This window comes from Ascaphus truei, chromosome 4 (genome assembly GCF_040206685.1).
Source record: "Ascaphus truei isolate aAscTru1 chromosome 4, aAscTru1.hap1, whole genome shotgun sequence".
Classification (NCBI taxonomy): Eukaryota; Metazoa; Chordata; class Amphibia; order Anura; family Ascaphidae; genus Ascaphus; species Ascaphus truei.
The window spans coordinates 14,505,647-14,649,825 of record NC_134486.1 but is presented as its reverse complement, the minus strand read 5'-3'; the positions used below and the strand labels follow the sequence as shown (position 1 = coordinate 14,649,825).

The window sequence follows — 144,179 nt, the reverse complement described above, 5'->3', positions numbered from 1 at the left end:
TGCAGTGAAACTCATACACGGTACAGTGCCTAAATATATATGTATAAATATCTATTAAGTAAAATGGTCTTTTAGTTTGACATTTTTGGCCAAAATTGTTGTAAGCCCCTGAGCCAACTTCATGGCAGACCACAATTCAGGGGTCCCTAACGCTAATATAAATTCTTAATAACCTGTGTAATAACAGGAAGAATGATTTATATTAAATCTGTCAATATTAGTTGCAAAGTTCTAAGTCTGATTGAAGCCTTTATTAACCTGTACATTACCAGGAAAAGCACTCTGTATTAGAGTTGTCACAACCATCCTGCAAGCAAACAAGTTCCCCTGTGTGGAAGATGCTATGGAGTGAGCCCTTAACCATTTAAATGTGGGAGGGGGTGAGCTTAAATTAAGTAGGAGGTTGCCAACCTCCAATCAGCCAAGACTAGCTGAAACACAATTGTGAAATATACTGGACACCTAACAAGCTCCTATTGAACCCCCAAAATAACCACAACATATATATAAGCATATGAGTGTCACAGAGGAGTGCTACTGAGCATGGCAATATATATTTAAAACCAGAGACAGAACATAAAACACAGACAAAGCTCAGTTATAGCACATCCAGTGAAACTCATACACGGTACAGTGCCTAACTATATATGTATAAATATCTATTAAATAAAATGGTCTTTTAGTTTGACATTTTTGGCCAAAATTGTTGTAAGCCCCTGAGCCAACTTCATGGCAGACCACAATTCAGGGGTCCCTAACGCTAATATAAATTCTTAATAACCTGTGTAATAACAGGAAGAATGATTTATAGTAAATCTGTCAATATTAGTTGCAAAGTTCTAAGTATGATTGAAGCCTTTATTAACCTGTACATTACCAGGAAAAGCACTCTGTATTAGAATTGTCACAACCATCCTGCAAGCAAACAAGTTCCCTTGTGTGGAAGATGCTATGGAGTGAGCCCTTAACCATTTAAATGTGGGAGGGGGTGAGCCTAAATTAAGTAGGAGGTTGCCAACCTCCAATCAGCCAAGACTAGCTGAAACACAATTGTGAAATATAATGGACACCTAACAAGCTCCTATTGAACCCCCAAAATAACCACAACATATATATAAGCATATGAGTGTCACAGAGGAGTGCTACTGAGCATGGCAATATATATTTAAAACCAGAGACAGAACATAAAACACAGACAAAGCTCAGTTTTAGCACATCCAGTGAAACTCATTAACGGTACAGTGCCTAACTATATATGTATAAATATCTATTAAGTAAATGGTCTTTTAGTTTGACATTTTTGGCCAAAATTGTTGTAAGCCCCTGAGCCAACTTCATGGCAGACCACAATTCAGGGGTCCCTAACGCTAATATAAATTCTTAATAACCTGTGTAATAACAGGAAGAATGATTTATAGTAAATCTGTCAATATTAGTTGCAAAGTTCTAAGTATGATTGAAGCCTTTATTAACCTGTACATTACCAGGAAAAGCACTCTGTATTAGAATTGTCACAATCATCCTGCAAGCAAACAAGTTCCCTTGTGTGGAAGATGCTATGGAGTGAGCCCTTAACCATTTAAATGTGGGAGGGGGTGAGCTTAAATTAAGTAGGAGGTTGCCAACCTCCAATCAGCCAAGACTAGCTGAAACACAATTGTGAAATATACTGGACACCTAACAAGCTACTATTGAACCCCCAAAATAACCACAACATATATATAAGCATATGAGTGTCACAGAGGAGTGCTACTGAGCATGGCAATATATATTTAAAACCAGAGACAGAACATAAAACACAGACAAAGCTCAGTTTTAGCACATGCAGTGAAACTCATACACGGTACAGTGCCTAAATATATATGTATAAATATCTATTAAGTAAAATGGTCTTTTAGTTTGACATTTTTGGCCAAAATTGTTGTAAGCCCCTGAGCCAACTTCATGGCAGACCACAATTCAGGGGTCCCTAACGCTAATATAAATTCTTAATAACCTGTGTAATAACAGGAAGAATGATTTATATTAAATCTGTCAATATTAGTTGCAAAGTTCTAAGTCTGATTGAAGCCTTTATTAACCTGTACATTACCAGGAAAAGCACTCTGTATTAGAGTTGTCACAACCATCCTGCAAGCAAACAAGTTCCCCTGTGTGGAAGATGCTATGGAGTGAGCCCTTAACCATTTAAATGTGGGAGGGGGTGAGCTTAAATTAAGTAGGAGGTTGCCAACCTCCAATCAGCCAAGACTAGCTGAAACACAATTGTGAAATATACTGGACACCTAACAAGCTCCTATTGAACCCCCAAAATAACCACAACATATATATAAGCATATGAGTGTCACAGAGGAGTGCTACTGAGCATGGCAATATATATTTAAAACCAGAGACAGAACATAAAACACAGACAAAGCTCAGTTATAGCACATCCAGTGAAACTCATACACGGTACAGTGCCTAACTATATATGTATAAATATCTATTAAATAAAATGGTCTTTTAGTTTGACATTTTTGGCCAAAATTGTTGTAAGCCTCAGAGCCAACTTCACGGCAGACCACAATTCAGGGGTCCCTAACGCTAATATAAATTCTTAATAACCTGTGTAATAACAGGAAGAATGATTTATAGTAAATCTGTCAATATTAGTTGCAAAGTTCTAAGTCTGATTGAAGCCTTTTTTAACCTGTACATTACCAGGAAAAGCACTCTGTATTAGAGTTGTCACAACCATCCTGCAAGCAAACAAGTTCCCCTATGTGGAAGATGCTATGGAGTGAGCCCTTAACCATTTAAATGTGGGAGGGTGTGAGCTTAAATTAAGTAGGAGGTTGCCAACCTCCAATCAGCCAAGACTAGCTGAAACACAATTGTGAAATATACTGGACACCTAACAAGCTCCTATTGAACCCCCAAAATAACCACAACATATATATAAGCATATGAGTGTCACAGAGGAGTGCTACAGAGCATGGCAATATATATTTAAAACCAGAGACAGAACATAAAACACAGACAAAGCTCAGTTATAGCACATCCAGTGAAACTCATACACGGTACAGTGCCTAAATATATATGTATAAATATCTATTAAGTAAAATGGTCTTTTAGTTTGACATTTTTGGCCAAAATTGTTGTAAGCCCCTGAGCCAACTTCACGGCAGACCACAATTCAGGGGTCCCTAACGCTAATATAAATTCTTAATAACCTGTGTAATAACAGGAAGAATGATTTATAGTAAATCTGTCAATATTAGTTGCAAAGTTCTAAGTGTGATTGAAGCCTTTATTAACCTGTACATTACCAGGAAAAGCACTCTGTATTAGAATTGTCACAACCATCCTGCAAGCAAACAAGTTCCCTTGTGTGGAAGATGCTATGGAGTGAGCCCTTAACCATTTAAATGTGGGAGGGGGTGAGCTTAAATTAAGTAGGAGGTTGCCAACCTCCAATCAGCCTAGACTAGCTGAAACACAATTGTGAAATATACTGGACACCTAACAAGCTCCTATTGAACCCCCAAAATAACCACAACATATATATAAGCATATGAGTGTCACAGAGGAGTGCTACTGAGCATGGCAATATATATTTAAAACCAGAGACAGAACATAAAACACAGACAAAGCTCAGTTTTAGCACATCCAGTGAAACTCATACACGGTACAGTGCCTAACTATATATGTATAAATATCTATTAAGTAAAATGGTCTTTTAGTTTGACATTTTTGGCCAAAATTGTTGTAAGCCCCTGAGCCAACTTCACGGCAGACCACAATTCAGGGGTCCCTAACGCTAATATAAATTCTTAATAACCTGTGTAATAACAGGAAGAATGATTTATAGTAAATCTGTCAATATTAGTTGCAAAGTTCTAAGTCTGATTGAAGCCTTTTTTAACCTGTACATTACCAGGAAAAGCACTCTGTATTAGAGTTGTCACAACCATCCTGCAAGAAAACAAGTTCCCCTATGTGGAAGATGCTATGGAGTGAGCCCTTAACCATTTAAATGTGGGAGGGGGTGAGCTTAAATTAAGTAATAGGTTGCCAACCTCCAATCAGCCAAGACTAGCTGAAACACAATTGTGAAATATACTGGACACCTAACAAGCTCCTATTGAACCCCCAAAATAACCACAACATATATATAAGCATATGAGTGTCACAGAGGAGTGCTACAGAGCATGGCAATATATATTTAAAACCAGAGACAGAACATAAAACACAGACAAAGCTCAGTTATAGCACATCCAGTGAAACTCATACACGGTACAGTGCCTAAATATATATGTATAAATATCTATTAAGTAAAATGGTCTTTTAGTTTGACATTTTTGGCCAAAATTGTTGTAAGCCCCTGAGCCAACTTCACGGCAGACCACAATTCAGGGGTCCCTAACGCTAATATAAATTCGTAATAACCTGTGTAATAACAGGAAGAATGATTTATAGTAAATCTGTCAATATTAGTTGCAAAGTTCTAAGTGTGATTGATGCCTTTATTAACCTGTACATTACCAGGAAAAGCACTCTGTATTAGAGTTGTCACAACCATCCTGCAAGCAAACAAGTTCCCCTGTGTGGAAGATGCTATGGAGTGAGCCCTTAACCATTTAAATGTGGGAGGGTGTGAGCTTAAATTAAGTAGGAGGTTGCCAACCTCCAATCAGCCAAGACTAGCTGAAACACAATTGTGAAATATACTGGACACCTAACAAGCTCCTATTGAACCCCCAAAATAACCACAACATATATATAAGCATATGAGTGTCACAGAGGAGTGCTACTGAGCATGGCAATATATATTTAAAACCAGAGACAGAACATAAAACACAGACAAAGCTCAGTTATAGCACATCCAGTGAAACTCATACACGGTACAGTGCCTAAATATATATGTATAAATATCTATTAAGTAAAATGGTCTTTTAGTTTGACATTTTTGGCCAAAATTGTTGTAAGCCCCTGAGCCAACTTCACGGCAGACCACAATTCAGGGGTCCCTAACGCTAATATAAATTCTTAATAACCTGTGTAATAACAGGAAGAATGATTTATATTAAATCTGTCAATATTAGTTGCAAAGTTCTAAGTCTGATTGAAGCCTTTATTAACCTGTACATTACAAGGAAAAGCACTCTGTATTAGAATTGTCACAACCATCCTGCAAGCAAACAAGTTCCCCTGTGTGGAAGATGCTATGGAGTGAGCCCTTAACCATTTAAATGTGGGAGGGGGTGAGCTTAAATTAAGTAGGAGGTTGCCAACTTCCAATCAGCCAAGACTAGCTGAAACACAATTGTGAAATATACTGGACACCTAACAAGCTCCTATTGAACCCCCAAAATAACCACAACATATATATAAGCATATGAGTGTCACAGAGGAGTGCTACTGAGCATGGCAATATATATTTAAAACCAGAGACAGAACATAAAACACAGACAAAGCTCAGTTATAGCACATCCAGTGAAACTCATACACGGTACAGTGCCTAAATATATATGTATAAATATCTATTAAGTAAAATGGTCTTTTAGTTTGACATTTTTGGCCAAAATTGTTGTAAGCCCCTGAGCCAACTTCACGGCAGACCACAATTCAGGGGTCCCTAACGCTAATATAAATTCTTAATAACCTGTGTAATAACAGGAAGAATGATTTATAGTAAATCTGTCAATATTAGTTGCAAAGTTTTAAGTCTGATTGAAGCCTTTATTAACCTGTACATTACCAGGAAAAGAACTCTGTATTAGAGTTGTCACAGCCATCCTGCAAGCAAACAAGTTCCCCTGTGTGGAAGATGCTATGGAGTGAGCCCTTAACCATTTAAATGTGGGAGGGGGTGAGCTTAAATTAAGTAGGAGGTTGCCAACCTCCAATCAGCCAAGACTAGCTGAAACACAATTGTGAAATATACTGGACACCTAACAAGCTCCTATTGAACCCCCAAAATAACCACAACATATATATAAGCATATGAGTGTCACAGAGGAGTGCTACTGAGCATGGCAATATATATTTAAAACCAGAGACAGAACATAAAACACAGACAAAGCTCAGTAATAGCACATCCAGTGAAACTCATACACGGTACAGTGCCTAACTATATATGTATAAATATCTATTAAGTAAATGGTCTTTTAGTTTGACATTTTTGGCCAAAATTGTTGTAAGCCCCTGAGCCAACTTCATGGCAGACCACAATTCAGGGGTCCCTAACGCTAATATAAATTCTTAATAACCTGTGTAATAACAGGAAGAATGATTTATAGTAAATCTGTCAATATTAGTTGCAAAGTTCTAAGTATGATTGAAGCCTTTATTAACCTGTACATTACCAGGAAAAGCACTCTGTATTAGAATTGTCACAACCATCCTGCAAGCAAACAAGTTCCCTTGTGTGGAAGATGCTATGGAGTGAGCCCTTAACCATTTAAATGTGGGAGGGGGTGAGCCTAAATTAAGTAGGAGGTTGCCAACCTCCAATCAGCCAAGACTAGCTGAAACACAATTGTGAAATATAATGGACACCTAACAAGCTCCTATTGAACCCCCAAAATAACCACAACATATATATAAGCATATGAGTGTCACAGAGGAGTGCTACTGAGCATGGCAATATATATTTAAAACCAGAGACAGAACATAAAACACAGACAAAGCTCAGTTTTAGCACATCCAGTGAAACTCATTAACGGTACAGTGCCTAACTATATATGTATAAATATCTATTAAGTAAATGGTCTTTTAGTTTGACATTTTTGGCCAAAATTGTTGTAAGCCCCTGAGCCAACTTCATGGCAGACCACAATTCAGGGGTCCCTAACGCTAATATAAATTCTTAATAACCTGTGTAATAACAGGAAGAATGATTTATAGTAAATCTGTCAATATTAGTTGCAAAGTTCTAAGTATGATTGAAGCCTTTATTAACCTGTACATTACCAGGAAAAGCACTCTGTATTAGAATTGTCACAATCATCCTGCAAGCAAACAAGTTCCCTTGTGTGGAAGATGCTATGGAGTGAGCCCTTAACCATTTAAATGTGGGAGGGGGTGAGCTTAAATTAAGTAGGAGGTTGCCAACCTCCAATCAGCCAAGACTAGCTGAAACACAATTGTGAAATATACTGGACACCTAACAAGCTACTATTGAACCCCCAAAATAACCACAACATATATATAAGCATATGAGTGTCACAGAGGAGTGCTACTGAGCATGGCAATATATATTTAAAACCAGAGACAGAACATAAAACACAGACAAAGCTCAGTTTTAGCACATGCAGTGAAACTCATACACGGTACAGTGCCTAAATATATATGTATAAATATCTATTAAGTAAAATGGTCTTTTAGTTTGACATTTTTGGCCAAAATTGTTGTAAGCCCCTGAGCCAACTTCATGGCAGACCACAATTCAGGGGTCCCTAACGCTAATATAAATTCTTAATAACCTGTGTAATAACAGGAAGAATGATTTATATTAAATCTGTCAATATTAGTTGCAAAGTTCTAAGTCTGATTGAAGCCTTTATTAACCTGTACATTACCAGGAAAAGCACTCTGTATTAGAGTTGTCACAACCATCCTGCAAGCAAACAAGTTCCCCTGTGTGGAAGATGCTATGGAGTGAGCCCTTAACCATTTAAATGTGGGAGGGGGTGAGCTTAAATTAAGTAGGAGGTTGCCAACCTCCAATCAGCCAAGACTAGCTGAAACACAATTGTGAAATATACTGGACACCTAACAAGCTCCTATTGAACCCCCAAAATAACCACAACATATATATAAGCATATGAGTGTCACAGAGGAGTGCTACTGAGCATGGCAATATATATTTAAAACCAGAGACAGAACATAAAACACAGACAAAGCTCAGTTATAGCACATCCAGTGAAACTCATACACGGTACAGTGCCTAACTATATATGTATAAATATCTATTAAATAAAATGGTCTTTTAGTTTGACATTTTTGGCCAAAATTGTTGTAAGCCTCTGAGCCAACTTCACGGCAGACCACAATTCAGGGGTCCCTAACGCTAATATAAATTCTTAATAACCTGTGTAATAACAGGAAGAATGATTTATAGTAAATCTGTCAATATTAGTTGCAAAGTTCTAAGTCTGATTGAAGCCTTTTTTAACCTGTACATTACCAGGAAAAGCACTCTGTATTAGAGTTGTCACAACCATCCTGCAAGCAAACAAGTTCCCCTATGTGGAAGATGCTATGGAGTGAGCCCTTAACCATTTAAATGTGGGAGGGTGTGAGCTTAAATTAAGTAGGAGGTTGCCAACCTCCAATCAGCCAAGACTAGCTGAAACACAATTGTGAAATATACTGGACACCTAACAAGCTCCTATTGAACCCCCAAAATAACCACAACATATATATAAGCATATGAGTGTCACAGAGGAGTGCTACAGAGCATGGCAATATATATTTAAAACCAGAGACAGAACATAAAACACAGACAAAGCTCAGTTATAGCACATCCAGTGAAACTCATACACGGTACAGTGCCTAAATATATATGTATAAATATCTATTAAGTAAAATGGTCTTTTAGTTTGACATTTTTGGCCAAAATTGTTGTAAGCCCCTGAGCCAACTTCACGGCAGACCACAATTCAGGGGTCCCTAACGCTAATATAAATTCTTAATAACCTGTGTAATAACAGGAAGAATGATTTATAGTAAATCTGTCAATATTAGTTGCAAAGTTCTAAGTGTGATTGAAGCCTTTATTAACCTGTACATTACCAGGAAAAGCACTCTGTATTAGAATTGTCACAACCATCCTGCAAGCAAACAAGTTCCCTTGTGTGGAAGATGCTATGGAGTGAGCCCTTAACCATTTAAATGTGGGAGGGGGTGAGCTTAAATTAAGTAGGAGGTTGCCAACCTCCAATCAGCCTAGACTAGCTGAAACACAATTGTGAAATATACTGGACACCTAACAAGCTCCTATTGAACCCCCAAAATAACCACAACATATATATAAGCATATGAGTGTCACAGAGGAGTGCTACTGAGCATGGCAATATATATTTAAAACCAGAGACAGAACATAAAACACAGACAAAGCTCAGTTTTAGCACATCCAGTGAAACTCATACACGGTACAGTGCCTAACTATATATGTATAAATATCTATTAAGTAAAATGGTCTTTTAGTTTGACATTTTTGGCCAAAATTGTTGTAAGCCCCTGAGCCAACTTCACGGCAGACCACAATTCAGGGGTCCCTAACGCTAATATAAATTCTTAATAACCTGTGTAATAACAGGAAGAATGATTTATAGTAAATCTGTCAATATTAGTTGCAAAGTTCTAAGTCTGATTGAAGCCTTTTTTAACCTGTACATTACCAGGAAAAGCACTCTGTATTAGAGTTGTCACAACCATCCTGCAAGAAAACAAGTTCCCCTATGTGGAAGATGCTATGGAGTGAGCCCTTAACCATTTAAATGTGGGAGGGGGTGAGCTTAAATTAAGTAATAGGTTGCCAACCTCCAATCAGCCAAGACTAGCTGAAACACAATTGTGAAATATACTGGACACCTAACAAGCTCCTATTGAACCCCCAAAATAACCACAACATATATATAAGCATATGAGTGTCACAGAGGAGTGCTACAGAGCATGGCAATATATATTTAAAACCAGAGACAGAACATAAAACACAGACAAAGCTCAGTTATAGCACATCCAGTGAAACTCATACACGGTACAGTGCCTAAATATATATGTATAAATATCTATTAAGTAAAATGGTCTTTTAGTTTGACATTTTTGGCCAAAATTGTTGTAAGCCCCTGAGCCAACTTCACGGCAGACCACAATTCAGGGGTCCCTAACGCTAATATAAATTCGTAATAACCTGTGTAATAACAGGAAGAATGATTTATAGTAAATCTGTCAATATTAGTTGCAAAGTTCTAAGTGTGATTGATGCCTTTATTAACCTGTACATTACCAGGAAAAGCACTCTGTATTAGAGTTGTCACAACCATCCTGCAAGCAAACAAGTTCCCCTGTGTGGAAGATGCTATGGAGTGAGCCCTTAACCATTTAAATGTGGGAGGGTGTGAGCTTAAATTAAGTAGGAGGTTGCCAACCTCCAATCAGCCAAGACTAGCTGAAACACAATTGTGAAATATACTGGACACCTAACAAGCTCCTATTGAACCCCCAAAATAACCACAACATATATATAAGCATATGAGTGTCACAGAGGAGTGCTACTGAGCATGGCAATATATATTTAAAACCAGAGACAGAACATAAAACACAGACAAAGCTCAGTTATAGCACATCCAGTGAAACTCATACACGGTACAGTGCCTAAATATATATGTATAAATATCTATTAAGTAAAATGGTCTTTTAGTTTGACATTTTTGGCCAAAATTGTTGTAAGCCCCTGAGCCAACTTCACGGCAGACCACAATTCAGGGGTCCCTAACGCTAATATAAATTCTTAATAACCTGTGTAATAACAGGAAGAATGATTTATATTAAATCTGTCAATATTAGTTGCAAAGTTCTAAGTCTGATTGAAGCCTTTATTAACCTGTACATTACAAGGAAAAGCACTCTGTATTAGAATTGTCACAACCATCCTGCAAGCAAACAAGTTCCCCTGTGTGGAAGATTCTATGGAGTGAGCCCTTAACCATTTAAATGTGGGAGGGGGTGAGCTTAAATTAAGTAGGAGGTTGCCAACTTCCAATCAGCCAAGACTAGCTGAAACACAATTGTGAAATATACTGGACACCTAACAAGCTCCTATTGAACCCCCAAAATAACCACAACATATATATAAGCATATGAGTGTCACAGAGGAGTGCTACTGAGCATGGCAATATATATTTAAAACCAGAGACAGAACATAAAACACAGACAAAGCTCAGTTATAGCACATCCAGTGAAACTCATACACGGTACAGTGCCTAAATATATATGTATAAATATCTATTAAGTAAAATGGTCTTTTAGTTTGACATTTTTGGCCAAAATTGTTGTAAGCCCCTGAGCCAACTTCACGGCAGACCACAATTCAGGGGTCCCTAACGCTAATATAAATTCTTAATAACCTGTGTAATAACAGGAAGAATGATTTATAGTAAATCTGTCAATATTAGTTGCAAAGTTTTAAGTCTGATTGAAGCCTTTATTAACCTGTACATTACCAGGAAAAGAACTCTGTATTAGAGTTGTCACAGCCATCCTGCAAGCAAACAAGTTCCCCTGTGTGGAAGATGCTATGGAGTGAGCCCTTAACCATTTAAATGTGGGAGGGGGTGAGCTTAAATTAAGTAGGAGGTTGCCAACCTCCAATCAGCCAAGACTAACTGAAACACAATTGTGAAATATACTGGACACCTAACAAGCTCCTATTGAACCCCCAAAATAACCACAACATATATATAAGCATATGAGTGTCACAGAGGAGTGCTACTGAGCATGGCAATATATATTTAAAACTAGAGACAGAACATAAAACACAGACAAAGTTCAGTTATAGCACATCCAGTGAAACTCATACACGGTACAGTGCCTAACTTTATATGTATAAATATCTATTAAGTAAAATGGTCTTTTAGTTTGACATTTTTGGCCAAAATTGTTGTAAGCCCCTGAGCCAACTTCACGGCAGACCACAATTCAGGGGTCCCTAACGCTAATATAAATTCTTAGTAACCTGTGTAATAACAGGAAGAATGATTTATAGTAAATCTGTCAATATTAGTTGCAAAGTTCTAAGTCTGATTGAAGCCTTTATTAACCTGTACATTACCAGGAAAAGCACTCTGTATTAGAGTTGTCACAACCATCCTGCAAGCAAACAAGTTCCCCTGTGTGGAAGATGCTATGGAGTGAGCCCTTAACCATTTAAATGTGGGAGGGGGTGAGCTTAAATTAAGTAGGAGGTTGCCAACCTCCAATCAGCCAAGACTAGCTGAAACACAATTGTGAAATATACTGGACACCTAACAAGCTCCTATTGAACCCCCAAAATAACCACAACATATATATAAGCATATGAGTGTCACAGAGGAGTGCTACTGAGCATGGCAATATATATTTAAAACCAGAGACAGAACATAAAACACAGACAAAGCTCAGTTATAGCACATCCAGTGAAACTCATACACGGTACAGTGCCTAACTATATATGTATAAATATCTATTAAATAAAATGGTCTTTTAGTTTGACATTTTTGGCCAAAATTGTTGTAAGCCTCTGAGCCAACTTCACGGCAGACCACAATTCAGGGGTCCCTAACGCTAATATAAATTCTTAATAACCTGTGTAATAACAGGAAGAATGATTTATAGTAAATCTGTCAATATTAGTTGCAAAGTTCTAAGTCTGATTGAAGCCTTTTTTAACCTGTACATTACCAGGAAAAGCACTCTGTATTAGAGTTGTCACAACCATCCTGCAAGCAAACAAGTTCCCCTATGTGGAAGATGCTATGGAGTGAGCCCTTAACCATTTAAATGTGGGAGGGTGTGAGCTTAAATTAAGTAGGAGGTTGCCAACCTCCAATCAGCCAAGACTAGCTGAAACACAATTGTGAAATATACTGGACACCTAACAAGCTCCTATTGAACCCCCAAAATAACCACAACATATATATAAGCATATGAGTGTCACAGAGGAGTGCTACAGAGCATGGCAATATATATTTAAAACCAGAGACAGAACATAAAACACAGACAAAGCTCAGTTATAGCACATCCAGTGAAACTCATACACGGTACAGTGCCTAAATATATATGTATAAATATCTATTAAGTAAAATGGTCTTTTAGTTTGACATTTTTGGCCAAAATTGTTGTAAGCCCCTGAGCCAACTTCACGGCAGACCACAATTCAGGGGTCCCTAACGCTAATATAAATTCTTAATAACCTGTGTAATAACAGGAAGAATGATTTATAGTAAATCTGTCAATATTAGTTGCAAAGTTCTAAGTGTGATTGAAGCCTTTATTAACCTGTACATTACCAGGAAAAGCACTCTGTATTAGAATTGTCACAACCATCCTGCAAGCAAACAAGTTCCCTTGTGTGGAAGATGCTATGGAGTGAGCCCTTAACCATTTAAATGTGGGAGGGGGTGAGCTTAAATTAAGTAGGAGGTTGCCAACCTCCAATCAGCCTAGACTAGCTGAAACACAATTGTGAAATATACTGGACACCTAACAAGCTCCTATTGAACCCCCAAAATAACCACAACATATATATAAGCATATGAGTGTCACAGAGGAGTGCTACTGAGCATGGCAATATATATTTAAAACCAGAGACAGAACATAAAACACAGACAAAGCTCAGTTTTAGCACATCCAGTGAAACTCATACACGGTACAGTGCCTAACTATATATGTATAAATATCTATTAAGTAAAATGGTCTTTTAGTTTGACATTTTTGGCCAAAATTGTTGTAAGCCCCTGAGCCAACTTCACGGCAGACCACAATTCAGGGGTCCCTAACGCTAATATAAATTCTTAATAACCTGTGTAATAACAGGAAGAATGATTTATAGTAAATCTGTCAATATTAGTTGCAAAGTTCTAAGTCTGATTGAAGCCTTTTTTAACCTGTACATTACCAGGAAAAGCACTCTGTATTAGAGTTGTCACAACCATCCTGCAAGAAAACAAGTTCCCCTATGTGGAAGATGCTATGGAGTGAGCCCTTAACCATTTAAATGTGGGAGGGGGTGAGCTTAAATTAAGTAATAGGTTGCCAACCTCCAATCAGCCAAGACTAGCTGAAACACAATTGTGAAATATACTGGACACCTAACAAGCTCCTATTGAACCCCCAAAATAACCACAACATATATATAAGCATATGAGTGTCACAGAGGAGTGCTACAGAGCATGGCAATATATATTTAAAACCAGAGACAGAACATAAAACACAGACAAAGCTCAGTTATAGCACATCCAGTGAAACTCATACACGGTACAGTGCCTAAATATATATGTATAAATATCTATTAAGTAAAATGGTCTTTTAGTTTGACATTTTTGGCCAAAATTGTTGTAAGCCCCTGAGCCAACTTCACGGCAGACCACAATTCAGGGGTCCCTAACGCTAATATAAATTCGTAATAACCTGTGTAATAACAGGAAGAATGATTTATAGTAAATCTGTCAATATTAGTTGCAAAGTTCTAAGTGTGATTGATGCCTTTATTAACCTGTACATTACCAGGAAAAGCACTCTGTATTAGAGTTGTCACAACCATCCTGCAAGCAAACAAGTTCCCCTGTGTGGAAGATGCTATGGAGTGAGCCCTTAACCATTTAAATGTGGGAGGGTGTGAGCTTAAATTAAGTAGGAGGTTGCCAACCTCCAATCAGCCAAGACTAGCTGAAACACAATTGTGAAATATACTGGACACCTAACAAGCTCCTATTGAACCCCCAAAATAACCACAACATATATATAAGCATATGAGTGTCACAGAGGAGTGCTACTGAGCATGGCAATATATATTTAAAACCAGAGACAGAACATAAAACACAGACAAAGCTCAGTTATAGCACATCCAGTGAAACTCATACACGGTACAGTGCCTAAATATATATGTATAAATATCTATTAAGTAAAATGGTCTTTTAGTTTGACATTTTTGGCCAAAATTGTTGTAAGCCCCTGAGCCAACTTCACGGCAGACCACAATTCAGGGGTCCCTAACGCTAATATAAATTCTTAATAACCTGTGTAATAACAGGAAGAATGATTTATATTAAATCTGTCAATATTAGTTGCAAAGTTCTAAGTCTGATTGAAGCCTTTATTAACCTGTACATTACAAGGAAAAGCACTCTGTATTAGAATTGTCACAACCATCCTGCAAGCAAACAAGTTCCCCTGTGTGGAAGATTCTATGGAGTGAGCCCTTAACCATTTAAATGTGGGAGGGGGTGAGCTTAAATTAAGTAGGAGGTTGCCAACTTCCAATCAGCCAAGACTAGCTGAAACACAATTGTGAAATATACTGGACACCTAACAAGCTCCTATTGAACCCCCAAAATAACCACAACATATATATAAGCATATGAGTGTCACAGAGGAGTGCTACTGAGCATGGCAATATATATTTAAAACCAGAGACAGAACATAAAACACAGACAAAGCTCAGTTATAGCACATCCAGTGAAACTCATACATGGTACAGTGTCTAAATATATATGTATAAATATCTATTAAGTAAAATGGTCTTTTAGTTTGACATTTTTGGCCAAAATTGTTGTAAGCCCCTGAGCCAACTTCACGGCAGACCACAATTCAGGGGTCCCTAACGCTAATATAAATTCTTAATAACCTGTGTAATAACAGGAAGAATGATTTATTGTAAATCTGTCAATATTAGTTGCAAAGTTCTAAGTCTGATTGAAGCCTTTATTAACCTGTACATTACCAGGAAAAGCACTCTGTATTAGATTTGTCACAACCATCCTGCAAGCAAACAAGTTCCCCTGTGTGGAAGATGCTATGGAGTGAGCCCTTAACCATTTAAATGTGGGAGGGGGTGAGCTTAAATTAAGTAGGAGGTTGCCAACCTCCAATCAGCCAAGACTAACTGAAACACAATTGTGAAATATACTGGACACCTAACAAGCTCCTATTGAACCCCCAAAATAACCACAACATATATATAAGCATATGAGTGTCACAGAGGAGTGCTACTGAGCATGGCAATATATATTTAAAACTAGAGACAGAACATAAAACACAGACAAAGCTCAGTTACAGCAAATCCAGTGAAACTTATACACGGTACAGTGCCTAACTATATATGTATAAATATCTATTAAGTAAATGGTCTTTTAGTTTGACATTTTTGGCCAAAATTGTTGTAAGCCCCTGAGCCAACTTCATGGCAGACCACAATTCAGGGGTCCCTAACGCTAATATAAATTCTTAATAACCTGTGTAATAACAGGAAGAATGATTTATAGTAAATCTGTCAATATTAGTTGCAAAGTTCTAAGTATGATTGAAGCCTTTATTAACCTGTACATTACCAGGAAAAGCACTCTGTATTAGAATTGTCACAACCATCCAGCAAGCAAACAAGTTCCCTTGTGTGGAAGATGCTATGGAGTGAGCCCTTAATCATTTAAATGTGGGAGGGGGTGAGCTTAAATTAAGTAGGAGGTTGCCAACCTCCAATCAGCCAAGACTAGCTGAAACACAATTGTGAAATATACTGGACACCTAACAAGCTTCTATTGAACCCCCAAAATAACCACAACATATATATAAGCATATGAGTGTCACAGAGGAGTGCTACTGAGCATGGCAATATATATTTAAAACCAGAGACAGAACATAAAACACAGACAAAGCTCAGTTATAGCACATCCAGTGAAACTCATACACGGTACAGTGCCTAATTATATATGTATAAATATCTATTAAGTAAATGGTCTTTTAGTTTGACATTTTTGGCCAAAATTGTTGTAAGCCCCTGAGCCAACTTCACGGCAGACCACAATTCAGGGGTCCCTAACGCTAATATAAATTCTTAATAACCTGTGTAATAACAGGAAGAATGATTTATAGTAAATCTGTCAATATAAGTTGCAAAGTTCTAAGTCTGATTGAAGCCTTTATTAACCTGTACATTACCAGGAAAAGCACCCTGTATTAGAGTTGACACAACCATCCTGCAAGCAAACAAGTTCCCCTGTGTGGAAGATGCTATGGAGTGAGCCCTTAACCATTTAAATGTGGGAGGGGGTGAGCTTAAATTAAGTAGGAGGTTGCCAACCTCCAATCAGCCAAGACTAGCTGAAACACAATTGTGAAATATACTGGACACCTAACAAGCTCCTATTGAACCCCCAAAATAACCACAACATATATATAAGCATATGAGTGTCTCAGAGGAGTGCTACAGAGCATGGCAATATATATTTAAAACCAGAGACAGAACATAAAACACAGACAAAGCTCAGTTATAGCACATCCAGTGAAACTCATACACGGTACAGTGCCTAAATATATATGTATAAATATCTATTAAGTAAAATGGTCTTTTAGTTTGACATTTTTGGCCAAAATTGTTGTAAGCCCCTGAGCCAACTTCACGGCAGACCACAATTCAGGGGTCCCTAACGCTAATATAAATTCTTAATAACCTGTGTAATAACAGGAAGAATGATTTATAGTAAATCTGTCAATATTAGTTGCAAAGTTCTAAGTCTGATTGAAGCCTTTATTAACCTGTACATTACCAGGAAAAGCACTCTGTATTAGAGTTGTCACAACCATCCTGCAAGCAAACAAGTTCCCCTGTGTGGAAGATGCTATGGAGTGAGCCCTTAACCATTTAAATGTGGGAGGGGGTGAGCTTAAATTAAGTAGGAGGTTGCCAACCTCCAATCAGCCAAGACTAGCTGAAACACAATTGTGAAATATACTGGACACCTAACAAGCTCCTATTGAACCCACAAAATAACCACAAAATATATATAAGCATATGAGTGTCACAGAGGAGTGCTACTGAGCATGGCAATATATATTTAAAACCAGAGACAGAACATAAAACACAGACAAAGCTCAGTTATAGCACATCCAGTGAAACTCATACACGGTACAGTGCCTAACTATATATGTATAAATATCTATTAAGTAAATGGTCTTTTAGTTTGACATTTTTGGCCAAAATTGTTGTAAGCCCCTGAGCCAACTTCATGGCAGACCACAATTCAGGGGTCCCTAACGCTAATATAAATTCCTAATAACCTGTGTAATAACAGGAAGAATGATTTATAGTAAATCTGTCAATATTAGTTGCAAAGTTCTAAGTATGATTGAAGCCTTTATTAACCTGTACATTACCAGGAAAAGCACTCTGTATTAGAGTTGTCACAACCATCCTGCAAGCAAACAAGTTCCCCTGTGTGGAAGATGCTATGGAGTGAGCCCTTAACCATTTAAATGTGGGAGGGGGTGAGCTTAAATTAAGTAGGAGGTTGCCAACCTCCAATCAGCCAAGACTAGCTGAAACACAATTGTGAAATATACTGGACACCTAACAAGCTCCTATTGAACCCCCAAAATAACCACAACATATATATAAGCATATGAGTGTCACAGAGGAGTGCTACTGAGCATGGCAATATATATTTAAAACCAGAGACAGAACATAAAACACAGACAAAGCTCAGTTTTAGCACATCCAGTGAAACTCATACACGGTACAGTGCCTAAATATATATGTATAAATATCTATTAAGTAAAATGGTCTTTTAGTTTGACATTTTTGGCCAAAATTGTTGTAAGCCCCTGAGCCAACTTCACGGCAGACCACAATTCAGGGGTCCCTAACGCTAATATAAATTCTTAATAACCTGTGTAATAACAGGAAGAATGATTTATAGTAAATCTGTCAATATTAGTTGCAAAGCTCTAAGTCTGATTGAAGCCTTTATTAACCTGTATATTACCAGGAAAAGCACTCTGTATTAGAGTTGTCACAACCATCCTGCAAGCAAACAAGTTCCCCTGTGTGGAAGATGCTATGGAGTGAGCCCTTAACCATTTAAATGTGGGAGGGTGTGATCTTAAATTAAGTAGGAGGTTGCCAACCTCCAATCAGCCAAGACTAGCTGAAACACAATTGTGAAATATACTGGACACCTAACAAGCTCCTATTGAACCCCCAAAATAACCACAACATATATATAAGCATATGAGTGTCACAGAGGAGTGCTACTGAGCATGGCAATATATATTTAAAACCAGAGACAGAACATAAAACACAGACAAAGCTCAGTTTTAGCACATCCAGTGAAACTCATACACGGTACAGTGCCTAAATATATATGTATAAATATCTATTAAGTAAAATGGTCTTTTAGTTTGACATTTTTGGCCAAAATTGTTGTAAGCCCCTGAGCCAACTTCACGGCAGACCACAATTCAGGGGTCCCTAACGCTAATATAAATTCTTAATAACCTGTGTAATAACAGGAAGAATGATTTATAGTAAATCTGTCAATATTAGTTGCAAAGCTCTAAGTCTGATTGAAGCCTTTATTAACCTGTACATTACCAGGAAAAGCACTCTGTATTAGAGTTGTCACAACCATCCTGCAAGCAAACAAGTTCCCCTGTGTGGAAGATGCTACTGTATGGAGTGAGCCCTTAACCATTTAAATGTGGGAGGGTGTGAGCTTAAATTAAGTAGGAGGTTGCCAACCTCCAATCAGCCAAGACTAGCTGAAACACAATTGTGAAATATACTGGACACCTAACAAGCTCCTATTGAACCCCCAAAATAACCACAACATATATATAAGCATATGAGTTTCACAGAGGAGTGCTACTGAGCATGGCAATATATATTTAAAACCAGAGACAGAACATAAAACACAGACAAAGCTCAGTTATAGCACATCCAGTGAAACTCATACACGGTACAGTGCCTAACTATATATGTATAAATATCTATTAAGTAAAATGGTCTTTTAGTTTGACATTTTTGGCCAAAATTGTTGTAAGCCCCTGAGCCAACTTCACGGCAGACCACAATTCAGGGGTCCCTAACGCTAATATAAATTCTTAATAACCTGTGTAATAACAGGAAGAATGATTTATAGTAAATCTGTCAATATTAGTTGCAAAGTTCTAAGTCTGATTGAAGCCTTTTTTTTTTATTAAATATTTTTCCTTTATTGGTGTCAAACAGCAGATTGGTACATATTATTTACATTGATTGGGCGGATCAACACAGGAATACAGTTTGATACATGTACAAAGTTTGGGTGAGGTTGATGTCACACAATAGTCCATTTTCCAGTTTTCAGCAGTGAAAAAAAAGAGGGGGGATGACGAAGGAGAGGTGGATAGTTGGGCACGACTTGGACAAAGAGAGGGGAAGGGGGGGGTGGAGATGGGGGGGGACTTGGGGGATAGGGGGGTCTTTCCTATGATACTGTGACTGTGATGGACAGAGAGTCTGATCCTGGCCAAGGTTCCCATGTCGAGTAGAATTGCGGCATTTTTTGCTTCAGCATTGCCGTTAATCTTTCCATACCCATAATTTGATTTACCCTAGTGATTACCGTTCTTCTGGATGGGGCTTTGATTTTCTTCCAGGCTGCTGCTATGCAGCATCTGGCGGCCGTCAGGATCGCTGCCATGAGCCTAGTTATAGGGGGCGGGAGGTCGTCGACTGGTTTTCCCAGCACGTATGTCAGGGGGTCCAGGGGTATCTCTATATCCAGGGTCTCGGTCAGCAGGCCCTGGATCCGGGTCCAGAATTTTTGGATCTCCGGGCATGTCCACCAAATGTGGGACATGTCCCCCCTTTGACCACATCCCCTCCAGCAGTCGTCAGGAGTAGCTGGATAGATCTGGTTCAGTCTGCTCGGGGTCAGGTACCAGTGGAATAATATTTTGTAAATATTTTCTTTTGTAATTGAACAAATTGAAGTTTTGGAGGCTGCCTCCCAGATATCCTCCCAGTCCTCTATATCTATGTCGGTGTTTAGGTCTTGGCTCCATCTTTGCATATATGCGTGATTAGGGGTGGGTTGGGCCGCCTCTAATGTTTTATATATCCCAGAGATGAGGCCTCTTTGGTACTCGCCTCTGAGGCAGAGGGTCTCAAATCTGGAGCACGGTGGGAATTTTAAGCTAGGGGATAGGGTTCTCAAGAAGTGACGAATCTGTAGGTATTGGAATATGGGAAGATCAGGGGACGTTAATTTGATTCGTAGTTCTCGGAGGGGCAAGACCTCATCGCTTTCCAGCAAGTCCGCAACCACTCTGATGTTTAGGCCTTGAAATTGGCTGAATTGGGGTCGGGAGCAACCGGGCGGGAAATCCGGGTTCCCGAATAGAGGGGTCAATTGAGAGGGGGTTGAAGCTAGGCCAAATTTCCCTTTGGTTTTCAACCATGTCGACCACGTGCATCTCATTGCTCCAAGGCTGAGTCTCGTGGGTCTCCTACCCTTGCGGGCGTGAGTCCAAAGCAGGGCTGAGAGGGGAGTCGGGGACGCGTGGAAAGTCTCTATTTGCAGCCAGCAATTGGAGGCTGGGGGGTTGTTCCATACCACCGCCTGTCTCAACTGCGCTGCCCGATAGTATCGGACCACGTCCGGCGCCCCCAGACCCCCTCTTGTCCTCGACGCCAAGAGTACCGACCGTGGGACCCTGGCTCTCCGTTGTTGCCAGATGAAGCGCAGTATATGGGACTGAATATTCCTTAGATCTGCTAATGGGACGGGGACAGGGAGGGTCTGAAAATAGTAAAGCAGGCGGGGGAGGATATTCATTTTGGTGGATATTATTCTTCCAAACCATGATATTTTGTGGGACTGCCAAGTCTCGAGGTCTCTTATGATTTGACGAAAGAGGGGGGGGGTAATTGGATTGGTATAGCAAGCCATATGAGCTCGCTATTTTAACCCCTAAATACTTAATATGGGAGCTATTCCATCTATACTTAAATTTCTTTTGCAGGGATGTCCATATGGGGTTCGGCAGTGATATATTGAGAGCCTCTGACTTGTCTGTATTGACTTTGTAGTCTGAGAGTTGGCCAAATTGGGCTAACAGTTTTTCTAGGTTGGGGAGGGAAGTGAGGGGGTCTGATAGGGTAAGGATGATGTCGTCGGCAAACAGGGAGATTTTATACTCCCTGTCTCCGACTAGGATTCCCTTTACGGATGGGTCAGTTCTGATTCTGGCGGCTAGGGGCTCTATGGACAGGGCGAAGAGTAAAGGGGAAAGGGGGCAACCTTGTCTAGTACCGTTTTGGATTTTTATTGGGTTGGAGCGGCCACCCGGGAGTTTTAATAAGGCCGTGGGGTTGGTGTAAAGGGCTCGGACTCCTTCAAGGAATGGGCCTGAGAAGCCGAACTGGCGCATCGTCTGGTCAAGGTAGGACCATTTGATCCGGTCAAAGGCCTTCTCTGCGTCGAGGCTGAGTATCAAGGCCTGGGACTGTTTGAGGTGCACGTGGTCTATAATATCAATAATTTTGCGGGTGTTGTCAGAGGCCTGTCTTCCTGACACAAATCCCACCTGGTCTATATGAATTAGTCTTGGGAGAATAGGGTTCAGTCTGTTTGCTAGGATTTTGCTGAAAAGTTTGAGGTCGGTGTTCAGTATGGAAATGGGGCGGTAGCTGCCACATTGAAGTGGGTCCCTGCCCTCTTTATGTATGATAGCCAAGTTGGCCGCTGACATAGTGCCAGGAATTTGTTCTCCTTGGAGAAATGAGTTAAACATTTCTAGGAGGTAGGGTGATAGGGATTTTGCTAATTTTTTATAGTAACCGTTGGTAAAGCCATCCGGTCCTGGAGTCTTTGCTATTTTGAGTGAGGATATTGCATTATCTAGCTCTTCTTGGGTTATGCTCTGGTTTAGGAATTCAAGTTCTTCTTGTGAGAGGGAGGGGAGGTTGCATTGGGTTAGATAGTCGGAGGTGCTCTTATCATTGGTGTCTGACTGGTTGATGGGGTGGAGGTTGTAGAGGTCGGTATAGAACTCTGCAAATTCACGGGCGATATCTTTCTCATTATGTGAGATTTGACCACTTTTGGTTCTGATCTTTGTTATCTGGGCCTTTGTCCTAATGCCTCTTAATTTTGAGGCCAGGAGTTTGTCCGCCTTGTTACCCCTATCATAGAACCGCTGTTTGGTCCATTTCAGGGCTCTCTCTACCTCGTCAAGTTGGAGTATTTTTAGATCGGATCTCGCTTTCTCGAGGGTTCTAAATACCTTTTTCGATTGGGATTGTTTATGCATTTGCTCTAGCGTTATGATTTTTTCGGTTAGTTCTTTCTGGGCTTTCTGTTTTATTTTTTTCCTATAGGAGGCTAGGGATATGAGTTCCCCTCTTATGGTGGCTTTGTGTGCTTCCCAGAGCATTGCTGCTGCAGGGACGGAGCCTTTGTTTAGCTGAAAAAAGGTGCGCAGTTTTTGTTTAATTGTCTTGATCACTTGTGGGTCATTGAGAAGCGAGTCGCTGAGTTTCCAGGAATATACTGTTGTCTTGACGAAAGGCAGAGAGAGGGTGAGTATGATAGGGGCATGGTCGGACCAGGTTATCGGGCCTATATCGGAGTGGGAGGATGCCTGGAGTACATTGTTGGTGCCCAGAAAGTAGTCGATCCGCGAGTAAGACTGATGAGGGGCTGAGTAGAAGGAATAGTCTCTCTGGCCCACGTGCTGGGTCCGCCAAATGTCTGTCAGTGAATACTCTCTAAGAATATTCTGGAACTTTTGGGCCTTTGTCTGTAGTTGGCTAGAGTATGGGGCCGCTGTCTGCGCTGATCTATCTTGGTCCGGGTCAAGGACCATATTTGCATCACCAACGAGGAGGAGGGAGGAAAGCGTCGGGTGGTCAAGGGTACTAAGAAGATTCTGGAGGAATTGGGTCTGGTTTGCGTTCGGGGCGTAGATGTTGAGGATGGCTATGGGGGAGCCTGACAGTGTGCCTTTGAGGAGAATATATCGTCCCTCTGGGTCTTTGATTACTTGTGTGAGGGCAAATGGGGTATTGTTCTTAATCAAAATAGCTACCCCTCTTTTTTTGTTGGGGGAGGATGCGAAGAATGCATGGGGATACGTGTGTTTAAATGTGTTAGGGGGGTCAGCAGTGTTGAAGTGGGTTTCTTGGATACATATTATGTCTCCATTGGTCTTTTTAAATTCTTGTAGGGCTAGTTTGCGTTTGCGTGTTGAGTTAAGTCCCTTGACGTTCATGGAAATGATCTTTATTGACGCCATTAATGGGGGGGGGGGGTCTCTGGGTTAAACCCCTGTCCCTGAGGTATTCCCATGTCAGGGTCGGCTTGGGCCTTGTCGTGAGTATGCTGGGGGGAGTTTCTGTTGCGCCATAGGTAGGCTGTGGGTGGGGGAGGGGGGGAGGGGTGGAGCAACACAATATGGCAAGAAGGAAGGTGGGCTGTCCTGCAGCCCGAAAAAAATTCCTCTTGACATTCTGGTGTCAAGGGGGGGGGGGGGGGGATACAAAGGACCCCTGGTAGGACTTTCGGGGTGTCACTCACAGATCAGAGCCAGGAAGGAGGGTCCGGCGCCCTCACTGGGTTGTGGGTAGAGAGGGGGGGGGAGGGGGGAGTGGAGGGGGGGGAGTGGATGGGGGGAGAGGGGGTGGGGGGGAGGATGGGGGGGTGGGGGGGAGGGGGGGGGGAAGGGGGGGGGAGAGGGGGGGTGAAGGGGGAGGGGGGGGTGTGGGGGGAGCGGTGGGGAGAGGGGGGGGTGGGGGGGAGGGAGGGGGGGTGAGAGGGGGCGGGAGAGGGGGGGTGGGGGGAGGGAGGGGGGGTATGGGGGGGGGTTGGGGGTGGGTGGGGGGGAGGGGGGGGTGGAAGGGGGGAGGGGGGGAGGGGGGGGAGGGGGGGGAGAGGGAGGGGAGGGGGGAAGAAGGGGGGAAAAGTTGAGGGGTGGGGGAGGGAGCGGGGGGGAACAGGGGGAGGGGGGGAGGGGGGAAGGGAGGGGGGATAAGGGGGGAGGGAGGGAGGAGAGGGGGAGGGGAGGGGGAGGATAGGGGGAGGGGGAGGGGGAGGGGAGGGGAAGGGAAAGGGGGAGAGGGAGGGAGGGAAAGGGAGGGGGGGGAGGGAAAGGGAGGGGGGGAGGGAAAGGGAGGGGGGGAGGAAAAGGGAGGGGGGGGAGGAGGAGGGGTACATAGTGTTTTCATCGTCAGTGTGGGGTTGACACATTGCTCTCGAGAGAGTTTCTTTTCCTGGGCTAAGGTATCGCCTAGACATTTTTTTTTTTTTTTTCCCTTTTTCCCCCCTATACATTCAATATTGGTGCATACATTGATATGGAACGAAACAGGTTGGTTATACATAGCAGATTTGCCTTGGGGAGGGGAGGGGGGGGGACACAGTATTTACATCATTAACCGGTGGAAAAAATATTGCTCACGGGAGAAGTCCTACTCCTAGGCCGGAGTATTGCTTAAACATTGTGGATGTCTTCTATACTATCAGTATTGGTGCGTACATTAGTATGGAGCGAAACAGGTTGGTTAAACATATCCGATCTACCCTGGGGGGGGGAGGAGGGAGGGGGGGGGGACACCTTGGGGCGGGATGGGGGGGGGAGGGATTCTTATGAAGGGATAGCTGAGAGGGTCTTTGATCTGCTCAGGGAGGGGAAGGAGGGGGGGGGGAAGGAGGGGGGGAGGGGAGGGGGGGAGGGGAAGGAGGGGGGGAGGGGAGGGGGGGGGAGATGAGGAGGGGGGGAGGAAGGGGGGAGGGGGGGGAGGAAGGGGGGGAGGGGGGAGGAAGAGGAAGGGGGGGAGGGGGGGAGGGGGAGGAAGGGGGGGGAAGGGGGGAGGTGCATTTTATTTATAACATCCTTTAGTGTTTGGGGGGTGCTCCTGAGGAGAGCTCCTTCTTAACCCTGGGTCATACTTAAGGTGTGAAGTTATACCTTGATTGGACATGTGTAGTTTATACATTGTTAACTAGGCTTTCTTTGGGAGATAATGGGGTACATCACATTTTATTATTAAGGGGTAAGGGGAGAGGAGGGTGTCAGTGTTTGTTCATACAACCTGTCCGTTGTGGGTGGGGGGGGGAGGGGGTCTCCCGCGGCAGTCTTAGGGTGGTTGAGACTGTTGGGAGAGTCCCTGGATCTCCTGTCTCGGTGTCAATCCTCCTCGGGTTGGGTGCCCGGGGGGGGGGGGGGTTCTTGTCCTGCGGGAACGCGGGGAAAGGGCTTGTGAAGCAGCACGGGTGCTGATTCTCTTCTTTGGAGGCTGGGTCTCCCCGGGTGCAGCTTTTCGTTTCCCTTGGCATCGGGGGGAAACATGGGGGAAAATAAGCTGGGTACTCCGGGTGAGGGAGGGGGGGCGGGGTAGGGGGATTTGAGGAGGGGATGGTGGTGGGGGGGGGGGAGAAGAGGGACCGGTGGGGGGAGAAGAGGGACCGGTGGGGGGAGGGGGTCAGGCAGGTGTCCCTGGCACGAGGGGTCTGTTGATGGGGATCATGGTTCTCCGGTCACGGAGTCGGGCCTCCTCACGTTGGGGCCCGTGAGGTATTCTCGTCCGCAGAGATCGCGAGAGGGCGTCTTCTGAGGAGCTTGAGGAGTGGTGCGGTTGCTGTTGCCTGAAGCTGGCGTCTGGAACGCCGTCGGGTGCAGCTTCGGTCCACTTGACATCAGGGGGGAGCGGGAAGGTAAGTAGGTAGTATGTCCAGGGGGGTAAGGGGCTGGGGTGGGGGGGGTGTGGGGGGGTGGGGGGAGCAGTGGTGAGGGGGGATGGAGGAGGGGAGGGGGGGGGGAGAGAGTGAGGAGGGGGGAGGGAGAGAGCAGGGGGGGGAGAGAGAAAGGAGGGGGGTTGCAGGGAATTTTTGTGGGGAGGGAGGGGGGGCCAAGGTTTGCGGGAAGCTGTGTTAGGACCTGCAGGGCCTAAGGGGCCTCTCGCTTGTTGGTGGTTTTGGTGATAGTCATCTGCTTCGGTCTTTTAGGGCCTCTGGTTTGTAGGATGTCTGCAGGGGAGTCTTGCGTTTTTTTTTTTTTTTTTTGGAGGTCTCAGCTGGCAGCGCGGGCATCAAGGTTCATCGAGTCGTTGGCTGGCCAGTCTCTCCGATGCTCGGGGGGTTTCTTGGGGGGCCGACTCCGACGTCTCATCTGTGCGGGGGCGGTTGTTCTTCTGTGGAGGGGGGGGACCCCTAAAGCTTTTAGGAAGTCCTTTGCATCTTCAGGGGCAGACACTGTATGGTAGCGGCCGTTGCGGAGCACCACCAACTTAAAGGGGAACCCCCAGCGGTATTTAACCCCTTGGTCCCTGAGGTGGGAGGTAAGTGGGCGCATCGCGTTTCTTTTGTTGATTGTTAGTTGGGAGAGGTCATTAAATAGTTGGATCTGAACACCGTCCATTGACACGGAGCGTAGATCCCTGGCAGCCATCATGATGCGTTCCTTTGCAGAGTAAGCGTGCATTCTGAGAACCACATCTCTGTGACGGTTGGGATCTGTTGACTTTGGACCTAGGGCTCTGTGGGCTCGATCGGTGTGCAGATCGTGGTCTGATAGATCGGGGACAAGCTGCAGGAAGAGTCTGCGGAGGTAAGGTTGGAGTTCCTCGTGTGTGATGTCCTCAGGAATATTTTTGAGGCGGATGTTCTGCCTTCGTTCCCTGTTTTCTAGGTCTTCCAACTTACTCTGCATGTTGCGGATCGCGTCCCCGCATCTTAGGACTTCTTCGTGGGTCTCTGCTTGCTCGTTTGAAATTCCCTCCATTTTCACTTCCAAGTCCTCAGTCCGCTCCGTTAGCGCTCCCACTTCGGCGCGTATAATTTGGAGGGCTTTTTCTGTGTCTTCTTGGACCCCCCTCCTCATTTTAATGATGAGGGAGTCAAAAAAATCTTTATTTAGGACGGGGGGATCCGCGTCGATCGGGCTCTGTCGGCCGCTGCGCGCCTCGTGTTCTGGTTCCTCCTCGGCGCCATCTTGCCCGTCGGGGCTGATATCAGGCAGACGCTGTGCCGGGGGGAAAAACTTGGTGACTGGGCACTGGTTCTTCTTTTGCGTCTTCCCTGTCATCTCTCCGGTGTTTGGACTTAATGTGGGGTCCAAATTCGTGGAGTTTGGGGTGGGGGAAAAGCTTTTTCTATTAGTTTAAGTAGTGAGGGCGCCAGGAGCTCTCTCACTAGCAAACCATCGGCTGTGACGTCACCGGAAGTCCTTGATTGAAGCCTTTTTTAACCTGTACATTACCAGGAAAAGCACTCTGTATTAGAGTTGTCACAACCATCCTGCAAGCAAACAAGTTCCCCTATGTGGAAGATGCTATGGAGTGAGCCCTTAACCATTTAAATGTGGCAGGGGGTGAGCTTAAATTAAGTAGGAGGTTGCCAACCTCCAATCAGTCAAGACTAGCTGAAACACAATTGTGAAATATACTGGACACCTAACAAGCTCCTATTGAACCCCCAAAATAACCACAACATATATATAAGCATATGAGTGTCACAGAGGAGTGCTACAGAGCATGGCAATATATATTTAAAACCAGAGACAGAACATAAAACACAGACAAAGCTCAGTTATAGCACATCCAGTGAAACTCATACACGGTACAGTGCCTAAATATATATGTATAAATATCTATTAAGTAAAATGTTCTTTTAGTTTGACATTTTTGGCCAAAATTGTTGTAAGCCCCTGAGCCAACTTCACGGCAGACCACAATTCAGGGGTCCCTAACGCTAATATAAATTCTTAATAACCTGTGTAATAACAGGAAGAATGATTTATAGTAAATCTGTCAATATTAGTTGCAAAGTTCTAAGTGTGATTGAAGCCTTTATTAACCTGTACATTACCAGGAAAAGCACTCTGTATTAGAGTTTTCACAACCATCCTGCCAGCAAACAAGTTCCCCTGTGTGGAAGATGCTATGGAGTGAGCCCTTAACCATTTAAATGTGGGAGGGGGTGAGCTTAAATTAAGTAGGAGGTTGCCAACCTCCAATCAGCCAAGACTAGCTGAAACACAATTGTGAAATATACTGGACACCTAACAAGCTCCTATTGAACCCCCAAAATAACCACAACATATATATAAGCATATGAGTGTCACAGAGGAGTGCTACTGAGCATGGCAATATATATTTAAAACCAGAGACAGAACATAAAACACAGACAAAGCTCAGTTATAGCACATCCAGTGAAACTCATACACGGTACAGTGCCTAACTATATATGTATAAATATCTATTAAGTAAAATGGTCTTTTAGTTTGACATTTTTGGCCAAAATTGTTGTAAGCCCCTGAGCCAACTTCACGGCAGACCACAATTCAGGGGTCCCTAACGCTAATATAATTTCTTAATAACCTGTGTAATAACAGGAAGAATGATTTATAGTAAATCTGTCAATATTAGTTGCAAAGTTCTAAGTCTGATTGAAGCCTTTATTAACCTGTACATTACCAGGAAAATCACTCTGTATTAGAGTTGTCACAACCATCCTGCAAGCAAACAAGTTCCTCTGTGTGGAAGATGCTATGGAGTGAGCCCTTAACCATTTAAATGTGGGAGGGGGTGAGCTTAAATTAAGTAGGAGGTTGCCAACCTCCAATCAGCCAAGACTAGCTGAAACACAATTGTGAAATATACTGGACACCTAACAAGCTCCTATTGAACCCCCAAAATAACCACAACATATATATAAGCATATGAGTGTCACAGAGGAGTGCTACTGAGCATGGCAATATATATTTAAAACTAGAGACAGAACATAAAACACAGACAAAGCTCAGTTATAGCACATCCAGTGAAACTCATACACGGTACAGTGCCTAACTATATATGTATAAATATCTATTAAGTAAAATGGTCTTTTAGTTTGACATTTTTGGCCAAAATTGTTGTAAGCCCCTGAGCCAACTTCACGGCAGACCACAATTCAGGGGTCCCTAACGCTAATATAAATTCTTAATAACCTGTGTAATAACAGGAAGAATGATTTATAGTAAATCTGTCAATATTAGTTGCAAAGTTCTAAGTCTGATTGAAGCCTTTATTAACCTGTACATTACCAGGAAAAGCACTCTGTATTAGAGTTGTCACAACCATCCTGCAAGCAAACAAGTTCCCCTGTGTGGAAGATGCTATGGAGTGAGCCCTTAACCATTTAAATGTGGGAGGGGGTGAGCTTAAATTAAGTAGGAGGTTGCCAACCTCCAATCAGCCAAGACTAGCTGAAACACAATTGTGAAATATACTGGACACCTAACAAGCTCCTATTGAACCCCCAAAATAACCACAACATATATATAAGCATATGAGTGTCACAGAGGAGTGCTACTGAGCATGGCAATATATATTTAAAACCAGAGACAGAACATAAAACACAGACAAAGCTCAGTTATAGCACATCCAGTGAAACTCATACATGGTACAGTGTCTAAATATATATGTATAAATATCTATTAAGTAAAATGGTCTTTTAGTTTGACATTTTTGGCCAAAATTGTTGTAAGCCCCTGAGCCAACTTCACGGCAGACCACAATTCAGGGGTCCCTAACGCTAATATAAATTCTTAATAACCTGTGTAATAACAGGAAGAATGCTTTATAGTATGTAGCGGTCATGTAAAATGCCTACAGTCATCTCTCCTGCTGGCAATAAGGCCTGGTAAGTGTGGGCATGCCAGTATTAATCATGGAGGTTTTCCCTCATACCCTGGTGGGGTGCCCTGTGTATGGCTGGGACTGGTCACATGCTCTGACTCCATGGTTAGTGATGTCAGAGGTGTGTCAGCCTCAGAAGGTTACATAAGGCACAGCACTGTGTTCTAAAGTTAGTTGCTGGAAAGTTCTAGTCTGAGTTGGGGAAGGAGTTCAAGTCTGGGAGGAGTTCTAGTTAAATTCCGAGTTCTACCTGAGTGCTGAAAGAGTTCTGTCAGTTATGTTATAGTAACTCCATGGGAGACTGTGTCCAGGGACCTGGCACAGGACAGTGATTCCTGCGGGAATAGTGAATCCCTGATCTAGGTGATATACCTATCTAAAGGGAGCACGGGCGAGATGATCGGCTGAATATACCCCATTGTGGAGGGCAGCTATGCCCACCGTGACAATAAAGATGTGTTCAATCAGAAACCCTCTCGTGTACCTGTGTGGAATGAGTGTACAGAGAGGAGCACCACGGAGGAGTTCCTCGTCAGGATCATCCCCATGCGGACGCAGGGACCCTGGTGAGGTGGAGGCGCTGCACTGGAACTAGGTGAGACTCAGCACACTACCTCAGCTGCCTGTCTGGACGGGTCCTCCCCACACACCATCATGCGGGAGACTCAGGAGTCCTGTAGCCAACAGGTGCACCACCAGACACGACTACCATGTAATGGGGACCGGTTAGACCACAGGGGCCAATGTGAGATTGGGTGGGTCAGGCCGGGCCAGAAATACCGTTACATTTGGAGGCGAGCTGCTGAGATCAGATCTGTCATCAGGACAGGCTCTAGCTAGGCACACTGGGAAACAGGGAGAGTGTCTGCTGCCACTTTGTGCTGCGTAGGGACGGACCTAGGGGTAGTCAGGGGGCTGACGGGATATTGTCAGTTCGCAGGGACAACCTAGGGGCCTGAAGGGAGTGAGGGGTTTGGAGCCGGGCTATAGCTGACCGAATCACCTTGAGGCAGTGCTAGTTGGTAGGATGCCTAAAGGGATAGCCTGTTAACATGGTCAGGAGTCCTGGAGAGGGTCTGCGCTAGGCTGACCAAGACAGGTAGATGCCCCAAGTACTGCATGGCAGAGTCAGAGTACCTAACCCATTCCAGACACTCACCGTAGGGAGCACAGACTGGGAGGAAGGAGTCACAGCAGACACTGAGAGAGTGAGCCTAGCCTGAGGTAGTGCAACACTGGGTCACACCTAGATAAGGTACACATGTGGTGGTGCATCTGAAGCTAATCTTTATTGTACCGGTGTGGTGGCTGCCCCGCAGAGTGGAGCCCCATGTACGATAACTGTTACAAGAGAGTGGAGGATCCGCGTGGTGCGGGGAACATGAAATGGCGGACAGAGGCTGATGGGGAGGGCACCCGTGGCGTGCAACCCACTGAAGAGCAGACTGTCGCCGAGTTGTCATTGACGAATCTGCTCTGGAGCGGAGCGAAGGCCGTGGCTGCCCCGTTTTTATCCTGTATGGGACAGCGAGGGGCCACCCTTGAAGAGTGTGAGGACATTGTAATAATTGGGGGAGAACCCCGCGAGGAGAGCGAACAAATGGACTTTTTGGGCTTAAAAGTCAACCAAAATGGCGGTTCCCGCTTACTAGGGAAACCGCATGGGCCAGGTGCAGAAAAAATGGCTGATGCAGGACTTGCACAGAGCTGGCCGGGAATGGCGCGAACAGCAGAGCCCCGCCCTGATGGGGGGCATGGCGCGAAAGCTATGGCTGCGCCGGGATGGACAGTGACTAACTCAGCCCCTGTGCTGAGTCAACCGCTAAGTCTATGGGACCCTCCTCTGATTTCTACCAGGGGGAGTGACTTTCAATTATGGCCTGTGGGGATGCACCCACTGGGCCCAGGGACTGACATTCGAACGGCGCCACTACAAAAAGTAGTTCCGGCCGTGGAGGTGAATTGCAAGAAAGGGTACCTTGTGCAAAAAGCTGCTGCAAGGAGAAGGCGGGAACTAGCCGCGGGAAAAGAATCCAGCTCTGAGGAGGAAACTGGCGCGAAAACGCAGACCGCGCCCACCAGGACTGAGAAAGGTGCGGCCTTAATTAAGGGGCATGATATTCCCCTGTGGGACCCGCCCATTATTGCAACCCCTGGGGGCGGGTTCCAGCTCTGTCAGAGAAGGGAGGAGCCGAAGCAGGGAGTGGCGGATCCAGCAACTTCTACCAGTCAGTTGCGAGGAACCACTGAGGAGAAGAGACCTGTACAGGAAGTGACTCCTGTGCAAAGAATGGCCAGCTCCTCCGCTGTGGGAACTATGGTCTCCACCCAGCCATACTCAGTGCCCGGCGGGGTGCTAGTAGTGAGGGTGGCCAATACTGAGACGGTGGTCGGGCTCTGCCTACAATGCGGGCTGCCCGGAGGCACTGTCAATACGGCGGCACGTTGCCCTCATTGCGGGACTTTGTACCTGTGACCTATGCCCACATTTATCCCTATACAGCCTGCTGACCCCCCGGTGGACGTGACAAGGCGCTCCGCCGAGTCCCCGGGCGCGCTATGGATCAACCGCGCAAGTCCCGGAGACAAGGGACTGGAGCCGGTCAAGTCGGCTGGGTCAATGGCGATTGAGGCGGCTGAATCAACCCCCGCGTTCGGGGAAAAGAGACTGTCACCCCGTCCGGAGACCCCTAAGTCTGGAAGAGGGGATTACTCCGACGAGGACCTCCGTGAGCTGGCGGTAGTAAAAACGGAGCTGAAAAGGCAGACCGGGAGAACGACACCCCGTGGGGTGAGTGGCAGGACGTCCCCCGCAGATCGGCGATCCGACCGACGGAGTCCTGCCATCCCAGGACCTGGCGGAGACGGGAGAGAGACGCCTACACCCCTGCGGACGGGTAAGCCAAGCAGCCCTATTACTTACCTGGTTACAGCGGACAGCGAAGCGCTGGAGGGGCCGCGCCAGGCCCAAAGAGCACATGGAAGGACGGCATCACTTCCGGTGGCGACGGCGGAGCAACCGGATGTCGTCATAGAGGAAGAGATCCCGCATGGGGGTCCCACGCGAGATGGCGACGCTTCCGGTTCCGGGGAGGACGTCACTTCCGGTGGCGACAGCGGAACCCAGGAAGAAGACGCAGCGACGCTTCGGCGATCGGGGGAAGGTCCCCGATCACTTACAAGGCCCAGAATTTGGAGAGACGATCTCAGGACTGAGGAGGGTGAGACATCATCCTTGGATCAGTCCACGGACAGTCAGGAGCGGGTAATGACCCCGTGGGGTCCTGTCCCGTGCCCCTATGCCCAACCCCATGCCCTAGCTAATACCCCTACCCCCATCACACGGTCACCGGATTCACCGCCTAGCCTGGAGTACGTGGACAATTCACAAGGGGGAGAGGGAAGACGGACTGGGGAAAGGCAGCGCCGTGGCGCTACGGAGGGCGATTCACGGGGAGGGGGAGAGTTGAGCGTGGCCACAACCGCACCCCAGCCAGTGGTAAAGGCCCCGGGGTCCTCGAGGTGGTTTTCACCGCGATCCGCGCGGTCTTCAGGGGTATTCTCCCTAGATGACGACAGGGAGTTAGGGCCAAATCCATTAAAGGAGACCCGGTGGAGGGCCCCGCTATTTGAAGGGTACTCCGCTTGGATGGACCGTACTCGGTTCCTCATCCGGCGGGGGGACGTGGTAGACTATTGGTGGGCTGCGGGAGAATTCACCCCAGAACAGAGAGATAGGGAACTGCAGGAGCGCTGGTATCAGATAGAACATCTGGAAATAGAGCCTATGGGTCCTAGTATATTGTCCGACCCTGTGGATCCTGACGAACCCCTATCATGGGTGCTACCTGGGAGGGCAGGTAAGGCTGACCTGACCAGAATTAGTAGGGCCGAACGGGCAATAATGGCTCGTTACAAGTCATCCCACGGGTTGGAGTACCCGTATGTCCCTGAGCTTCTCATGGACGAAATAGAGGACAACCGGGATAGGTGGCTGAAGGAGAATATAGAAATGCACCTAGTCAGCAAAGGGAATGCCGTAGTGGGAAAGAAGGCCGAGGAACGGATAGAGCATTTAATCCGCATATGGGCCATTGGGAGAAACATCTATAAGCATAAAGTAACTTATAGACCTGAGAGGGGATTACCTAGGCATTATTCAGTTACGGTTCTGGATATGGGGGGTAGGGAAGTGAGAAAACCTGACCCGTTTCACTATTTTTAGGGGGTACTGTGCATCACGCGGGTCTGTGGCTGCTGGTCGGGGCGGGCTTGGCGGATGACTGTGTTCATTTGTACTGCATTATGTGAGAATTTGTGTGATGTTGATTATGTTTCTGTTGCAGTGCTTCCTGGAAAGAGGTATCTAAATTTAGGTCCCAGCGAGGACGATGGGATTCACCAGGGGGAGAATTGAGCGGGCATGTAAAATGCCTACAGTCATCTCTCCTGCTGGCAATAAGGCCTGGTAAGTGTGGGCATGCCAGTATTAATCATGGAGGTTTTCCCTCACACCCTGGTGGGGTGCACTGTGTATGGCTGGGACTGGTCACATGCTCTGACTCCATGGTTAGTGATGTCAGAGGTGTGTCAGCCTCAGAAGGTTATATAAGGCACAGCACTGTGTTCTAAAGTTAGTTGCTGGAAAGTTCTAGTCTGAGTTGGGGAAGGAGTTCAAGTCTGGGAGGAGTTCTAGTTCAATTTCTAGTTCTACCTGAGTGCTGAAAGAGTTCTGTCAGTTATGTTATAGTAACTCCATGGGAGACTGTGTCCAGGGACCTGGCACAGGACAGTGATTCCTGCGGGAATAGTGATTCCCTGATCTAGGTGAGATACCTATCTAAAGGGAGCACGGGCGAGATGATCGGCTGAATATACCCCATTGTGGAGGGCAGCTATGCCCACCGTGACAATAAAGATGTGTTCAATCAGAAACCCTCTCGTGTACCTGTGTGGAATGAGTGTACAGAGAGGAGCACCACGGAGGAGTTCCTCGTCAGGATCATCCCCATGCGGACGCAGGGACCCTGGTGAGGTGGAGGCGCTGCACTGGAACTAGGTGAGACTCAGCACACTACCTCAGCTGCCTGTCTGGACGGGTCCTCCCCACACACCATCATGCGGGAGACTCAGGAGTCCTGTAGCCAATAGGTGCACCACCAGACACGACTACCATGTAATGGGGACCGGTTAGACCACAGGGGCCAATGTGAGATTGGGTGGGTCAGGCCGGGCCAGAAATACCGTTACAAGTAAATCTGTCAATATTAGTTGCAAAGTTCTAAGTATGATTGAAGCCTTTATTAACCTATACATTACCAGGAAAAGCACTCTGTATTAGAATTGTCACAACCATCCTGCAAGCAAACAAGTTCCCCTGTGTGGAAGATGCTATGGAGTGAGCCCTTAACCATTTAAATGTGGGAGGGGGTGAGCTTAAATTAAGTAGGAGGTTGCCAACCTCCAATCAGCCAAGACTAGCTGAAACACAATTGTGAAATATACTGGACACCTAACAAGCTCCTATTGAACCCCCAAAATAACCACAACATATATATAAGCATATGAGTGTCACAGAGAAGTGCTACTGAGCATGGCAATATATATTTAAAACCAGAGACAGAACATAAAACACAGACAAAGTTCAGTTATAGCACATCCAGTGAAACTCATACACGGTACAGTGCCTAACTTTATATGTATAAATATCTATTAAGTAAAATGGTCTTTTAGTTTGACATTTTTGGCCAAAATTGTTGTAAGCCCCTGAGCCAACTTCACGGCAGACCACAATTCAGGGGTCCCTAACGCTAATATAAATTCTTAGTAACCTGTGTAATAACAGGAAGAATGATTTATAGTAAATCTGTCAATATTAGTTGCAAAGTTCTAAGTCTGATTGAAGCCTTTATTAACCTGTACATTACCAGGAAAAGCACACTGTATTAGAGTTGTCACAACCATCCTACAAGCAAACAAGTTCCCCTGTGTGGAAGATGCTATGGAGTGAGCCCTTAACCATTTAAATGTGGGAGGGGGTGAGCTTAAATTAAGTAGGAGGTTGCCAACCTCCAATCAGCCAAGACTAGCTGAAACACAATTGTGAAATATACTGGACACCTAACAAGCTCCTATTGAACCCCCAAAATAACCACAACATATATATAAGCATATGAGTGTCACAGAGGAGTGCTACTGAGCATGGCAATATATATTTAAAACTAGAGACAGAACATAAAACACAGACAAAGCTCAGTTATAGCACATCCAGTGAAACTCATACACGGTACAGTGCCTAACTATATATGTATAAATATCTATTAAGTAAATGGTCTTTTAGTTTGACATTTTTGGCCAAAATTGTTGTAAGCCCCTGAGCCAACTTCATGGCAGACCACAATTCAGGGGTCCCTAACGCTAATATAAATTCTAATAACCTGTGTAATAACAGGAAGAATGATTTATAGTAAATCTGTCAATATTAGTTGCAAAGTTCTAAGTATGATTGAAGCCTTTATTAACCTGTACATTACCAGGAAAAGCACTCTGTATTAGAGTTGTCACAACCATCCTGCAAGCAAACAAGTTCCCCTGTGTGGAAGATGCTATGGAGTGAGCCCTTAACCATTTAAATGTGGGAGGGGGTGAGCTTAAATTAAGTAGGAGGTTGCCAACCTCCAATCAGCCAAGACTAGCTGAAACACAATTGTGAAATATACTGGACACCTAACAAGCTCCTATTGAACCCCCAAAATAACCACAACATATATATAAGCATATGAGTGTCACAGAGGAGTGCTACTGAGCATGGCAATATATATTTAAAACCAGAGACAGAACATAAAACACAGACAAAGCTCAGTTATAGCACATCCAGTGAAACTCATACACGGTACAGTGCCTAACTATATATGTATAAATATCTATTAAGTAAATGGTTTTTTAGTTTGACATTTTTGGCCAAAATTGTTGTAAGCCCCTGAGCCAACTTCATGGCAGACCACAATTCAGGGGTCCCTAACGCTAATATAAATTCTTAATAACCTGTGTAATAACAGGAAGAATGATTTATAGTATGTAGCGGTCATGTAAAATGCCTACAGTCATCTCTCCTGCTGGCAATAAGGCCTGGTATGTGTGGGCATGCCAGTATTAATCATGGAGGTTTTCCCTCACACCCTGGTGGGGTGCCCTGTGTATGGCTGGGACTGGTCACATGCTCTGACTCCATGGTTAGTGATGTCAGAGGTGTGTCAGCCTCAGAAGGTTACATAAGGCACAGCACTGTGTTCTAAAGTTAGTTGCTGGAAAGTTCTAGTCTGAGTTGGGGAAGGAGTTCAAGTCTGGGAGGAGTTCTAGTTCAATTCCTAGTTCTACCTGAGTGCTGAAAGAGTTCTGTCAGTTATGTTATAGTAACTCCATGGGAGACTGTGTCCAGGGACCTGGCAAAGGACAGTGATTCCTGCGGGAATAGTGAATCCCTGATCTAGGTGATATACCTATCTAAAGGGAGCACGGGCGAGATGATCGGCTGAATATACCCCATTGTGGAGGGCAGCTATGCCCACCGTGACAATAAAGATGTGTTCAATCAGAAACCCTCTCGTGTACCTGTGTGGAATGAGTGTACAGAGAGGAGCACCACGGAGGATTTCCTCGTCAGGATCATCCCCATGCGGACGCAGGGACCCTGGTGAGGTGGAGGCGCTGCACTGGAACTAGGTGAGACTCAGCACACTACCTCAGCTGCCTGTCTGGACGGGTCCTCCCCACACACCATCATGCGGGAGACTCAGGAGTCCTGTAGCCAACAGGTGCACCACCAGACACGACTACCATGTAATGGGGACCGGTTAGACCACAGGGGCCAATGTGAAATTGGGTGGGTCAGGCCGGGCCAGAAATACCGTTACAAGTAAATCTGTCAATATTAGTTGCAAAGTTCTAAGTATGATTGAAGCCTTTATTAACCTATACATTACCAGGAAAAGCACTCTGTATTAGAATTGTCACAACCATCCTGCAAGCAAACAAGTTCCCCTGTGTGGAAGATGCTATGGAGTGAGCCCTTAACCATTTAAATGTGGGAGGGGGTGAGCTTAAATTAAGTAGGAGGTTGCCAACCTCCAATCAGCCAAGACTAGCTGAAACACAATTGTGAAATATACTGGACACCTAACAAGCTCCTATTGAACCCCCAAAATAACCACAACATATATATAAGCATATGAGTGTCACAGAGGAGTGCTACTGAGCATGGCAATTTATATTTAAAACTAGAGACAGAACATAAAACACAGACAAAGCTCAGTTATAGCACATCCAGTGAAACTCATACACGGTACAGTGCCTAACTATATATGTATAAATATCTATTAAGTAAATGGTCTTTTAGTTTGACATTTTTGGCCAAAATTGTTGTAAGCCCCTGAGCCAACTTCATGGCAGACCACAATTCAGGGGTCCCTAACGCTAATATAAATTCTAATAACCTGTGTAATAACAGGAAGAATGATTTATAGTAAATCTGTCAATATTAGTTGCAAAGTTCTAAGTCTGATTGAAGCCTTTATTAACCTGTACATTACTAGGAAAAGCACTCTGTATTAGAATTGTCACAACCATCCTGCAAGCAAACAAGTTCCCTTGTGTGGAAGATGCTATGGAGTGAGCCCTTAACCATTTAAATGTGGGAGGGGGTGAGCTTAAATTAAGTAGGAGGTTGCCAACCTCCAATCAGCCAAGACTAGCTGAAACACAATTGTGAAATATACTGGACACCTAACAAGCTCCTATTGAACCCCCAAAATAACCACAACATATATATAAGCATATGAGTGTCACAGAGGAGTGCTACTGAGCATGGCAATATATATTTAAAACCAGAGACAGAACATAAAACACAGACAAAGCTCAGTTATAGCACATCCAGTGAAACTCATACACGGTACAGTGCCTAACTATATATGTATAAATATCTATTAAGTAAATGGTCTTTTAGTTTGACATTTTTGGCCAAAATTGTTGTAAGCCCCTGAGCCAACTTCACGGCAGACCACAATTCAGGGGTCCCTAACGCTAATATAAATTCTTAATAACCTGTGTAATAACAGGAAGAATGATTTATAGTAAATCTGTCAATATTAGTTGCAAAGTTCTAAGTCTGATTGAAGCCTTTATTAACCTGTACATTACCAGGAAAAGCACTCTGTATTAGAGTTGTCACAACCATCCTGCAAGCAAACAAGTTCCCCTGTGTGGAAGATGCTATGGAGTGAGCCCTTAAACATTTAAATGTGGGAGGGGGTGAGCTTAAATTAAGTAGGAGGTTGCCAACCTCCAATCAGCCAAGATTAGCTGAAACACAATTGTGAAATATACTGGACACCTAACAAGCTCCTATTGAACCCCCAAAATAACCACAACATATATATAAGCATATGAGTGTCACAGAGGAGTGCTACTGAGCATGGCAATATATATTTAAAACCAGAGACAGAACATAAAACACAGACAAAGCTCAGTTTTAGCACATCCAGTGAAACTCATACACGGTACAGTGCCTAAATATATATGTATAAATATCTATTAAGTAAAATGGTCTTTTAGTTTTACATTTTTGGCCAAAATTGTTGTAAGCCCCTGAGCCAACTTCACGGCAGACCACAATTCAGGGGTCCCTAACGCTAATATAAATTCTTAATAACCTGTGTAATAACAGGAAGAATGATTTATAGTAAATCTGTCAATATTAGTTGCATAGTTCTAAGTCTGATTGAAGCCTTTATTAACCTGTACATTACCAGGAAAAGCACTCTGTATTAGAGTTGTCACAACCATCCTGCAAGCAAACAAGTTCCCCTGTGTGGAAGATGCTATGGAGTGAGCCCTTAACCATTTAAATGTGGGAGGGTGTGAGCTTAAATTAAGTAGGAGGTTGCCAACCTCCAATCAGCCAAGACTAGCTGAAACACAATTGTGAAATATACTGGACACCTAACAAGCTCCTATTGAACCCCCAAAATAACCACAACATATATATAAGCATATGAGTGTCACAGAGGAGTGCTACTGAGCATGGCAATATATATTTAAAACCAGAGACAGAACATAAAACACAGACAAAGCTCAGTTTTAGCACATCCAGTGAAACTCATACACGGTACAGTGCCTAAATATATATGTATAAATATCTATTAAGTAAAATGGTCTTTTAGTTTGACATTTTTGGCCAAAATTGTTGTAAGCCCCTGAGCCAACTTCACGGCAGACCACAATTCAGGGGTCCCTAACGCTAATATAAATTCTTAATAACCTGTGTAATAACAGGAAGAATGATTTATAGTAAATCTGTCAATATTAGTTGCAAAGTTCTAAGTCTGATTGAAGCCTTTATTAACCTGTACATTACCAGGAAAAGCACTCTGTATTAGAGTTGACACAACCATCCTGCAAGCAAACAAGTTCCCCTGTGTGGAAGATGCTATGGAGTGAGCCCTTAACCATTTAAATGTGGGAGGGGGTGAGCTTAAATTAAGTAGGAGGTTGCCAACCTCCAATCAGCCAAGACTAGCTGAAACACAATTGTGAAATATACTGGACACCTAACAAGCTCCTATTGAACCCACAAAATAACCACAACATATATATAAGCATATGAGTGTCACAGAGGAGTGCTACTGAGCATGGCAATATATATTTAAAACCAGAGACAGAACATAAAACACAGACAAAGCTCAGTTTTAGCACATCCAGTGAAACTCATACACGGTACAGTGCCTAAATATATATGTATAAATATCTATTAAGTAAAATGGTCTTTTAGTTTGACATTTTTGGCCAAAATTGTTGTAAGCCCCTGAGCCAACTTCACGGCAGACCACAATTCAGGGGTCCCTAACGCTAATATAAATTCTTAATAACCTGTGTAATAACAGGAAGAATGATTTATAGTAAATCTGTCAATATTAGTTGCAAAGTTCTAAGTCTGATTGAAGCCTTTATTAACCTGTACATTACCAGGAAAAGCACTCTGTATTAGAGTTGTCACAACCATCCTGCAAGCAAACAAGTTCCCCTGTGTGGAAGATGCTATGGAGTGAGCCCTTAACCATTTAAATGTGGGAGGGTGTGAGCTTAAATTAAGTAGGAGGTTGCCAACCTCCAATCAGCCAAGACTAGCTGAAACACAATTGTGAAATATACTGGACACCTAACAAGCTCCTATTGAACCCCCAAAATAACCACAACATATATATAAGCATATGAGTGTCACAGAGGAGTGCTACTGAGCATGGCAATATATATTTAAAACCAGAGACAGAACATAAAACACAGACAAAGCTCAGTTATAGCACATCCAGTGAAACTCATACACGGTACAGTGCCTAACTATATATGTATAAATATCTATTAAGTAAATGGTCTTTTAGTTTGACATTTTTGGCCAAAATTGTTGTAAGCCCCTGAGCCAACTTCACGGCAGACCACAATTCAGGGGTCCCTAACGCTAATATAAATTCTTAATAACCTGTGTAATAACAGGAAAAATGATTTATAGTAAATCTGTCAATATTAGTTGCAAAGTTCTAAGTCTGATTGAAGCCTTTTTTAACCTGTACATTACCAGGAAAAGCACTCTGTATTAGAGTTGTCACAATCATCCTGCAAGCAAACAAGTTCCCCTATGTGGAAGATGCTATGGAGTGAGCCCTTAACCATTTAAATGTGGGAGGGGGTGAGCTTAAATTAAGTAGGAGGTTGCCAACCTCCAATCAGCCAAGACTAGCTGAAACACAATTGTGAAATATACTGGACACCTAACAAGCTCCTATTGAACCCCCAAAATAACCACAACATATATATAAGCATATGAGTGTCACAGAGGAGTGCTACAGAGCATGGCAATATATATTTAAAACCAGAGACAGAACATAAAACACAGACAAAGCTCAGTTATAGCACATCCAGTGAAACTCATACACGGTACAGTGCCTAACTATATATGTATAAATATCTATTAAGTAAAATGGTCTTTTAGTTTGACATTTTTGGCCAAAATTGTTGTAAGCCCCTGAGCCAACTTCACGGCAGACCACAATTCAGGGGTCCCTAACGCTAATATAAATTCTTAATAACCTGTGTAATAACAGGAAGAATGATTTATAGTAAATCTGTCAATATTAGTTGCAAAGTTCTAAGTCTGATTGAAGCCTTTATTAACCTGTACATTACCAGGAAAAGCACTCTGTATTAGAGTTGTCACAACCATCCTGCAAGCAAACAAGTTCCCCTGTGTGGAAGATGCTATGGAGTGAGCCCTTAACCATTTAAATGTGGGAGGGTGTGAGCTTAAATTAAGTAGGAGGTTGCCAACCTCCAATCAGCCAAGACTAGCTGAAACACAATTGTGAAATATACTGGACACCTAACAAGCTCCTATTGAACCCCCAAAATAACCACAACATATATATAAGCATATGAGTGTCACAGAGGAGTGCTACTGAGCATGGCAATATATATTTAAAACCAGAGACAGAACATAAAACACAGACAAAGCTCAGTTATAGCACATCCAGTGAAACTCATACACGGTACAGTGCCTAACTATATATGTATAAATATCTATTAAGTAAATGGTCTTTTAGTTTGACATTTTTGGCCAAAATTGTTGTAAGCCCCTGAGCCAACTTCACGGCAGACCACAATTCAGGGGTCCCTAACGCTAATATAAATTCTTAATAACCTGTGTAATAACAGGAAGAATGATTTATAGTAAATCTGTCAATATTAGTTGCAAAGTTCTAAGTCTGATTGAAGCCTTTTTTAACCTGTAAATTACCAGGAAAAGCACTCTGTATTAGAGTTGTCACAATCATCCTGCAAGCAAACAAGTTCCCCTATGTGGAAGATGCTATGGAGTGAGCCCTTAACCATTTAAATGTGGGAGGGGGTGAGCTTAAATTAAGTAGGAGGTTGCCAACCTCCAATCAGCCAAGACTAGCTGAAACACAATTGTGAAATATACTGGACACCTAACAAGCTCCTATTGAACCCCCAAAATAACCACAACATATATATAAGCATATGAGTGTCACAGAGGAGTGCTACAGAGCATGGCAATATATATTTAAAACCAGAGACAGAACATAAAACACAGACAAAGCTCAGTTATAGCACATCCAGTGAAACTCATACACGGTACAGTGCCTAACTATATATGTATAAATATCTATTAAGTAAAATGGTCTTTTAGTTTGACATTTTTGGCCAAAATTGTTGTAAGCCCCTGAGCCAACTTCACGGCAGACCACAATTCAGGGGTCCCTAACGCTAATATAAATTCTTAATAACCTGTGTAATAACAGGAAGAATGATTTATAGTAAATCTGTCAATATTAGTTGCAAAGTTCTAAGTCTGATTGAAGCCTTTTTTAACCTGTACATTACCAGGAAAAGCACTCTGTATTAGAGTTGTCACAATCATCCTGCAAGCAAACAAGTTCCCCTATGTGGAAGATGCTATGGAGTGAGCCCTTAACCATTTAAATGTGGGAGGGGGTGAGCTTAAATTAAGTAGGAGGTTGCCAACCTCCAATCAGCCAAGACTAGCTGAAACACAATTGTGAAATATACTGGACACCTAACAAGCTCCTATTGAACCCCCAAAATAACCACAACATATATATAAGCATATGAGTGTCACAGAGGAGTGCTACAGAGCATGGCAATATATATTTAAAACCAGAGACAGAACATAAAACACAGACAAAGCTCAGTTATAGCACATCCAGTGAAACTCATACACGGTACAGTGCCTAACTATATATGTATAAATATCTATTAAGTAAAATGGTCTTTTAGTTTGACATTTTTGGCCAAAATTGTTGTAAGCCCCTGAGCCAACTTCACGGCAGACCACAATTCAGGGGTCCCTAACGCTAATATAAATTCTTAATAACCTGTGTAATAACAGGAAGAATGATTTATAGTAAATCTGTCAATATTAGTTGCAAAGTTCTAAGTGTGATTGAAGCCTTTATTAACCTATACATTACCAGGAAAAGCACTCTGTATTAGAATTGTCACAACCATCCTGCAAGCAAACAAGTTCCCTTGTGTGGAAGATGCTATGGAGTGAGCCCTTAACCATTTAAATGTGGGAGGGGGTGAGCTTAAATTAAGTAGGAGGTTGCCAACCTCCAATCAGCCAAGACTAGCTGAAACACAATTGTGAAATATACTGGACACCTAACAAGCTCCTATTGAACCCCCAAAATAACCACAACATATATATAAGCATATGAGTGTCACAGAGGAGTGCTACTGAGCATGGCAATATATATTTAAAACTAGAGACAGAACATAAAACACAGACAAAGCTCAGTTATAGCACATCCAGTGAAACTCATACACGGTACAGTGCCTAACTATATATGTATAAATATCTATTAAGTAAAATGGTCTTTTAGTTTGACATTTTTGGCCAAAATTGTTGTAAGCCCCTGAGCCAACTTCACGGCAGACCACAATTCAGGGGTCCCTAACGCTAATATAAATTCTTAATAACCTGTGTAATAACAGGAAGAATGATTTATAGTAAATCTGTCAATATTAGTTGCAAAGTTCTATGTCTGATTGAAGCCTTTATTAACCTGTACATTACCAGGAAAATCACTTTGTATTAGAGTTGTCACAACCATCCTGCAAGCAAACAAGTTCCTCTGTGTGGAAGATGCTATGGAGTGAGCCCTTAACCATTTAAATGTGGGAGGGTGTGAGCTTAAATTAAGTAGGAGGTTGCCAACCTCCAATCAGGCAAGACTAGCTGAAACACAATTGTGAAATATACTGGACACCTAACAAGCTCCTATTGAACCCCCAAAATAACCACAACATATATATAAGCATATGAGTGTCACAGAGGAGTGCTACTGAGCATGGCAATATATATTTAAAACTAGAGACAGAACATAAAACACAGACAAAGCTCAGTTATAGCACATCCAGTGAAACTCATACACGGTACAGTGCCTAAATATATATGTATAAATATCTATTAAGTAAAATGGTCTTTTAGTTTGACATTTTTGGCCAAAATTGTTGTAAGCCCCTGAGACAACTTCACGGCAGACCACAATTCAGGGGTCCCTAACGCTAATATAAATTCTTAATAACCTGTGTAATAACAGGAAGAATGATTTATAGTAAATCTGTCAATATTAGTTGCAAAGTTCTAAGTCTGATTGAAGCCTTTATTAACCTGTACATTACCAGGAAAAGCACTCTGTATTAGAGTTGTCACAACCATCCTGCAAGCAAACAAGTTCCCCTGTGTGGAAGATGCTATGGAGTGAGCCCTTAACCATTTAAATGTGGGAGGGGGTGAGCTTAAATTAAGTAGGAGGTTGCCAACCTCCAATCAGCCAAGACTAGCTTAAACACAATTGTGAAATATACTGGACACCTAACAAGCTCCTATTGAACCCCCAAAATAACCACAACATATATATAAGCATATGAGTGTCACAGAGGAGTGCTACTGAGCATGGCAATATATATTTAAAACCAGAGACAGAACATAAAACACAGACAAAGCTCAGTTATAGCACATCCAGTGAAACTCATACACGGTAGAGTGCCTAAATATATATGTATAAATATCTATTAAGTAAAATGGTCTTTTAGTTTGACATTTTTGGCCAAAATTGTTGTAAGCCCCTGAGCCAACTTCACGGCAGACCACAATTCAGGGGTCCCTAACGCTAATATAAATTCTTAATAACCTGTGTAATAACAGGAAGAATGATTTATAGTAAATCTGTCAATATTAGTTGCAAAGTTCTAAGTCTGATTGAAGCCTTTATTAACCTGTACATTACCAGGAAAATCACTCTGTATTAGAGTTGTCACAACCATCCTGCAAGCAAACAAGTTCCCCTGTGTGGAAGATGCTATGGAGTGAGCCCTTAACCATTTAAATGTGGGAGGGTGTGAGCTTAAATTAAGTAGGAGGTTGCCAACCTCCAATCAGCCAAGACTAGCTGAAACACAATTGTGAAATATACTGGACACCTAACAAGCTCCTATTGAACCCCCAAAATAACCACAACATATATATAAGCATATGAGTGTCACAGAGGAGTGCTACTGAGCATGGCAATATATATTTAAAACCAGAGACAGAACATAAAACACAGACAAAGCTCAGTTATAGCACATCCAGTGAAACTCATACACGGTACAGTGCCTAAATATATATGTATAAATATCTATTAAGTAAAATGGTCTTTTAGTTTGACTTTTTTGGCCAAAATTGTTGTAAGCCCCTGAGATAACTTCACGGCAGACCACAATTCAGGAGTCCCTAACGCTAATATAAATTCTTAATAACCTTTGTAATAACAGGAAGAATGATTTATAGTAAATCTGTCAATATTAGTGCAAAGTTCTAAGTCTGATTGAAGCCTTTATTAACCTGTACATTACCAGGAAAAGCACTCTGTATTAGAGTTGTCACAACCATCCTGCAAGCAAACAAGTTCCCCTGTGTGGAAGATGCTATGGAGTGAGCCCTTAACCATTTAAATGTGGGAGGGGGTGAGCTTAAATTAAGTAGGAGGTTGCCAACCTCCAATCAGCCAAGACTAGCTGAAACACAATTGTGAAATATACTGGACACCTAACAAGCTCCTATTGAACCCCCAAAATAACCACAACATATATATATAAGCATATGAGTGTCACAGAGGAGTGCTACTGAGCATGGCAATATATATATAAACCAGAGACAGAACATAAAACACAGACAAAGCTCAGTTATAGCACTTCCAGTGAAACTCATACATGGTACAGTGCCTAACTATATATGTATAAATATCTATTAAGTAAAATGGTCTTTTAGTTTGACATTTTTGGCCAAAATTGTTGTAAGCCCCTGAGCCAACTTCACGGCAGACCACAATTCAGGGGTCCCTAACGCTAATATAAATTCTTAATAACCTGTGTAATAACAGGAAAAATGATTTATAGTAAATCTGTCAATATTAGTTGCAAAGCTCTAAGTCTGATTGAAGCCTTTATTAACCTGTACATTACCAGGAAAATCACTCTGTATTAGAGTTGTCACAACCATCCTGCAAGCAAACAAGTTCCCCTGTGTGGAAGATGCTATGGAGTGAGCCCTTAACCATTTAAATGTGGGAGGGGGTGAGCTTAAATTAAGTAGGAGGTTGCCAACCTCCAATCAGCCAAGACTAGCTGAAACACAATTGTGAAATATACTGACACCTAACAAGCTCCTATTGAACCCCCAAAATAACCACAACATATATATAGGCATATGAGTGTCACAGAGGAGTGCTTCTGAGCATGGCAATATATGTTTAAAACCAGAGACAGAACATAAAACACAGACAAAGCTCAGTTATAGCACATCCAGTGAAACTCATACACGGTACAGTGCCTAAATATATATGTATAAATATCTATTAAGTAAAATGGTCTTTTAGTTTGACATTTTTGGCCAAAATTGTTGTAAGCCCCTGAGCCAACTTCACGGCAGACCACAATTCAGGGGTCCCTAACGCTAATATAAATTCTTAATAACCTGTGTAATAACAGGAAGAATGATTTATAGTAAATCTGTCAATATTAGTTGCAAAGTTCTAAGTCTGATTGAAGCCTTTATTAACCTGTACATTACCAGGAAAAGCACTCTGTATTAGAGTTGTCACAACCATCCTGCAAGCAAACAAGTTCCCCTGTGTGGAAGATGCTATGGAGTGAGCCCTTAACCATTTAAATGTGGGAGGGGGTGAGCTTAAATTAAGTAGGAGGTTGCCAACCTCCAATCAGCCAAGACTAGCTGAAACACAATTGTGAAATATACTGGACACCTAACAAGCTCCTATTGAACCCCCAAAATAACCACAACATATATATAAGCATATGAGTGTCACAGAGGAGTGCTACTGAGCATGGCAATATATATTTAAAACCAGAGACAGAACATAAAACACAGACAAAGCTCAGATATAGCAATAGAAGAACAGAGTTCATCAATAGTGCTCTAATTGACTATGGATAATGGAAATAACAATGTCAATTCAAATATTCTTGATAGAAGATGTCTTGATGCAGGCTATTGATATACAGGTGAGTATTGGGTATGTAGGTGAGCGCTGTGCAGAGGACATATATATTGAAGTCCTAGAGGTGTTGTGAATGAAGAGTATTAAGCTCCATCACATCACTCCTAATGAGAACAATGTCACACACGCTTGAAACCACCCTAGTGTATACCTCCAAATTAGAATAAAGGATAAACTCACATGAAAAAAGCCTGTTTTCTTCTTGTTGGTGGCGTGCATCCGGAAAGTGGTAGATACACTACCGACACACTTTATTGAAGTGTGGTCGGTACCGCAAGCCGGGAAATCTCCCAGCTTGCTAGTGGCCGCCCCTCGGCGTGCCGCGCGTCATAGACGCGCGGTCACGCGTCATCGGGAGCGTGCGCCCCCTGCACGCGTGTCCAGGGGCTCCCCGAGGGAGCCCTGGTGTCCCGCGATCGCGGGACAGCGGCAGGGGGTTCCGGGGGACCCGGCGGACCCGGCAGCGGTAGGGAGAGCGCCCCGATCGGAGGGCGCTCTTCCGCTGCTTCGGCGCGCGCCCGTCACACTCGGGCGCGTGCCAGGCTACTGCTGCGGCACAGAACGGGCAAATGCTCGAATAAACTGTGCCGCAGCAGTAGGTGGGTATTCTGCTGGAGGCAGTGTGTCAGAGCACAGCCATAAATGATCAGGAAGGCAGCTTGTGGTTAAAAGATATTCTTTATTCGGACATCATGGTGCAGTCAGGGAAATGGAGGGAGCTCTTACGCGTTTCACGCCTCGTTGGCGCTTCGTCAGAGAGTGAAAAAGTGATGCTGGGACCCCCTTGATATAGTGCCTCTCATTGCGTTTCAAATTGCTCACAGCCGCGGCTCGATTGGCCGGAAGTGATGATACCGGAAGTCAGGGACCGGATGTGACGCGACGGGCTCCATGCATGGGTGGTTTGTTTACAAGCTGTGCTTGTAGTCATGGAGATCGCAGCGTCATCACTCCGTAGCAATGGGGAAATCTTAATTACAAACGGGACCCAGCATTATCACCCCACCATACAAACAACATACATAATCAAAGGTGGTGGTTTTAAAAACAATATCTAAAGCATATAGACTATGCATAAACTGGAGGACTCTTTGTAAACAGTTTGATATTATCCATAATGTATGGTTGCGATCGTGTTTGTAAACGTTTTTAACTGCCTGGTGACATATGTAAATTGTTTATAATGATATACTTTGAATCATTGATTCAGGTTATATAGGCTATATTACAATCATACATGATGGATTAATATATCAATAAAAATCTATTGTGCCAATTCTTTGCATGAAAGTATACATTTGGAACAGTTGCACAGATTTACTCGAGATGATTTGTGAAAGACTGATGGCTATATCTAAGCAATGGGTAAAGCATATGTTATACATCTCGTTATAATTACATTCTATTATTTTTAAGGAAATAAAGGCAATATGAGAAGAGCAATGTATACACATCATGATATTTTAAATAATCTTGTGATGTGTTATGCATATATACATTGTTTTTGATGTGCATAACATTGAATACAACAGGTTAGTTCTTCTTTCAATATAAAATAAATGATGTATGGAAAACTAATGAACATACATTTCACAAGAAATGCTTGAGTTCCCAATCCGTATTTATACCCCCGGGTACCAAAGACCCGAGGGTATAAATCCAGAACATTTCTCTCTGGTTCAGTACATTTTCCCTATTACCTCCTCTTGTGTGTCTAGGAATATGTTCTAATGCACTGAATGAGAAAGTTTCACTGGAGCCTTTTGGACAATTTGAGAAATGTTTAGACACTGGTAGGTTAGGATCTTCCTTTTTTATTGATCTTAAGTGTTCTGAAATTCTCACTTTTAGAGGTCTGATTGTCCTCCCAATATAGGTCATACCACAGGCACAATTGAGTTTGTATATAACATAATTGGTAGAACATGTCATAAATTGTTTTAGTTTGTATTTCTGACACGTATATTTATTAGTGACTGAACTTAGTGGTGTAGCATATCTACAGTATGTACATTTGCCACATTTGTGGAAGCCTTTTGGGAATCTATCTCGGGATGTCTTTTGTCCTGCAGTGAATAAGCTAGGAGATAGATGATATCCTATGGTCTTTGCCTTTTTATATACAAATTTTGGTAGATTATTTGTGACTGATTTCAGCCCTCTATCTAGCTGTAATACCCTCCAGTGTTTTTCTATGATGCTTCTTATCTTGCTAGCCTGATTGCTAAAGGTGGTGATAAAGAGCGGGGTCTCAGATTCAGGTTCTGTGATCTTGGTTTTTATTGTTTTTTTCTTCTGTTTTGTATTTTTCAATAGTTCTGAACGATTTAGTTGCAGTGCATGTATAAATGCAGAATTTATATTTTTTTCTTGATATCCTCTGTTCCTGAACCTCTCGTTCAGTATCTCCGACTGTTGTATGAAGGCTTCTTCAGTAGAACAAAGCCTTCTCAGTCGGAGATATTGACCTTTGGGTATGCCTCATAATAGAGGTCTCGGATGGCTGCTGTTTGCCCTTAGCAGAGAGTTGCGGGCATTTGTTTTGCGAAATAAATTCGTTTGAATTGTACAATTCACATCTATGGATAATCTTAAATCTAAAAAGTCTATATGATTAATGTTTACTGATGATGTGAATTTTAGATTAAAAGTGTTGTCATTCAGATAATTGATGAAAGCTCCCAGTATGTCGTGGTCCCCCTCCCATATCAGGATAAGGTCGTCTATGTAACGACGGTAAAAGATGATGTGCTTACGAAAAGGATTAGTGTCACCGAAAATGTGTTTATTTTCCCAGAAACCCATAAAGAGGTTTGCATAGGAAGGTGCAAAGGAAGTACCCATGGCAGTGCCCTGTTTTTGGAGATAGAAGTGCTGGTCAAAAAGAAAGTAGTTGTGCTGTAACAGAAATATTATGCAATCCAAAAGAAAAGTGATTTGTGGAGTGTGTAAATTTGATAAATTAAGGAAATGAGTGACAGCTAGGATGCCAAGATTGTGACTAATAATTGTGTATAGAGATGATACATCTAGTGTAACCCATGTATAATTGTGACACCATACAACAGTCGGAGATACTGAACGAGAGGTTCAGGAACAGAGGATATCAAGAAAAAGATATACATTCTGCATTTATACATGCACTGCAACTAAATCGTTCAGAACTGTTGAAAAATACAAAACAGAAGAAAAAAACAATAAAAACCAAGATCACAGAACCTGAATCTGAGACCCCGCTCTTTATCACCACCTTTAGCAATCAGGCTAGCAAGATAAGAAGCATCATAGAAAAACACTGGAGGGTATTACAGCTAGATAGAGGGCTGAAATCAGTCACAAATAATCTACCAAAATTTGTATATAAAAAGGCAAAGACCATAGGATATCATCTATCTCCTAGCTTATTCACTGCAGGACAAAAGACATCCCGAGATAGATTCCCAAAAGGCTTCCACAAATGTGGCAAATGTACATACTGTAGATATGCTACACCACTAAGTTCAGTCACTAATAAATATACGTGTCAGAAATACAAACTAAAACAATTTTTGACATGTTCTACCAATTATGTTATATACAAACTCAATTGTGCCTGTGGTATGACCTATATTGGGAGGACAATCAGACCTCTAAAAGTGAGAATTTCAGAACACTTAAGATCAATAAAAAAGGAAGATCCTAACCTACCAGTGTCTAAACATTTCTCAAATTGTCCAAAAGGCTCCAGTGAAACTTTCTCATTCAGTGCATTAGAAAATATTCCTAGACACACAAGAGGAGGTAATAGGGAAAATGTACTGAACCAGAGAGAAATGTTCTGGATTTATACCCTCGGGTCTTTGGTACCCGGGGGTATAAATACGGATTGGGAACTCAAGCATTTCTTGTGAAATGTATGTTCATTAGTTTTCCATACATCATTTATTTTATATTGAAAGAAGAACTAACCTGTTGTATTCAATGTTATGCACATCAAAAACAATGTATATATGCATAACACATCACAAGATTATTTAAAATATCATGATGTGTATACATTGCTCTTCTCATATTGCCTTTATTTCCTTAAAAATAATAGAATGTAATTATAATGAGATGTATAACATATGCTTCACCCATTGCTTAGATATAGCCATCAGTCTTTCACAAATCATCTCGAGTAAATCTGTGCAACTGTTCCAAATGTATACTTTCATGCAAAGAATTGGCACAATAGATTTTTATTGATATATTAATCCATCATGTATGATTGTAATATAGCCTATATAACCTGAATCAATGATTCAAAGTATATCATTATAAACAATTTACATATGTCACCAGGCAGTTAAAAACGTTTACAAATACGATCGCAACCATACATTATGGATAATATCAAACTGTTTACAAAGAGTCCTCCAGTTTATGCATAGTCTATATGCTTTAGATATTGTTTTTAAAACCACCACCTTTGATTATGTATGTTGTTTGTATGGTGGGGTGATAATGCTGGGTCCCGTTTGTAATTAAGATTTCCCCATTGCTACGGAGTGATGACGCTGCGATCTCCATGACTACAAGCACAGCTTGTAAACAAACCATCCATGCATGGAGCCCGTCGCGTCACATCCGGTCCCTGACTTCCGGTATCATCACTTCCGGCCAATCGAGCCGCGGCTGTGAGCAATTTGAAACGCAATGAGAGGCACTATATCAAGGGGGTCCCAGCATCACTTTTTCACTCTCTGACGAAGCGCCAACGAGGCGTGAAACGCGTAAGAGCTCCCTCCATTTCCCTGACTGCACCATGATGTCCGAATAAAGAATATCTTTTAACCACAAGCTGCTTTCCTGATCATTTATGGCTGTGCTCTGACACACTGCCTCCAGCAGAATACCCACCTAAAGCTCAGATATAGCACATCCAGTTAAACTCATACACGGTACAGTGCCTAAATATATATGTATAAATATCTATTAAGTAAAATGGTCTTTTAGTTTGACATTTTTGGCCAAAATTGTTGTAAGCCCCTGAGCCAACTTCATGGCAGACAACAATTCAGGGGTCCCTAACGCTTCTGATTGGCTCTCCTTCTGTCCCCTCCCTCTGATGGAAACAAGAGGAGGGGCACTCCTTCTCTCAGTGTGACGTGGCCTTGTTTGTTGGCCAGTCACAGCACAGGTGGGTGGGCTTTCGGCTTTCGCGCCGCTCCTCTTGCAGGGGATCTGGGTTTGGCGCAAAACCCCTGCACATCTCTCTCCACATTTCTCGCACAGTCTCTTTGCACGATTCACGTGCGCGCTCCAGGATTGGCGGGAATTGCAATTTTAGTTCGGCTGCTAACTGCTGGGCCGTGGATGGTGCTTTTGTCGCCATTTTGGACTCTTTCTTGCTCCGCGGAGCACGTGTAGTGACGGCCGCCATTTTTGATGAGCCCTCCAAATGTATAACTCCACTATTCTCAGTGTCTACTGTGTAACACATCCTAGACACTGACAACTCCACTTGCTCCTTGACTGCTCTCTGCATGCTATCTTTCTTGCTTTACCCACTGATATGATGTGGCATATCCCAGGCTAGGCAGAACTCCTTCTCTGTGCACTGTACTCACTGACTGTTCCTGCAAGTGCTCTGAGGTGTGTTTTATGTGGGTTCTGGCAAGTGTACCGGGCATCTCCCTAAGTACGGGTGTCTCCTACTTTTGGCCATTCATAGTGCGGGCCCTGGGCCATGGTCCCTGGACTAGTTAAAAGGCTAACCACCCCAGTTGCCTCACTCTATCTGCCTCAAGGGACTAGAACAGCAATAGCCTGGCACCCATCTTACAACACCCATCTAGGGCACCGAGGGCGTACTGTGCGGGAGTCCAGGCTCCCCTGACTACCCCTGGTATGATATGCCGTACCCTCCATAGAATTTGCACGGAAGGTGCACTTCACTCCTCCCGTTCTGCTTAGCTGAAAGCCTGTCCTGTTTGGGATCTCAGCAGCGCCTCCAAATGTAACCCATGTCCTCCCCACCAGACATAGACTGTATATCTAGGGTGTAGTGAGGGCTGGCTACATGAATCTTGGTGGTGCGTACCTGCTTATAACAGGAGGGCCTGAGTCTCCCGCGTTTATGTTGGGGACAACAGGACTACGCTTCTGGGGTAATTGCCTTCATCTGGTTCTTTAGTGGTGCAGCGCCTCCATTCTCTAAAATTCCCCAGGGATGTGGGGTAGGATCCTTACAGAGAAGAATCCTGGTCCCAGGGTGAATGCTCCAGAACTCACACACAATCTCTTTGTAAAACAGCAGTGTCTTAATTGTCTTTCAACACGGTGAGGTAGCAAACAGCAGTTCATGCAAAGTCAGCAGTACTTCCACATATGAACAAGGTCTCTTCCTCCCTCCTTTTCCTCCAGACTGTATCACGACAGGATGGTCTGGATGGGTCCTCAATACCCCTGCCTCCACCCCCCAGGGTAGGCCCAAGGGGTGAGGCTAGATGTCTTTCCCCTCACCCCATGAACAGGGTGAGGGGCATTGGTCCACCTCTATAGTTCTGTCCGCTCTACTCAGAGGGGCTCTGAGTATCTCTTCCACGCACCGTTCTCACTCTACACGTGGTCTCTCAGTTCAGTCATTGCTCTGCTGGGTCCTACTCCACTTCAGACTAGCACGTCACTCCTCAGCTCCCAGGACATAACTCCACAGACTGACAAGCTGAACGCTCAGCTTTCATAGGATCATCTCTCTCTCCCACAGCACTCTCAGGCTGATGGTTCTCTCACTGTACAGAACAGACACACTGCTCTCCAGATTCTGACTCTCCAGCCAGACACTCCAACTCCAAACTGACAGCTTCCAGAACTGACTCACACACACACAGGACAGCCCACTAAATATATACAGCCCTGCCCCTTATGATGTCAGCAGGACCTCCCCTCTGTCTAGGCCTGCACAGAGTCAGGGGCCTGCCTCTATCACTCCAGGCAGGGCTTGGTGAGGGGGAAAAACCCATGGTTACTACTGGCGCCTGCCCTTACCAGGGCTTTCTCCAGTAGGAGAAGGATAAGTAGCCCGCTCTTACTTACAGGGGCTACATATAGTATAATATAATATGATATTATATGATTTATATATATTATATATACATAAACAACTTTGCAAAGCGTTGTAAGAGCGTTGGATAAGCCGTTATGGCATTGTAAAAATGAATATAGGTATGCATTGCATAGCGTTGGATAAGCCATTCGTTGTAAAGCGAAGCGTTGTAAAACGAGGACTGCCTGTACACCTATAATATATATTATCATTAACTGTGCAGGAAATGTCTTGTATATAATGTTTACCCTGTTCACTTATATAACTATGTATTTGTAATCATCTATTATTTGTCATCATAATTCTATATTCCCTGAACATACTTGAAAACGAGTGGTAACTCTCGATGTATTACTTCTTGGTAAAACATTTTATAATTAAATAAATAAAATAATTTGAGTATCAAGCGGGTTTGCGGGGTGAACGCAATTTAAAATCGGTAAGGGACCACGGGGATATTGCCAAGAAAGGTGTTTTATGAAGTCGAGGTAGGGTGGCGGGCCCTTTTTCTTACCCTCCTTTGCATGACATGAGAGTTTCCTCATTAGGGGTGGTCTCCAAAAAAGAGGTGGAGGCGTTCAGGTTGATCCAGCACCTATCCTATACAGAGGGCGCTTCTGTTAATTATGGGATTGTCACGGGAGACCAGACACGAATCAGATTGGTGCATCGATACTTATAGTATTCTGAGCTTCATTCACAAAATACTGCTGCCAATCATGGCATGGGAACTTTCTCATTCAGCCAATCAGAGCCAAGCTGGTAGAAAAAGCAAATGAATGGTAAATCTGAATGACCCAAGGGACATACGTAAGTTTGCCACCTCTGTCACTGGTTACTCAATGCCACTCGCAGTGACAGGGCGCATCTGTTAATTATGGGATTGTCACGGGAGACCAGACACGAACCAGATTGGTGCATCGATACTTATAGTATTCTGAGCTTCATTAACAAAATACGGCAGCCAATCAGAGCATGGGAACTTTCTCATTCAGCCAACCAGAGCCAAGCTGGTAGAAAAAGCAAATTAATGGGAAATCTGAATGACCCATGGGACATACGTAAGTTTGACACCTCTGTCCCTGGTTACTCAATGCCACTCGCAGTGACCGGCTCCTCTGTCTGGCAGAGCAAATGGCAGCCCGGACGACTGCCATTGTTCCCCGGACTTGGGTACTCAGCCTTTCCATGTTGCCCATTTGCCTCTCACATGTCTGGGCATCCTCTGACTGCTTTTAACTCGATGTCCATCAGACTTGCTGGCACCAACGTGGTAGCCCTGGCAGTCTGTTTTGACATTGGTTCATAAAGTCCCCAACACAGGGTACTGTACATTACAGTATCCCACAATGTATTAATAATATGATGTTCTAATACACTGTCTAAGTCTCTGAGTATGGGGAATAGAATAAGAAAACTGTACTTTTTATTCCTATCAGCCTGTTTTCCCCACACACTATCTTATGAACTTAGTTTGGACTCTGAGAGTCCCCCCACTACCTTATATACGGTTGGGGAACCCACAAACCCTACAATAGTTCTGGGTTACCTGGCACTAAGTGTGAGTACCCCCTGTAACCAAGGGATCCCCTCAGATATAGGGACACATATTCATTCCTGTGCCTCATTCGCCTTTCTGGGCTATGCTGAAGCAGGGTACCTTAGCGGTGAGTCACACTTGCCTTTTCAAAGGGAGATTTTCCGGGACATGGGACATGCACTAAGCGTCGATAAGGCATTTTTCGGCATTTTCGCGCCACAATTGCGTTTGCGATTCAGTAAGCGCCGAAAAGTGCTCAAAATCGGCTATTTTTCTTCCCGTTAAAAATTTATCGGCATGCGGCTGCCGATAAGCCACTTTTCACCACTTTTTTAATTCGGCTGTATTCTTGTAGTCCCGATCAGCTTATCGGTGTTGATCGGCACTCAAAAATGGAGATTTCATCTGGAATTTGTCCCGCCAACTAAAGTTGGCAAGTTGGAGGGGAGAAGGATCGGAAAGCTTGCCGTGACGGCACATAGAAAAAAAAGCTCATCTCTACATTAATGGAGTCAATGGAGCGGGGACTTATAACTTTATAGGAATGTTTACGTTATATTTGTCAGAATTAAAATGTGCTTGGCATTACAGTGTCGATGTCATTCACTTCATCGTGTACTCGCTTATGTTTATTATTGCCACAACATTTTACTTGTGTATGTGATCATATGTTGCGTGCCACATTATTCTTCATGTTATAATGTGTCAATGGATAATCCAAGAGTAAACTCTTAAAGGAACAGTTCCCATCATATGCAATATTTTAATTATGTGGACTTCACAATATTATATAATATTACAGATTTCACACATCTAACACATTCAGCATACAGTCATGTTGCTATACATTACACAATGCTTTTAATGTGTACCGCATTATCACTTGGACATGTATCTGTTTATTTTCATGTTTACCTGTATTTTGTGACCTCCCTCTTTTTATGATGTCCGCAATTGGACACTCAATAACATCGCATGTTTACATAGTACACGATGCATTACAATCACTTTTCCGAAAAGTACTGCACCGACACACTTTATTCGAGCAAATACCCAGTATGTACCTAGCAGATACCTGGAATGCGCCGCTCCTCACCTCTGACAAGCCCCGTTGCGTTTGCCTTCCCAGCCTGGGTTCATGCCTGGCTGATCTGTTAAATGATAATGATTAGGATTTAATAGGCTGCAATGCTTCGCGTGTCTACCAGATGGCATAAATTCATGAATTGTAATGCAGTATATATATATATATATATACTGTGCAGTATTGCAGCCAGCGGGAATAAAATGCTTCAATCCCTGCCTGGAAAATAACGCAATGCACTCGGGCAGAAAACAGTCACAAACCTCAATACACCCGGGTATACCCGAATTCGTGGGACTAGCCGAGCTCGAATAAAGTGTGTCGCCAGTGTATCCACACATCAACAGAAGTTACTCATCTTTAATACTATTTAAACATAATCAATAGGAAGTATCCTGATGGGATTAAAATATGGATATGCCCAGTACTATTACTTCATGTGAATAGGTGACAATAACATGGCCAATTAGACATGTTGCAACCTAGTTTCTCATGGTTGTATCCTAATGAGATGACTGTGTGTAGCGTTCTGAAGTGGAACCTGAATTACACATTCCACAAGTTTTTGTTAAATAAACGGTTGACAAAACGTAACATTACATCATTCTCAAATATCATTATTGCCTGCTGAACATACAAAAATAATCCTTTTCTTTAGTACTTGATATCCGTTTGCATTGAACAACTTGGATATGTTAATGTAAATGTAAGACCTTGCACTTCATCAACTCAGAAAAAACTCACAAAAAAGAAGAAAAAAACAGCGCAAAAAAACCTCATGGTGTAGTATTAAAATAAATTTATAAAATAAAAAGGTGATTATTGCACGTTCATCAATGACAGTATATATCAGCAGACATGTTTTGGACATGTTACCACTCGCGGGAACAGCTCAGTGTGGGCTGGTGTGTATCTGGATCGTCCTCCGGTCCTCAGTATACAGCTCAGCAGGGGGTACACGTCTCCTTGGAAAACCTCCCCGCAGTGTCCGTCTGCTCGGAAATTATGATCTCCGGTCTCTGGCGGGCCGCTCGGCGGGAAATTCAAACCTCCTTGAGGGATCTCCCTGCAGCAGCCGTCAGCTCAGACGCGGTGTTCTCTCAGTCAGTTCCGGATTAGTCCGCAATAGCTCTGACGTCATCAGACGGCGCCCGTCTACCACTCGCGTCTCTCCACATACAATATTAGAAGGAGTGGAAGTCCCATAAACCATGTACAGGATATATGCAGTACAATAAAGCCGCAATGGGGTACTGATAAGGAAAGTAATGGAACGCGCGCAGGGAGATCCCTCAAGGAGGTTTGAACTTCCCGCCGAGCGGCCCGCCAGAGACCGGAGATCATCATTTCCGAGCAAAACATGTCTTGCTGATATATACTGTCATTGATGTACGTAACAATGGGTGGGGGAGTGGGGAAAGTGGATGGACTGGGCGCTTCCCAAATAGTGTTAAATTAGTGTAATTAGTGACACACCTTAAGTACACAGAATAAACCTTACACCACAAAGTGATTAATAAAATATAGTGTACAAGAGCAGCTCAACTTCCTCTGGTGGGACAGTTCCAAGTCCCAGGATGTAGAATTTTCTTTTCTTGGGGTTGAGGAGGAGCGCAGGATAAACTCGTGATATGCAAAAAATAAAAATATATATATAGTGCAGATGGTATATCACTGCTAAAAAGATAATCAGTATAAGAAATGAACTCACAAAAATCGTATTATGTTACTGCATGTCAGAGATCCTTCTCTCTCTGACTGGAGCCCTTTGTGTAGCTGGGGTCAGGATACCTCTCAGTGGAGTGGATGATATGCAAGTAAAAGAAACCACAAATAGTGCATACTGTATAAACTATAAATATGTATTAGTCACAGATGTTAAGGAAACTCACATTTTCCATAAATAAGATGGGTGGTGGAGAGAACCACCGATAGAAGGTTGGTGAAGTGTAAAGCTGCTGCCCGGTGCTTCACTTACACCTCACAGTGTAGTTCCGCATCAGTCTCTGCCGTCGCGTCACTTCCGGTTTCGCGTCACAAGTGAGGGCGGGAAGCCAAAATGGGTCTGATGTCAGCAGTAGATTGCCAGTCCTTCAGTGTGCAAATTCTCTCCAGAAACTCAAACTCTACGCGTTTCGCACACTGCTTCGTCAGGAGTATGATTGTATGGGTGTGCTCTTGTGTAATATATAGGCCCATCAATTAATTAGAAAAAAATCGGTATTTACTTTTAACCCCCTCAGCGCTCACACACAGCGCGAGGTCCAAAGCCCATAGGGTGAATACATACATACACAGGCGGCACACTTAATTCGAGTACGGCTCATTCCGCAAGCCGGGATATGTCCCGGCTTGCGAGCCGCACTCCCTCAGCGTGCCGCGTATCACCGATGCGCGGTCACGCATCATCGGGTGCCTGTGCCGCCTGTACGCGTGCCCAGGGCTCCCCGAGGGAGCCCTGGTGTCGCGCGGATGTTAGGACGGCGGCGGGATGTTCCGGGGGACCCGGCGGACCAGGTAAGGAGAGGGGGAAACCCCGATCGGCGGGCCTCTCCTCCGAGGCTTCGGCGCGCGCCCGGCACCCTCCGGCGCGCGCCAGGTTACTGCTGCGGCCGAGAACGGGCAAATGCTCGAATAAACTCGGCCGCAGCAGTACATACATGGCTAAATAATCTTTATTAAACTTGCTAAAAAATAGAGTGTTTATTTTATTTAAAAACATAATATATGGGTATCTGTGTTATATAAATTAAAAATAGTATATACCCACTAAAATGTTCATATGTACTATTTGCTAAGAATAAAATAAGAATTGATGTACGTGCAATAATCACCTTTTTATTTTATAAATTTATTTTAATACTACACAATGAGGTTTTTTTGCGCTGTTTTTTTCTTCTTTTTTCTGTATTAGTTGGATAGCTGAGCCATCCCCTAAGAGCAGCAGCATAAAACCTCCTTATACTAAGGTTGTATTTATCTTGATCGCAATATCACGTAATCCTTATTTACCACTAATGAGCGCAATATCTGTTTGTTTCACTTCATCAACTCACCTGACATCATCACATAGGTATTTAAAGGAGGCCAATTACCTGCGCATTGACAGCTACAGACCACAAAATGATGTGAATGTTTATGAGACGGAGGAAGATTATATTGGACGAGAGCCTAGATGAGGATCAGGATGTCACAGGCCAAGGAAGGGACAGGGACGCGGAGAGGAGAGGGAGAGGGCAAGGGCAAGGACATGAGAGGAGAAGGGAGAGGAGACAAGTAGTGCCTCGTCCTCGTGTCTACAGGGAGAGAACCATCTTAGATGGGATGAGTGAGGAGGAGAAAGTAAGTCGCTACCGTTTGAGTTCAGCAACAATCTTATCTCTTTATGAAGAGATACGTGGAGATTTAGATTTTATAACAGCCAGAGGTCGTGCAGTCCCTGGGCTTGTTAAAATGCTGTGCTCATTACATTATCTTGCTTCCGCGTCATTACAGACAACTGTGGGCATAGTGGGCGGGGTCTCGCAATCTACATTCTCGCGGGCCTTTACCCAGTTTCTATGTGCACTCAATAGACGCGCTAGGAATTATATTCATTTTCCTACAGAGCAGACAGAGTAACAAGAGAAAGAGATGGGGGAGCACAGGTGGAAGGGTGAAATGGAATACAATATGGTTCAGGTATGTTAAACTCTGAAACAATAACGGTGGGGTTTTAGAAGTGTATATTAATTCTTAACACTCACACGGCCTTGTGCAAATGCTGTCGCGTCAAGGTATCTTTAGGTCTTCTCTTCTCTGTCTTGTAGATTCGTTCTCCACTTTGCGTCTGCGCTCTTCTTCTCCTTCTTCTTTGGTGTGGTATCACCCTCGGGATAAATGAATAAACATATGAGCAGAAAGCATTCACAATATTATAGTGTTTAAAGGGATACAGACAGGGGTAAAATATACTACAAACACTCACTTTCTCTTGTTTCCCTTATTATTAAGGATCCCGGGTAGATCCTTTTTTGGGGTTGTTTGAGTCACAGGAGGAGACAAAGAAGCGGAGGGATACCTTACCAACTTCTAAGGTTGCTATTATACCTATATTCCGTACTTACTATACATACAGGTAGCGCCCGGGAATTTTTTTCTCCAGAGCAGACAGAGTGGCTGGAAGTGAGGACTGGCTTTTATAACATAGCCGAGATACCATGTGTGATGGGTGCAATCGATTGCACCCATGTTGCCTTGATCCTGCCTAGTCAGAGTGAGCATGCTTACCGCAACCGTAAGCACTACCATTCCCTGAATGTACAGGTGGTATGCGATGCCACGATGAAGATTATGCATGTGGTAGCCAAATTCCCTGGTTCCAGTCACGATTCCTCTATCCTGAGGAACTCATCAGTCTTCCATGCTTTCGAAGAAGGCTAGTTTGGACCTGGTTGGCTGCTGGGTGAGTACATATTAGGATGTGTTAACAAACAACAATTTTTTTAAGTTTTCATATGTAATGTACGAATGTAATTTCAATTTGAATACTTTTTTTGCACGATAGATTATAGGTGACTCAGGATACGGAATTAGGCCGTGGCTGTTGACTCCGGTGGCAAACCCTTAATGTGAAGTAGAGGAGAGGTATAATGTGGCACATATTTCGACACGATCCATCATAGAGAGGACATTTGGGCTGGTCAAAACACGATTTAGTTGCTTAGATAGAACTGGTGGGGTACTTCAATATAAGCCTGCTAAAGTGTCAGATATTATCATTGCATGTTGCATTTTACACAATCTGGCACTCAGCAATAATGTCGAACTTGACATAAGTCAGGCCTTGGAGGAGGAGCATCCCGTTACTTTACCAGCTGACACTGAGCACACAGACAGTGCTGTTGAGACACGAAGGAATGTCATCCACACATATTTTGAATGTAAGCAAAAACCTAGATATTCATAGTACTACATAGATGGATTCGTTCCTTGTTTTGACAAATACATGTGTCCAAATAACCTACTGTACTCTTAGGAAACAGATGAATATTACTAGACCACCATATTTGTTCTCTGCTGTGTGGACAATTTAATGTGGCACCGGTATGTCATTCATCAACAGGTTGGATTATACTTATTTACCGTAAAAGGTGTTGTGTATCCGTGTATAAAAAAGGTGTCGTACATTTAAATTTTATGCTCATTTTGGTATTGTTCATGCATACACAATAATTGTAGTATGTCGAGATTCAATAGCTAATGCAATATTGAAACAGACTTTTTTTAGTTGGTAGTGTGACATGTATGTCACAATGATGTGCACACTATTGTGTATTGAAAATTATATTCTTCATATTTTATATTTGCTTACATATCACATTCAAAAGTTTCATAAATGTGTGTTGTTTACCTTAATGAACATGTCATGAAAATGATTTGTAAACCTTCATGTTTCATTTGTGAAGGAATATCACTCCATTGACCGTTCATGTTATGTATTTCAATTTACATATTTCTGAAGATGTGCCAACATCGATACAGGTATAGTGACATGATGTTTAAAGAAGACGACATTATAAATATGTATGTTAGTTTTTATTTTGTTTGTGTCTTCTTTACGTTAACAGAATATGTATACGAGTTTTTATGTAGCATTTACATTGTTTGACAAGTCACACGTGAGAATATTATTTTTTAGTACTTATTTGTTTGCATAGTGATATTGTGGTTAGCATATATCACATTCCAATACTTATAATGTTAGTCTAAAATTTTAATGAATGAATATAAGATCTAACTTAAGTGCAAAGATACATGATTATGATGTAGAAGTGCATACTAAATATTTTAACATTAGAATAACATTCTATAGTGATTGGTAATCTGCGCATCAATCAGTGAAAGCTTTCTTATATATTTTTAAAAATAGTTGTTCGCTAGTCGTCTGAATTATCTAATACAACGATTTCCCATCTGACATCATACATTGGTCCCATGTATTTTTCATCGACATCTGTGAAATATACCAAACACATGTTGTTCAAAAAAGCCGCATTTACTGTATATAAGTTTCAACATTACAACGCTTCACACAAATCTATATGATAGTGGTTTTTGTACCTTAAGTTATGTATATGTTTATATATATGACAAAGTTGAGACATTAGGGGGTCTGGCATATCAACATAACAGCATTTAGGTTGAAGCCATTTTGTGTGAATATTTCAATCAGCCATCTTGTCTTGTCTCTGTGAGTCTTAATTTCTGTGTTTCATTTCTGTATAAACAAATGTGTAAAGCAGAGAATGGAATTTTTTCGCTCCTAGTTAAATTTATTGACTCTTCCTCATCCAATCAGCTTCAAATTAAAAGAGTAAACAGGGTAAAAGTTATGAGAACCATGAGATAAGCTTAGATTCTTGCAGTAGAACCAATTCTCACAAAATATTGCCAGGTGACAGAATAGGCACATCCCATTTAACCCCAGAATTGTTTTTAGCTGACAGGTAGTTATACAATATTGTTATGTATTACAAAATAACATCAACTTTAATATTGTCATGTATTACAAAATGAGGTAATATTAATGACGCACAAGCCCCCATTGAGGGAGGACACTTTTTAGGATTTAGGGTATAAATATATGGCATACCATGTTTATTATTTAGAGAGCTTTTGTTTTGAAGCTGTCTCCGTTGTGCACTTGACTTGAATAAATTCACGTGTTATTTTGTTTCAAAATACCCTCAGACTGTGTTTTTTATTTACGCTTTTCACAGATGGCGCATTCCGAAATAGGGACTCAATATCATCGGAATCGAGCACCCGGATGAATCACTCCTCCATCACTCAAACCTGAGCGCTCATATGAATCAAGGTAAGGCTACCTGCATTTTTTAGACAAACAGCCTGATTAAATTGTTTTGAGTGGTGCGTGGAGCTGATTTTTGAACGGTGTCTTATCTGATGTGACGAGTAAGAATCCCTAGCAGTTTCACGTGAATTTATTATTCTCTGTTCCTGTATTCATTTTAAAGTGTAAGAGTTGTTAAGAGTTGTTAGGGGCTAAGGTGAGAGTCCCGTTAAAAGTTTTGGTGTTTTAGTGATGAAGGTGAGTGTTTTTGTGCTTAAAGGGATTGTTTTCAGACCGTCCTGGGTTGTGATAAATATTTTTGTTGTCTGAGCAGGACGGGTCCCTGATTGTACATTTGCTCTGTTTTGTCATTTACATACCAAGTGAGTACATGGATATCTGGTTAGAAGGTCTTATCTGTATCCATGTTATAAAAGTATAAGGTTTATCAGGACTGGGTTGGACCCGCTGAAGTGATTCAAGTTTTTCTTTGGTATAGTTATGGTGAGAAAATGTGATTGGGGAACAGTCTTGTGACAGGTCATTTTTGCATATTTACACTATTCAGAACAATAACATGCCAAAAGAGTTGTACGTAATCAGCTTGCATTGATTATTGTAACGCTAAATTGTACAGGTCAATTAACAGTTGATTGCTGTAGCCGAAGTATTGTACAGGTCAATTAAATTTGATTTCTGTAACCGAAGAAGTATTGTACAGGTCAATTAAATTTGATTTCTGTAACAGGGGAATAATGGGAAACCAAAAATTCTCACAGGATTGTGTGTCTGCAGACGAAAATAATAAAGAATGAATACAGAGAACGAAAAGAGACAATATAAATATATTTTGTTGGCCAGTGAATGGCACTGTTTGTACTATTATCAACAAATTGCGCAGATGTTTAAATGAAAGAGGGGTCTTTTTCTGTGGGATTGATAAGCTCAGGGAGCGCCGTCTCGTGTGTTTTTGAATCCCACAGGGAAACATACCTTACGTTAATATGGGTCAAAAGAATTATGTTGAGGGATAGAAGGGTCCCGCTGCATTTATTTTACCATTGCCAGGACAGAAGTTAATATAATAACAAGTAAAATAAAGAAAGTGAATAGGAAAGAAATAGCAAGTGAATTTGCCGATAGATAATTAAGGCATATGTGTTGTTGAGGAAGTAGATATTGAGGGTTATTTTTATGACAGGTTTATATGCAGAAATTGGGATAAAATTAGAGACTGTGTGTATATTGTTTGGGAGGGACATAAAGTGTTATAAGTGTAAAAAGGTAGGACATGTTGCCAGTAATTGCAGAGCAGCCCTAAGAGAGAGAGTAGAAGAAAAACAATGGAATTTAAAAGGTTTGTTCGTACTGGCCACACGAAAAGGTCTTTTGAACCAGAAAATATTCTTTTTCCTTCTGTTCTAATGGCAACAAGAAAGAGAATAAAAGCAGGTTATTTATATGAGAAGCTGATTCGCTGTGTAGGAGAGAAGTTTGTGTCTATGTTCTTTGTGTGTCTGTATTGTGGTTTCTGTATTGTGTGTAAACCAGTAAAAACATGTCAATTGCATTTCTATAGGATTAGGATATGTTGGAGAGATTTTAAGCTTGCAAGTATTGTTTAAATTATATAGGGTGTGTTCATAAGTTGATCTAACCTCAGTTTAGTTAATTGTCCCATTTTTATTTTTGAAAGGCCATATTTTTATTTTTGAAAGGTCATATTTTTTATTTTTGAGAGGCCATATTTTTATTTTTGAGAGGCCATACATTTTTTCGGTTTTAGTGCTGTGTAGAGATCTCCATTTTTAACTTTGAGCTGAAGTTTCAATCCAGTAATTAATATTTAGAAGACGGAGAAACTGTTTTGTTATCTGTTTTGCACTTTCAAGGTCTTTTTTGGCGAAACGCCCGGGCTGGCAAATTGCCCAAGTTAAACAAGCTCTGAAATTTTTCTCTGAGTGTCTTTAAAAAATAATAACGCTGTCAGTGTGTTCGGCACTGTGCAAAGAGATTATATTACAAGAAATTTACTGCACCGACACACTTTATTCGAGCAAATACCCAGTATGTACCTGGCAGATACCTGGAATGCGCCGCTCCTCACCTCAGACAAGCCCCGTTGCGTTTGCCTTCCCAGCCTGGGTTCATGCCTGGCTGACGGGCGGCTGATCTGTTAAATGATAATGATTAGGATTTAATAGGCTGCATTGCTTCGCGTGTCTACCAGATGGCATAAATTCATGAATTGTAATGCAGTATATATATATATATACTGTGCAGTATTGCAGCCAGCGGGAATAAAATGCTTCAATCCCTGCCTGGAAAATAACGCAATGCACTCGGGCAGAAAACAGTCACAAACCTCAATACACCCGGGTATACCCGAATTCGTGGGACTAGCCGAGCTCGAATAAAGTGTGTCGCCAGTGTAGTGTGAAGTCCTATACAAAAGCATTTGACTATTATATGAATATGTGATGTATTTTATAACTTCTAACCATTTATTTTTTCCATAGGTGTACAATTTTATTATAAGCAGTAGTTATTGTTAAAATATTTGTAGAATGTTTTGCCAAAGTGGTGCATTTGGAGTCACCTCTCGTTTTTGGATATGTTCTAGGTATAGAGTTAAAGGACAGGTGATACATAGTTACAAATACAGTTACATAAGTGAGCAGGGTATATATTATATGCAAGGCATTTCACATTTTTAGCAGAATAGTTACAATGGAGTGTTTGGGGTGGAGGCCAGACTGGAATTGGCTAGGGGCATTTGTCTTAGTATAGTAATTGTTTAATTGGGAGTGAACACATTTTTGTCCATGACTTTGGATAGTAGTGTATTGCAGTGTATGACTTTATATATATAGCGTCAAAAATGTTCTCAGCACTTCATAAAGAATACAGTAGAGGGAATTATGATAGAATAGTAAGTGCAGCAAAATCAGACAATAGGAAAGGAAATCCCTGCCCTTAAGAGCTTACAATCTAAGGTTTGAGGGGAATTTACAGAGATAGCAGGTGAGGGAATAAGTGCTGTAGATAGCAGTGCTTGGCCACAATGGGTGGTAGGAGTGACGGTGTGTGGAATAATAGCCATGAGTGCAGGCTATTGGGATGCTTAATTTGTGGGGCAAGTTTTAAGGTTAATTAGTATATTTTGAAAAGGTTGATACCATTTGCATCGGAGGAGATGATAGTGAGGCATGAATGAGAGCAAGTGTGTATTGGGAGAAGAGATATTGGTCTGTAGTTTGAGACAGTGTTTTTGTCCCCACTTTTGAAGATTGGGACAGCTCTGGTAGTTTTCCAGGTCTTAGGGATATGGCCTGCAGACAGGATAGAGTTGATTATGGAAGCAATTGGTTTGACAATGACTGAGGCCCAAAGCCTTAGTAACTTAGATTGTAGTACAGTAAAGTCCACATTAGCTGCTTAGTTTTAAATATGAGGAGCATTAATAGGAGATACCTCTGTCTATATGCGGATGTTAAGACAGTAGTAAACACATTGATACAAGAATTTGTTCCTAGGTATAAATTATCTCCCTATGAGACACTTATGGGATGACTTATGACTATCAGGAGTTCAAAGGAACAAATTAAGGACCATCTATTGGTAATAAAACAATTAATAAGTATTGTATGCCACTAATACATTTTTTGAGTCTCTCTAGGCATAAGGTATGATAAAAGTGCACCTACACGAGACGGAGTTAAAGGTCAAGTAGTTCCTAAACAAGCATGCTCTTTATCCCAGATGAAAGGGCCCATACTAACCACCAATACAGTAATTAAAGTGGCAGAGTTCTTTCCCTGGACCCAAAGTACAGTAAAGCTCGTTCTAGCTACACCAAAGACCAAAGTCACCTAAAGCACAGCCGCATCAAGTTAACGTTTTGACGAAACATAAACTTTGACCGTTAACCAACGCGGAAAATAAGATACCAGGCAGAGGCCTGGTCTTATCAGGAATATTTCATTTTTTAAAAGACTCAAAACATTCTATTTTTTCAGAGACTCAATATTCCTGATTTCTATCAGAACATTTCATTTTTCAGAGACTCAATATTTTTATTCTTTAGAGTGTGTTTAAGTTAGAAATTTAAGGTGTATGTACAATTGAGCCTTGATGGGAGGATTGGTTTCCTGGAAGCGTGGCTTGTGAAAACTCTTGTATGTGTTTTGGCAGTACTCATCACTCTCTATGTATGTGTCATATGCAGCAAAACTTTGATCCAGAAGTGTGTTGCACCTCCACCGAGAGGAGGGGGTCACCCAGGGGGTGTGTCAGCCACAAGGAAAGGATCATAAGTCAGCCATTTTGACCCATCGCAGACATCGTCTGTTCTGATATTCTGAGTGAATGATGTATATAATGCATGCAGGGGTGAGGATCATGCATTTCGCTTCCACAGATACCAAACCCCTTCAATTCTCAGTAATAGCTGAAAATATATGATGATAGAGATAGATGCCATTTCCTTTATCTAGCAACTGCATATCCAAAGAAAGATTGCTTGCATAAAATAAGGTTTTTAGTATTATGTGTATAATTTCTGTATTTTCCCATTTTTTAAGGAAACCTCTTTAAAGGGTGTATCACACACTAGGAACAAGAATCAATTTATGGGTCAAGTGTCTCCACCAACCAATGAAACCTGTGTAAAAATGTATGTTCAGTCAGATAACAATTTACAGGAAGGATGTGGCCTTAATTTTGCAGTTTTTAATTTCATCATTAAACCAAGAACAGGTTCAGATCAGGCTTATGGCCCTACAAAACAGAATGGTTTTAGATTACATTTTAGCATCAAAAGGAGGTGTATGTGCCCTAATTAAAGAACAATGTTGTGTTTTCATCCAAGATCAGAGTGGCAAGGTACAACATGAGTTAGATAAGATAGGAGAAATTCAAGAAAGATTTAGGAAGGAAGGTGACACAGACTGGGACCCTTTGGGGCTGACTGGATTGGTAGGATCACTAGGAGCAATTTTTTTCAATGCGGTAATGTGTGTGATTGTGATACTCGTTGTCATCTATGTTTGTGTTACGTTTGTCAAAGGCATGATCCACAAATATGCAACCCCCTCTGCACACATAATGCCATTGTTTGCAGAACCAATCTACAGCAGTCCCTTGAAGAAAGAAGATGCCAAGTACAATGTTCTAACTCTGGACAAGAATTTGGCTGTAACGCCATACGAGACTATGACTACATTTGGCAGGCACCCTCGTGCACTGTCCTACACCCTCAAGCAGCATTATGAAATGATGGAGCACCCTTGTGCCTCCCAACGTGTTTCTGGACTAAAATCATACCAATAATTCTCAAAAACAATGTTTTAAAGAATCAGAGGAGGGACTGACAAAGTTGAGACATTAGGGGGTCTGGCATAACAACATAAAAGCATTTAGGATGAAGCCATTTTGTGTGAATATTTCAATCAGCCATCTTGTCTTGTCTCTGTGAGTCTTAATTTCTGTGTTTCATTTCTGTATAAACAAATGTGTAAAGCAGAGAATGGAATTTTTTCGCTCCTAGTTAAATTTATTGACTCTTCCTCATCCAATCAGCTTCAAATTAAAAGAGTAAACAGGGTAAAAGTTATGAGAACCATGAGATAAGCTTATATTCTTGCAGTAGAACCAATTCTCACAAAATATTGCAAGGTGACAGAATAGGCACATCCCATTTAACCCCAGAATTGTTTTTAGCTGACAGGTAGTTATACAATATTGTTATGTATTACAAAATGACATCAACTTTAATATTATTATGTATTACAAAATGAGGTAATATTAATGACGCACAAGCCCCCATTGAGGGAGGACACTTTTTAGGATTTAGGGTATAAATATATGGCATACCATGTTTATTGTTTAGAGAGCTTTTGTTTTGAAGCTGTCTCCGTTGTGCACTTGACTTGAATAAATTCACGTGTTATTCTGTTTCAAAATAACCTCAGACTGTGTTTTTTATTTACGCTTTTCACAGATGGCGCATTCCGAAATAGGGACTCAATATCATCGGAATCGAGCACCCGGATGAATCACTCCTCCATCACTCAAACCTGAGCGCTCATATGAATCAAGGTAAGGCTACCTGCATTTTTTAGACAAACAGCCTGATTAAATTGTTTTGAGTGGTGCGTGGAGCTGATTTTTGAACGGTGTCTTATCTGATGCGACGAGTAAGAATCCCTAGCAGTTTAACATGAATTTATTATTCTCTGTTCCTGTATTCATTTTAAAGTGTAAGAGTTGTTAAGAGTTGTTAGGGGCTAAGGTGAGAGTCCCGTTAAAAGTTTTGGTGTTTTAGTGATGAAGGTGAGTGTTTTTGTGCTTAAAGGGATTGTTTTCAGACCGTCCTGGATTGTGATAAATATTTTTATTGTCTGAGCAGGACGGGTCCCTGATTGCACATTTGCTCTATTTTGTCATTTACATACCAAGTGAGTTCATGGATATCTGGTTAGAAGGTCTTATCTGTATCCATGTTATAAAAGTATAAGGTTTATCAGGACTGGGTTGGACCCGCTGAAGTGATTCAAGTTTTTCTTTGGTATAGTTATGGTGAGAAAATGTGATTGGGGAACAGTCTTGTGACAGGTCCTTTTTGCATATTTACACTATTTAGAACAATAACATGCCAAAAGAGTTGTACGTAATCAGCTTGCGTTGATTATTGTAACGCTAAATTGTACAGGTCAATTAACAGTTGATTGCTGTAGCCGAAGTATTGTACAGGTCAATTAAATTTGATTTCTGTAACTGAAGAAGTATTGTACAGGTCAATTAAATTTGATTTCTGTAACAGGGGAATAATGGGAAACCAAAAATTCTCACAGGATTGTGTGTCTGCAGACGAAAATAATAAAGAATGAATACAGAGAACGAAAAGAGACAATATAAATATATTTTGTTGGCCAGTGAATGGCACTGTTTGTACTATTATCAACAAATTGCGCAGATGTTTAAATGAAAGAGGGGTCTTTTTCTGTGGGATTGATAAGCTCAGGGAGCGCCGTCTCGTGTGTTTTTGAATCCCACAGGGAAACATACCTTACGTTAATATGGGTCAAAAGAATTATGTTGAGGGACAGAAGGGTCCCGCTGCATTTATTTTACCATTGCCAGGACAGAAGTTAATATAATAACAAGTAAAATAAAGAAAGTGAATAGGAAAGAAATAGCAAGTGAATTTGCCGATAGATAATTAAGGCATATGTGTTGTTGAGGAAGTAGATATTGAGGGTTATTTTTATGACAGATTTATATGCAGAAATTGGGATAAAATTAGAGACTGTGTGTATATTGTTTGGGAGGGACATAAAGTGTTATAAGTGTAAAAAGGTAGGACATGTTGCCAGTAATTGCATAGCAGCCCTAAGAGAGAGAGTAGAAGAAAAAGAATGGAATTTAAAAGGTTTGTTCGTACTGGCCACACAAATAGGTCTTTTGAACCAGAAAATATTATTTTTCCTTCTGTTCTAATGGCAACAAGAAAGAGAATAAAAGCTGGTTATTTATATGAGAAGCTGAATCGCTGTGTAGGAGAGAAGTTTGTGTCTATGTTCTTTGTGTGTCTGTATTGTGGTTTCTGTATTGTGTGTAAACCAGTAAAAACATGTCAATTGCATTTATATAGGATTAGGATATGTTGGAGAGATTTTAAGCTTGCAAGTATTGTTTAAATTATATAGGGTGTGTTCATAAGTTGATCTAACCTCAGTTTAGCTAATTGTCCCATTTTTATTTTTGAGAGGCCATATTTTTATTTTTGAAAGGTCATATTTTTTATTTTTGAGAGGCCATATTTTTATTTTTGAGAGGCCATACATTTTTTCGGTTTTAGTGCTGTGTAGAGATCTCCATTTTTAACTTTGAGCTGAAGTTTCAATCCAGTAATTAATATTTAGAAGACGGAGAAACTGTTTTGTTATCTGTTTTGCACTTTCAAGGTCTTTTTTGGCGAAACGCCCGGGCTGGCAAATTGCCCAAGTTAAACAAGCTCTGAAATTTTTCTCTGAGTGTCTTTAAAAAATAATAACGCTGTCAGTGTGTTCGGCACTGTGCAAAGAGATTATATTACAAGAAATTTAGTGTGAAGTCCTATACAAAAGCATTTGACTATTATATGAATATGTGATGTATTTTATAACTTCTAACCATTTATTTTTTCCATAGGTGTACAATTTTATTATAAGCAGTAGTTATTGTTAAAATATTTATAGAATGTTTTGCCAAAGTGGTGCATTTGGAGTCACCTCTCATTTTTGGATATGTTCTAGGTATAGAGTTAAAGGACAGGTGATACATAGTTACAAATACAGTTACATAAGTGAGCAGGGTATATATTATATGCAAGGCATTTCACATTTTTAGCAGAATAGTTACAATGGAGTGTTTGGGGTGGAGGCCAGACTGGAATTGGCTAGGGGCATTTGTCTTAGTATAGTAATTGTTTAATTGGGAGTGAACACATTTTTGTCCATGACTTTGGATAGTAGTGTATTGCAGTGTATGACTTTATATATATAGCGTCAAAAATGTTCTCAGCACTTCATAAAGAATACAGTAGAGGGAATTATGATAGAATAGTAAGTGCAGCAAAATCAGACAATAGGAAAGGAAATCCCTGCCCTTAAGAGCTTACAATCTAAGGTTTGAGGGGAATTTACAGAGATAGCAGGTGAGGGAATAAGTGCTGTAGATAGCAGTGCTTGGCCACAATGGGTGGTAGGAGTGACTGTGTGTGGAATAATAGCCATGAGTGCAGGCTATTGGGATGCTTAATTTGTGGGGCAAGTTTTAAGGTTAATTAGTATATTTTGAAAAGGTTGATACCATTTGCATCGGAGGAGATGATAGTGAGGCATGAATGAGAGAAAGTGTGTATTGGGAGAAGAGATATTGGTCTGTAGTTTGAGACAGTGTTTTTGTCCCCACTTTTGAAGATTGGGACAGCTCTGGTAGTTTTCCAGGTCTTAGGGATATGGCCTGCAGACAGGATAGAGTTGATTATGGAAGCAATTGGTTTGACAATGACTGAGGCCCAAAGCCTTAGTAACTTAGATTGTAGTACAGTAAAGTCCACATTAGCTGCTTAGTTTTAAATATGAGGAGCATTAATAGGAGATACCTCTGTCTATATGCGGATGTTAAGACAGTAGTAAACACATTGATACAAGAATTTGTTCCTAGGTATAAATTATCTCCCTATGAGACACTTATGGGATGACTTATGACTATCAGGAGTTCAAAGGAACAAATTAAGTACCATCTATTGGTAATAAAACAATTAATAAGTATTGTATGCCACTAATACATTTTTTGAGTCTCTCTAGGCATAAGGTATGATAAAAGTGCACCTACACGAGACGGAGTTAAAGGTCAAGTAGTTCCTAAACAAGCATGCTCTTCATCCCAGATGAAAGGGCCCATACTAACAACCAATACAGCAATTAAAGTGGCAGAGTTCTTTCCCTGGACCCAAAGTACAGTAAAGCTCGTTCCTGCTCCACCAAAGACCAAAGTCACCTAAAGCACAGCCGCATCAAGTTAACGTTTTGACGAAACATAAACTTTGACCGTTAACCAACGCGGAAAATAAGATACCAGGCAGAGGCCTGGTCTTATCAGGAATATTTCATTTTTTAAAAGACTCAAAACATTCTATTTTTTCAGAGACTCAATATTCCTGATTTCTATCAGAACATTTCATTTTTCAGAGATTCAATATTTTTATTCTTTATAGTGTGTTTAAGTTAGAAATTTAAGGTGTATGTACAATTGAGCCTTGATGGGAGGATTGGTTTCCTGGAAGCGTGGCTTGTGAAAACTCTTGTATGTGTTTTGGCAGTACTCATCACTCTCTATGTATGTGTCATATGCAGCAAAACTTTGATCCAGAAGTGTGTTGCACCTCCACCGAGAGGAGGGGGTCACCCAGGGGGTGTGTCAGCCACAAGGAAAGGATCATAAGTCAGCCATTTTGACCCATCGCAGACATCGTCTGTTCTGATATTCTGAGTGAATGATGTATATAATGCATGCAGGGGTGAGGATCATGCATTTCGCTTCCACAGATACCAAACCCCTTCAATTCTCAGTAATAGCTGAAAATATATGATGATAGAGATAGATGCCATTTCCTTTATCTAGCAACTGCATATCCAAAGAAAGATTGCTTGCATAAAATAAGGTTTTTAGTATTATGTGTATAATTTCTGTATTTTCCCATTTTTTAAGGAAACCTCTTTAAAGGGTGTATCACACACTAGGAACAAGAATCAATTTATGGGTCAAGTGTCTCCACCAACCAATGAAACCTGTGTAAAAATGTATGTTCAGTCAGATAACAATTTACAGGAAGGATGTGGCCTTAATTTTGCAGTTTTTAATTTCATCATTAAACCAAGAACAGGTTCAGATCAGGCTTATGGCCCTACAAAACAGAATGGTTTTAGATTACATTTTAGCATCAAAAGGAGGTGTATGTGCCCTAATTAAAGAACAATGTTGTGTTTTCATCCAAGATCAGAGTGGCAAGGTACAACATGAGTTAGATAAGATAGGAGAAATTCAAGAAAGATTTAGGAAGGAAGGTGACACAGACTGGGACCCTTTGGGGCTGACTGGATTGGTAGGATCACTAGGAGCAATTTTTTTCAATGCGGTAATGTGTGTGATTGTGATACTCGTTGTCATCTATGTTTGTGTTACGTTTGTCAAAGGCATGATCCACAAATATGCAACCCCCTCTGCACACATAATGCCATTGTTTGCAGAACCAATCTACAGCAGTCCCTTGAAGAAAGAAGATGCCAAGTACAATGTTCTAACTCTGGACAAGAATTTGGCTGTAACGCCATACGAGACTATGACTACATTTGGCAGGCACCCTCGTGCACTGTCCTACACCCTCAAGCAGCATTATGAAATGATGGAGCACCCTTGTGCCTCCCAACGTGTTTCTGGACTAAAATCATACCAATAATTCTCAAAAACAATGTTTTAAAGAATCAGAGGAGGGACTGACAAAGTTGAGACATTAGGGGGTCTGGCATAACAACATAACAGCATTTAGGATGAAGCCATTTTGTGTGAATATTTCAATCAGCCATCTTGTCTTGTCTCTGTGAGTCTTAATTTCTGTGTTTCATTTCTGTATAAACAAATGTGTAAAGCAGAGAATGGAATTTTTTCGCTCCTAGTTAAATTTATTGACTCTTCCTCATCCAATCAGCTTCAAATTAAAAGAGTAAACAGGGTAAAAGTTATGAGAACCATGAGATAAGCTTATATTCTTGCAGTAGAACCAATTCTCACAAAATATTGCCAGGTGACAGAATAGGCACATCCCATTTAACCCCAGAATGGTTTTTAGCTGACAGGTAGTTATACAATATTGTTATGTATTACAAAATGACATCAACTTTAATATTGTTATGTATAACAAAATGAGGTAATATTAATGACGCACAAGCCCCCATTGAGGGAGGACACTTTTTAGGATTTAGGGTATAAATATATGGCATACCATGTTTATTGTTTAGAGAGCTTTTGTTTTGAAGCTGTCTCCGTTGTGCACTTGACTTGAATAAATTCACGTGTTATTCTGTTTCAAAATAACCTCAGACTGTGTTTTTTATTTACGCTTTTCACAAACGCTTCACACAAATCTATATGATAGTAGTTTTTGTACCCTAAGTTACGTATATGTTTAAACAGCAAGAATTTAACTAAAGATACATATGTATCTTATTTCACACATAGCGTTGCTGGCTTGCCTTTTTTTTTCGGTGCCTGTATACATAATAATGTGCGCGCACAACGTCTGTTGCGCACGCACATCACGAATGTGTGGACAAAGTATTAGCGCATGCGCTAAACGATGTGTATGTTGTGCGTTCAATAAATGTCCCTCCATCGTTCTGCTAGCAGTACGCATATCATGGCTGAAACTTATGATAATGATGGAAATAAATGTTAATTATAAACACGTACATATTTAACTTTGTCAACAGACGTGTGTAAACTGCAACAACGAGCGATCAGCCAATGAGCGCACAAAATACGGGTGACGTCATGTTAAGGCACCGTGAACTGTACGCAAACACACCTCATATTGAATTAACATTGGCCTACAGCGATGTGCACGCACCGCCACAGCGACGCGCGCACATGACACACTGCACAGACTGTAACAATAAGCTACGGCAACAGCCAATACATATTCACGCGCGCACGTGTGTTGGGGCTGTGTCTTGCATCGGTAACCTTTTTAAGGACGCCTTGAAACATTAACACGTTCCCACATCATATGTGGGCATCACGTTGTTTGTACCTATTGAATGCTAAACAATGAGGTGTGTGTGTGTTACAGTTAGTGCAACAGGTTTAAATGATAGCTTTTTTTTAAAAATGATGTCGGATTACTGTGTGCCTCAACAATGTGTACTAATGGTTCGTCATTTAGTATTGTGTCATATGAAATAATTACTTTGTTAACGCTACATCTAAGGCTGTTAGCTATGTTAATCTTTATCCAATCATTAGCATTTGATCAATGTACACATATATTATTTGACTATACCACTAACGACATGTATATTAACCATTCTTGTAGAAGTTAAATCTGATGTTGCTGCATCAATTCGCTCCAGGAATACACAACAGACTCATCCATGCTTGATGCAACCGTTGAATCCTGAATCACACACATCTCCATTATGTCGTCATCGGGCTCAGCATTGGGTTCTTCAAACAAGAGGTCTTGAGGTACATTCAGTTGTTGGTTGTTTACACCTCCAAATCCGTCTAGACCATATAAGTATTCATTCATATCATAGTCGTTATCTCCATTTTGGATCTGGTATTGTTGAATGGGTGGTGCAGGTATATCAGCATGCGCAGCCGGCTGTGCGTCTTCAATGTTACTGGTATTAGGGAAATACATGCTATTTAGCAGAAGATATGTTCCATGTTCCATGGTGGGAAATACAAATTTAAGTGCAGACGTTTCTATAAAGTGGAATGATATTGTCTTGGCTCGTATAAATGTATTACTCACAAGATGTATGAGTTAATCAGGCAATTGGCAAATTGGGTTGCCACCCATCTGTGATCTGGACCCCCCTTGTTAGAGATACCGTCAGCAGGATGATGTATATATAATAGAGAGAGAACTACATAGTGCGATCAAAAAGGTACAACTTTATCATTTAAAAAAACGGGTCAATAAAATGCGCACTTACAATGTGCCAGTAAAAATCATGCATGTATCTCACAAATGGAGAAAATAGAAGCTCCCCGAACTGCTCACCGCCTCCCTCGGGTGTTTGGCTGGCTTTCTCTCACGGATCTGTGTGCCGGTTCAGAGCCTCCCTCACGGCGCCCGTCCAGGAAGATGACGTCACGGCTGCAGAGTTGGTCAGCTACGGGTCGCGTTTGAGTCCAAAATTGGTACACTCTACGCGTTTCGCCCAGCTTGCTGTAGCTGTTGTCGGCTTCGTCAGGAGTGTGTAAAGGTTGGGTGCAGTTGATACTTATATACCCTATAGACAAGCTAATCTATTCAATTATACAATTAAACAATTGAACAACCTGATCTAAGACTGTTATTGTGGGAGTGAAATTGGAACTTTCAAGTAATATAATCAATTGCTACGCATACGTTAATATGTATGTACAGATGACAATGCATAAATGAAGCAACCAGAGAACAGACATTATGACCTTATAATGTTTCAAGGTACATATATATATAAAATTACAATGATATCCCAACTTGGGCAATATGAAATGTCATTAGACAATTAATGTTTTAAATGGCATATGTAGATTTTTTTCCTTTCTATAATCCTCAAGGAGCAACACATATGAAAATAGATTGGGGAGATGGAGTTTGAGGGGTAAACTCTGTGCTCAGTATAAGACTGTTCACAACATTTTATAATAGGTTTTTCTTACTTCTTCAATGGGTCTTTTACTCCCAAACGTTCTAGCAATAATGCTCAGATTGCAAACAATGGGTCTATTGGAATAGTATTGTTAGGAGTTAGTGTATATGTGCAGTCTTTGGTAGGGTGCAATCTTCTGCACTAACACATATCTGGGAGCTAATTTGTCATGAAAATATGGCAGGGTATTGATTCCTGATGGCAGTTTAATGGCATCTTACTTTAGGTGTATCTTGGTGGTCCAAACTTTTGTTTTATGTGTATACATTAATAGATAAATATAATGAGCTGTAAAGATAGTATACATATTCAATTTATCATAATTGAGATGTGAAACGAAATTCTAAAGGCTTTCACTAGGGTTGCGTTGACAGATTCCATAGGAATCTACAACTGTACACACTATATCTGTATGTTGATATTTTGATCCTGTGTCCATACATTGTAAATGAAATGTCATTATAGTTGATTGATAGAGATTTTTTATCAGCACCTAAGTACTGTATTTTTATTTTTATTTTTATTCAATATTCTTCTTCACTTCGTCTTTATCCATATGTAATTAGCCCCCCTGTCAACGCAACCCTAGTGAAAGCCTTTAGAATTTCGTTTCACATCTCAATTATGATAAATTGAATATGTATACTATCTTTACAGCTCATTATATTTATCTATTAATGTATACACATAAAACAAAAGTTTGGACCACCAAGATACACCTAAAGTAAGATGCCATTAAACTGCCATCAGGAATCAATACCCTGCCATATTTTCATGACAAATTAGCTCCCAGATATGTGTTAGTGCAGAAGATTGCACCCTACCAAAGACTGCACATATACACTAACTCCTAACAATACTATTCCAATAGACCCATTGTTTGCAATCTGAGCATTATTGCTAGAACGTTTGGGAGTAAAAGACCCATTGAAGAAGTAAGAAAAACCTATTATAAAATGTTGTGAACAGTCTTATACTGAGCACAGAGTTTACCCCTCAAACTCCATCTCCCCAATCTATTTTCATATGTGTTGCTCCTTGAGGATTATAGAAAGGAAAAAAATCTACATATGCCATTTAAAACATTAATTGTCTAATGACATTTCATATTGCCCAAGTTGGGATATCATTGTAATTTTATATATATATGTACCTTGAAACATTATAAGGTCATAATGTCTGTTCTCTGGTTGCTTCATTTATGCATTGTCATCTGTACATACATATTAACGTATGCGTAGCAATTGATTATATTACTTGAAAGTTCCAATTTCACTCCCACAATAACAGTCTTAGATCAGGTTGTTCAATTGTTTAATTGTATAATTGAATAGATTAGCTTGTCTATAGGGTATATAAGTATCAACTGCACCCAACCTTTACACACTCCTGACGAAGCCGACAACAGCTACAGCAAGCTGGGCGAAACGCGTAGAGTGTACCAATTTTGGACTCAAACGCGACCCGTAGCTGACCAACTCTGCAGCCGTGACGTCATCTTCCTGGACGGGCGCCGTGAGGGAGGCTCTGAACCGGCACACAGATCCGTGAGAGAAAGCCAGCCAAACACCCGAGGGAGGCGGTGAGCAGTTCGGGGAGCTTCTATTTTCTCCATTTGTGAGATACATGCATGATTTTTACTGGCACATTGTAAGTGCGCATTTTATTGACCCGTTTTTTTAAATGATAAAGTTGTACCTTTTTGATCGCACTATGTAGTTCTCTCTCTATTATATATACATCATCCTGCTGACGGTATCTCTAACAAGGGGGGTCCAGATCACAGATGGGTGGCAACCCAATTTGCCAATTGCCTGATTAACTCATACATCTTGTGAGTAATACATTTATACGAGCCAAGACAATATCATTCCACTTTATAGAAACGTCTGCACTTAAATTTGTATTTCTTTCCCCCTATGCTCCCCCTGGATGTTTGAGAAAAATACTTGAATCTTTGGAACCCGTGAAACAGGTCCCACCAGTGAGGTTTGAGCTGGGTGGTTGGACTTTAATCATCATACATCACAATTCATAGATTTATTCACAATTGTTATTATTCATAGTTGTTTGCGCCTTATATCACTTATTTCACAATACCATGTTCCATGGTAACTTTAAATGCTGGTGCAACCTGCCAGAAACCGTATCGTTCAGCTGTACCATCAGGGACACGCTCAAAACATTTACTTGAGGATAACGTGTAACGTACAGAAGTTTTAAAATTTCTTTGCTTGCCTTTTTCTTTGAAGTATGGATATTTGTTTTGTATCAAATCATAGATTTCCCCCACCGTTGCCTTCTTTGATTGCGTTCTTTCGATGGCCTCTGAGATTAAATATTTAAATGATTTTCCAGGTTTGATGTTAGATGTTGAAGCTCCTGCCATTGCTATTCCCTTCATGTGTTTTGTGTGTAAGTGTGAAGCATACGGATGTGTGCTGTATTTATGAACACATGAATGTTATCTTCGTGGTTTCTTTCAAGGTTATAAGACAAATTAACTGTTACTGTATACGCCTAGCTTTTCTCCTACAAGCAAATGGTTACAATAATTGCCTGAAAGTCTTTATGTAACCTAAACGTTTCACAGGAATCGAAACTTTAATTTGCCATTATGCAATTAAAAATAGAAAAACAAGTGTAGTCATTTATTTAAAAAAACAATTTGCGTGTAATCTAAACCTGTGGTATGATGATTAGATTTCAAAGAATACTGTGGTTAAATTAAGCATAAACATCTGACTATTATGCAGTTATATTTTTTACTCTCTGTTATGTTCAATGTTTTTTCTCATCTATGTGTATTTTATCTCTCTCACTGGTTTTCTTGTGATAAAAAATATATATATATTCACATAGATATAGAACTTGCTACATACAAGGCCTTGTTAACAAGCACGCCTTTCAATAATTATTTTAATAGCTAATGTAAGTGAATAACATTACTATTTATGTTTTAAAGTTGCCCTAATAGAGTAAACTGTGTATATGTTTAATTTCTCAGCAAACAAGGCCTCTTTGCAGCCATGTAATGATGTACTGTTCATTCTCATTATATAAATATATTATATATACTGTATAGTGTTAAATTATATAATTATTATCGAGGCCTTGTGTAATCATATTGACCTTTTAATACAGGTGAGTGAATTAGTGCCTCACCCAGAGTGATACTATAATAGTAGCAATTGTCCTTACATTGATATTACATTAACACAAGGCCTGTTTGCACAAAACACTTTCAGATTATATCTCTGTGTGTATGTATGTATGTATGTATGTATGTATGTATGTATGTATGTATACATATATATATATATATTGTGACAGAGTCACTGACTCAATAGGCTGTGACAGTGAATGGAGAGATGCTGCAGCCAGTTCACAGAGTGTTAATCTCCTCAGACAGAAAGAAGCACACCTGCAGCCTAATTAAGCAGGAGGCCTGAGAGACTGCAGGTTTAAAAAGCAGGAAGTTGCTCACACAAGGTGAGCTTGTTTATCCACAGGAAGGTGGAGAGAACTCTCCCGGCTAGGAAGCCGTAGCAGCTGCTGCTCTGGTCCCCCAGTCCTGCGAGGAGCTTTGCTGCTGGGACCAGCTGGGACCCCAACCCAGGATAAAGATAAACATTACTGCGAGGCTGGACACAGCCTGCTCCCCAGAACCGTGTTCCTGTTTGCTACTGGAGCTGCAACAGATAAGACTTTATTATTACACTTATTGGTTATACTTTGTGTTGCATATGTTTTGGGCATAAAGATTAGCTGGCTGTCCTGTTAGTAAGGGCTCAAGAAGTGAGTTAATTTCCCTAACGGGAATAGGCTTTAATTTCTAAGAAGTACTTTTTTTAAAGGGACAGTGCACCCGTACTTTATTTTGCTGTGGCTAATAAACCACTATAGTTTAACGTTTCCCAACGTGTCTAGTGTCTTACTGACCCTGCCGCGAGGCCGTCCTGCCACAGGTGGTGTCAGAAGTGGGATGCTACGCCTCTGGGGGTCAGTAGATGAAGATGTGTTGAGACACTGAACTCAAGCGGAAAAAAAAAATGATTTTTGCTGAAGCATGGAAGTTACAGCTAGCAAGCGCTGAGTGTAATTTTTGCCCCATCGGGTATGAAAGGATTGCTGTGTAAAGCTAATGCCTTTTGCTGAAGTGAGTGAATTTGCAGATAGCAAGTGCTGTGAGTAAAGTTTGCCCTGTCTGGTAAAAAAGAAAGTGAAAATGGATTTTTGCAAAGAAGTTGCCCTAAGAAAAACCCAGAAGGTTCATAGATTGTAAAGCACCTACAGCTTATGTGTGTTGTGCAAAGTCTGCCCCGTCGAGTGTGGGGAAAAAAAATAAAAACAAAAAAAACGGGGTTTTAAAATGGCCGCCGTCAAGTGTCAATTTTTCAATGTACATAACCATACAAAACAGTGTCCCTTCAGGCCATATGATGATTATGATGATGACGCATATGTGGCCTCGAGAAGAGAGACGTACCCGCAGATGAAAGCTGCAAAAGTGACCAGTGTGTGTGTGCTATGCACCACTGATGTCTCTGGAACTAATAAAACAAAGAGAAAAAAGAAAAATATTTTTCAAGTCACAGAGGAAGTGACCGAACCACTTGAGCCTGCGATATCAGGACAACAGGCGTCAGCAAGCCACCGAGATGTGCTGCAGATCGGAGTGATGGGCAGAATTGTCACAAATTGGCAAAGGAAAAGAAGGAGCAAAGGGAAGCTGAATCCTGGATCCAGGTAAAAGAGGCCTTAATTTCTGCACTCCAAACTGCCCACCGTGATTATGATGTCTTGCAGGAACAATTGAATAAGGAGCTGAAGACAAGTTTGGATAAGGCCAACACCGCAATTGCTAACAGGGAATCAGAGAGAACAAGTCCTGACTGGAGACTATGCTATCAGATGTCCCAGAGAGATGTGCAAAACTTCATCAAAGACTTAGAAGTTTCTCACCAAGAAGCTAGTGCGCTCAAAACAGAGCTGGAGCTCTCACGCCAGGAGGGCCACTGTCTAACTACAGAGCTGGGTACTTTGAAGGAAGCCAATGAGACGGTCCTAAGGGATATGGGGCCTTATTCAGAGAACATTCATAAAATAAATCGCCATGATTTTTAAAATGGCGATGTTTGCGGCGATCCTATGACGGTATTCATAAAGCCACGATGAGGAATCATATTCCGTTTTTGAAACTCGGCGATAATGTTGCAGCGATTTTTTCGCCAGTGTTTTTTTCCATAAATGATCATACGTGACGATGTTTATTTGACCTTTCTTTGAACTTAGTTGTCGTCACGGCGAGATTCTCGCGACACAATCAAACTTGCAAAAGCGTATTTAAATGTTGCTGTTCTTCTAATTAGTGTCTGTGTTGGTGTGCGGAAGTGAGATACACAGGCTAGTTGCGTTGCGAGAGCTGCAGTTGATAGTAAGTTAGAAAGGATTGTGGATTGTGGATTGTGGATTGTTGTGATTGTTGTGATTGTTGCAGAACTATTGTGTGTTAGTTAGTGTGTATATTTGTATTTTGGTGTGCCATTTCGTAGTGTATTTTTTATTTGTGAGTGATTGTGTAACGTGTTGTTATGGATGACAGTAGTGGAAGTGAGCGTGTGAGTGGCCGTGAGCGAGGGCGTGAGGGTGTGCGTGGTCGTGAAGGTGATCGTGGCCATGAGGGGGTTCGTGAGGGTGAGAGTGGGCGTGGGGGTGTGCGTGGTCGTGAGGGTGATCGTGGGCATGAGGGGGTTCGTGAGGGTGAGAGTGGGCGTGGGGGTGTGCGTGGTCATGAGGGTGATCGTGAGCATGAGGGGGTTCGTGACGGTGAGAGTGGGCGTGGGGGTGTGCGTGGTCGTGAGGGTGATCGTGTTCGTGAGGGTGAGTCTGAGCGTGGGCGTGAGGGTCGTGGTGATGGTCACCGTGGCCGTGTTCGTGATGCTGGTGGGGCACGTGAGCGGGGTCGTGCTTGGGAGCGTGTGAGTAGCGGGCTATCTGTTGGTGGGATGTCTGTGCGTGTTGGGGACTGTGCGACTGCCTTTCAGTCAGTTCCGTTAGAAATAGGGGAGTGCAGTAATGAGCAGACCAGTGCAGTATTGAAACAGAAGACTGTACGGAAGAAGCGTATAGAAAAGAAACGTAATACTAAATTTAATGCTCGTGACGGAGATAATGCAGCGGTATGATCAGCTGTATGGAAAATTACTTGGTAAGATAATTAGGGCAATGTCATACAAATAATGTTTAACATGAATTATTGATTATTGTTCAGTACACATGTATATCACATAAGGATATTCATGTGATATTGTAGGTATAAGCTTGCTATTATTTTGCTTTGTTGCATCGGCCCTCATGTAATGTTACACATGTATATTTATGCCTTGTTCAGGGTGCCACAGGCACGAGTTGGATGGCGTGCGTTTGCTTCAGTCTGCTGTGACATCTATGCACATAATCACAATCACTCATTTTAAATATGGGATGAGGCGTGGCTACAGACACCATTTTCATGTTTGTTGTTGCTGCGTTTAAATAATGTTAAAGAATCATTTCATTTATTGTGAAAGGAACACAGACGCAGCTGCATGTTCAATAAGAAACCTTTTTTTCATTAAATGAACTGTACCCAGCAGAAAATTAATTTAGTTTTTTATACAGGGCAGCTGTTACCTTTCCAAACGTAAGGCATTTAAAGCTGCAGTTCAGTCAATATACTACATGTGTGTGTTGTAACATAAATCAGGTCTGTAGTCATTAAAAGTGGATTTGTTGTTTATGCGTTTATAGCAAAAATAGTTGTCATTACCTAAATTATTACATCATATTTTATGAAGCATTTCCTAAGGCTTTGGCCCTTCATGTCCTGTCACAAGGCCTGGCACACCTCTTTGTCAGCACTGGCCTCCCTCTTGCACATGTCAGTGCCGGAGTGCTCATGAATTTTCATGAGCTTCCAGTTATGGACTGAAGCATTATATAAACACATCTCTTCAGTCATTATGTCACCAAATGTCGCCTAACAATACATGCATAACGAATTTACCTTCTGCTACACATTGATTGAGGTCATTACAGATTGCACACATGAACATATTGAAGCGTAACATTTATTTGACAACATCATTATAAACTCAAACAATGCAACTTTAACATTATTTGTTGTTTACTGCGGCACTGACGTAAGTTCACACCACCCCCCTTTGAAGCATGCACCCTGAACTACATGGTCTATGAGACGTGCGCATCAAAATTACGCTTTCAGACCGCATTTGAGGGTATAGGTCAGGCCTGCACAACTCCAGTTCTCGAGGGCCGCAAACAGGCCAGGTTTTCAGGATATCCCTACTTCAGCACAGGTGGCTCAATTAGTGGCTTTGTATGAATGAGCCACTAATTGAGCCAGCTGTACTGAAGTATGGATATCCTGAAAACCTGGTCTTTTTGCGGCCCTCGAGGACTGGAGTTGTGCAGGCCTGGTATAGGTCATCCCTGGATAATTCCATAATTTCATCTACACAAACAGTCAAGGTTTACAGGATCTCACAACATCAGCATAGCTGACACAATAAGTGTGTCCGTATGACTGAGGCACGTATTTAGCCATGTGTGCTGAAGTAGGATTAACGTTTCAATATAGTCTGTTTGCGTCCATACATGAGTGGATATTACAAGGTCTGGAATACTGCTTTTCTGGTTGCGCATGCTTGCTAGGCGGACATGCATGCACTTGCAGTGTGGATTTAGCAAACATGTTGACATATTGTACACAATTTCAACCTTGTTATAACTATGTTTAATTACATTTTACAAATGTTAATATGTTATTAACATATTTCTTAACACTTTTGTTTTGCCTTGTTTAGGCAAGACATCCAACAGAGTAAAAAAGGAATTGTGGAAAGAGGTGGTCAATTATGTTTCGGCGTGTGGAAATCAACAGCGAACCTATATAAATTGTCGGAAAAGTTTCCAAGATATAAAAAGTAATGTAAAAAAAAAATTACACGCCATACGTGTCAGTGCAAATACTACTGGCGGAGGACCTCCTGGGCCTTCTGTAAGATTGACGGAGATGGAGGAGCAGGTTGCTCGCATGATGAACCCATTATTGGTGGAGGGTTTGGCTGGGTATCGGGATATTGGGATATATGACTCAACATTTCCCCCAGGTCAGTAAATGTACATTACTAATATTCAGCATGTACTAAGTAATTGCACAATTACTACTTTGACTGTACATCACGTCAACATTTAATCATTAGAACATTTTTACATGTAGGCCTCAATTGATGATTGCTAATAATTGTGGCCAATTTATTGTAGTCATAACAAAACCAATATTAGAGATATTTTTTATGTTAGGTTGATTTTATTCACAATTAATACATAACATTGTAGGTCATGGTCATAAAATGCAACACATTAATAGTATTGATTAATAATACTATGTATGAACAAATAAGATTATATTGTAGTATTTGAGTAAACAAATTTCACATATGTACTTGCTGACTATTTGAACTAACAACTAATAAATTTGGCTTTCAATACAGTAATATTCTTCCTTTTCGTGTATGTAACCAGCAGATTTTTTTCCCCTGTACTGTACATAGTGTCCAAAAAAAAAGGTGTATCAACACGTGCATCACCTGTTTCATCATCAGCATCGTCCCTATCATCACATGCATCTGCTGCCTCATCTTTACCAATTGAAGGTGAGCCATTATAAAAAAAAAAAATTTGTTAAGGTTGTTTGTCAACGCTGCGTCACGTTACGTACACTGTGTATAGGGGTTAATGGTGTGTGTTTGATGTCAGTGTCTTTACCTACTTTAAAATTAGTTGACGAACACCCAATACTATATATTACTTCTTAAATTCCATGTTCAATGTGAACATTAATATACACAGTGTTTTTAGATAGTTATACTGCAATTATATAGTTTCTCTTGTTGGAACATTGTCCGGCTACATGATGACTGCTGTGCGTGGCCACATACTATAGGACATGTGTACAACCACAACCTTCCTTTGTGTGTACACATTGTCAATCACACACAATAGCAACTACAAAATAGCCGTCTTGACATTCACATTAGCATGGGACAATAGCATGAGTAAATTAATATAAATCCCAGCAATTCACAATATGTAACAGATAGAGGATACTATATTTGTATGTGAGGATGATTAGTTTCAAATACAGACATGGTCTTTGCGTACATTATATCTAAATAACAACATATATATATAGTCTTATGATTATGAATGTGTAAGTATGCTTTGATGTGTCATAACTTTGGTAGTGCACAATTGGCCGTAACAAATCTTAAATATGGTATATTCTCATGATTCAATATGTTCTTTCTAAGGATCTTATCATGCTTTATCAATTCTCATAATGTTATTTATAAAATGTGTCTAAGCTGTTTGTTTGTTGCATTTTCGTTTTAGATGTAACAACTGCTGTCTTGGTTTCTTCGGATTCCTCATCGGTAGTAGCTAAGTCACTTAGTCCACAAGTTAAGTTTCCCAAAAAGAAACAAGAGAAAAAACGACACTTGTCTAAGCAACAGAAATCGGAGCAGCATTTTATTAATTCTCAAAACAAACGTCACCAAGAAATGATGGGTGTGCAAAAGGAAATAGTAGCTGAGCTGGTCAGCATTAAAAACATTTTAAATAGGAATAGTACTGCATTCGACTGACACAATTCTTCATTACATTCGATAGATGAAAGTCTGATAAAACAGAATGAGCTACGTGCATGGGCAATATTGTCCAGAAGACATGATGTTGGTTCTTCATCATTTGATCATGGACTTGGAATATTTTCCACACCAAAGTCAAAACATGCATCTCCACCATTGTCCTCCTCTCCGGCAGCATCTTTGCCATCTTATCAGACACCATTATTGGCAGCTTCTCCAGCTACATTGAATGTGTCGTCTCAAGCACAATTATTAGCAGCTTCTCCTGCAATCTTCAACACCTTTTGCTTTTGCAACATTCTTAGCAGATTCCCCTGCAACCTTGAATGCTTCTGCACAATTTGGACATGGTACTCCTGCAAACTTGGATGCTTCAGCACAATTTGGAGCGGATATTCCTGCAACATTGAATGCATCAGCAAAATTTGTTGTTGGTTCTCCTGCAACCTTGAATGCTTCAGCACAATTTGTAGCAGGTTCTCATGCAACATTCAACACCTCTGCGTGTGGTAAATTTGTTTGGGCATCTCCTGCAACCTTGAATGCTTCAGCACACTTGGTATCCAAATCTTCAGCAACGTTGAATGCTTCAGCACAATTGGTATCGGAGTGTCCTGATAACGTCAATGCTTCAGCACAATTGGTATCGGAGTGTCCTGATAATGTCAATGCTTCAGCACAATTGGTATCGGAGTGTCCTGATAACGTCAATGCTTCAGCACAATTGGTATCGGAGTGTCCTGATAACGTCAATGCTTCAGCACAATTGGTATCGGAGTGTCCTGCAACGTTTGTTGGTTCTGCTCCTGCAACGTTTATGGCTTCTGGAGTTGAAACATTGGTGTCAGATTCTCCTGCAACCGTCAATCCCGCTGCTGCAGCACAATTCGTCGCAGCTTCTCATGCAAGTTTTGCACCTTCTTCTGCTTCTGCAACATTGGTGCCACCTTTTTATGCTAGTAAAAAAAAAACAAGATTACGAACAAGTAAGAGAAATGTTTGCCGCAAATACTGGTGCCCTGTGATGGGTACATGGAAAAAACAGAGTGTAAGTAACCCACAAAAGGCAAATGATCAGGTGTGGGCTTTGGCACATACACAAGCATATACACACGTCAGGTACATTACACACAACACATCAAGTTCAAACTATCTTATTTCCAAATACACAGCCATGTGCAACAATGGCTATGCCAAGTACACATCCTTCTAACGTTATGCCAATGGCAAGTACACATCCTTCTAATGTTATGCCAATGGCAAGTACACATCCTTCTAATGTTATGCCAATGGCAAGTACACAGCAAGCTCAAACGATGTTATTTCCAAATACACAGCCAGGTGAAACAATGGCTATGCCAAATACACACCCATTACAAACGCTGGCTTTTCAAAATATGCAACAGCTCTCACCAGAAACTGCTATAGTGAGACCCCTCATGTTACGTGGTCGTGTCAGAGTGTGCACACATCTCGAGCGGCCACCTTCAAGTCAACGTCCATTGACAAGATCGCAAACATTGTTGTCTGAAAAGAAATAAATGTTGAAAAGAATATTTGACTTGTGTGCTTATTTTTTAATCATAGTGACACAACATAGTCTGTTTTGCAAATACATACATATCGATACCTAACTTCATTGTACAATGTTTTATACTAAAAAACAACAACTACAATTTACAAATACATGTTCATACATGTTATTACATCATTTCAATCCATCTATGTAACAACTGTTGAAAGTTGTGTTTCAAACATGATTGTATAAAATCATACATTGCTATGACATTACACATTGTAATTGTAATTGTAAATGTCAAGTCAGTGTAATGTCAACATTTGTACAAAATACATAGTGCAGATTGTGAACATGTTTAGCAATAATCCAAGCTGTACATTTTACACAGTTGGTTAACATGTACTATTTGTTATAATACTATTAAAAATAATAATGTGTTCTTTTTTTCATAATGTTACTTACAACACTGACAACAGAACATTTCATTTGCCTACAAAGTGTGTGTGTATATGTATATATATATGTATGTGTGTATCTCTGTGTGTATATATATATATGTGTGTATATATATATATGTGTGTATATATATATATATATGTGTGTGTATATATATATATATATATATATATATATATATATATATATATATATATATATATATATATATATATGTGTGTGTGTGTATATATTTATGTGTGTATATGAGAAAAATATTAATAAAGCAGCGCATCGTGAGTGTGTGAGTATATAAGTGACAACATGATATAACGAACTTAACGTGCTAATGTAACACATCTTCAATAAGTGCCTATCCTAATCTTGGTGAAATAAACTGTGTAAATTATACATATCATATGAACGGTCATAAGTGATAACAAACACAATTAACTTGATACATACAATATAAATAAAGATTTCATACAGTGGGCTAATACGAAAAATCAGTACAATAGTCCAATGATGGAACATTCATGTTGGTTTCGGGGGTCTCCGGCTGGTCTCAGGGGCCTGAACAACATCAGAATGGAATCTGAATGAAGGAGACAGGAGAGAGCGCATGCCCCATAGTATCAAAACATCCATTTTTGGAGGGGGAGGGGGGGGAAACAAATGCATACATTACTATGGAAGAAAGACACTATAGCAAGATGTCCTGGACGTACACCACAGAGACCTGCCAGCAAGGCTGTATTTATTTTCCATGTTTTTAACTTGTTTCCTAACTATTTACCTACCAAAGACATCTTGATAGAGTGTGGTTCTTCCATATTCGGTAACTATAGTCTTCTACAACATCAATTACACTTACCGGATGGTGGTGATTATGATCACGATATGATTTATAGACTTGTACACTTGTGAGTGCATTTTTTAACCCCCACTCCCTGTTCCCCTCAATATATGTACGGTTTTATAGTTGTTGGCGTGCGGTGTCTCGTATTGATCTAGGTATGTATCTATCTATCTATATGTATATCTATATCGATATCTATATCTACACATACATACATACATGTAAAGGTTTGGTAAGGAGAGATGGAGCACTACAGGAAAAAAACTGCTAGAGAGTGTGTTCCCAATAAAAAGGTTTATTGAATCAGAGCATAGCACACAAAAAATGAGCCCTGGGGCCCCCACCAACGCGTTTCGAGCTTGCGCTCTTTCTCAAGGTGCATACCCTCTGGCAAATCCCCTTACCTGATATAGGTTCATTTTCCCGCCTTTCCTCGCCACTAACCCGTCGCTCAGTAGCATCACAAGGAGCGCGCCATGTTGCCATGACGCCCCATGAGTCGCGCCGTCGCGCTGGGTAGAGTGGTGACGTCAGCGCGTCTTTGAACCGCAACAACAGCTTTATTTCTATCACTTAACGAACACTAATAAAAAAACTTAAAACAACTTTATTGAACATTTTGATTATGAACAGTGTACACTCTCCGTTCTCGACGAAGTGTGTATCTAAAGAAAACATTTTTAAAAACAACAGAAATATATTAGAACAATCCTTGGTAGTTAGTGATGTTTTTTCTCTCTATCTAGGAATGCCTATATGTGACTTTTATGAATGATTTTAGTTAAACATAAGCATAGACATAGGAACTATGAAATGAAGTCACATATACAAAGTTTCTTGTGATTCATACATGTATAGAATCAGCAGATGTTTGAACCGTGATGTTATATATTATAAACCAATACTTTATTTATTTGCACATAATTGTATTTTATTATATATTGTGTATTATATTTATTTTTGTACTGGATAAGATGATAGTTTACATTGATTATACAGTGATTTTCTTGGACTGAATGTATCAACATTACTGAGGGTACCCTGTTGTAAAGAATAATTTTAACAATAAGTTCATTTATAGGAAGGGATTACAAAGGGTATCGTATTATATAAAAAATAAAAAATAATAGTTATTGACAAATTATTTTAGGAAAGGATTAAGATCCCACTCTGAATTTAACCCAAACGGAATTCTCGTGTTTAGGGTAAAAATCCAGAAGAGTTCCCTTTTATCCAGTAAGTCCAACCTATTGCCTCCCCTATAGGGTTTCTCAATATGCTCAATTCCTCTATATTTAAGTTTGGAAATGTCTCCATGTTTGCAATTTGTAAAATGTAGAGATACAGGGTGTGTCAGATCTCCTTTTTTGATTAGTCTAATGTGCTCCCTCATCCTGATTTTTAATGCTCGTGTGGTGCGTCCTACATACTGTTTGCCACATCCACAGTCCAATAAATAGACTATGAATGTGGCATTACAGTTTATGAATGATTTGATGGGGTATGACTGTCCTGTATTGAAGGAAACAAAGTTATGTGACTGCATCATATAAGCACAGGATATGCACTTGAGACATTTGAAACATCCTTTAGGAAGATATTCCTTTGCATTAGAACATGAGGATGAAAAGAGGCTTCTTGAGATATGATTAGCTATTGTCTTAGCTTTTCTAAAAACAAAGCGAGGGCCTTCTCTAAATACTTCATTTAGTAATGGATCTGCAGACAAAACATTCCAGTGTTTCTTCACATTGTCTTTAATGTTATTCACTTGAATGTTATGTTGTGTGATACCTGCCAGCAAGGCTGTATTTATTTTCCATGTTTTTAACTTGTTTCCTAACTATTTACCTACCAAAGACATCTTGATAGAGTGTGGTTCTTCCATTTTCGGTAACTATAGTCTTCTACAACATCAATTACACTTACCGGATGGTGGTGATTATGATCACGATATGATTTATAGACTTGTACACTTGTGAGTGCATTTTTTAACCCCCACTCCCTGTTCCCCTCAATATATGTACGGTTTTATAGTTGTTGGCGTGCGGTGTCTCGTATTGATCTAGGTATGTATCTATCTATCTATATGTATATCTATATCGATATCTATATCTACACATACATACATACATGTAAAGGTATCACTACCGTGTTAGTTTAACAAAAAAACAAGGCAGCGCTAATGATAAAAAAAAGACCAGCAGCCTATGATATAACTCTGACACCCTATGTCAGATAAACAGATGAAGAAAATGTTATATCTATGGCGCTAAGCCTGAATCAAAATATAATATATACAACCAGATAGAAATGGATGTCCTACGGGGATCTCCTCACGAAGACGGTCAAATCATGTAAAAGATAAAAAAACAAACATAGTGTAATACAATAAAACCTCCTAAAAAACAAACATACTAACACATATAGACAACGATGGCTGAGACAAACAGATGATTGATGAGCAATAAAAACATTTAATAGGACAATACAATATATAATGAATAATAAACACTAAAAAGGTATATATGTGCACACCAACACTGGCTAAGCTGGCCGCTTACCAGACTCTGGTGGTAAATGAGCAGTGGATATTTTAGAGAGTATCCCCTCTCGTGATGGTAGATGTCAGCTCCCAAACTCAGCAGCGATCCCACGGGACACAGGAACTTCCAACGGGGTTTCTCCTTCCCCTTCTCTGCTCAGGTCTCAGCAGGGCAGGCACGCCGGACCGCGTGTAGCCGGAACAGGCGTCACCACGTGCACAATGACAACGTGGGACGCAGGCAAATGACAGCAGCGCTCTGTGGCAGATGAATACAGGCAAGGGTCTGCATGCAGCTGGAAGCCTGTGGATTGTCCGTGCAGCTGAAAGTTCAGGGAGCTGTTAACGATGTAGAGGGTACTCTGAAACGTCGGTGGTGCACAAGTGATCCGCCCTACGCGTTTCGGAAGACTGCGCTTCCTTCCTCAGGGGCAAAAAAGTAGTGCATCAATCACAACTAGTCCACCTAAATATAGTCCCGGTTTAAAGGTACAGTGTCCCTAATAAAAAATCTTGGACATGCGCATTGGGAACATGGTGTCTGAGTGTCTCAGCTACAAAAAAACATACACATACTAACACAAAACATAAAACATACATTTATACCATATGCCTGTCAAATACATAATGGTATTCCTGTTATTTAGCCAAGCTGGATACATAGGAGTTATACATATATATTAAAATAATGACACTAGTCTGTTCGAAAGGTATGCATACATGAATAATATAGCCTATAAAGATTTTCCTAATGTGATAAACACAATGATCTAATTTAATAACTCCAGTGAGGTGTACTCTAGTGTGCTGTACAAGAATACAAATATACTAATGGGAACACCAAACAGATATGTGACGTTTAGAATGCAGAGGGAACGGATTTTAAACCTAACAGTATACATCTTAGAAAATTTCAAGATATATACCACCAAATAAATAGCTCCAAATACACAGTGCCCAGCACATAGCCCCGAGCTAAAGTATATATAAATTACCGACAGTATAATAATCAACGTAATATTAATCCCTGTGTTTTAACGTGAATATCAAAATAATTAATTTTTGAATGGAAAAAACATGTAAAGGATCACCTGAGGCACAGAGACCAAAGTATCAGATCAAAGCACATCACTTATTGATTAAAAATGCCTTGAGGTCAAACTCGATGTTAAGGCCTGATGGTGTAAGCGTCTGGAGTTCGTATATCCAGAAGGACTCTTTTTTGCCCAGGAGGCTATTTATATTTCCTCCCCGCCAGTTTGGTATAAGAGCTTCTATGGCCATGCATTTCAATCCTGCAGGTGACCTTAAATAATCTGTCCTTAAATGTATGATACGTTTGTGTAGCACAATAAATGCTCATTTCATTTCATACAGAATGGTATCATATATGTTACATTGCTTTCGATATCCCTACAGACATATATATTTTTATTAATCTTATCATGTACTATTATTTGTGGTTCTTTAGGTGTTACATTTGTATTTAAACTAGCATTTCAACATCAGCAAGCACACCGCACTTCACATGCAGTCATTTATAATGGTAAAGTAGAAGTACTTTAACACAGTATGCAATTTTTGGTTTCATACATTTTTACCATGTCGCTGTCTGGGGCCAGATATAGATATATATATATATATATATATATATATATATATATATATATATATATATATATATATATATATATATATATATATATATATATATATATATATATATATATATATATATATATATATATATATATATAGCAACTGTAAATATTGCTGTATGTTCATTTGCATGTCTAAGACAGGTCTGCAACCCTGTCTTTCCCCATTGTCACCCAGCATACAGCACTTCCACTGCAGCAAGGGATTCTGGGAAATGACATGCAAATGAGCACTCAGTGCCACCTTTTGTCTCAAGCTCGTATTACACAAGCCAATCCTCAAGCCACTGCATGCTGTTTTAAACACAGCTTTTAAACAGAGGCTGGGATGAGATGCAAAGCCATTAGACCTACTCACATACATGTTTCAACCTTGATGGGTATCATCAGTGTGAGGCTGGTCTTAATGGCTTGCAGTTTGAGACTAGACTAGGTAATCACCACTGTCATTAAGGTTATGGTGGGTAAAAAAAGTGACAAAAACCCTCCACAGTAAAGCATAAAGCAACTGTAAATATTGCTGTATGTTCATTTGCATGTCTAAGACAGGTCTGCAACCCTGTCTTTCCCCATTGTCACCCAGCATACAGCACTTCCACTGCAGCAAGGGATTCTGGGAAATGACATGCAAATGAGCACTCAGTGCCACCTTTTGTCTCAAGCTCGTATTACACAAGCCAATCCTCAAGCCACTGCATGCTGTTTTAAACACAGCTTTTAAACAGAGGCTGGGATGAGATGCAAAGCCATTAGACCTACTCACATACATGTTTCAACGTTGATGGGTATCATCAGTGTGAGGCTGGTCTTAATGGCTTGCAGTTTGAGACTAGACTAGGTAATCACCACTGTCATTAAGGTTATGGTGGGTAAAAAAAGTGACAAAAACCCTCCACAGTAAAGCATAAAGCAACTGTAAATATTGCTGTATGTTCATTTGCATGTCTAAGACAGGTCTGCAACCCTGTCTTTCCCCATTGTCACCCAGCATACAGCACTTCCACTGCAGCAAGGGATTCTGGGAAATGACATGCAAATGAGCACTCAGTGCCACCTTTTGTCTCAAGCTCGTATTACACAAGCCAATCCTCAAGCCACTGCATGCTGTTTTAAACACAGCTTTTAAACAGAGGCTGGGATGAGATGCAAAGCCATTAGACCTACTCACATACATGTTTCAACCTTGATGGGTATCATCAGTGTGAGGCTGGTCTTAATGGCTTGCAGTTTGAGACTAGACTAGGTAATCACCACTGTCATTAAGGTTATGGTGGGTAAAAAAAGTGACAAAAAAACTCCACAGTAAAGCATAAAGCAACTGTAAATATTGCTGTATGTTCATTTGCATGTCTAAGACAGGTCTGCAACCCTGTCTTTCCCCATTGTCACCCAGCATACAGCACTTCCACTGCAGCAAGGGATTCTGGGAAATGACATGCAAATGAGCACTCAGTGCCACCTTTTGTCTCAAGCTCGTATTACACAAGCCAATCCTCAAGCCACTGCATGCTGTTTTAAACACAGCTTTTAAACAGAGGCTGGGATGAGATGCAAAGCCATTAGACCTACTCACATACATGTTTCAATCTTGATGGGTATCATCAGTGTGAGGCTGGTCTTAATGGCTTGCAGTTTGAGACTAGACTAGGTAATCACCACTGTCATATATATATATATAGACAGTGGTTGACAAATCACCAAAAAATCTACTCGCCACACAAAAAAATCTACTCGCCACCTAGTACCAAACGTGTGCTGCTTGGGCCAATATTTACTCGCCCGGGGGTTAAATCCACTCGCCCGGGGCGAGCAAATGTATAGGTTTGTGGAACACTGTATATAGATATATATGGCCATATAGAGAGATCTATGTAGGTTACTATAATAAAGGCTAATCAAAATTTATGACCTCTATATACACAAAGTTGTGCAGAAACCAAATATACATAAGTGAGACACTTTGAAAACACTGTGTATATTCTGATATTGCATGTTGTTACTGAACACATTAATGTAAGGTTTAATGTCTGATATGCTGAGATATACCAGTGTCATGATTTTATACAGAAATACACTGTGGCCTAATGTAGGTTTACTTTTTTTAAAGAAGTTGTAAAAAAAAATCTGCAGCTGGTTTTGAACACAGATTAAAAACACAGGAGGTATTGTCTTTTAACCTTGAAGTGGAGAGCACAAATATACCAAATGTATCCATGTATCTTATGAAACATGCTTACCTCAATAGTTCATCAGACATTAATTTTTGGAACACTGAAATATCGCTTCCTACTTACACTCCAGTTCGTCCTGCTGAAACCTATGCCGTTATAATATACAAAGCAATTAAATATCAGCCGGGTGAAAAAGCAACAGTTCATCAGATTTTTGAATATATCGTCGACAATTACGCATTCTACAGACAGTCCACTAATCGTCAGAAATTGATGAATGCTATCAAACATACTTTGTGTATGAGAGATAATTTTAAAAGGATAGTGTCACGTCCTGGTCAGAGGCTTGGATTCTGGATAGTTGACGACAACTGTCACACTATGTTGGATCGTAGGAGTAATCTATTAGTAAGGAGAGAAAACAGAAGTGTAATGACTTCACAGAGCGGATTCTCTAACGAGGCAAACCTACTTTACGGGTCACTGTATCAACAAGCACAGGATGAAAATAAGTTTGCCAACTCTACAAACTGCCCTCAAGAATACCAGGATGCATGTCAACACAGAAGCACAAATACTTGCTTTGATCAGCCACAGTACCTTGAGACAAGCCTGGAATACGTGCAAAATGACATGGCCAACTACATGGAAGTAGCTGAATCTTCTATGCTAGATTCCAATATGTATGGAGATGAGATGACATCCATTCTGAATGGATTCCAGCCAGAACATGGATTCATGGAAGCCTGGTAAATAGAAATAAATGTTTTTTATGATAAATGTGCAATTTAACAAAAGTACGTTCCTGCTTAATTATAATATCATATAAGATGATTAGGACAAATTAGTCCATGACATGTTTAAAAACATATATACGTTTGTGACAATTATCAATCCTATTTTAATATAACTCACAAACATATGTACGCAATGATAAAATGCTTGCAATTACAGTTGATCCACACCATTTGCATATCATCAATCATACGGAGTAATGCTTGTGATTTGTTTCTGTTATAAGTATTATTATGTATTTAATGATTCAAGTCTTACTGTAATGTAATCCGCTGTCATGTTAATTGCAAATGAATCAGTGTGCGTGTGAAGAAATGTAGTATGCAAAGATACGTTTATTTGCCTTATTAACGTACACGCGCAAATCAATTTTGTGCCTGCATAGTGATATTTTCTACTGTGACGCGCGTTGCTTTGTGAACTCACGTGCAAGTGAGCCATATTTTTCATGTATATAGTGCCGTGACATGTAAGTCATGTGTATGTGTGAGTAAATTGTATGGCAAATGCCTGCGCAGAAAAGTATCTGTATTGATGGATGTATGCGTACATGTGTGTGTGTGAGCATAAGAAACAACATCTTTGTAATTATATTTGTAAGGTCTCATTACTACTTAGCGCAACAACTGAGATTTAATCAGTGAACACATGCAGTAACATACACACACATACATACACACATATATAAACAACCATCACTACATATATACACACACACACACACATAGCCACACATAAGCAGACATAGTAGCGGTGAAAGCTAAGTGAGTAACGAAATGTTATAATGATCAACAATGTATGTCGAGTCCCGCCTCCCTTCCATGCGCGCGCGTACATTCTATATAGTGTGGTGACACAACAACAACCCCGCGCACGTCAGTATATGCAAAATAATGTTGCGAACCATATTTTGACTGTGTCAGGCACGGATAGCGGGGGGTGGTCGTGCGGCGCGTGTACAGCACTGCACAGTGATAGGCGGCATGAGGGGACAGCGAATGATTGTGACTGGAGGGGGCGTGGTTGTTGTTTTGCGTGTGCGTGTCCATGACGTAAACCGCTGGGGACAGCATAATTGGTTGTGAATAGATTGGGGGCGTGGCCTCGCATCCGTCTGAACTGTGAGTGAAAAAGCTAAAGAGAAAAAAAACATATCTCTTAAACATAGAAAAGCACCTTCATCCTTAAGGTGCGTAGTGGCCATTTACACATTGACTGCAGGGACATACACACAGCGCACAGCGAGGCGTGCGCACATGCCATTGAACATAGGCTGCATAAATGGGAGCACAGTAGTTGCTGAAAGTAGCATAAGCAACTAACATGCTCTGCCTGGCCATAGAGAACGTTCACAACTTTAATATTGTGTACACGGACAAAGTGCACCCTCATTGGAGGAAACGTTCACGTGACGTATTTACTTGACAAACAACTTCACTTTAGTATCCAGCTTCCGTTTCTGCGCGTGCTAAATACAATACAGTGGCATGTTTGAAGTGGAAAGAATCGCACTTTCCTATGTTACATATTGTAAACAAATGTGTATTATTTTTTACCTTAACTCGGAAGCGGAGGTGTACCGGACTGGCAAAGGGTGCTGCTGAACAACACACATGCCCTCTCATGGTCTTATCGCAGTTACCCCACAACACAATGAGAAAGTTTTGCAATAATGGAAAGCATTACTCGAGCACATATATCACACGCTTTGCGAGAGGAAGGTTTGTGTGATATTGCATAGTATTGAGCGTCCCGCCCCACACGTCAACATAAAATGTGCGCTGAATTCATAAAGCACAGTGCAATGCACGCGCAGCTATGAGAATTAGCGTGAGTTTAGCCAGCACTTATATACAATGTACAAGCACGCACAAAGGGAGTGTTGTGTCACATGGCAGCGACATTCATGATTTAGCACCCTTTTGCACGCTACTATGAATGTATGTATGTGTTAATGATTAACCATTGCAACCAATCAATGTCATAACATATTTTGACTATATTACACAAAGAGATTTTGGATGACACAAACTACGTTCATACATGTAATGTTTCAATGAAATGTTAATTCATTCGGCATAATCACACAAACATGCATTACACAAACTTATGTAACTACACTGTATTTTGTCAGAATAAGACTAAAATATACTTGTATGTTCCCACTTTACATAATTGTGAATGCTAATGGCCGTGCGTGCAAAAGTACACTTTAAAAACATACGCCTTGCTCAGCTAATTAAAATGGATATAATTTTATATCTGTTGTAAGAAAAATTACTACAAATACTTACTTATAACCATTCTTGTGTTGTACTACATAATAGACATATTGAACGCAAGCAACACAACATGGCCCCCTGCGCTTTAACATATCATACACAAAAGCACAGGCACAATCATGTCTGATGACCTCAGTGCGCACATGAGACATACTTGTGGATACATGCCAGAATGCATATTTTGTTACAACAAATACAGGAAAACATTCACATTCTAAATACGCACGCATCAATGAATACATAAGTACTATATCATGATATTAACAGTTTCTGAATTTGATGTCATTTCAGAGAAAATCGTTTGACATGGATAAGCATCAAAGGAGAATTGAATATTGCAAAAGGATGCCGAAAACATGTAGTTAGTTTGCTTAATCAATGTGAAAGCTTCATTAGATATTATGCATTTCAGTTAAACAAGACTAGTATATAAAGGCTACATGTGGGTGGCTCATGCACGTGTGAGAATTTATTTGGTTCAAGGAAGACACACAGAAACCGTACATAAATGCGATTATATTATGAAGTGTGTATGTGTATACTGATATGTGCACAATTTTATGATGAGTACCTTGCCTGTAGCCACAAGTATAATCAAATGTTGGTGTAGCATATTCCAAGAAAATCATTAACCATTAAAACCATTACATAATGAATACATAGAATTGTTAACATTCATGATGACATATATAGATATGCATGCTAAGAGTCATCAAATGGCACATAACTGTGTTTATAACAACATTTAGATTTGTGTAGAAACACATTATGAATACATTTTCAATGTACTTTATTACAGAATGATCATTGTAATGTTAAAATGGAAAATGTCAACGTTGACAACGTGTAATTTCAGGATTCACTAACATGGCCTATTGTAGTCTGTATTACATATCATCAGAAGAAGTTAGGACACATATAATCATACATATTACTGTAAGTTGTACATGTTCATTTTGTTAATAGTTTATTAAACATGATGTGTTCATAATGCATAAATTAGCAGAATTACATAACAAATCACTAGTTTCATACATGAATGAACATGTACAACATGTATGCATCCTGCTCGCCTGACACATTATAGTATTTTAGTAGTTATCTGAAACAACAACAAAATAAGACACACATTTACATACCATACACATGTGGACACGTACACACCGCATAACTTGGATCCCTAATGTGTTCAGCCAACACTATCCTATGGTAGTTGTAAAGAAAAAAATATTTTATATGACATGCAACAACATGACACACTATACAAAACGTTTTACATGTTCAATGTTAATTACCTGAAAAATATGTGGAAATCACTTTACGCCGTGTCTCCACCCCACTGGCAGTCTGCTCATGATCCGCTGCTGCATGTACAGGAGGTTCATCATCGAGACCCTCACATATGTCGCCTGTTATATTGTTACTTAATGCAATGTTATGCAGAATGCAACAACTCATCACTATGTCAGCAACCTTTGCAGGCTTGTACTGTAGGACACCACGAGATCTATCAAGACATCTGAAACGACTTTTTAACAGTCCAAACGTCCTCTCAATAACTGAGCGAGTGGATATGTGTGCCGCATTATAATGCTCCTCGGCAGGGGATTGTGGGTTAAGCAGTGGGGTTAGGAGCCACGTTCGAATACCATATCCCGAATCACCTATAATACAGCGGCAGAACAAAAGCTTCAGAATTATTATAACTATTGCCTGACAGACATGTACATATTGTATAACATCAACACATACATTACACACACAATGTGGTTGTAGTACATGTGAAATATGTAACAATAATTGTAAGGTGAAGATAACATGCATTTATGTATTTATGTAACATACATTAGCAAACTTTAAAGGATAGAAGGATGTGTGATGTTACTAACACACATGATCATACCAAATCCATTCACATTCTGATGCCTGCAGCTACGCTTCACTTAATGTAACACATAATGTTGCCATTGTGAATGTAATGTGTATATCTCACTGTACGCGCTGACATTTATGGTATGATATTTGTTAACATAAAATTGAACCATTAAAAAACGTTACTTAGCTACTTTCATACAGTATAATAAATTGAACATTCCAAAAATGTATGTATTCATTATGTGTCCACAACAAATACTTAGAAAAACCGTACACCACACGATTCTTCTATAAATATTTACTCACCCACCAGCCAACCATGACCATAAATACCAGCCTCAAATGCATGGTAGACTGATGAATGTTGCATAATATATGAGTCGTGGCTGGAACCAGTAAATCTGGCTACCACATTCAGAATTTTCATGTTAGCATCGCATACAACCTGCACATTAATGGAGTGAAAGTGTTTCCTATTACGGTACACATACTCCATTTCACCAGGTGCGAGCAGAGCAACATGTGTGCAATCAATTGCACCCATCACGCATGGTAGACCAGCTATGCTATAAAAAGCCTTCTTTAGTTCCAACCACTCTGTGTGCTCACTAGGAAAATGTATATAATTCCTAGCACGTCTATTCAGTGCACATAGAAACTGGGTAAAGGCGCGCGACATTGATGGCTGCGACACCCCACCCACAGTTGACTGAAAAGCCGCCGAAGCAAGAAAATGTAATGAGATCAGCATTTTAACAAGACCAGGTACTGCATGAACTCTGTCTGTTAACGGCTCTAAATCTACTCTTAAGTCTGCATAAAGAGACAAAATTGCTGATGAACTCAAACGATAACGAGTAATTATTTCTGCCTCGCTCAGCCCCTCCAAATATGTACGATCACGAAAAATACGTTGTCGGGGAACACTCTCCCCAACCCCTGTCTCTCTTCCTCCCCCTCTCTCTCTTCCTCCCCCTCTCTCTTCCTCCCCTCTCCCTACCCCCTCTCTCTCTTCCTCCCCTCTCCCTACCCCCTCTCTCTCTTTCTCCCCTCTCCCTACCCCCTCTTTCTCTTCCTCCCCTCTCCCTACCCCCTCTTTCTCTTTCTCCCCTCTCCCCCTCTCTCTCTCCTGTGTCTCCTAAATCCAAATGTGCATGTGCACGCATGAAAAACCAAACATCACTGTCAGTATCATAACCCGCCATCTGTAGCTGGAATGAAGTGTGTCATTAGCTTCCTTTAAATGTAGTTGTAATTACGTCACATGACTACTAATCACAGGAGGTGTTAATGAAAATCATTAATTAACACAATGATACATGTTGGATATAATTAATTAAAAATTAATTTCACATGACAGATTAACTATAACATACAAATTGATGTATATATTTCATATGTATTTGTTATGTTTTTATCGCTATTTCATACATAGCATATTGTGTAACACCTTATTATTGTGAAAGGATTACACGGTAGAGACATGCACTGTCTGTAGCAATGTTAGATCAGGAACATCTCCAATATGTTACAAATGCTGGATTGCTGCAGACATAACACAGCTGAATTCACAGAGAGCGTGATGAAGATTGATTGTGTGAGATAGCATGTAAAGCTAGCATCAATACAATTAAAAAACATAGTGTAATCATTACATTATGTTGACCATCAAATGTATTCATTATTGAAAACATATCAAAAGTCACTGAAATAAGGCCTTCATCATCCTTAGGGATTCATTGCAGGAATAGTGCCCTTCATAACAGCAGGTCACAATGTGAAAAACAACGCCTGTTTATATGTATATCTCTATATAAGCTAAATGAAACAACATCAGCTGCTCATTAATACTGAATACAGATTTGAGGCAGCATACAGGTAATTAAGAGGTGAACAACATTAGCAACAGCTAAAAGCTATTAACACACGTGGACATAGTACCTGGTAATCATTAACAAATGAAAATAACACCCACAAATGACGCTCATAAGTCTACAATAAACATGACTAAAAAAAACACACACTAAAACAACACACATTCCAAAATGTTTTATGACTTAACAAACAGAAATCATATAACATGCCAACGTGTGACTGCTGCCACTCAGGTGTTCACTGCATTTGAAAGGATCAAACACAAATAAGGATAATGTCATACACACACACACACATCAATGTACAAAGTGGCGTGACAATGCATTTTCAATAAATCTGATGCATGCTGGGAAAATAAAAGGCTGGTATTAATTAATGCCATCTCAATAGACCACAGGCCATTCATCAGACACTAGAAAAATTGATTTATTTTCTAAGTCAACACATATCGCAGGTCATCGACCCGTCTCACCACCTATCTGCCAACTTTTTTGTGGTGGATTGTTTTTGGAGAGAAAATCGCGTTTTTGACAAGCGAGAGGCTGCGATCGCCAGCGATCACTGACTCGCGGCTCTCTGAATAGCGCGAGTTTATCAACCATCCGAAAATGGTCGATAAGGGGCTGATCGCTGCTCAGACGGCGAGTTTCGGAAAGCGAAAAAAATTGTAGTCGATAAACGCCGTTATCGAGCACTTATCGAGCCTATCTGAATAAGGGTGCCCATTTTGGTCGAAAAGTGCTCGATAAGGGCCTTATCAACGCTTTCTGAATAAGGCCCATAGAGACTGTGAAAATGGAGAATATAAACCTGAAAGAAGAGGTTTTAAACCTGACTGGTCAGGTCAGTGATGGGACTGAGAAGCTTCACCAAGCGCAGAAAGTGAAGGCGCAATTGGCGCAAGAAAAATTAGAAGTACAGGCTGCTCTGCAGAATGCAGAAAAAATGCTGTTAAAAGAATGCCTCGCCCAGGAGCAGCTGAAGGTCACGATGAGCACCACAAGAGCATCGCTAGGGGCAGAGCTGGGAAGCCAGGTGATTCTGTTTGAGAGGGAGCGCGAGAAGGTCCAGAGACTGGAGCAAGAGCTGGAGAAGCAGAGAGGCAACTCCATCTCCATGAGTCAGTATGCCAAGGAGAAAGAAGCCTGGAAGACAGAAGCAACGGCGATACTGGCGACAAAAACTGCAGAGCTCCAAAAGATGAAGGAGGCGCTGATGCAAACCCAGAGAAAACACCAGGAAGAGGTGAGGGCCCTGAGAGGGGATTTGCAGGATCAAATTGAAGAGCTGCAAATGCAGATTGCTGAGCGCAAGATACAGCTCGCCGAGCGGGAGAAGGTGACCGTCCGACAGGTGGCTTGCCTGACATTGCGCTATGAAACCAAGATGACTGATACCCGCAAGCTTCTGGACCACACGTCCAATGAGATGGCCCGACTGCAGCTGGAGCTGGACAAGGTCCGGGAGGAGTACTGGCAGTGGCAGGTCAGAAATAGAGGAAAAGAAACAGATTTAAGACTTGCGCTGAACCAGCTAGGAGATGGGGAATCGCGACTCGACGCCAAAGAAGATGAACTGGCAGCTGCACTGAGTGAAAAAAGAAATGCAGAAGGACAGCTTCATGACCTGAGGAAAGACCTTGAGTCTGAGCGTGCTGGCCGCAAGATGGCAGAGAAACAAAAGCGTGACCTGGATGAGATACTCGAGGCTCTGAAGACTGAGCAGGATGCTACGTTGGACTCTAATGCTGTCCAGCAGGAGATTCCTCAGCTGAAGTTGGAGAAAGAGGTTACAACCCTAAGACAGACCCTTGGGTCACAGAAGCAGTCCATGGGAAAAAGGGTGGTAGAGATAAAGCAAGTGAGGCGCACCAGGAAGCGTGACTGCAATACCGTTGCAGTGTTATAGTCTACTTTTCACAAGGCACGGGATGGGAAGACCAAGGTGCTATGTAGTAGCACAGTAAGAAGCCAGTTGTACTATGGGACCCATAGTGGATTCCTTGCAAGGAAGGCAGCCGCTGTGAAGAGACAGTCGAGAATGGGACTAAAGAGTGTCCATGTTTGTAAGATGAGAAAGACCTAACAGTTTGTTCAGCAACACTCCCAACGGAGTAAGTTAAGGGGACAAGAAAGACAGGCCCAAGCCTTCGAGTCTGCCGACTGTAAAAGAGAGGCATCATGGGGTGCACTTGGGGTTAAAAAGACCCCCACCCAAATTGAAGTTCTGAAGATAAATGATGTGAACCTCAACACTGAAGGTATGCTGATGGAAAAAGGTCCAAAACCCATCACCGCTAAAGCGGAGTTGCTGTCTTCACAGGAAAAGGCCAAACAGTCACTAGCAAGTGTATGCAATGAGCTGACCGAGGTCTAGGCTCTTCTACTGGGTAAAGGAGACTCTGGACACAAGGAGATAGTGAGGTACCAGTCTTCAGGCCCAGGTGGCCTGGTAATTACCCCAAAAAGAAAATGCCTAAATTGGAAGGCAAGAAAAAAAAAAGGGGGAGGGAAGGGCCGACGTCAGACATTTTCGACGAAGATGCTGGTGCACGGGAATGGTGCACGGGCCGCTCCACAGGACAATGTTTCGCTGGGGAGAGGTATATGTGACAGAGTCACTAACTCAGTAGGCTGTGACAGTGAATGGAGAGATGCTGCAGCCAGTTCACAGAGTGTTAATCTCCTCAGACAGAAAGAAGCACACCTGCAGCCTAATTAAGCAGGAGGCCTGAGAGGCTGCAGGTTTAAAAAGCAGGAAGTTGCTCACACAAGTTGAGCTTGTTTTTCCACAGGAAGGTGGAGAGAACTCTCCCGGCTAGGAAGCCGTAGCAGCTGCTGCTCTGGTCCCCCAGTCCTGCGAGGAGCTTTGCTGCTGGGACCAGCTGGGACCCCAACCCAGGATAAAGATAAACATTACTGCGAGGCTGGACACAGCCTGCTCCCCGGAACCGTGTTCCTGTTTGCTACTGGAGCTGCAACAGATAAGACTTTATTATTACACTTATTGGTTATACTTTGTGTTGCATATGTTTTGGGCATAACCAGATTAGCTGGCTGTCCTGTTAGTAAGGGCTCAAGAAGTGAGTTAGTTTCCCTAACAGGAATATACTTTAATTTCTAGGAAGTACTTTGTTTAAAGGGACAGTGCACCCGTACTTTATTTTGCTGTGGCTAATAAACTACTATAGTTTAACGTTTCCCAACGTGTCTAGTGTCTTACTGACCCCGCCGCGAGGCCGTCCTGCCACAATATATATATATATATTTTATATACACACACTGTGTGTGTATACATATATAGTTAGAGATACAGAGACACTGCTGATAAAATGATATTTAAGCCTAAAATAATTTAACATAAACAAAAACATACCTTTTTAGATGCCAACATTATGAAGTTTGAAATACAATTAAGGTCAGTGATGTCTTATATTGAAGACACAATGAACATTCACATTCAAATGTATTTATTTATGTGTAAGTATATAAATTTGAATGTCAATCATATTACCATGAAATGAGTATGTACCTAAAAATAAAGGCCAATGCCATCTCATTTCTAACAATAAGTAAGTGAAAGCATTGTTCCATTATCATGATAAGTGTGTAATAATGTAATACCATTTTTAAACTGATGATTAGTACATATTAAAATGTTTCACAGTATGCCTTAATTAATTTAATGAGCATTGAAAAACATTAATGTGTACAATGACAGATTTGAATGTAATGAAGCATATGTAAATGATCATACATACACTATGCATCAATTACTCTGCAGTAAACACCAGTACAATAAAAAGTTTTCATAATGTTATTTTTTATTTTTCAGTAGACTTCTGAGACCGAGTAACAGGCCTGCTTGTTGGCTGCTGTGTTTTCTTTCTCCCTCTGCCAAGTACTCTGCCCTTACCTATACCACTTGTAGTGGCATGTGGCACTTCAATGCCTGTAAGTGTGACCTGTGGCACTTCAGGGGCACTGGGTGTTGCCTGTGGCACTTCTGGGGCAATGGGTGTGTGTTGTGGAAGTTGTGTGGCCTGTGGCACTTCTGGGGCAATGGGTGTGGTTTGTGGAAGTTGTGTGGCCTGTGGCACTTCTGGGGCAATGGGTGTGGGTTGTGGAAGTTGTGTGGCCTGTGGCACTTCTGGGCCAATGGGTGTGGGTTGTGAAAGTTGTGAAGCACTTGAGAAACATTGCATGAGTGATGGTGGCCCAATTTCAATTTTTTGTTTCTTACTCTTTTTCCAATAGCTGGTTAATAGCATTTGTTGACCTAACTTTCTTTTCCGTGTCTCATTTGTAGGTGTTTTATCTATTTGTTGATCAGATGTAAGCTGTTGAAGGTTGACAGGGATACGGAGTGAAGTTGCAGCTACTGTACCGTTATCATCATGAACTGGGGAATGAAGAACTGATGACTGTGGCGAGAAAGTTGTGCCATGTAACGATCCATCCTGTGATGGGTAAAAGTGGAATTGTTCTCTTGCTGTACTGCGCAACATATTGGCTTGGCTTACATTGAGAACTAATGCTTCTAATGTCCTGTTAAATTTTGGATTTCTTTAGGCACTTGGTTGAGGAGTTGTTTAATTTGTGTCATTTCTGTTATTGACCTTTCCTGCATCCTTTCATTCAGTGACAACATCCTTTCATTCTGTGACATCATCCTTTCATTCTGTGACATCATCCTTTCATTCTGTGTAATCCTCCTTTCATGCATTGTCATCAATTCAGGATGGCGACGATTGTCTTCACCCAAGATTCTTTCTTCTGAAGCTGCAATAGCTGCGTACGTGTCACGAGCAGGAGGACGTGGATGCGGTGTTAATGCAGGAGTGTGCACATCTTCATGTTCACTTGTTTGAATTTGGCCTTGGCCGACAACATCTTTTTCTAAAATAAAAAAAAACACATGATGAACTGGCATGGATCTTTCACTTTATTATCAGCTTACTTATTTATTAATCATAATGTAACACATATCATCAGTCCATTATTTGTTGTTTGTGTCTAATTAAAAGATGATGATTTAAGTAACAATTAAGTTTCGACTCAGTGTGAAAGAAGAATGAATGAAAGGATGTTGTAACATTCACAATCATAGCAGAATCCTAACAAAACACACAATACATGTGGACAGTAAACAGTACATGTTCTGTGACAATACATGATGTTCAGTTAATTTAAAATGCATGTATTTAGCATGCCTATTGTATCACCAAACATTTACACAATATATGGCCTTCACCTCATACACTCACCTTCCATTCTTGATGATGAGCTTGATGATCCAGGTGATGAGACAGTTTCCTTGCCAGGTGACACAACAGCAACTATATAGAAGATTAAATTAAGATGTTCATTGTATTTTTAACATAATATACATAACGTATCTTTAGTGGACTTAGTTATGGCTAAATTTATGCTTCAAAAAACAACATAACAATGATATTGTTATTGCAAACTGTATATTATCAATCTTAACATAAATGGATAAGTGAACATAGTCAGCACATTTAGTTGAAACAACAGACATCTTTCATGCAGGAATGCGCAGTAAAATAAATGTTTATGTTGAAAATACACATTATATGATGTGTAGTAATCTACATCCAAATTAGTAGATCACTAGCAGGAAAGCAAAGTTGACTCGGCTTAGAATTCATTAACTAATTGTGGTAATGTTTATGAATGTGTTTACAAATGTGGCATTACATTTAAGATAAGCTTGTGTAGCGCTCTATGTGGCTGACACTCAGCAACACATACAATGTGTCGCTCACAGATGGTACTGGTGTCATAATGTTGGCGTTTCACAAATGTTATAAGAATCGATGAGTGAACGAATGAGTAACGTACGTTTACATATATAGTTCAGCTGTGGGTGAAGGTATTCTTGTAATTAGCATTTAAAATGAATGTGATGCACTTGTGTTAACCTGGTCAGCTTCTAACAACTGTAGTCCCTCCCCCAAGACATGACCACACCCTGAGCTATGATTAACTTGTACCACCTGTAAGCACTCCCACTGCACTTGACCATACCTTGACCGTGTGATCTTGCTCTGTGTCCGACAACCCCAACCCTCTGTATTAACCTCTATTCTGTGATTACATGTTAATTGCAGCAGTTTTCAGAAAACATAACATAGTAAAATACACATATGAAATGAGGTCCAAATTAACCCAATTTAAAACCATATGGTACATGTTCCTATTTATGGTCAAATGAGACTATATGATTCGAACCAATATTTAAAAAAAAAGCAATTACAGTGTTTGTGTGAAAATTATTTATGATCGCATTGGAATGCACAATATTTCATCCAAGACATGATGAGACAGTCATGTTTTTTTTTTTTGGTGTAAAAAGGATTGTCAATAATATATTTCCAAATTTATAAATTTGATCTATATATGTCTATATGGTAAGACACGTACGTGAAATAGTGAATGATGCTTTTGTGTGCACAATCACAGTATTTCGAAGTTATACATAACTGTGGCAAAGAATGAGTGCGTGTGTGCTTTGTGATTATGCATGTTAACACATTGTTTGTAACATAGATTAAATATACTGTATTATTTGAAATATAGGGCAAATATGTTGAATGTATTGTAAAGTGGAAGGATGCTGTGTGTGTTATTTGAAAGAAAATTACACATAATCACTTCATGCAGGTGAAGTTGAATATGTTGACTCATAATGATGTCATCCATGATAGCTGAGCCAATACATGTTGACAAACCCAAATAGATACATACATACATATATATATATATATATATATATATATATATATATATATATATAGAGAGAGAGAGAGAGAGAGAGAGAGAGAGAGAGAGAGAGAGAGAGAGAGAGAGAGAGAGAGAGAGAGAGAGAGAGAGAGAGAGAGACATAAATACAGATATATTTTTGTAGGTATGCTTATATTGGGAATAAACTATAAGTTTAAGCGGAAATATAGATAAGACTTGTAACATACTAAACGCAAAGTACTGTAACATTTTTAACCTGCTGGAAATGGAGCCGAATATATTCCGATATCTCTGTCCCCTGCCAATCCCTCCACGACGACAGGAAGAATTTTTTGCCGCAACTGCTCCTCCAATGGTGTTAACATTAGAGATTGTGCTGGCGGGCCACCTCCAGTGCCAGAAGCATGCATCCGTTGTGATTGTATTTTCTTCTTTAAGTTTGCCCTGATATCATCGAATCTCTTCCGACAATTCGTCCAGTTCCTGACATGATTCCCACATGCAGACACAGCCACTGTTATGTTGTCCCACTTTTCTATTTTTGATGCTGAACTTGTACGCCCTTGAAATACATATAAAACATATGAACAAACTAAAAAAAACAAATAATGAGAACTTTCCTAAACTGCTACAGTACCTGTTCCAAAAGATAACAAACCTGCTGTTTTACGTAGAATATGTGTAGCACATGAGCATTTACGATGAAACATATAAATCTAAGCAAGGTTGCTTGAATATTGTATGAACTTAGTGGACATTTTGTTATTGATGGTTATTGAAATTATAAAGCTTGAAGGATTATGTGTGCAGCAATTAAGTTTAATTGATACATATTATTGAAGAATTTATTTAAATGAAAAGATTTCACAAGAGATTGGATAACATGTCTCTGAACAATGAATGCAAAGATAGACTTACCTAGTAAATGCCCATACAGACAGTCATAGTGCTCCAAAATCCCAGTGACCAGAACCCTGTTTTCCTCTTCATTGAAACAAGGATTACGTGGCCGCTCCACACGTTTCTTCCGACCACGTCCAGCCCCAGAGGTTGGCTGCTGCTACCTGGACTCTCCTTCTTCCAATGGAAGAGAATCCAAAAGCGCAACACCACTAGACACCCCAGTAGCACCATCAACAGAGCCAGCAGCAGCACTCGCACTCCCAGCAACATCACTCGCACTCGCACTCCCCTGAATCCTCCGTTCACTCTGACACGTACTCACATGACTACCAGTACCACTCCTCCCATGCCTATCGGCCATACCTCTAGCACTCACAAAGAACAGAAAAGAAAGTTAAAGACAATCGCACAGAACAATTACAAAGTGATAACAAGACAAAGATGTTAAGAAAACAACACAGGACAAAGCACTCACAATACACAACAACTCTGTCAGTCAATATGAAATATGTAAATCGCCCAGCTCTGTGTGTCTCTCTCTCTCTCCCAACAACACAGATACTGAATAACAATACACGCTTCCTTTAAATGGGCCGCGCAATCAAAAACATGCTTGCTTCGGCAGATTCAGCAAGAAGTTTAATCTGAGAAGCTAACACCACCTCGCCATGCACGCCGATATACCTGTGTGTGATCGGCAAATCATCGGCAGAGTGGGAGCAACTGTTTTCGGCTTGATTCGGAATGGTTTCGGGACTTATTGCATACGGCAAGGTAAAATCGGCAAAATCATGCCGGAAAGGAACACTTGGCGAGAGGAATTTTTCGGTGCATAGAGCCCATTGTTCCTACATGTATCCGGGAAACAGGCAAGATTCCCGGGTAAATTTTTAGGGGAAGCGACAACTCTGGACCCTGACTACCTAGACACATTCTGATGACAATTTCTCCGCAAACCCTCCCCCCATTAAAACTCATGCCCTAGCAATCACTGTTCGCTGGCATTCCCGGAAAGGAAAAAACACACACTTTTTTTATTACAGGTTATATATTTGCATGTTACAATGTTACTGGGTCCAAGAGCTAACTCTATGAACCCTTATACTCGATCAGTGGCAACCAAAACCGGGCTTGACCTTTATTTGTGAGCCAGGTTACCCCCTACCATCACAGGGATTGATCGTGATTTGTGTTCAGTAAGATGAGAATTTTGACCAGGCTGCGGTGCTGGTGGGTAGAATGGGACAAGGGGTGCTGTTGGCGAAGGATTTCTCCAGTGCATGTGAAGTGCTTCCATCTGTTATGTTGAATGCTGGAGGGGCAATACTTTCTTGATTTGTGCTTGCCATTGAGCTGTGCGCTGTCTTGTTTTTATTTCAAAACCTTTAGCCCTGTTCTCAAGTGGGTGGAACGGAAGAGGGTACAGGAGGCAGGGGTAATGCATTATCTGCATGTCCTGTTCATGGGATTCAGTGGTTAAGATTTGTTTGCGAGATGGCTGCGGGAGACGCAAATGTTGGGTCCCTTTGGCGGAAGAGATAACCATGGGTCCGACAATGAACCTCAATATTCTGGGGATGGATATTGATTAAGTGAGGATGGAGTATAGGCTCCCATGGGAGAAGCTGGTCGCGCTGGGGAAGCTGTTGGTGGAATTCATTGTCCTAAGAAATTTCTTGTTGCAGCATTTTAAATCACTGATTGGCCATCTGGTCTTTGTTGCAAGGATTATACTTATAGGGATGGTTTTCTCAGGGCACTTGGCAGCAGCTACAGTGGAGGCCATGTGGCATAACCACTTTATTTGAGTCACCGCCGAAATACGCAAGGATTTTGCCAGCTTGGCTGGAGTTTTTGAAGTTGTATAACAGGCGGCCATCTGTAAACACAGAGGTGCAGCTCATGCAGCAGGGTCGGTTGGTTTTGGGGTGTAATTTAACAGGGCGTGGTGCGCAGAGTGATGGCCAGTCCACTGGAGGGATCCCATCTCATTAAGAACCTGCCATTCTTAGAATTATTCCCTTTGCTGGTTTTGGCGAGGTTGTGGGGACATTTGTTTGCAAACAAGGAGGTAATTGTCTGGTCAGATAACATGGGGATGGTGGAAGCGGTGAATAACTTTGGGTCATGTCCCCCCCCCTGTTTTAGGTTTGCTGTGCAGCTTCGTGCTTTCTTGCTTTTACTTCAACATATCGTTTAGGGCACGGCACGTTCCAGGCGTTGCGAATAACATTGCTGATGCTTTAACCCGGTTGCAGCTGGTGGTGTTCCGAAGGTTGGCTTCGAAAGAGAGGTTAATAATGCAAAAACTATTATTAAGTAAAAAAATAAATAGAATTTAAACTATGATTCTATAGCAGTAACAGTGGCAGAGCCTAACCAAACCCTGCAGCAAATGGTTTCAGCTTGAGGCTGCACCTCTATATATAAGCCTCGTTGAGTCCTCTACCTCATCTGCAGATCACGTTTTTTGGTTCGAATTATTAATGCATCGGATGGATTGCCCGTGTTAGAACATTTTTTAGGAAAAAACGGATTGACATTTTTGAGACTGATCCATGGAAATCTGTGGTCCAAAGGACTCAGAAGTTCCGAGGTGGATCCAAATCCGCAAAAGGGTTAGGATCTGCGCTGATCTCAGGACCTCCAGAAATTCCTGAATTATGCCAATCCTACAGCTCCCAACTCTCCCACGATCAAGTGGGGAAAAACTAAAAGTATAGACAAACAAACAAAGGGGAGCGCAAAAGAAAGGCAATATCAAATTCAAATAAAATCACTTTATAAAATATATAAACAAATGTCAAACTCACAATGAACAATAACTTGCCTTAACTCCTGGGCAAGATGATGTAGTGAGTTCCCTCTGGTGCATGCACCCCACGTTTGCGCCATGAAGCAAAGTCCAGGGAGCATATGTGTCAAGTTGCGGTGCTCCGGAAGAAACAACCCACTCACAGGCAAGGAGAATGAACATTGAAAGCGTGTGACGTCACTCCGTCCTGTGTGCTCCCGTGGGCAGATCTTTCACCTCAACGCCTTTCGTGTTTGTTAACGCTTCATCGGTGGGTGGGTCTAATACTCAAGGGGTGTCCAAAATATACATATCAAAACATTCTCTATTGGATAGCCCAACAATTAGGGCATATTTATCTAATCAGTGCAATACAGATAGGGGCCATTTACAGGGTGTATGATGCATATACCTCCTTGTAAAAGTAGGGCTGAGTCATGCGCCAATGGTAGTGGGGACACAGGAACAGGTTTTGGGGTTCATACCCCACATATGTACTTAGCAGTGCAGTGCCTTCATCTGCCGTGGAGTCCAAGAACTGAAGGTGATCTTTCACGGTAGAACTATTACCTCTCCCCCAGTAAGGTCACGTACCAGGCAGGCGGTATATTGCAAACAGGAACAGTCTATTACTTCACTGCAGTAAAAGTTACTCAGCAGTCTTCTGCCGGATACAGTCTTTCAGTATTCACTGGATGATGGTCTCTGTACCGTCATTACAGGCCAAGGGCACCCGCAGCCATCCTAGCTCTTCCCCACCTCCCTATCAGAGGCAGAGGTATCAATCACACTCACTCTCCCCGGATTGAAGAGCACATGGGAAGGACCCAATCTCAGGCTACCAGTGGTGTGACCTGCTTTCCTCAGAGGGAAGGACAACTACTAACTTTAGGGTGGTCCTGTCCTTAAGTACAGCGAGAAGGGGGGCACCCCGTTGTCCCAGCTAACAGGATGCACCACCCCCTGCTGTCACTCAAGTGCAGCACCAAATGTGAGGGGGGAAACCCCATACCAACTACTGGCAACCTGATAGTACAGCTCAACCCCCTTATAACGCTGTGCGTGGGGTCCAAAGAATCACATTGCGCTATAAGCGGATCACGTCACAAATAATGTACAATTGTATGCATTGTACAATAAACTATTTAAGATACCAATAATCGTGTTGTAAAGTATTCATAAATGCGAAAATTGGGAGCCACAATTGCACTGCATTATAGGTGGATTCGCGTTGTAATGGATTGCGCTATAACAGGGTTGAGCTGTACCAGGGTTTACTACCAGAACATTGAGCAGAATAGTAGTCAGTGATGACCCTGCTACACTTACAAGAAAATTAAGACACAACACATGAATACATAACGAAACAACAAAAGGTCATCACAACACCATTACAAAAACATTAAACAACATAAAATAAAATAATTAAGCACAGAAAACTTATACCAATGTGACTACATTAGTGTGAACCTACTGTATCACAATCCTAAAACAGGATATCAGGTATGTATGAATTAAAAAGACGCCGTAGGAAAATAAACCCGAAGTTATGGGGGAAACATATTACTACCTATTGACTATAATATACAGTATGTCTATAATAGTAACACATCTCATCTCTAAAATTTAAAAGCACCAACATATTATTACAAAAATATTTATCATATAGTTAATATAATACCAGATATAAATAGAATATTGAATACATTTCATAAAATTCAATAAACATCAAATAGACATATTAATAATAAAGATACTATATATATATATATATATATATATATATATATATATATATATATATATATATATATATATATATATATATCTTAATGATAAACATCATCAGAGGCTCAAATTACCTCAAATGAAACCATGGTCTAAAAATAATTTAAACACATCGCACAAACCCAGTTTATTTATTCATGAAATCCCCAAAAACCCGTGAATGAGATTTGATTCCATAAAGAATACTGTATACTATAATGTCTTTAATGTGTTCCCAGAATAAAGAAGAACATATATAGTAAAAATAGAGCAAGACCCTTTCGTTGTTATTCTTTAAGAAATGGATTAAGCTCTATCATTTCATTGAGGCCTGATGGGGATTTGCTATGTAATGTAAAATCCAAATATTGCTCTCTTTAGAGAAGTGTTAACTCCCTATCTCCCCTTCTTGGATTTGTAGCAACTATTTCAAGGCCCCTGGCATACAGACTCTCTGGAATACCATTATGATGTTCCAAAAAGTGCAATGCTAAATTGTGGATTTTCTTTCCTATGTCTAATAATCTTTAAACATTTTTTATCCCATTTACGTGTTCCCTTATACGTACTTTTATGGGTCTGATTGTTTTCCCTGCATAATATGATTTGCAAGGACAGTCGATCACGTGAATGACAAAATTTGAAAGACGATTAATAAACTGTTGTACTTTGTGTTCAACCCCAGTCATGCAATCCCCAGCAATCTTGTCGCGAGACATACTGTATACAGATCAACCCCGTTACAACGCGATCCGTTACAACGCGAGTCAGCTTATAACGCGATGCAAGCATGACTCGCAATTTTCGTATTTATGAATACTTTACAACACGATTATTGCTATCTTAAATACTTTATTGTACAATGCATACAATTGTACATTATTTTCAACGCAATCTGCTTATAACGCGATGTGATTCTTTGGACAGCAAGCACAGCGTTATAAGGGGGTTGAGCTGTATTTACACATTTTGCACTTCCCACAACAATATATCCCTATGGGCCTGGTTAGAAAACGTTTATTAGCATCATTCACATTATAAAACAAAACAAACACACACAAGCGCACCACAGATTAGTAAAAGGTGTTTCACAAAATGTAATAAAATTTAATAAAGGTCACTGTGACCAAAAGACAATAATCAATAAATAAAATGTACAAAACAAAAACACATAAAAATACACATATGAAGCATGTACTATGTATGGTAAATCACACCCTATAAATGCTTAACCAAAAGCATAACTTCAGTGAAGTAAACAACTAGATGAGTTAAAAATATATCCACTGAGGATGTCTAATAACACCTAGAAAAAAACAAACCCAATTGAGGGGAACGAAACTAACCGCAAGAAGTAGCATCAGGGGTTCAGTGTGGACGCAATATTGTCCGGACACACGAACCCACAGCAGGATAACCTCTCTGCAAACACTTCCTAGGGATCTCGTTCCAGCCAATGGGAGACTGCACACAGCTGCCTCTCGTGACCCCTACCGGTTTCGCAATCAATGCTTCATCAGGAGGTCATGATTGAGGAAGCACATGCGCATTAAATACCCCTTATCACCAATGAAATCGGCTGGGTAATGTGTTGTTGCTAAACGTGATGCAGCAAATAGCAGTAATCAAAACAATATCACATAGTCTAATGATATACAGCCGCGGCCCCTTTTATTCTCCAACATCTCCGAATTTTTTCGAGAATTTTTCTGAATGCCACGCACTTCACCACGGTCATGCCGCATTCATACCGCATTCATGTTGCGGTTGATGTGTTTATTGATAATGGTTCGGATTTAATTGGTTGCAATTCTTCACATATCCGCCAGGTGGCAGATATTCATGAATTGTAATGCGCATGCCCTTCAGTAATGTGTCGACTTGCAGGTGTTAAAAATAATACCACAGTGGTCCATTGTAAATTGGCCTTGGTACTGAAGAAGTTACAATAATGTATCAATTTAGGCTTTTCATATTAAAAAATACTGTACATGCTCTGTGTCTGGAGTTTAATTGCCTTGCAAGTCCCGACATGAGTGCACCACCGCAGTCCATGTTCCAAAAACCTGACAGAACATACGCTTATTTAATATGGGCCGCGATTAATGCAACAGACGATAAGATGGCAACAGTTGGTCAAATTTATCAGTATTTTATCGAAAACTATGACTTTTACAAATTTTCGCCCGTACATGTATTGTTTTAATACTCTTGTGATGTACAGTACTGAGCATGCCTACAGTATACAGTATGGCACTGTACAGTATGCCTGAACAGTACTGTATGTTCTAGAAACACTGTATTTTGTTACAGTATAAAAGGAGACAATGGAACAATTTAAAACAAATCAACATTTTCTATTATTGGAGTAAGTACAATTTTTTTTTATTTACAAATACAATTTATAAACATTTCAAGTGTACAGCAATTCAAAACATTAACAGGTGTATGGTTTACTGCTAGTGAAAACATTTATGTACAGAAAGTCAAAACATTTACAGTAGGATGGTGTACAGTACGGTAAGTCAGGCCTGCACAACTCTTGTCCTCGAGGGCCGCAAACAGGCCCGGTTTTCAGGATAACCTTGAAAACCAGGCCTGTTTGTGGCCCTCGAGGACTGGAATTGTGCAGGTCTTGTTTAAGTAAAATCATTTTTTTATTTATACAAGTTAAAACACGCAGCATCTCCTTTATTAAAGTACAGAAAGTCAAAACATTAACAGCACAACAGTATGGTGTTACTGTAGTAAACACATTTCTTTATTAATACAAGTTAAAACACGCAGCATCTCCTTTATTAAAGTACAGAAAGTCAAAACATTTACAGCACAACAGTATGGTGTTAGTAAACACATTTCTTTATTAATACAAGTTAAAACACGCAGCATCTCCTTTATTAAAGTACAGAAAGTCAAAACATTTACAGCACAACAGTATGGTGTTAGTAAATAGATTTCTTTATTAATACAAGTTAAAACACGCAGCATCTCCTTTATTAAAGTACAGAAAGTCAAAACATTTACAGCACAACAGTATGGTGTTAGTAAATACATTTCTTTATTTATACAAGTTAAAACACGCAACAAGTAAAAAAAAAACAACAGTTGAACAGTCACGCAAATTCGATCCCCACCAGATTGTCCTTCCAGGGCCGATGCCTTATATCACGCAAAATGCCATTAATGGAGTCTCGAACGATTTTCATTAAAGGATCTGTAATTGAAAAATAGTGCCACAATTCTTCCACAATAGTCCTTCTTAAATATTCAGGAAGCGTCCTTTTTTTGCGATTTCCTTCGTAGTTTACACTGTTGGCCCACCCTCAGTACACCAAGTAGGACACGTGGTGCTTAAAAATTAACATGCCATACTTCTGGGGTAAACCAGCACTCATCACCCTATACTTTTCCCTGAGTGCCGGTTGCAGCTAGCGCAGGATGATGTCCGGCACCGTATCGATGCAAGCGTATGTAGGTTGGATTCTGGGAGCGGGTGTGCTTCTGGGAGCGGGTGTGCTTCTGGGAGCGGGTGTGCTTCTGGGAGCAGGTGTACTTGTGGCGGCGGGCGAGGGTAGGTTGTCTGGGAGGAAGCTTTCCTCCTGTCTTAGTCGCCGTGTTGTCTCATGGTGTGGTCTTGACGGGGTTGTCATGTTATCCTCCTCGTGAACGGCATACATGTACACAAATTCTTCTGGTGGAGCGGGTGTTGGAAGTTGGTCGAAGGTCCTATTCATCACATCCATGCCACCCTCCTGCTCCAGCGTCGGGGATACAGGGGCATGACCACCGAGCAAATTGTGTATCCCCGCTATGTCAGTCTCTATCTTCTCCATCTGTCGATCCATCTTCTCCATCCGTTGATCCATATTCTCCATCCGTTGATCCATATTTAGCATGGTCTCTAAAAGAAGATCTATCGTTACCAGCATAGTAGAGTTCCCAGGGATATCGACACTTAACCCATTCAGCATGCGGTCAAACGAGCTGGTTCTTGTGCACGGGGTGCTGTGGACATCTGGGTGGATGGGTGCTACAGAAGATGAGATTTGGGTTCCCTGGAGAGAAGCGGCAGCATCGTCGAAGAAGGATGGAGGAGGTGACCTGTGGATTTCCGGGACAGAAGGGGCAGTGTCGTCGAAGAGGGATGGAGAAAGTGATCTGTGGATTTCCGGGCGAGAAGCGGCAGAGTCGTCTAAGTGTAATGGAGAAAGTGACCCGTGGATTTCCAGGGGACCAGCAGCAGCGTCGTCGAAGAGTAGTTTATGTGTATTAAAACCTTTGGGGTCAGCAGAAGGTTTTCTTTATTAGTCTTAGCCTTTCGTGTTGGACTTGGCTTGGAAATGGCTCCTGCCTTTTGCTTTTTCTGCGTGACAGGCATGGCAGAGGCGGGTGGCTTCCTGCGTCTGTAGAATCGGGGTTGATCCATGGAAACAGATGGCACAATGCAGTTTCTGGACCAGGTAAAGTTCAGATACAGATCATCGAGTGGTGGGCTACTGTATGCAAAGTGTGTAACCTTTTATGCATGGCGACGAGGTACAGGTGTTAAAAGTGGGCGTACTCTAATGTGTGAGTCATTAACGTATACATACACCATCCATTTTGTGGATTCACTGCACATTGAATACACATCGACTAAACATTGAATATACATTCTTGTGCTTGTATTTCTTTCTACTCACAGCAATGCCTGTTAAAAAGGTTTCAATGGATCTCAGCATGAGAATTAAGGAGATGTACACGAGCTTTCAATGAATTGCAGATATCCATCGCTGGTTAGCTGCTTCTGGCCTCATTGAGCCATCAACCACACCGTGTGCTATCAACACACGAGGACACCAACGGTAACTAACGCGTAAGTATATTTATCTATATCTATATAATCGAAAATCTTGTTTTTGAGTGTCTGGAGACCATTTAATTGGTCCGTCGGTCCGCCCGCCCTCCCACGGCTCTCATTGGCCAGTGTCTCTGCCCCCCCATGTCCCGCTCCCCCACGGCTCTCATTGGCCCCCCAGAGCACGCTCTCTCCTGCTCTTACCTCCCACAGGCCTCTCCCTTCCCCGGCGCTCTCACCTTCCCGACTCTCACCTCCCCACTGCTCTCTTCTCCAAAAGGCCACTCCCTCCCTCCGGCGCACTCCCTCACCAGGCGCTCTCCCTCACACACACCGCTCCCTTCCAATGTCTCTCTCCCTTCCCCGGTGCTCTCCCTTCCCCGCGCTCTCCCTCACACACACTGCTCCCTTCCCATGGCTCTCACCCTCCCCCCGGTGCTCTCCTGCACACACACCGCTCCCCCCCCCACACAGAACATGCTCTCTGCGGCTCACTTCACTTAGGCCGCCCCCCAGCTCCCCATTCTCGAGAGCGCTCCTCTGGCTCTCTCCACCTCTCTCGTGAAAGGCACAGCACCTCCCCTCGCTCTCCCCTCGCTCAAGATAATTAACTGCACTGCAGGGTATTTCAACTTCTTATCTTCTCTACAATGCAGTACATCTCTCCCACAACATTCCTTTGAACGTATGTCTTGTTTCAATCACATTCCTGCTTGACAGCAGGTGATTACAACACATGCGCCTGTAACTTCGCCCACCACTGCCTGCTTGCTTGCTTGAGTGAGTGACCCCAAAAAAATAAAACAACATTTTTTTTTATTCCAATTTTTTTTATTTTTATATTCTCCACAAGTTTGCAAAAACCATCTTGATACTGTATTACGATATTCAATCTGTGCTGTAGCTTTTGACTGCGACCCTGTGCGTTTGACATGATTGATTTGTGTGCTTTTTACGTACTGTATTTGGGGGTGTATTATTATGATGAACTGTCTTTTGAAATTAAAGTTTGTCTTTATCTTTGAACTTCATGCAGTTGTGCCCTGTAGCCCCCTCCCCCACGAACACACAAGGCTAGCTCAAGGATTTGAAATTCTACGGAGTCTTTAATGTTCTGAATCTTGCCATTGTGTTCTTAATCTGTCTATAGCCGAGCTACAAAGCCTCACTGCGCCTGCCTGTAATCCTTTTTCAGATGGGAGCTAGCTGCTTACTGCGCATGACTATCACAACCCCCCCCTCTCCACAGAGTCGTTAATTTTCTGAATCTTGCCATTGGGTTCTTAATCCGTCCATAGACAAGCTACAAAGCCTCACTGCGCCTGCATGTAATCCTTGTTCAGATGGGATCTATCTGCTTACTGCACATGACTATCCAACCCCCCCTCTCCACAGAGTCATTAATTTTCTGAATTTTGCCATTGTGTTCTTAATCCGTCCATAGCCGAGCTACATCGCCTCACTGCGCCTGCGTGTAATCGTTTTTCAGATGGGAGCTAGCTGCTTACTGCACATGACTATCCCAACCCACCCCTCTCCACAGAGTCATTAATTTTCTGAATCTTGCCATTGTGTTCTTAATCCGTCCATAGCCGAGCTACGAAGCCTCACTGCGCCTGCGTGTAATTCTCTTTGAGATGGGAACTTTGAGGCTTTTTTTACGGAAACGCTTTGGAAAATACCTTCTCGAATTTGATTTGCACATCACCTCTCTACAGTATGCGCCTGTGTGTAATCCTCTTTCGGATGGGAGCTACTTGATTCCTGCTCATGCGCCTGTAACTTCACCCACCACTGCTTGTTTGAGTGCTCCCCCAATTTTTTTTTTTATTATTTGATTTTTTAACTGTTATTTTATCCACAAGCCTGCAAAAACAATCTTGATATTACAATATTCAATCTGTGCGTTTACCTGCACATGGTTGATTTGTGTGCTTTTTATGTACTGTATTTGGGGGTGTAGGGATCAAATTACAGTATTATGATGAACTGCCTTTTGAAATGACTGTACTGTACTCTACTCTATGTAATTTCTTTGAACTGCTGCACAACTAATCCTTCATCCCTCCCCCACGCATACACAAACTCTTGTCGACAGACACCTCCACAGAGTCATTGATTTTCTGAAGTTAGTCATTGTGTTTTTAATCCGTCCCTAGCCGAGCGTCAATTGCCTCACTGCGCCTGCGTGTACTCTAATCCTCTTTGAAATGGGAGCTTGCTGCTTACTGCGCATGAGTCACCCAACCCCCCTCCACAGAGTCGTTAATTTTCTGAATATTGCCATTGTGTTCTTAATCCGTCCATAGCCGAGCTACAAAGCCTCACTGTGCCTGCGTGTAATCCTCTTAGTGATGGGAGCTAGCTGATTACTGCACATGATTAACCCAACCCCCCCCAACCCTTTGAGGCTTAGTTTACAGTAACGCTTTGGAAAATCCCTTATCGAATTTGAAATGTAAATCTGATTTGCACAGCATAGTGAGAATTGAGATTTTAAAAAAACATTCACTGATCCATGTTGTTTTGTCATTCATTCTTATTCATTGGTGTGGTGTGAGGTAGGGGGGGGTGTTGTCAATGATTATGATTAGCAGGAATGTGAATAAATATTTATTTTATTTTATCAGGAACCAAAAAATACAAATGTAAAAATAATCATGAATAATACATATTGCAGTCTTTATTAAGTTCTTCTGGCAGATTGAAATTGGATAAACATTTAGAAAACATTTGTAAAACATGGATAAACATGAATAATGCACATTTATAAGAATATTATTTAATAATATATACTGTAATGTATAATTATATATATATAGTAATATTATTTTTTCCGTCTTTATCTTGTTCCTCATTCTGTGAACAGTACAGTAGTTCATTGAGAGAGGAGAGGTTTTGTGTATATCATTACTGCTGTTTATATACTGTACATTTGACTGTACAAACTGATTAGACTGGACACAATCCCCACCTCCTCCCAGGCCACCCTTGTTTCCTGAAACGACAAGAAAACCATAAATTAGTGCAGTTATTTACGTACTGTATTATGGCATTTTGTGATGTGTAGTACTACTGTAGATGGCTGGTGCTGCTTTCTCTGGAAAGAAAAAAATTGAGCAGTTAGTAGGCATTCACTGTAATACTGTCAAACTAGTCTATATTGGAACCATTGTATACTCTACTCTGACTACTGTTAAATACTATGTAACCAGATGGCTGGTGCTGCTCTCTCTGTAAAGAAAAAACTGTAACTACTGTATACTCTGATTATTAGGAACGAAAAAATCTGTGCCATACAGGTACATACTTACCTGTATCATACTGTACTTACAATACTACAGAACAGTACTACTTTCCTGATGCTTGCCCATTACACGCGATCACAATGGGCAACACAGTCGCAATATGGTCTATATATTTATTGCAGCGTTCCACGGTGAGTACATCATTCCAAAAACTCATTATGCCTTTCAACAACTCGTCCTTTTTGGAGGGTTTCACCACTTTCCGGATATGGTCCTTCAGCTGATGTCAGACAATTTCGATTGGATTAAAGTCTGGTGATCTGTCATTGGAAAAAAAGGACAATTAGTTTATGAGATACAGTACACAGTAAAAACAGTGGGAAAAAAATGAGACACGGATACCACACTTACTCCGCTGGCGTCTTCTCCCAGTTGATACCGCGCTCAAGGATATGCGCCTTTGACGCGGTGTTCTTCGGATCGTTGTCCTGGTAGAAACGGTGACCATCCGGGAACTCGCGTGTGATGTATTGCACTATCTCAGGGACAATGTTGTCTTGGAAGAAAGCTTTATTTATGATTCCTATAGTGGGGGAGTGGAATGACCAGAAGGTCATAATGTGTGCACCTTGCACTATACTAATGTGAAAGGAGGGAAAACCCTAAATGATATAACCTGTGTGATATAGGAACATAAACTGCAATAAAGTGTATAGGTGGTGCTGGCAGGGAAAAGGTTAATGTTGATCAAAAAGATAAAGAAAAAAATCCCTATACGCCGCACTAGAGATCACCTATATCTATGTTAAAACTTAATATTTATTTGTAACCAATTAAAATGTGTTTATTGCAGCAGTAATGTGAACCAAAGTAATTAAAATGATTGAAATAAAAACGGAGAGGTGAACTGTGTACCTAATAGAGATGACAGTGTAGATCAAAATCACTATTGTCAATTGGAGTGTCCCACCACTATATAATTATACTAGAGGTGGTAGTGATTATGCTACAGTATTATGTCATATGAAACCTACTCCTAGATGGTAGTGAGGGGTGTAACCTGAATTAATGTGTACACTTGGTTTGACAGGTGGATTCAATGATAGATCAGGTATACATACACATTTGTGCCAGACCGTCAGGTTCAATATTTAGTGAGCCTGTGGGTCTGTCATGGTGAACACTAGCAGTTGATGCAAGATCACAAAGTATGTGTCTTGTACTGTGAACCATGAACCATGCAATAGTTAAGGAGTAGTCAGAGTGTTGTGCTTCCTAATGAAGTCTCCGAAACACTCTGAAAGGAATAGGCAACAGACCTCTCCGATATTGCCAGCGTACTAGGTTGTAACGCTTAGCATGCCCTACATATGTTTCACCTGTAGTGGCTTCATCGGGGGCAAAGACAGAGTGATTCCCTTGCTTATTTATACACTTTATTGTTACCTTATTGGTTAATGGGTTCCAGGCTCTGATTGGTCCTCAGACAAATGTATCACACCCATACTTCAGAAACACGAAGGAGAAGGCTCTGATTGGCCCTGTCAGATCACATGGCCAGTCACATATCTGTGTACTTCTGGTCATGTGTGCCAAAGTTCCTTTTCCAATGGTGGCTGGGAGTTGCGTCGCATCATCAGCGCGCGACATCCCAATAATTTCGGCAAACTGCAATGTGTTAAATGTCACTAGCTCTAAAATGACCGTATCCAGTGTAGAATAAGCTGTCACGGCATAATGTCATGGGGCTATACTGTATCCCTGGATTGATATGATTTGGATGTTTACTGCCCGTGATATCTAAAGCCTATTGGTGGGAAGTAGCGTCGCGTCATCAATGCGCGACGTCACCATCAGTAGTGTTTACATTTCACTCAAGGTTCCTTCCCACGTTAGTATGTTTGTGGTGTGGTTACCATAACTACCCGCGATGCTCTGTCCTGATTGGTCAGAGGTTCCGTCGCGTCATCGAGGCCCGATTTTAGTTTCAACTTTACAACTAGATGCCACTGCGATCGATATGCTTAATGGTCAAGTCAGTACATTTAGAAAGTTGTAAATCGCTAGCATGTTACCCCACAAATTTGGAATATAGTGTACTGAGGTGGCAGATGTTGTTATGATGGTACTTCATAATGCCTTCACTCCCTGGCTGATAAATGTGTCCTGTTGGACAGGGAGGGCTACTAGTCTGCACTCATGTACACTCTACATTTCATGTCAGTGTTTTTCTTTCATGTACCAATAAAATCATATAGCGCAATTGTGTGTTTCTTAATGACCATTTGTGTAATGTGACATCAGTTAGAGCTAATTATTTAAAAAAAGAAGAAAACCTTTTAGTAGCGTTTGTTGTTCATTTAGCATGAAGTATGGGGATTTATGTTCCAAAGGAATAATGATTATTGTAGAGGTGAATTAATAGAAGCAATCAGGGTTATATCTCTGTTGATCGGTATCACGAACGAATGATTGCATGAATGAGTCGAAAAGGGGAATGAAAAAGTCAGATCTATATTTAAAGATCTGTATTTAAAGAAAGGGGGTGAAGAGGAAGCCCTCATTCAGACCTGATGGGGATAGGGTGGAAAGTTGGTATATCCACCGGGACTCTTGTTGTAAGAGAGTTTTGTCCCAGTCTCCTCCTCTCATATTGGTTTTGAGGCAGAAAATGCCTTGAAAGCTTAAGGACTTAATGTCCCCCCCGTGGTATCCCCGTACGTGGCATGATACCGGGGTATCAAGCGCATTCCTGATCGACCCAACATGTTCCAATATACGTCTACGGAACTGGCGACCTGTCTTGCCTACATATTATCCCGCATTTGCAAGTGATGAGGTAAACTACATGTGTACTCTTGCAGTTTATAAAACTTTTTATTTGGAATTTTTTATTATTAGAGGTACTTTGGAAGTTTTTACTGGTATTGATATATGCGCACGCTTTGCATGTTCCACATTTATAGGTACCCGTTGTTTTTTGTGGAAGCCACGTTTGGAATTGTGATTTATTTTGGAAATGGCTGTGGACTAATGAGTCCTTTAAGTTCTTTGATCTTTTTGGCACCATTGTTGGATATGGTTTTAGCACTTCACAAAGATCTTTGTCCTCCAAGAGGATGTGCCAATATTTCCTATAGATGGATTTAATCTTATTCCATTGGGCACTGTAGGTACCTATGTATCTGATTGTTTTATCCATGACCAGTTCCCTTTTTGAGTACAATAGTTTTTCCCTATTGACTTGTTCTGCATTTTTATAAGCTTTTTTAACATGTGTTTTGCTGTAGCCTCTATTCAGGAATTTTTCCTTCATCGTTTCTGCTTGCCGATGGAAGTCTGCAGAGTTGGAGCAATTCCTCCTAATACGGAGGAACTGGCCCGTCGGGATACCCTTGATTAATGAGGCCGGGTGGTGACTGTCTGCCCTTAGATAGCTGTTTGTTGCTGTTTTTTTTGCGTGTGATACCGTATTTATTGTTCCATCATGATTGATGGAAATTTTTAAATCCAAGAAAACCAGAGATTCTTCACTGATCTCAGATGTTAGGCGTAGGTTATGACTATTCGTATTCAGAGTTTTCACGAAGGTGTTAAATAGTTGTTTGCTACCCTTCCATAATATCAGAATATCATCTATATAGCGAATCCACATAGTGATATTATCCGTGAAGATGGTCATACTCTCATTGAACACACTATTTTCTTCCCACCAACCCAGGTACAGGTTAGCATATGTTGGGGCGCATGTTGTGCCCATTGCAGTTCCCTGTACCTGGAGATAGAGTTTATTGTTGAATGTGAAGTGATTGTGTGTTAGGACAAAAGATAGGAGATCACATACAAACTCGTTATGCTTTAGATATCTGATGCCCCGAGTGGAGAGGAAAGAGGCTACTGTCTTTAACCCTACTGGATGCTGGATGCTGGTGTATAGTGACTCAACATCCATACTACATAAAACTGTATTTGCATCCACTGTAATTCCTTCTAGGCGTTTCAAGACATCACGAGTATCCTGTACATGTGAAGGCAGAGATTTAACAAAAGTTCTCAGTACTTTGTCCACATAGGTGCTTGGGCCCTCAGTGAGATTCCCAATGCCCGATACAATTGGGCGGCCCGGTGGATGTGTGGAGTTTTTATGCACCTTTGGTAGACTGTAAAAGGTTGCTGTTTTGGGGAATGGGTTATACATGAATTTATGTTCTTGTTTAGAGATTACTAAATCTTCTAGTCCTTGATCTAACAGGGTTTTGAGTTCTTTCATAAAGATTGGATTCGGATCCTGATCTAGGATTCTGTAACAATTGATGTCACCTAGAAGTCTCAAATTTTCCTTAACATAGTCATCTGTTTTCTGTATAACTATATTCCCTCCTTTGTCTGAGCTTTTTATTGTGATGTCTTGCCTATCTGATAATTCTTTGAGTGCTGCCCTTTCTTTTTGGTCCATATTTCTCTTTGTGTTTTTACCCTCTATTACTATGGATTCTATTTCTTTGGACACCATTTTAACGAAAGTTTCAACATTGCTGCATACATCCATTTGGGGAGTGAATTTACTCCTTGGTTTGAGTTTTGTGAATGGGCCTATTCCCAATGGTCTTTCACTTTCTTCACATAATTCCAAAAGAATATCTAGATTATCTAGATCAACTGTGCTCATTTCCTCAGAGTCCAAATTTTTGGATCTAGCTAGTTGGATTTTTTTATAATATTTATGCAGCAATAATTTTCTGGCGAATAAATTGGTGTCCTTTATGCAATCGAAATGATCCATATTAGAGGTGGGAGAATATGAGAGGCCTCGTTTCAGGACTTTGATATGCTCTGTGCTTAGTGCAAAATCAGTGAGATTCATAATGAATGTGTCGTGTGAGCGGTCTGGTGCTAGTGATACGTTCCCTTCCTGCTCTTGTTGTAACCTCTGCGTTTGGTTTTTCTTCCTCTCCCCTCCCTTTCCCCTTCTCGTTCGTTTAAATAGAGATCTAGGGTTTCTGATGTTTGGGGGAGACCCTATCCCCATCAGGTCTGAATGAGGGCTTCCTCTTCACCCCCTTTCTTTAAATACAGATCTTTAAATATAGATCTGACTTTTTCATTCCCCTTTTCGACTCATTCATGCAATCATTCGTTCGTGATACCGATCAACAGAGATATAACCCTGATTGCTTCTATTAATTCACCTCTACAATAATCATTATTCCTTTGGAACATAAATCCCCATACTTCATGCTAAATGAACAACAAACGCTACTAAAAGGTTTTCTTCTTTTTTTAAATAATTAGCTCTAACTGATGTCACATTACACAAATGGTCATTAAGAAACACACAATTGCGCTATATGATTTTATTGGTACATGAAAGAAAAACACTGACATGAAATGTAGAGTGTACATGAGTGCAGACTAGTAGCCCTCCCTGTCCAACAGGACACATTTATCAGCCAGGGAGTGAAGGCATTATGAAGTACCATCATAACAACATCTGCCACCTCAGTACACTATATTCCAAATTTGTGGGGTAACATGCTAGCGATTTACAACTTTCTAAATGTACTGACTTGACCATTAAGCATATCGATCGCAGTGGCATCTAGTTGTAAAGTTGAAACTAAAATCGGGCCTCGATGACGCGACGGAACCTCTGACCAATCAGGACAGAGCATCGCGGGTAGTTATGGTAACCACACCACAAACATACTAACGTGGGAAGGAACCTTGAGTGAAATGTAAACACTACTGATGGTGACGTCGCGCATTGATGACGCGACGCTACTTCCCACCAATAGGCTTTAGATATCACGGGCAGTAAACATCCAAATCATATCAATCCAGGGATACAGTATAGCCCCATGACATTATGCCGTGACAGCTTATTCTACACTGGATACGGTCATTTTAGAGCTAGTGACATTTAACACATTGCAGTTTGCCGAAATTATTGGGATGTCGCGCGCTGATGATGCGACGCAACTCCCAGCCACCATTGGAAAAGGAACTTTGGCACACATGACCAGAAGTACACAGATATGTGACTGGCCATGTGATCTGACAGGGCCAATCAGAGCCTTCTCCTTCGTGTTTCTGAAGTATGGGTGTGATACATTTGTCTGAGGACCAATCAGAGCCTGGAACCCATTAACCAATAAGGTAACAATAAAGTGTATAAATAAGCAAGGGAATCACTCTGTCTTTGCCCCCGATGAAGCCACTACAGGTGAAACATATGTAGGGCATGCTAAGCGTTACAACCTAGTACGCTGGCAATATCGGAGAGGTCTGTTGCCTATTCCTTTCAGAGTGTTTCGGAGACTTCATTAGGAAGCACAACACTCTGACTACTCCTTAACTATTGCATGGTTCATGGTTCACAGTACAAGACACATACTTTGTGATCTTGCATCAACTGCTAGTGTTCACCATGACAGACCCACAGGCTCACTAAATATTGAACCTGACGGTCTGGCACAAATGTGTATATATACCTGATCTATCATTGAATCCACCTGTCAAACCAAGTGTACACATTAATTCAGGTTACACCCCTCACTACCATCTAGGAGTAGGTTTCATATGACATAATACTGTAGCATAATCACTACCACCTCTAGTATAATTATATAGTGGTGGGACACTCCAATTGACAATAGTGATTTTGATCTACACTGTCATCTCTATTAGGTACACAGTTCACCTCTCCGTTTTTATTTCAATCATTTTAATTACTTTGGTTCACATTACTGCTGCAATAAACACATTTTAATTGGTTACAAATAAATATTAAGTTTTAACATAGATATAGGTGATCTCTAGTGCGGCGTATAGGGAGCTTTTTCTTTATCTTTTTGATTATGATTCCTATAGCAAGAAAAGAAAAGTGCTCAAAAAACTGCACAATAGTACAGTACAGTGCATACAGTGAGGCTATACTAGTAAAGTACAGTGCATAAGGCTACATTATATTTTATATATTTTACGTTCAAAGATGACAATGCATCCTGGTCCACGCGTAGAGATGGCATCCCACACATGCAGCTTTACGGGGTGTTTTGGCCGTGGCTTCAAAGATATGCGGCCTTTTTTGTGGAATGCAAAGGTTGCAAATCTCTCCAGCGACACAGTAGACTCGTCAGTGAAGATGCAATCCTGGAAAGTTTCTCCACTGTCGATCCATGCCTGGGCCTGGACCACTCTTTTTATTTTTTTTACGTCCCATATCATGGGGTACGCTCTGTAATGACAAGGAATAAATAATTTTAGCGGTACAGTGCAGTTTCCTAAATAACACTTTTAACTCCTGTACTGTCCAGTACTAACCTCACACTTCCATATTTCCATCCAATGCTGCGTCTCATCTTCTTTATGCTGGTCTCGGATACAGTGAGATTGTGATTTTCCTGCAGAGTGTATTTGACCATTAATGCACTCTTCTCATCATTATCCTCACTTATTTTGTCCACCAGAAGAGTTGTCTCCCTACAATGTAAAGAAAAACAAACTATTAATATGCAGCAATATAAAAAATATGTATATGCTGCTGTAATATAAATATAAATATAAAAAATATATATACTGTTGTAATATAAATATAAATATACAAAATATATATACTGTTGTAATATAAATATGCAAAATATATACTGTATAGTGTTGTAATATAAATATAAATATACAAAATATATATACTGTTGTAATATAAATATAAATATACAAAATATATATACTGTTGTAATATAAATATAAATATGCAAAATATATACTGTATACTGTTGTAATAAAAATATACAAAATATTTATACTGTTGTAATATAAATATAAATATGCAAAATATATATACGTACTATTATAATATAAATATTAATCTAAAAAATATTTATACTATTGTAATATAAATATTACATACAGTATATAGATCTAGAGTACAATATTTTATATGAAAAAAAAAAGTACATTTAAGTTGTATAAATATACTTACGCGTTAGTTACCCTTGGTGCCCGTTTGCGTTCTCTGTTTTTACCGTGTGCATGATAGCTCACAGTAGTTGCTGGCACAACGATGCCAGAAGTAGCTAACCAGCGTTGGATAGCAGCAATTCGGTGTCCGCTCGTGAACATCTATTTAATTCGCATACCGAGCTCCTTGGAAATCTTCTTAATAGGCATTGCTGCGAGTAGAAAGAAATACAAACACAAGAATGTAGTCGAATGTTTAGTCGATGTGTATTCAATGTGCAGTGAATCCACAAAATGGATGGTGTATTTGTACGTTAATGACTCAAATTAGAGTATGCCCACTTTCAACACCTGTACCTCGTCGCCATGCATAAAAGGTTACACACTTTGCATACTGTAGCTCACCACTCGATAATCTTTATTTGAACTTGCCCTTGTCCATCCAGATACTGCATTATGCCATCTGCTTCCATGGATCAACCCCGATTCTACGGACGCAGGAACCCACTCGCCTCTGCCGTGCCTGTCATGCAGAAAAAGCGAAAGGTGGTTTCCACGCCAAAGCAAAAGCTACAGGCTAAGGCCAATAAAGAAAACATTCTGCTGACCCCAAAGGCTAAGGGTTTTCATAGACGTCAGCCTTATTATGTCAAGAAGAAATACGGTGATGTATTCTCGACGCAAAACGAATGGGAGCCAACCCATCGAACCCGCAGACCACTTCCTCGCATACACTTGGACGACTCTGCCGCTGCTGTCCCGGAAATCTTCAGCCCGTCTTCTCCACTCCTCTTCCTCGACGCTGCCGCCTCCCTCCCAGAAACCCACAGGCCATCTTCTCCAGTTCTATCTGACGACGCTGGTGCCCCTGAAATCCACGGTCACTTTCTCCTTTGCGCTTAGACGACTCTGCTTCTCACCCGGAAATCCAAAGGTAATTTTCTCCATCCCTCTTCGACGACGCTGCCACTTCTCCTCTACCGGATATCCAAAGGTCACCTCCTCCACCCTTATTCGGTGACGCTTCCGCTTCTCTCCATGGAATCCCCATCTCATCCTCCGTTGCACCCATCCACCCAGATGTCCACACGCCATGCACAAGAAGCAGCTCGTTAGACTGGATGCTGAATGGGATAAGTGTGGATATCCCCTGGAACTCTATTGTGCTGGCAAAGATAGATTTGATTCTGGAGACCATGCTAAATGTGGAGCAAGGATGCTACATATGGATCAACGGATGCTACATATGGATTAACGGATGCTTCATATGGATTAACGGATGGATCGACGGATGGAGAAGATAGAGGCTGACATAGCGGGTATACATCATTTGCTCGGTGTTCATGCCCCTGTTTCCCCGACGCCGAAGCCGGAGGGGGGCATGGATGTGCTGAATGGGAGCATTGACCCCCTTCCATCACTAAGCGCACCCCCTCCACCAGAAGATGTAGTGTACATGTATGCCGTTGAGGAGGACATGACAACCCCATCAAGACCACGCCGGGAGACTACATGGTGACCAAGACCGGAGGAAAGCTTCCTCCCAGACAACCTACCATCGCCCATCGCCTCAAGCACACCCGCTCCCAGAAGACCTACATTCGCACGCATTGATACGGTGCCCGACATCACCCTGTGCGATCTGCCACCGGTGCTCAGGGAGAAGTATAGGATGATGAGTGCTGGTGCACCCCACAAGTATGCCATGTTACTTTTTAAGCACCATGTGCCCTACTCTTTGTACTGTGACTGGGCCTTCAGAGTTAACTACAAAGGAAATCACGTAAAAAAGGCGCTTCCTGACAATTTAAGAAAGACCATTCTGGAGGAATTGCGGCGCTTTTATACAATTACAGATCCTGTAATGAAAGGCGTTCGAGACTGCAAGGAATCGGCCATGGACGGACAATCTGGTGGACTTTCTGGTTTAATCACGGGCACTGTAAGACCATACTGTTGTGCTGAACTGTACTGTACATGTTTTGACCTGCTGTACTTAAATAAAGGAGATGTTGTTGTGTGTTTTAACTTGCATGTATACAGAAATGTTTTAACTTGCTGTACACACACACAGAACATGCACAATTCCAGTCCCTGAGGGCCGCAAACAGGCACGGTTTTCAAAGGTTTGCCTGAAAACCTGGCCTGTTTGCTGCCCTCGAGAACTGTAGTGGTGCAGGCCTGACTGACTGTTTTGCACACCATCCCACTGTACTGTATATGTTTCTTTAATAAAGGAGATGTTGCGTTTTGTAAACTGTATTTTCTGAATAAAGATTTTTTTTAATATTAAATAATTTAATTTAATATTAAATATTTTTTAATACTGTTGTACGGTACTGTACATGTTTTGACCTGCTGCACTTATTTAAATATAGGAGATGTTGTGTGTTTTACTGTAACTGGTATTAATAAAAAAATGTTTGTATGTTTTAACTTGCATGTATACAGAAATTTTTTAACTTGCTGTACACACACACAGGACATGCACAATTCCAGTCCCTGAGGGCCGTAAACAGGCACGGTTTTCAAAGGTTTGCCTGAAAACCAGGCCTGTTTGCTGCCCTCGAGGACTGTAGTGGTGCAGACTGTTTTGCACTGTATATGTATTCCCACTGTATATATTTTGCCTTGCCGTTGTTTGTTTTTTGTTTTTAAAACATGTGACTGTAAACCATACTGACTGGCTGTAAATGTTTTTACTTTCTATACATAAATGTTTTCACTACTGTAGCAGTAAAACATACACCTGTTGATGTTTTGAATTGCTGTGCACTTAAAATGTTTCTACATTTTACAGTATTTGTAAATAAATGTTTTTGTACTTACTCCACCAATAAAAGAACATGTTGATTTGTTTTACATTGTTCCATTGGCTCCTTTGATACCGCAACAAAACACAGTGTTTCTAGAATGTACACTACTGTCCAGGCATACTGTACTGTATACTGTAGGCATGCTCAGTACAAGAGTATTAAAAAAAATAGAAGACACATGCTGTACTGCACTGTATGTACTGGCACTGTATAGAAGACACATACTGTATGTACTGTAATACATGTAGAATAAATGCATAGTTTTTATTTTTTCGGGTTTATTACACAGAATACTGTATATAAAAAAGTAATTTATACTGTACGGCCGGAAAACATCAGTATACTGTTTCAGGTACAGTATTCTATCCTAATCAATAACAACGGCCGCTAAACTGTAGACTCCGGTACGTGGATTTTTAAATCCGATTCAGCAATGTGCAGGCATTGTAACACAAAGCGATATTATCCATCGAAATCCCTCCATTAGCCATTTTCTTTTCTGAGGATAAACAAAAAGAAAAGTTTTACTGTTACAGTATGGTCAGCCCCCTAAAGAAGTTCCCAGCCAGTCCCACCAATAATTTTCTCGGGGGGCGTCTCCTGTTCACATGCGCATGCGCCTACCGTCGATGTAATGACACGCATATGCGTTTCAAGATGGTTCCAATGCGCATGCGCCTAGCGTTCCTCCAATTGTTCAGTATCTGCAGCACTGTACTGGAGAAGCCGTTCAGCCAATAATATTGCTTACAGGAGAATCGCTTGACTTTTGAATCGCGCCGATATTGATACTGTATTGTCAAAATAAAAAAAACACAGAAAATAATACGGCAACAATACTCTCCATAGAATTTCCCATTCAGCTGGCGCCGGCGCCGAGCCACTGCCAGTCCAGTGTTCTTGATCATCCACGTCGATAGTTTGCAGCGGGACTAGTACACCTGTAGTCAGCTGATGAGGCTGGAAATTGCTTAGGTACATGCAAGCTTGATCGAAACTGCACGCGAAATCCGGCTCAGGCTTGATGGATAGACAGCAAGGGTTGTCACTGACGGTGGGACCGTTATTGGAAGCCAGTGCTGGTGCATTGCTTGGCAGCGACTGTTGTTTCTTAGTTGGTTTTAACACGCCCTTTTGCCTTTTGCCATCTGCATGATCATAGATACAGGAAAAAGCCGGTGATACACACCAATACCCTCCAACAAATTGTGGCTCAATACGATAATAACAGGGATCGCTACATAACCTTTTCCTTATTGCACGTTGCAGATGGTCACCGTTTCTACCAGGACAACGATCCTAAGCACACCGTGTCAACAGCGTATATTCTTGAGTGCGGTATCAACTTGGGTGAAGATGCCAGCGGAGTAAGTGCGGTAACCGTGTCTCATTTTCCCCCCCTCCAATGACAGATCGCCAGACTTCAATCCCATCAAAATGGTCTGGCATCAGCTGAAGGACCATATCCGAAAAGTCTTGAAACCCTCCAAAAAGGATCAGTTGGCGCAAGGCATAATGAGTTTTTGGAACGATGTACTCACCGTGGAATGATGCAATAAATATATTGACCATATTGCGACTGTGTTGCCTATTGTGATCGCGCGTAATGGGCAAGCATCAGGAAGGTAATATGGTATAGTATTGTACTGTAGTATTGTAAGTACAGTATGATACAGATAAGTATTGGACATATGTTTTCTTTCCTGTGAGAGCAGCACTAGCCACCTGGTTACAAAGTACAGTATTTAACAGTAGTCACAGTATACAGTAGTTCAAGTATAGACTAGTTTGACAGTACTAACTGCATACTGTAGTCCAATATAGAGTAGCTATTCAGCACACAATATCATAATATGCACCTAACTGCACAATTTTTTTCTTTCATGAGAGAGCAGCAACAGCCACCTGGTTACAAAGTACAGTATTTAACAGTAGTCACAGTATACAGTAGTTCCAGTATAGACTAGTTATACAGTACACAATGTCATAATATGCACCTAACTGCACTCATTTTTTCTTTTCTTTTCAGAGAAAAAAAGGATGGACGGGGGAGATGGAGGGTATCATGTGTAAAGTTTGTGAACTGTGTGTACAGTTATGTGTACAGTATCTAAACTGCAGTCATGATTCACATAAATGCAGTATATGTGCAGTGCACAGCAAAAAGTTGAGAGAGAGCAGGTCTGGCAAAAAGAACTCTTTAATGACAAGCCATAAAATAGAGGGTTGCAACTCTTCTACGCGTTTCGTGCAGGTTATGCACTTTATCAAGAAGACAAAGATAGATAGAAGATAAAGTGCATAACCTGCATGAAACGAGTAGAATGGTTGCAACCCTCTATTTTATGGCTTGTCATTAAAGAGTTCTTTTTGCCAGACCTGCGCTCTCTCAACTTTTTGCTGTGCACTGCACATATACTGCATTTGGATTCTCCTGACCTGGATACAGCAGCACGCTTTGGAAAGAGCAACTGGGAGTCATGTGAGTACGTTTACCTGGTGCCTACCCAATGAGGCGGGGGGGTGTCTCTGTGCACTTACCCCACCTTCAGGGTACTATAGGGCCCGTTATAGGTTTAGTGCTTGATTATTTAATTAATCATAACCCAGTGTTTGCTCTTTTCCTCTCAATATAAGGATACAGATCCTAGTACTCCTGAGCACCATTTCCCCACTCTATCTACATGATTCACATAAAACCTCCCCTCTCTCAATGAACTACACAGAATGAGGAAGAAGATAAAGACGGAAAATGTTATATTATTATATATATTATTATATATTACATATTATTAATTAATATTATTATCAATGTGCATTATTCATGATTATCCACCGTCCCTCAATTTTCAACTGCCAGAAGAACTGAATAAAGACTGCATTTTGTATTATTCATGATTATTTGTATATTTGTATTTTTTGTTCCTGATAAAATAAAATAAATATTTTTTTACATTGATGATAATCATAATTATTGACAACCCCCCCCCTACACCAAAGAAAATGAAAGAATGACAAAAAGTGGTAACTTACTGCATCAAAAACATGAATCAGATTATGGTTTTTTTTAACTCTCAATTTCACAGTGCTGTGCAAATCAGATTTACATATCAAATTCGAGAAGGGATTATCACATGCGTTACCGTAAACAAAGCCTCAAAGGGTTGGGGGGTGTGGATATGTGAGTCATGCGCAGTAATCATCAGCTACAGTATGTTGCTCCCTTCCCAAAGAGGATTACACGCAGGCGCAGAGAGGTGATGCTCGGCTAGGGACGATTAAGAGCACAATGACAAGGTTTAGAAACAGAATGGTTCTGGAGAGTTGTCGATAACAGATTCAAATCCTTGAGCGAGCCCTGGGTGTGTATGCGGGGGGGGTGGGGGAGGAATAGGGTATAGGCTAAAGCTGCATGAAGGATTAGCTGTATTGTAGTTCAAAGACATGACATATTTTCAACAGGCAGGTCATCATAATAATTTGATCCCCACAACCCCAAATACATAAACACACAAATCAACCATGTGCAGTCAAACGCACAGTGTCGCAGTCAAAAGCTACAGCACAGATTGAATATCGTAATTTCAAGATGGTTTAGGCAGGCTTGTGGAGAGAATAAAAATAAAAAATGAGGAGAAAAAAATATATATTTTTTTTGGTCACTCACTCTTGAACTTTGCAAGCAAGCAGTGGTGAAGTTATAGATGCATGCGCAGTAATCATCAGCTATGTAGCAAGCAGGAATGTGATTGAAACCAGAAAGACACACATTCAAATGAATGGTGTGGGAGAGGTGTACTGCACTGTAGATAAGATAAGAAGTTGAAATTCTGCAGTGCAGTAAATTAGCCTGTGTGTGTGCGGGGGCGAGCGAGGGGAGAACACTGTATACACCGGAATGTGATACTGTTACAGTACACGGCTATGCATTTCAACAATGTTCAAATGAGACATACAGCACTGCACATGCATGTATAAATATGCAAATTTACAATTACTGTGCGTGCACACGCAGACTGCATACTGACGTACTGTAGTTGAACTGCTAAAGTATTAGACTTTGAAGACAACAGCTCGCGAATGCCCCCCCTGAGTTTTTAGACGGCATTGCAGTATTGCAGACAGCGATAATAAAATGCTAATATTACGAGCGCTAAAATACCGGGACATATTCCGGAAAAAAAATTAAAAAACTGCATCTGCCCGCGGTTATCAGAGTTGCGCTGATACGGCCGCACTAGGGTAAAGGCGGCCGTCACTGTAATGAAAGTGCCCAATGAGAGAAAATGTTTTAAATATATATTGCCATGCTCAGTAGCACTACTCTGTGACACTTATATGCTTATATATATGCTGTGGTTATTTTGGGGGTTCAATATGAGCTTGCAGGTGTCCTGTATGTTTTACAATTCTTGTTCAGCTGGTCTTAGCTGATTAGAAAGGAGGATGGCTCTTCCTATCTTGTTGAAGCTCACCCCCTCCCACATTTAAATGGGTAAAAGCTCACTCCATCGCATCTCCCACTCTCAGGGGAACTTGCTTGCTTGCAGTATGATTGTGACAAATCTAATACAGAGTGCTTTTCCTGGTAATGTACAGGTTAATAAAAGCTTCAATTAGACTTAGAACTATGCAACTAATTTTGACAGATTTATTATAAATCATTCTTCCTGGTAATGCACAGGTTATTAAGAATTTATATTAGTGTTAGGGACCCTTGAGATGTGGTCTGCCGTGAATTGGCTCAGGGGGCTTACAGCACTTTGGCCAAAATGTTAAACTAAAAGACCATTTTATTTAATAGATATCTATACATATATATTTAGGCACTGTACCGTGTATAAGTTTCACTGGATGTGCACTAAGCTCTATCTGTGTTTCATGTTCTGTCTCTGATTTTAAATAAACTGAATTGTGCACGTTAACTGTAACTGAGACAGATTATACAGTAGATTCCATTCTCTTTCAGAATCTCCTCTGTGATTTCAACTTTTTCTGTTTGGTTACATTTTTCCCTTTACCTCTCCTCCCGCTGGGACATCCTTGTTCTCCCCCCTCTGAGCCATGGTAGAGCATCTGGAGACTGGATCAAAAACCAGAAAAGAAATGTGCCCATCTCTACTTACTAATTAGCCTATAACACAAGCAATATGTACACACATTTTACATTTCTTTCACTTTTTCGTGTGATCTTCACAGTTATGCCTTCCAGTCTAAATTTTCCTTACCAGTGCACATATATCTAATTATGAACTACAGTAGTATTGAAAGTCAGTAGAGAATATTTTGTGGCTTTATTGCAGTTCCAGTATATTGTGTGTTTAGAAGTGAGATTGCACTGTTATAGCAACTAGTAGAAACAACACAATGATGAAGCACAGTAGCTCAGAAAGAGGGAATATCCCCAGTGAGAGTGAGTTAGAGAGATGTTGAACAGGTGGAAGAAGAGGTTGCCAGATGCTCCATTGTTTAGGATGAATTAGCACAAATTAAAGTTATGCAGGTTTCAATCAGCTATTGAAGCTCAGCCAGGAGACACCATAAATGATCTTGTACTCCTAGATTACAAAACTGAGGTTGGTTATGTGAAAAGACAATTGTTTATGTGAAAAGACAACTGTTTATGTGAACAATTGTAAGGGATTGATAGCAAGTAATTACCTCACTAGACCCCAATTTTTTCAAGCTCCTTCACCTTGAATCAGAGTTAGGTCCCATTCAGATGCACTAACCCGTAACAGAGTCTGATGAATCGGGATGCTGGTAGGCTATGTATCACACTGATGATAAATACAGGCATTTACACAGCGCAATCATTTCCTTGTGTCAGTATACAGTACTTAAACTTATAGTTGCAAAGGTTAATGCAACTTCAGGCCTCGTGCATTTAATCAGTATGAAGAAAATGACAGAGATTCCATTTTTAATGCAGTAATACAAATATTGTCTTTTTTATGTTATTGATGTGAATGAGGAAGTCCCTTTAAGTTTTTGAGTAATGGCCAGAACCCCTCTAGTTGATATTTGAAGTTTTTAGGTCTGTGTTTGACAGAAGAAAACGTACAAATACTCTATGCCTGCAAATAGAAAGTCATAATATCATCTACAGCCGGGGTGTGCAAAGTTTCCTACATGCACCCCCCTGTCTCCTCTCCCCTCGGGCTCGCACCCCCCCTCCCTGCACAGCTCCGGCATCAAATGACATAGCGGGGTCACGGGAAGTCACATCCACTGCGTTATTTGATGCCGGGTGGCAATGGAGTCGCGTTGCTGGAAGGAAGGTAAGTAAAAAGTGATAGAGGCCTCGCGTGGTCCCCGGCATTTATTTTAAAAGCTTTCGGGGAAGTGAGCGGCCCCTGTAACAGCCGTGCCCCCCGACCGAAAATCTTATGCCCCCTTGTAGGGCACGCCCCCACTTTGCGCATCCCTGATCTACAGTACCAATGATGTTGCATATATCTGTTAGCTGCAGAAGCCATCCTGGTACTTCTGTCATATTATGTCCAACGGAAAACTATTCTTACCTTGTGAGAATAAATGCTTGTATCTCAGAAACAGGGTCTCTACAGAGGTTAGGGGGATGCGGATCGTCTCTGAAAGATAATTGCAAGAGCAATTTCCTTCCTCAAAAAATAGAGTCATGTGGACTCTTTAGTTAATACAGGAAAATGTATACTTGCTCTGAATTCCTGTTGTAGGGAAAAATAGCTATATATTTCAGTGGTGCATTGCATATCCGTGGTGGGATCCCCTCAAACCATCACAATTTCCAACAATAAAAAATAAAGCAGATGTAGTCATATTTGTGATGTCCAAAAAGGTCCTCCGACCATTTATTAGTATATAAGAAGACAAGCAATAGAACAACATCTCAGGGTAAAAATAATTCAACCTTTTTCAGGTGTATAGAGATCAAACATGCAACATCAGTGTTTAAATACAGATATACATTTCCAACAATCCAGTTCTAGTTTGTACAGCAAATGTTAATTATTTGATGTCATTAATCACATCCCTTCAAGTGACGTCATTCATTTCAAATTCCAAACTGGATTAGCCCTTTTGCTTTTGGAGTGCATTGCACAGGTCCGCTCCTTTATCTCCTATGCTCGGCGACCTAATGGTTCAGTCTGTCAGTATTGCTGTGAGGCTTCAGATGCTCTGCCTGTGTACTGATAGGAAGTGCAGCCAGCTCCAACAGCAGCTGTGTGACGTCACTGTAATGGCTGCACAGTGCAGAGAGACTCTGATCAGGGGCACATGTGTATCCACAGGGACAATTTAAACCTCCTTGGATGGACATTATGATTAAGCCTGATGAAGGGGCCAGGAGTCCTTGAAACGTTGCTCTATTGCGCACATACTGTATATGGTTAAACAGTCCGGAAGGTGGTGAATCTATGTGTTTGAGGAATTAATTTTTATTTCAATTCATTTATGACAATTAAGTCTTATTAAAGTTTATGTTTTAACAGTCCTCTTTTCTGCATCACAAGACTAATACATTGTTTGGTTTTGTTGTGCACCATTAAAGGGATTTCTGTTTATGGGACGTGTTCCTCTTAACATAACCCATTTGTTTTGACTATTCGTCTACTTCCCTGGTAGCACACACCCAGTATTAACATGTTACCATATTTAGTGGTTAGAGCGAGGTTCCCTGTTCTTCATCTTACAGTATACTAACCCTAAAATTAAATAGATCAAAATTGTTTAACTTGAGTATTAAGTATATTTTGGTTCCTTTAAGTCATAACTTTCTTTGGAGTATATTAGATGTATATAAGAAGACGCCAACCATAATTTTTTTTTACATTTTTATGGTTAAATGGGCTTTAGTATTCAGCTCAGGTCTCATTAGGATAATATAGCACTTGGGAATGAAGATACAGCACAGAAGTCCTGCGCCGGAGGCCAGGATGGCAAATACCTCCACAGCCACCATGTATTTGCCTTTGGTGCTCAGATATGCTGGGATAAAGGAGACCCAAACACTGCAGAATACCAGCATGCTGAATGTGATATACTGAGCTTCATTGAAAGTGTCTGGTAAGTTCCTTGCTAGGAATGCAACAATAAAGCTTGAGAAAGCCAAAAGTCCCATATAACTGAGGGCGAAATAGAATATAGTGACCGAGCCTTCATTACACTGTAATATCATCTTGCCAACTTCTGATTGGGTGTCATAGTCTTGAAATGGAGGAGAGTGGATTAGCCACACAATGCAAATCACAACCTCCCCCAGTGAGCAGAGGAAGACAAGACAGCTGGATACTCTGCTCCCCACCCATCTCCTCAATTTGCTGTCGGGTTTCATAGCATTAAAGGCGATGACAACTGTGATGGTTTTTGACAGAACACAAGACACAGCAACAGTAAAAATAATCCCAAAAGCCACTTGTCTTAGCAGGCAGGTCACCTTCAGAGGACGACCAATGAAAAGCAGAGAACAGAGAAAACACAGCGCAAGAGAGATAAGAAGGATGTAGCTGAGGTTCTGGTTATTGGCTCGTACAACTGGAGTGTCCTT

The 144,179-nt window shown here is 40.9% G+C and overlaps 1 protein-coding gene across 1 annotated transcript in view; it reads right to left on the bottom strand.

The window, feature by feature from the left end:
* Window positions 1-143,459: 143,459 nt before the first annotated feature.
* Window positions 143,460-144,179, bottom strand: part of LOC142492231 (vomeronasal type-2 receptor 26-like) — a 31,420-nt gene continuing 30,700 nt past the window's right edge. The window contains exon 3 of the mRNA XM_075594899.1: window positions 143,460-144,179. This exon is cut by the window's right edge and continues 179 nt beyond it. Coding sequence (XP_075451014.1) covers window positions 143,460-144,179 — 720 coding nt within the window.